The sequence below is a fragment of the Danio aesculapii genome, chromosome 11 (assembly GCF_903798145.1).
Source record: "Danio aesculapii chromosome 11, fDanAes4.1, whole genome shotgun sequence".
Classification (NCBI taxonomy): Eukaryota; Metazoa; Chordata; class Actinopteri; order Cypriniformes; family Danionidae; genus Danio; species Danio aesculapii.
The window spans coordinates 17840672-17961012 of NC_079445.1; the positions used below are offsets into that span (position 1 = coordinate 17840672).

At 36.8% G+C, this 120341-nt stretch overlaps 2 protein-coding genes across 2 annotated transcripts; one reads left to right on the forward strand and one right to left on the reverse strand.

Moving 5' to 3' along the window:
• The first annotated feature begins 21440 nt into the window (after positions 1 to 21440).
• On the forward strand, positions 21441 to 22554 carry id1 (inhibitor of DNA binding 1, HLH protein). The gene is made up of 2 exons (XM_056468064.1): positions 21441 to 21912; positions 22020 to 22554. The coding sequence occupies exons 1-2, from the start codon at positions 21562 to 21564 to the stop codon at positions 22053 to 22055; spliced, it is 387 nt and encodes a 128-aa protein (XP_056324039.1). The 5' UTR covers positions 21441 to 21561; the 3' UTR covers positions 22056 to 22554.
• Positions 22555 to 26921: 4367 nt separating this feature from the next.
• ncoa3 (nuclear receptor coactivator 3) lies at positions 26922 to 117387 on the reverse strand. Its single transcript, XM_056467700.1, has 23 exons — positions 117291 to 117387; positions 53954 to 54058; positions 53705 to 53865; positions 51089 to 51189; positions 49135 to 49309; positions 45515 to 45700; positions 45327 to 45413; positions 44159 to 44302; positions 41930 to 42077; positions 41342 to 41844; positions 38867 to 39879; positions 38232 to 38358; positions 37929 to 38087; positions 37625 to 37849; positions 37413 to 37527; positions 36340 to 36511; positions 34857 to 35225; positions 33021 to 33122; positions 32855 to 32920; positions 32546 to 32726; positions 31717 to 31897; positions 29702 to 29885; positions 26922 to 28819 (listed from the first exon to the last, which is right to left on the reverse strand). The coding sequence occupies exons 2-23, from the start codon at positions 54037 to 54039 to the stop codon at positions 28808 to 28810; spliced, it is 4497 nt and encodes a 1498-aa protein (XP_056323675.1). The 5' UTR covers positions 54040 to 54058; positions 117291 to 117387; the 3' UTR covers positions 26922 to 28807.
• Positions 117388 to 120341: the final 2954 nt, after the last annotated feature.

Consider the following 120341-nt stretch of genomic DNA (forward strand, 5'->3'; position numbering starts at 1 on the left):
ATAGGCCGAGGGCTGCATTTTTAACCACACCGGTTTGTGATACTATTCCTAATGTTCACTGGAATAAAAGATTTGAGAAACACCAAATCATTGAACTATGTTGGTAGCAACAGAATTTGCGACCATAGTTGGCTAACAATGTTTTTAAAAATGCAACCTACAACTGCTTGCAGAGGCTGTGGATTAAAGCAAATAATTTCTGGCCAATAATTTTGCTTTATAAGACCTCAATGTATTATCAGGAGCAACATATATTAATTTGTTTTTACTTGTATAGGGTTTTGACCATTGATCGTAACAATTGACTTGCATTTTCAGAATCACCAAAGACCACAGTTTCAAGAGTTCACACTTAGTTGATGATTAATTATAAAGCTTGTTTGGCATGCTGTCCCGGGAGAGAGCCCTGAGCTCATAAGATCCTTGAGCCCGGGGATCCATCCCGTTTGCAAGGCGAGAGGGGAGTTCGAGCTCAGGTAGATTTCGAGAACTCCCCTGCTGTAGTAGCTAATAAACAGATAGTGATTGCTCTTAAGAGATAACTACTTATGGCTCTGTACCGTACTGTACCACTTAGTGGAAACAGGCCATTACTAGGAGCATGTCTATGGTGCCGATTTGGATTAGTCAATTAACTTAAGTTGCGCGTTTTTGGATGGTGGGAGGAAACTGGGGAACCCGAGGGGAAACTTACGTGAACACAGGGAGGAAGTGTAAACTCCACACACAAACGTTGGCTGGCTTGGTAAGGGCTAGAACCAGTGATGTTCTTGCTGTGAGGCAACAGTGCTAACCACTGGGCCACCGTGCCACCTATCTAGGAAAGGAGGAGGAGTAGGGGTGGAAGGGGGGATTCTTCAAAATGAAGATGGCTGTTATTTGGAACTTAAGGTATTTATAGTGGCTTAGGAGTCATCTGATTTGGTGATCATAAATTGAATAATGCGGGACCGGCTGCAAGCAATCATAAGCACGTGATCCTCTCTAATTAGTTTATGAATAAACTTCACTTCAGCAAAAAAGTTCCTTTAAAGGGCACCTATGATGCAAAATCAACTTTTGGAAGCTGTTTGAACATAACTGTGTGTAGGGATAGTGTGTCCACAGTCATATTGGAGTGACAGAAACACAAGCCTCTTTTTTTATAATAGGATCCAAATCCCACTGATTTTGAGGCCCACCTCAAAGTGACATAGGAGTGCGGTTTTCTCCACCGCAGAACTGATTGACAAAAGCAAATTAACATAGTAATGCGTATAAACATGTCCACAGAACAGGATTTGCAAAGAAACTGGGATTAAAAGTTCTGTTCCAACTCTCTGTGATCAGCTGCGTTGAAAACGTTTTTAAGACAGAGCATGCTGTAATAAAGTCAGTAAAATCGCTATGTAATTCATAACCATTGAAATCAGCTATATAGTGTCATTACAAATATATAGGATGATGCTTCAATCATACAACAGCAGTCCCATGTGTGGACAATAATTGAGGTTTATTTTGTACTGTAGCATAACAGATATCCATACAGCAGTGTATATTAACTTGCATTCTGCCAAGTTTGTCGTGAGTAGACGTGCAAAACAGTGCAAAGTTAACCGTGTGTGTACGTGTGTACTGCGTTTGAACCTTATAGCGATATTTGTGTGTGACTCATCATTGCAAAAAAAGCTTGAATAAACTCCACAAAAATATGTCAAATAACCTTACTTGGTGAATCTCGGCTTCATTCGTGTGAGAAACAGACAAGCATGTGGGAACAGTGGGTGGGGAGAACCAGCTTATTTGCATTTAAAGGCACAGGGAACAAAAATAGCTACTGTTTCCTCAGACCCCAAAATTCACATATTCGACAGGGTATAATAAATGATCTGTTGAGTATTTTGAGATGAAACTTTACAGACACAATTCGGAGACACCAAAGACTTATCTCCCATCTTGCAAAAGGGGTAAAATAGTAGCCCTTTAATATTGTACTGTAGAAAATAGTCTACGGGGGGAGTTAATTACCATTAAATTTTAATTCTAGGGTAAGCTATCTCTTTAATAAGGAGTTGAGTCACTCACAGATACTGAAGTATGGGCAGGGCAGAGAGGATGACTAAGTTGCGCACCTGCTGGGCTGTCAGGGCATTTCACTAAAGACAGGCAGAGAAAGGGAACGAGGGAGGAAGGGAGGGCGAGTAAAAGAGGATATTTCCAGTGAAGGCAGAAGGAGGATGTTGTGAAATCATGTTGCGTATGTGACTGCACAGCTGCAGCTTGGTAGAGAACTGAGCATGTGCGAAAAGCCACATACTGACGTTTGGTGATTGGGGACGTTGAGGCAGATGGGGCTGATAATGTGTGAACATGATATGACCTGCCATCGTGGGAGGACACAGAGAGAGAGAGAGGCACACACATAAACACATGCACCTTTCGTTTCCTGTAACTATTAGGCTCTGATCCAGCACATTCCTCTGTATGGGAAGGAAATGCCTCACAGCTTCGGTCTCTCTGATGGTTCGAACCAGAGAAACACCCTGCACATTGACTTCTTTTGTTCTTGCTGACATATTTATGAAGAGGTCATGCAGGTGGTGAGGTCAACTGAGCGTGAATACAAATAATAAACCAAATTGAATAAAAATCAATGAACGAAGCGGTACAAAAATACAAAGTAGCTGTTTGTTTTGCCTCTATACAAAACACTTTCTGTTATATTTATTTTTTCATATTGTACTATACATTTGGATCTTTTTTCTTTGTTTTTTTTTTTTTTTTAAATCTTTCAAACGTAATATTCAATCTTATTTTTAATAATAATACGTTTTAATAAAAGTTTTGTAATTACTTATTTAATAAAAAAAATTGTTTTGTAATTACTTAATTACTTAACTTAAAAAAGTGACAAAATGTTTGTAAATGTATATACATTTAAGTTGTGTAATTGTAATAAATTTTGAAAATTATTTTACATATATATATATATATATATATATATATATATATATATATATATATTAAGAATTATTAGCCTTTGAATTTTTTTTTCTTTTTTAAATATTTCTTAAATGATGTTTAATAAAGTAATTTTCACAGTATGTCTGATAATATTTTTTTCTTCTGGAGAAAGTCTTATTTGTTTTATTTTGGCTAAAATAAACGCAGTTTTTACATTTAAAAAAAACATTTTAAGGTCAAAATTATTAACCCCTTTAAGCTACATTTTTTTTCGATTGTCTATAGAATAAACCATCTTTATACAATAACTAACCTGCCTAGTTAACCTAATTAACCTAGATAAATTAACCATGGCAAATTATAGGAAAAACAATGACGTTCAAATTTATTACCGCATAGAACACGCAACAAACTATTTTGTTTAAGTTTGTTTTTGTATCTATGTAAAATTGATTTTGATAATGCTTACACAGCACTAACAATGTGAGAGCAAGTTTTTGGCCAAGGACAGAAAGTAAGTAAAGACAACTAACCTACATTTAAGCTAGGGCTGCACAATATATAATTTCAGCATCGATATCGCAATGTGTGCATCCGCAATAGTCACATTACTGTTTAATATAGAGTTTAACCATAAATAGTTTTCATTTTTTTAAATGAACACAAAAAGAACATAATTTAATAAATCCTATAGTATTGAAACAAGTGAAGTGTGAGTAAATAGTTAATTCACTTTAATCTCTGAGTAAACTCTCCTTTTAAGGTCTGTGACTGTGTGAACATTTCAATATTTTCAAATTTTAAAACATCCGGCCACAAAACATTAACAAAGATTAAATAATATACAATGAAGACTATGCAGTGTTGATTATTCAATATCTGTACCTGAATAGTGAATACCTGAAATGTATTTGTTATATATTATTCGAGATTCACTCCTCTACAAAATCTCCTCAATCAATCCAAAAAACCTGTTATCATCTGGTGAAATTGTATTTACACCGCAATATATATCACAGAAATCCAAAATATCGTAATGTCAGATTTTCCCAACAACGCGCAGCTATAATTCAGTTATACAGATATTTGTTAAACCAATTTCCATGACTTTTCCAAAACTTTGTGTTTTTTTTCTGTTTTTCCAAAACTTTTAAGGCCTAGAAAATGCCATGTCAAAATTCCATGACGTTTCCAGGCTTTATTAGCCCTACTAAATTAGTCCCTGTTTAGTTTTCAACCCCATTTTCTGTTTAACAGAGAAAAAACTTTTTCAACACATTTCTAAATATAATAGTTTTAATAACTCATCTCTAATAACTGATTTATTTTATCTTTGCCATGATGACAGTAAATAATATTTGACTAGATATTTTTCAAGACACTTCTTAAAGTGACATTTATAGGCTTAACTAGGTTAATTAGGTTAACTAGGCACGTTAGGGTAATTAGGCAAGTTATTGTATAATAATGGTTTGTTCTGTAGACTATCAAAAAAATATATAGCTTAAAGGGGCTAATTAATGTTGACCTTCAAATTTTGCTTGAATTTAATTGTATTCTCTTTCAATTTCTAAAGATTCTCGTTGGCTAAAATATTATTTTAATAAATATATCTGTTTAATAAATCTGTTTTGTTAAAATGGACCAAAATACATTGCATATATTCACTGAGAAATGGATCATATATATATATATATATATATATATATATATATATATATATATATATATATATATATATATATATATATATATATATATATATATATATATATATATATACATACATACATACATACATACATACATACATACATACATACATACATACATACATACATACATACATACATACATACATACAGTTGAAGTCTTTTATCTTTGCCATGATGACAGTACGTAATATTTTACTAGATATGTTTCAAAATAGGAATATTCAGCTTAAAGTGCAATTTAAAGGCTTTCAACTAGGTTCATTGGGTTAACAAATTAGGGTAAGGCAAGTTAGGGTAATTAGGCAGGTCATTGAATAACAATGGTTTGTTCTGTAGGTAATTGAAAAACAATATGGCTTACGGAGGCTAATAATATTGTATTTGAAATGTTTTTTTTATTATTTCAAATAGCTTTTATTCTAGCTGAAATAAAACAAATAACACTTTCTCCTGAAGAAAAAATATTATCAGAAATACTGTGAAAAATTCCTTGCTGTGTTAAAGATCATTTGGGAAATATTTAAAAGAGAAAAAATACAGAAGGGCTAATAAATCTGTAAAGAAAAAGTAATGTTACATATAATCGTATATATATAATCGTATATATATATATATATATATATATATATATATATATATATATATATATATATATATTAGGTCAATATTATTCTCATGTTTAAAACATTATTTAGTAAACATAATTTATATTTTTACATACTAAATTGCATAAAATAACAAAATATATATTGCTGTTATGTATATTTAAATTTGACAGCTTTAAATTGATCAAATTAATGTATTTTCTTCATCTTTTCCTAAATTTGAACCTCTCCTTGTCACAAACCGCTAATGCAAACCAAGCAGTGTGCATGTTAATTTTGACCTGTGGGGTCTGTAACCACTGAAGCCATTTATGGTAAAACGGCCTCCAAAAGCACAGTATATGGTGCACAGAGCCAAGCGTCCTTCCATACAGGCGCTGTGTGGTCCCACACCCCCAGGAACCCCAGGCCTTTCTTTAACTGTCTGCTTCCCTTTGATGCCCAATCTAAAGCCTACAGTCCAACAGGTGGTATAGCTACGTGCATTAAGATAAGAATGCTATTTTTATATCTTCACACACACACACACACACACTGTCCATGCTAAGTGTGTTTATATATAGGTGAGACATGTCATTTAGGTCTTCTTTTATGTATGTGTGTGTGAGAGAATGTGTTTAAGAGAGGGGGGGGGTACGGCGGTTCCCTCCTGCCCGGTTGCCAAGCGAGCACCATATGGGCTGCCTGTTAGGGTGCAGCTGAGGTCTCTAGCCCGTTCCCAGAATTGAGATGGTAATGAGAGTGGCTCTCTTTAACTGGACACTGGACTCAAGCTGGAGCTGAGAGGAGACGCTGCCTTTCAGTGCCTCCAACAGGCTGCGGGACGGCCCACCTCGACAAGACGCGCCCCTCCAACAGGGCCAAACCACCTGTTTGATTTTCTCATGAAGGGCTTGGGATGGGGTAGAGGGTGGAGGGGGGAACGTCAAGAATGAATAAAGAGAGGGAAAGCATAAGAAAGCAGAGGAATGTGCTTCATGAGTGTCTCCTTCTCTTCATTCAGCCTCCTCCACATACATACACACACACACGCACAGGATACAGGTCCACACTAGGCATGGGATGATAACCGTTTTAAAGGTATACCGCCATTTGGAAAACCGCCATTTAAAACCGATTTTTAAAAAAATTTTATTATTTTTTTTAAACTGTATTTCCATCAGAAGAGATATCTAAAATTTTTGTTTTAAATTGTAATGAAATCTGTGTTTTTGAAACAAATAAAGACAGCAGAGGTCAATGATTCATTTGAATTATTTAGCCAGACATGTTTACTGCTCCAAAATATTTTAAGTTTCTCAAAATAAAATATATTGTGTTCAAAAGGGAAAAGATTTAGTTTTTTACACAGACATTTAAAAAGAACTAATTTTAGAGCAGTAATCAATTTACGGTAAAAAAAAACAGCAGCTGTGTTTGCCAGTATTTCACCGTTAAACATATGGTACAAACCATAAAAGTACTTCTCACTTTTACAGTGTACCAAAATACATTGCCTATATACCGTATTTCATTAACTTATAGAGGTAATATGTCTGTATTTTGAATTACCAACATCTACACAGCTTTTGTTACACAGATAGACACGTTAACACAGTCATATGCAGGTGGTGATGAGAAAGTTACATAATGAACCAATGCTCATCACAAACTACTTTTCCTTCAAACAGAAAAGTGTAACAATGTATAGAAGGTGCTCAGTGTCATTCACACAGCTACTAAACACCGGTATTGTAACACACATAAAATTAAAGTCATGAAATAAACATTGTTTATCATCATTAGATGTAACATAAATCTCTAATGTACATAACTGATGGGGAAACAGCTAAAAAGACCCATAGTAATGTCGAGAAAAAGCATAAAATTGATGTGCCATACGGGGAATTCTGGGAAAGTCAATTTACGGTTATTCACTGTATATATTAAAGAAAACATACTGTTACCCAGGCTATGGATTTTTACTGTAGCATTTTTACAGTTTTTTACTGTTGAAATCATGGCCATTTTTTACAGTGTAGACATTTTTACTGCATGATTCTTACCAAACCCTCAGACTTCACAAATTTTGGAACCCATACGCACACACACACACCGACACGAGACTAATTTAGAGTGTGAACGGACACTACAGAATGATGGTGTGAACGTCCCACAGACACAATGTTCGGCCGTTCTTCTTTTGTTACTGTAACCCCCCTGGAACAATGCGAAGAAAGCGGAAGAATGTAAGAGAACTGGGCCACCTTCTGCTGCCTGCTGCACACAATTGGATTCCTGCAAGTCAGTCGTGGTGGATGCATGTGTTTGTGTGTATGTGTGTGTCTATGTCTGTGTATGGCGTGGCTCAGGCCAGGCTGTGGGAAAAGAGATAGCGTCACTGTATGTGTGTGTGTGTGTTTGTGCAGGGGACACATTCTTGTAGCGTGAGAATGCCCAGGGGAGATGAGATGCATCCTTTGCATCCAGATTGTAGCCTCATTCATTCCCCTGGTCATTCCTATAGACTCTCACTCAGACACTTTCTACTGTTTCAGTCGTCAGTTTGTGTTGGATTTCTATCATTTTTGTTTCTTTTTAATAGTTTGGTTTTTATGTATCTAAATGTTTTTGATTTATTATTTTTGTGTGTACATTTTTATCTGAATCACATTTGTCAATTTGTGCTAAGTTTTACTTGTTTTTAAAAAGTTAAATTTAAAAAAATATACATCTAAATACATTTGTAATCATTTTAATCGTCTTGTAGTGTTTTTTGTGATTGTGTTTATTCATCTTCCTTATTTTATTATTAAATATTACTTTGTAGAACAACAGAAAATTATTCTATATTAAATACATCAAATTTTACTGTGCTTTAATTTACAATATTATTACATCAAATAAATATTAATAATAATTAATAAATTGTTAATGAATAGAATTATTAATAATAATTCATTAATAGAAAATAAATATGCTGTTAAATAGTGATCAATAGTACTGTTAATAATTACCTTTCTTATTTAATCATATTTTTAATTAGTAAACTATAAATTTGACTTAAAACGCTAAAAAAACAATAAAAATTCATTAAAATACAAAAATAATAAATTGAAATGATAAAGATATATATATATAGAAATATAATAAAATATTAAAAAATTCTAAACATTCATTCATTCATTTTCCTTCAGCTTAGTCCCTTTATTTATCAGGGGACGCCACAGCAGAATGAACCGCCAACTTATCCAGCAGTGGATGCCCTTCCAGGTGCAACCCAGTACTGGGAAACATCCACACACACTCATTCTCAGACACACACTACGGCCAATTTAGTTTATTCAATTCACCTATTCTCCGCGTACGAGTGGGCGCAACCATTTAAATCATTTTGGCTCAAAACTTCAGGTCTCATACACTTCCATTCATTTTTAAACATTAAAAACAGCTTGTTTTGCTGCTTGGTGTTGCAAACTGATATTTTCTTATTATAATATTCTACTTTGTCTGTATTGTAATGCAAACACTTGTTTGTAGAGTAAGTAGTTTGACCGTTTTTTGCCGTTTATTATTCCTAGTCATTTCTTCCATAGGCAACTGAATCGGAAGTTCTAAAACAATCGTAAAAACGCGCACAATTCCACATTGAAGAATAAGGTCAATAGCACATATCTTTGCACTGTGGGGGAAACTGGTGCGCCGGGAGAAAACCCCTGGCAACATGGGGAGAACATGCAAACTTCACACAGAAATGCCAGCTGACCTAGCCGGGACTCAAACCAGCGACCTTCTAGCTGTGAGGTGACAGTGCTATTCACTGAGCCACCGTGTCACCTTCGTGTTTATTCATCTTCCTTATTTTATCATTAAATATTACTTTTGAGAACTCAGAACATAATTCAATATTAAATCCATCATATTTTAATGTGCTTTAATTTTCAATAATATTACATCAAATAAATTTATTCAATCATTTTCCTTCGGCTAACACTGTAAAAATAATTTGTTTAATTAAAAAAATGAGTAAACACTGTTTTAAAATGATGACGTAAATGAACTATGTGCATAGTTATAAAAAAAAAGTTAAGTAAACTTAATAGTTCTAAGTTGGACCAGAAGTATTTTACGTTTACATTTTTAAGTAAAATCAACTCGTGACTTTTAGGTGATAAGTTTACTCACTTTTTTAGGTTATTACTTTTTACAGTATAGTCCCTTTATTCATGAGGGGTTGCCACAGTGGAATGAGCCGCCAACTTATCCAGTTTTTTACACAGCGGATGCCCTCAGCACTAGAAAACACCTGTACACTCTCACATTCACACACACTCATACACTACGGCCAATTTAGTTTATTCAATTCACCTTTAGCACATGTCTTTGGACAGTGGGGGAAACCGGAGCACCGGGAGGAAACCCACGCCAACACGGGGAGAACATGTCAACTCCACACATAAATACCAACTGACCCAGCTGGCGTTCGAACCAGCAACCTTCTTGCTGTAGGGCGACAGTCCAAACCACTGAGCCACGGAATAAATATTATGTTAAATAGTAATCAACAGTACTGTTAATAATTTCATTTCTGATTATTTAATCATATTTTCAATTAATTAAATACAATTTTGACCTAAAATGTTAAAAAAAGTAAAAATTATTAAAATACAAAAATAATGAATTCAAATGATAAAGATATATTCATATATATAATAAGATATAAATAAACTCAATCAATATATATTTATATACTGTAATATAAATATATATACTTTTAAAAAGGCTTGGAGCATTTCCTATTTTCACACCACCTTTTACCACGCAGAACCTTGATTTTCACATGAAACTGCCTGACCGATTTTTCCACTCTTATGAGGGAGTTGGCTGAATTTACATATAGTACCTGCACAAAACAGGTGAGTGGTTGACATTTAGCTCCATTATATTTAACAGCCCAGCCCTGCCATATGGCAGATGGGCAGCTGAAGAGATCTAGGCAGCTTTAGGCAGTGAGTGTACACTTTTAAACACATAGGCAAAATGGCTGATGAGCTTCACTTGTAGTAGAGCTGCAGGCTAAACACCTGTGCAGAGAGTGTATGTGTGTGTGTGAGAAACACAGGGGTGAGTTTGTGTGTGTGTGTGTGTTTGGGTGTGGCAAACTGCCTGCGCTCTGTGGACAAACAGCCTCACAGCAGCACCTGATACATCGGAGTTTCTGGTTACCTCTTTCTGATGTGATTTCCAACCTATTTACACTCCAATAAAGGAATGAAACCAATGAGTCAAAACCAAACAATTCTGGCCTGCAGACTCGATTGCCTCACTGCCTTCTGCCGTTTCTCGCACCTGTTGATCCCGAGGCTTGCAGAGCGGTCACAAACATTTCTCAAAGCATGACGTCATCACCACAGTCGGCTTTTATATGCAAGAACAAAACATTATGATTACTGTAATAAATCTAAATTATAACATAGTTCGGGTTCAGGTTGAGCATAATCAACTAGGTATAACCGCAAAATAATTTCTCCTCATCTTTGTTTTCTTTAAAGTGGCTATAAGTACGAATTTTCAAGTTTTGTTTATTATTTTTATTGCCATTGTGACTTTCTAGGTTGCGTGTAGACTAATTTTATCAAATATCTGTGAATGACTCCCTAAGGTTTGGCCACATGAGCAAAATTTAGCAGGCAAGAAAAGCCTTCAGTCTTTGGTCAATAGTGTAGCAATGCATGATGCACAGCTCACACATAATCCACTTGGAACTAATCAGCTTTTTGTTGGCCTGTGTTGTGGCAAATCTTCAACAACCTGCCAAAATCTTCAGTTCTCATACAAAAATCCCAATTTTTGAAAATAAACAGCAGCAAAGGTGATTCCACCATCAACAGCATGTTTTATGGTGTGTTTTCTGTCAATCCAGCAGCAAGTATATGTCAAATGTATAAAAAGGGTCTTGTCCAGTTTTAAACATTTCCAAAAGCATTTTGACAGCACCGCATTCGTAGTGTAAATGCTCACATGATCAGAAAAAATGCATTTAGACAGCCATGAAAGACCATTTACTCTTCACCTACTGACCTAACTCCTGATCATTATATGATGAGCTGTGAGAAAGTGTCTAGTCTAATTTTATTGTGAAAGACCAAAAAAGAACAATCAAAATGACATGATGCTTGTACAGCCAGGTCGATAGGGTATCAAATACTTTATAATCAAAACTATTATTAAAATGTAATGTAATTACTTTATCTGTCATCATCATTATCATGCTGGCCTTTGGCAACCAGTGTTGCTAATAACAACTGTTTATAAATTATTCATAAAGCTTCTTTAAACAAAGCTAAACTTAAAGCTATGATGAGACATTTACAATATAAGTGAACGAAGCCAAATATTAAAAGCAATAATGTTTTATAAAAATGTTTATTTAACTTTTAAACTTGTTTAAACTCTCTCACATGTTTTATGGTCATTGTAAAGTTTTGCCTTTATGTCGACCTGGTAACAGAAATGTAAAATTAGCTATTAATACTTAAAAGTGTGTCCCAAAAGTTACATTATACAGTGTGATACAAAGTATTAAAGTTATTTTATTAATTTTATAAGGTTATTTTGATCTGAAAGACCTGCCTCATCCATGTTATAACTATTTAAACAATTAAATAAGTATACCATCCAGATATTTACATTGCACTTTTTCTTTTTGTATTTTTTAGCGTAAACACATCACTTGTACTTTTTACATTTAAAAATATAGAGCTCATAGTATACTGCATAAATACACAAATTAGCATTAGATGTTTCAGTCTTTTAACATCTTCCCACTGGCCCTAATTGGCCACTTTTTTTAATAAGTGCAGATTGAAAATCACTTGTGGTAATCAACATTATGCCACAAGTGCCTGCGATATTCTTTTAATAGCCATACAAGTCGAATCAAAGTATCTTGAGAGTGGCGTACCACCCAGAGGGGGACGATCTTACAATTCGAAATAATCCAGATTACATAGATGCGATGCGGAAAACAAAAGAGCTGGAAAGGTCTGTTCAGTGTCAACGCCGGCGGCCATTTATCAGAACCATCGACGGGTTTCATTCTCAGGCGACCGGCACAATACGCTCTGACAAACAGGAGGGCTTCCCATTCTTTGAGACTGCCACTGGGAAAACGGATTTGAGGAATTAATCTTAGCGTGGAACTGAAGAGGAGAGAGTAACCAGGCCCTGGTATTGTCCTCTTTTCTCTCAATAGGGCTTTGTGCGCGAAGCACAGCTGCCACCAGCATCACACCCATTTTTAGGCTGTATTGCTATGCAGTATCCAGATGGGTTTGGTGGTATTTTCACACGTATCGGTATGTGAAGGAAGTCAGGTGACTTGAGCACACGGAGATCCATTAGATGCAACTCAACCATACCATAAGCAACATGTTAAAACAAGCTGCGAGAGCAAGAATAGTTGCTGACGGCACCTTTTCTGACAGCTCCAAACCGTATCGGAAATAGCACGGCACCTGACACACAGGGAGCTCGGGGTTTAGAATAGAGCGAGCAGAAGCTCTCCAGAGGGTCTCTGGCTAAATGGCCTCTGTCCTTCTCCCCTGCTGGTGGTGACAGCTGCCCGGTAGTAAGGGTCTTCCCTCCAAAACTTGGCCATTATACCCCAGCTGTGAGCAGCTGGTCTCCTATAAACACACACACACACATCCTCTGGATCCATCCATTCAATGGCAATGTGATGTAAATGAGGCAAGGCGAGAACATCATTCAGCTTTTCTTGTTTAGAGGTGGGACAAGACTTTTTAACGATCGGCTTCTATCCACCTGGAGCCATTTTCAGACCTTTGAATGACCATTAAATTATCATGTAATGTCATTAACAAAAGAGGACAATGACTTTTTGCAACTAAAAACATGAGATGCAGATAAGTGGAAAAATGCAAGGTCTAGAAATGTATTTCTTAAACTTCAGGCTTTGGTCAATAGTGTAGCAATGCATGATGCACAGCTCACACATAATTCACTTGGAACTAATCAGCTTTTTGTTGGCCTGTGTTGTGGCAAATCTTCAACAAACTGCCAAAATCTTCAGTTCTCGTACAAAAATCCCAATTTTTGAAAATAAACAGCAGCAAAGGTGATTCCACCATCAACAGCTTGTTTTATGGTGTGTTTTCTGTCTATCCAGCAGCAAGTATATTTCAAATGTGTAAAAAGGGTCTTGTCCAGTTTCAAACATTTCCAAAAGCATTTTGACAGCACCGCATTCGTAGTGTAAATGCTCACATGATCAGAAAAAAATGCATTTAGACAGCCATGAAAGTCCATTTACTCTTCACCTACTGACCTAACTCCTGATCATTATATGATGAGCTGTGAGAAAGCAGACCAAAACTAGGTATTCACTTCCAAATGCTATGCATAACTATTGAAATCATAACTGTCATCCACATCTGTTTAATCTGCCTGCTTGTAAGCTATTAAAATGCTTTTGTTCATTCAATGGGCTGCATGGTGGCGCAGTGGGTAGCACAATCGCCTCACAGCAAGAAGATCGCTGGTTCGAGCCTCGGCTGGGTCAGTTGGCACTTCTGTGTGGAGTTTGCATGTTCTCCCCGTGTTTGCGTGGGTTTCCTCCGGGTGCTCTGGTTTCCCCCACAAGTCTAAAAACATGCGCTATAGGTGAACTGGGTAGGCTAAATTGTCAATAGTGTATGTGTGAATAAGTGTGTATGGGTGTTTCCCAGTGATGGGTTGCAGCTGGAAGGCCATTCACTGCGTAAAACATATGCTGTATAAGTTGGCAGTTCATTCCGCTGTGGCGACCCCAGATTAATAAGGGAGTAAGCCGAAAAGAAAATAAAGGAATGTTCATTCAACCCCAATTGTTGATTGCACTAAGTGCTCTCAAGAAGCATCACAAATTATGAGGGAAGAGTTTTGATGAAAGTGGTCACAAGAGACACATTTGAAAGCATGTTAACCTCTTAAGGCCCAAGGTGTTTTTTACATGCATTTTTTATTTCTCTTTGCTATTTGGGCTTATTGGAACCTAATTAGAATAAAACCTAAGTATCATCTTTTGATATGATGTACTTTTAGATAAAAATGATGTCCATATATGTGGACTCATGGTCCGAATTTACATAAAACACTTGTATAACATTTTTTTAAGCTTGTATGACTTTTTTTTAACTTGCGTTGACTATAAGAGAGTAAAAAACAATTTTTTCCCCCATTTTGGACAGTTAAAAATAGGATTTGGGACATTTCATATGCTACAAAACAGTTGCAGGATGACACTGTATGTCTGTAACAAAATATAAAACATTCAAAGTATTTTAAATAGTCACTTAAGAACTCAAATGTGCTGTCAACGTACTGTATGTGGACACTCAAGCCCTAGAAGGTTAATACCAGGTGTAAAAAGTAATGCATCAGATCACCAAACAAATACATGTTAATACTAAAAAAAGTGCCCACTTTGTTTACGTCATGCAGACCGGACGTTACCACTACTCAGTTTCTTTGAAAAGCTCTGCCTTCTGTCACTTTTGGAGGATGTTAATATGGTGCTTTCTGGTTGCATTTATTACCCCACTAACAGCACAAAACAAACGTCTGTTCCCAGAAGATGACAGAGTCACAGATTAACTCGAAGAAGGAGAGCTGTCGCCAATGAGCCTGAGAAAAAAAGAAAAAAAGGAGGAGGAAAACAAAATGTGTTTGTGTGCGCGGGGGGTGGCGAGGGGCATCCAGGGGACAGAAAGAGCGCCGACGTTATTAGATTTGCAACAAGCCGCAACACTGTCGTCTATTGTGTACTGACCTCCTCCCCCGTCCCATCCCGTGCACCTCCCGGAGTCCAGAGCTTGTCTCCTCCCTCTCCGTAACCCTGGCTCTCCGGTCCCATCCCTTCCCAGAGGTCCAAGTCCTCTCCAGGCAATCTCCAATGGAGTGGAAACGATCCCAGGACACAATGCCCACTTTCTGAATGGGGCTTCAGCATGCCACCGGTGCTCTGTCACCAGCAGATGGGGAGCTAATTAGGAGCCATTAAGGCACTTTGATAGTGTGTGTGGGAGCCAGGCGGAGAGTGTGGAGTGTGAAAGTGTGTGGCCAGCGGTCAGATCGAGAGACCAGCGTTTACAAGCTGCCACAGCCGGACCACTGTGTAGAAAGGAGTGGCATATGACAGAACTGTTAATGTATCGTTATAAGCTCAATAGTATATGTGATAACATCTACTAAGTGCTGTTTGAAAATGTTTTGAAAGGTGAAAATAATAATAATAATAATCACATTGTGGGCGACATGGTGGCTCAGTGGTTAGCCCTGTCACCTAACAGCAAGAAGGTCACTGGTTCGAGTCCCGCCTGAACCAGTTGGCGTTTCTGTGTGTAGTTTGCATGTTCTCCCCGTGTTTGCGTAGGTTTCCTCCGGGTTTCCCCCACAGTCCAAAGACGTAGTACAGATGAATTGAATAAACTAAATTGGCTGTAGCGTATGTGTGTGAATGCAAGAGTGTATGGGTGTTTCCCAGTACAGGGTTGCAGCTGGAAGGGCATCCGCTGTGTAAAACATATGCGGGATAAGTTATCGGTTCATTCCGCTGTGGTGACCCCTGATGAATAAAGAGACTAAGCCGAAAAGAAAATGAATGAATGCAATGTGCAATGTACATCTAAATGTAATAGATAAGCAAAAACGGATAAAATATAGGGGCCATGGACTTGGTAAAATCCACTTGTTGTTGATTGTACGATAAATAGTACATTTTAGTACGATTGATAGTGTAGTCATTTGTTACAATTAGCCACTTTTCACACATTGTGTAAAATAGGCTCAATAATCAGCATCAGTCTGATGATAATATTGCATTATTGCTTATAATAAGTTATACTGACTTCCATTGGTAGGCTTTAGGTAGGCCCACACAGTCTGCATGGGCAGAAATCTACAGATTTCGGCAGATTTTAAACCCATCATTGAGTCTATTTAATTACTTGTGTAAATGTGTGTAAATTTATTCAGTTTTTATAATCATGTCACTAATATTATTGAGTAATATGAAAATGTTTATTTGATTTTCTTACAATACAGTCTGTAAAGTAATATTTTCTGCCTTTTAGTAGATATATCATATGAGAGACTTGCTTTGTTTGCCAAATAAATGGCTCTAGATGGATTTGCATTGTAAACATTAACTAAAAGTTAAAACTGTATATTTTTTATTTCATATATTAAGCTTTTAGTTACGATACTCATCACACATAAATCTGTATTTTTACAGAAATCTCTGCAGAAGTCTAGCCTTAGTTATAAGTTCATTTCCCAGGAAATGCTTTAACTGCAGGGTTCCCACTCTTTTATAGACATGAAATTCAAGGATTTTCAAGGATTTTTAAAATTACTAACATTTTTTAATCGAGCACCTTTGCAATTCACACCCCAGCACACATAGTGTCATGAAGGTCCTTCCTGTACTTAACATTTCACTTATACTTAATATTTACATTAAAATGTCATGATTTTCAAAAAATGTTGATCATTTAAAACAACCTTTATATTATGCGTTCTTTGTCATAGTTCATGTATAATGCTTAAAATTATGATTTTTAAATCTAGAATTTTTTCATTTTTTTTATTCAGTTTTTGAAAGCAGCACAGTGCAATTGTTAAAATAATACCTAAAACTTTAAATTCACGAACTTTCAAGGGCCTATGTTTGTTTTTAAGCACTTTTGAGGCCATGACTTTATAAGTCTGAAATTGAAGTACACTGTAAAAAAAAATATTGCTGCTTAAATATTTTAGTTGAATCAAATTAACTTTTCGGCATCACGGTGGCGCAGTGTGTAGCACGATCGCCTTACAGCAAAAAGGTCGCTGGTTCGAGCCCCATCTGGCTCAGTTGCCATTTCTGTGTGGAGTTTGCATGTTCTCCCCATGTTCGTGTGGGTTGCCTACGGGTGCTCCGGTTTCCCCCACAGTCCAAAGAAATGCGGTACAGGTGAATTGATTAAGCTAAATTGGTCGTAGTGTACATGAGTGTGTATGTTTCCTAGTGTTAGGTTGCAGCTGGAAGGGCATCCGCTGCATAAAACATATGCTGGATAAGTTGGCAGTTCATTCCGCTGTGGTGACCCCTGATTATTAAAGGGACTAAGCCAAAAAGAAAATGAATGAATGAATGAATGATATTAACTTTTCTAGTCATCTCAACTTACATCAATCAAACTGACTAAAAAAATTAAGGTAAACTTTGTACAACTTTAAAAATTGAGTTGAAGCCTGATTAACTTATTAAAATAAGATAAAGCAACATAAAAATATTTGTTGTCTTGATTTTTTTGTCATTTCATTTTCTACAGTGTACTGTCAAGAAGCGTGGGAACCCTGTAACTGGTCAAATGTAATGCCTTAAAATAATACCTACAAATGTAACAACTTCGCATTTCAATTGGCATCAGGCCTTGCTGATTCTCAAAACAACATCCATAAGCAAACTTGCATTTATTTATAGCCTCATTCTAATATTTTATGGCCAGCATCCAATCAAATCCCACTGGATGCATTCAATTCCCACACTACATTTTTCCTCATTACTCAGTTTCAGAAATATGTCATGTTACGGAAGTCAAACGTGTCGTGAAAAGCTATTCAGGTTGACTTTATGTCATAGTATGACTCACAGAAGCTAATTAGGTCTGTTCCTAGTGAACTGCATTGTCTTATTGCACTTTGCATAGAACACTTCCCTTCTGTGTCTGCAGCTTTGTGTCGCTGTGATGTTGTGAATTAAAGACTTCATAGCCAGCTGATGACACAGCACAGAACACTGCAGCCTTGTCAGACAGCGATCACATGACTTCTGACAGGATGTGATTCCCTCGAGGACAATTATCTGAGGCCACTCTTCCCATGAGAGGGAAAAGTCAAAGATGCATGCAGATGCTACAAGAAAAAGACGAGTATTCACACCAGCCGCACCAGCTTTTTCCTGCTCTCTGACATATTGTGAGAAACAGCTATTCAGGTCAGAGTGTAATCAGGACAAGAACTATAGAAATGGTTTTTGTGTTTTGGTTCATCAGCTGAGCTGCATTTATAAAAATAAAAAAACAAACAAATAATTTAAAGATTAAATGAATGATTTCAGTCTTTTAGTTGAGTATAATGAATATAATTATGTTCTACTACATCCAAGTTCACTTTATTTCAATATATTATTTGTATACTGCAATGATAAATAATATAATATAATAAAAATTAAAAAGTTCCCTTGTTATACGGGCATCTATAAGTTTAAATATGTGAATAAATATTTTTGTCTACTGCATCAAATTGTCTATAGGCACAAATTATGAATGAATGGTTTAATTAATTATTATGTCCTATATTTAGTCTTACAGTATGCAAAATAAATAAATGAATGGTCCTGTACTACAACTATAGGCTCACTTGATGCAGATCACATATGTTTTACTGAACAAATAAGAAAGGAGTGGTTGTTGTCCAGTGGCCAGCACATGAGGTAATTGAGCAATAAAGCATATATAATTTGTTACTTTTTCCTTTGAACTTCCTTTCTCCGCTTCTAGGAATATGTTTTATATTTTACCAAGAGTTCATAAGGGTGTGTGAGTGTGTGTAAGGGGGATGTTACACTCTTTGCCTCTCTTTGCCTTGATGTGCAGTAAACAGGCTTTGGAGAGCCCAGCTGTGAGGGCTTATTGTTGGAGTCGGTAGGAAGTGCTGATAGCTTGCGCAGCTGAACAAAAGCGGGATGAGCGAGTGGAGGGGCGCTCCAGACTCGTCGGCTCCAGCCGAGATTCTCTCTCACAGTCCCGATACTGCACTCCCATTGTTCAGCTCCTCCTCCGCCTCCCCTCAACCCCGCTCAGCTGTGACCGAGCCAGAAACGCTCCAGTCCCTCGCGCTCCTGCCTGCAGGATGCACAGCTATGCGCTCGCTCAAAACAACGTGCAAACATTCATGCACGCGCATTTAGATTTCATTCTAAGTGTAAAAAATAATTATCCTTGCACATAGCGAGTTATCACCGTTTATCATTTGTTTTGTCACAAAATCGCTTCTTGTGCATTTGACTTTTTAATTATGCATATTACAATGCTTAATTTTATTTAAAACATTAAATATGCAACGGTTTTGTATTAAAAATCAAGTTAATTTACCAGTTATTAAATTTGATGAATACTTTTTTCAAATAAACTTTAGTATTTTAAAAAATAATCAAAATTCGCTTTATTTTTAGTACAATAAAATAAAAGCATTGCTGGAATCTAAAAAAAAAGTCCCTCCGGCTCAATAGCCCTTTTTCACTTTGTCTCTCACTTTTTGTGTCTTTACAAGAGTCTTTCGGGACGACAATGGCAGTTTGCAGGTGCGCGGAGCGGTAATCGCATCAGAGGTTTTAAGTGATAAATGAGCGCTGACCAGTTTGTTCTCAGGATTCCGCAGCGCGCAGGTGAATGGGGGAGAGTGGAGGGATGCCAGCCTGTTGTTTGTTGTTGCTATAGGGACCGCCCGCTCGGCGCCAGGCTGACAGGCGTCAAGGCTCGAATGAATGGGTGACGTCACGGCGCTGGCGCCCGGCAGTCTGCTTCGGTTTGTTTGGACAATCTGGGGGAAGAATCAGAGCACAGCAATGCAAAGTTATGCGAGTGCGCGCTCAAGGCGACGCGCACATATGAAGGAATTTGGAAGTTTGCGCGAGGAAACGCATTCAAAGAAAGACAAAGAGACCATCACTGGTGGAAAATAAACAGATTTGAATAAAAATGAGCTTCTCAGCACAATAGAATAAAGCTCCAGTCTACAAGCAATGCACTTACTGTAGGATAATAGACTATGAATACTTTATGTGCATGCAAAACAGTTTAAAGGGATCTAAAATGTATTGTATTGTGTACTAAAACAGATCACTCTTTTGCAGTGATGTCAGAGGAGCGTTTTTGTAAGGAACTTTATAACATAAATATCTATTTTCCTCTAAAAATCTTATGAGCAATGGTAAGATTTTCTGGATGTTGAAGATTAAAGATTTAAAATGAAAGTTTGACTAAAGCTCCTATTTAACAATCTGTAGTTTATTAAACTTTCTTTGCACAAATACTTTGACATATCTTTATAAATATTTATCACTCTAGTGAAACATTTTATGTTTAATATATCGTTTTGAAAGCTTGTCAGGCAAATCAAAATCTGCATGACATAGCCAACATGCATGAAGCCATTTTGTTTTTATGTGACAAGATAATAATAATCACAGGACTCCTTTAGACACTTTAAACTTTAGTTTAGGTTTATGAGAAACCAGATGAAGTTGTTATATTCAACATTTATTACAGTATAAATAATATGTGTATATAATATATTTTTCTCTTTTTTTGTTTGAAAACTCTTGCATTATGGACACAATAAAATAATACAGAGGGTGGCTTTATTTAGACAGTCATGAGTCCAGATCTCTAAGAAACTCTTTATGATGTTGTGTTCTGGTTTGTTAAATAAGAAATTAAGTATTCTTTTTTGATTATTTATGTTTGAAATCTATATTTGAATTAAGTACTCTCACATGTGATGAAAATACTAGACATTCAGAATTCCTTTAGATTCAGTGTTTAAAGGGGGTTGTTTTGTTCAGTCTTGTTTGAAATGGAGTGACCCCCCATCCACCCCATCATACCATTTCTATAAATGTTAGGTCATGTTGCCATCATGTCCACTCACATGTGTTCAGGGTGCACAATTAGCTTAGCAATGGCAGCAAATATTACGACAAGCTGAATGGATGGAAAACAAAGATGCTGATGAAACATTTTACAGTGTGCTTTGTTCCTCGCAGCAGCCCACATACGAAGAAAAGCTTGTTTCATTTGAAAGTAATAACTGTTGCCTGTTGATCGTCGAGCACCCCCACCCTCCTCTTGATCCGTCTGCTTCACCTGTGGAGTAAACGGACAGCTGGATCTCCACACATCATCCGCAGAAGACACACATTTGTTTCCATTTGTAACACCATCCCCCCGAGCATATTGAAACTGCGATAACAGAGCTGCGCCCTCATTGGCTGAGCGAGGGAGTCCGCTGAAATCCTATTGGCCCGTTCCCGCAAACACGAGTGTTTGATGACGCCCCCAAGCCCGGAGACTCTTTAAATAGCGAACAGCTCGGCTCTGCGAGCATGTGGTGAACTGTCATCGCACTCTCGACCACTCAACAAGACTTTTAAAGGAGTACGAGCACATTGCTTCAGCTATTCCTCTCTGACTTAATCGCAAATAGCCAAAATGAAAGTTGTGGGACCTACCTGCGCGCTGAAGAGCAGCAAAGTTGGAGGAGAAGATGTTGTCCGCTGCCTCTCCGACCAGAGCCTGGCCATCTCCAAATGCAAGATCCCGCTGCTGGACGAGCAGATGACCATGTTTCTCCAGGACATGAACAGCTGCTACAGCAAACTGAAGGAGCTGGTGCCCACGCTACCGACCAACAAGAAAGCCAGCAAGATGGAGATTCTCCAGCATGTCATCGATTACATCTGGGACTTGCAGGTCGAGCTGGAGAGCAAGAAGAACCAGAGCTCCGCTCCCCGCACTCCGCTTACAACACTCAACGCGGAGCTGGCCAGCATCTCTGTGGAGGTAAATATCGCATATGCATAAAATATAATACCATGTTTGCATCAATATGTATATCAGTAATGTCAATCTGAATGACTCAACTCATGATGTTTACTCTTGTCTTGCAGAATGGCTGTTCAGATGACCGGATCATGTGCCGTTAAAGCAGATGCTCCCGGTGGTTTCACGTCAACCGATCATCGAAGCATCGCGACCACGGTGCGCTGAGGTGAAAAACAACAAACAAACCCCGATGGACCAGTGAACTGTGTCGGGAGAGTCTCATTCTCCTGTTATAGAGGAAACTTTCAGTAGAGAGTCACAAAAATCTGTGGACATGACAAGTGTGACGTGCTCTCTCTTTCTCTGAGATCTCTCCCTGAACACACACCGATACGCGCGCGTGTGTGTGTGTCTGTGTGTTTAGCTGTGGAATCCATGGCGATTATTCACTTATTGTTCATGCATTTCCCTCTCGGTCAAAGTTTCTCCAATGTTTTTGTAACTTTTTAGAAAAAAAAATACTATTTTTGTTGTCAGATTTCTCAGATTACTGAGCGAAAGAATGTATTGTATATTACAATGACATATGATGTGAACGCTTTATTGTGTTTTTTACAATGTATATTGTGTTTTTTTATTAAAACATGAAAATCAGACTTATCTTGAACTTGTTGGTCAATTCTGTGTGTGATTGAGAGAATCAGACATGGGGTCGATTGAGAATTCTGTTAATGAGTTATTTGTTATGCTTCATTGTCTGGTAGTTCTAGGCTTATTAAACGTTTAACTGTAACATGTTGTAATCATGTTACTACATAATTGTTTCTATAGGGTAGCCTAGCCTATATTTAGCCTAAAACGTCTGTTGTTACCAATCCGTTTTATGAGTTCACACTTTACACTTCTCTCATTGGTAATTACACTGAAACTAAACTTGGCTTATCAATACAGCTTTTAACTGCAGAAAAAAAATAAATCAAATGAGCAGTTTTAAGTCAACTAAACTTTATACAATTGTGTTCTTCATGATATATTCGAACAAATCTGATCTAACAGGAAACGTTTTAAGTTTAAACTGTAAAGATATTACATTAGAAAAAAGGTAACAGTGTTAATTAACTTTCCAAGCCCCAAAAATTAGTTACCAAGATCAGTCGAAACACAGTTATTTAAACCAACACAACTCAATATTATGGGTAAAATAAAATCCAATAGGTTATTTGAAACAATTGCAATTAATCACATTTCACAGGGAGTCTTAATTCAGTTTTAGGGATTTTATTAAACTCCAAAATATTATTTAATCTTGCTAAAATAGATTTTTAAAAAACTATTTAAATAAACAATACAAATTCATAACATTAGTACTAATTAAAACATTATTAAAAATAGATTAGTTAATCTACAACTGTATACTCTTAATATATTATTAAAACGAGTCTGACATTAACATAATTTAAAAGAAAATTCAAATGGATAAGTCTGAAGCTATATGGCAGATATGTATGCCTAACTAATCACCCTCATAAAAGGGGGGAAACTAATGAAATAATTAGGTTTTAATTTGTTAAAGACTGGTCATAAGTTATTTTTAACAACAGTGACACTCGTAAACTGAATAAAAAGTCTTATTCTAGGCTTATTTTTGTGCATCTCTGTATTTCAATGGCGGGTAGCGGAAGGGTTAAGTGTTTTCCGAGAAAAAGGCAGTTCGTTATAAGATTTATTCCGTCTCCCTGGTGCAATGTTTTTCTCATTTCCCTGCGGTGTGATGCGCGCAGCTGCAGGCCTCGCGATGTGCGGCTCGGCCAGTGTGTGTGATTGTGTTTGTGTGATCGCTTTGTGCCAAGGGCAGGGGAGGGCGCAGACTGAACGGCGCCGCCGCACACCTGGGGAAGTTCAGGTTAAATCGCTCCACATTCCTCGGCACACAGCTGATTGAAACATTAACAAACAGTAATCCGCAAGCCCGGGCTGCAGATGGGCCGGGAACACGGCCAAGGAACTCTCACTCCCTCTGTATAGTTTCCCACATACTACAACGAGAGCTTCTTTTAATAAGAACTTAGCGCATTTAAACATAGCGCCATACACTGCAGCCAACTTTCCCACTAACATCAACTCAAACTCAACGGCAAAACAAAAGACAATGGGAACATGCTGTTTCCAGGCCATTGCGAGATACTTGAAATGAATTGTGGTTATAAAGAGCTTTCCCACCCTAAATTAAAGCAATTTCATGTTAATTAAGTGGCGTTTAGCCTAGCTTGTGTACTTATGTGTATTAGCCTACAGCAACTACGAGACTGTTTTGACAGAATGGATGGATATTCTGTAAGAAAACCTCATTTTTAGAAAATTCCTATGCTGGTTGTTTTTAACTGGATGATACTTACGATTTAATGATGAGGTTGATGAGTAGAGTCACTTTTTGTCTAAGATCAAACTCATTTTGTAGTTGTGGACGGACAGTTTAGCTTCTAGCGCCCTTCTGTGGTCACACGGTGAAGTTTGTTTCGTTTCAGGCTAACACGTTGGTGACAAGACCTTCCGTTGACATATTTCTTAAATAAACGTTTTTTTTTGTATCATAAACTTCATAAAACAACACTTGAGTTGTTTATATTTTATACAGAATTTGAATTTTTCGGTCATTAACGTTATTTGAAGTCATATCGCGAGGACACAGTAACTAGGCCTATTTTTGCTTGTTTTTAAATGAATCGTGGTTTTACTTCAAATACAACCAAATGCTAACCACAAATTCACTATTATTGATAGTTTATCAGCAGTATATTTATATTATTTTATTCGTTTAGTTAACAGGGACATCGTTCATAAAACATTTCTGTAAACGTTCCAGAATTAGCCAAATGCTATTTTCCATATGTAGTCCCTGGACAATATGTTAAAAGTCATCCTAAAGAGAATGTAATTTAAATACATGTTTAAAAAAAACTTTACAATTACATAATCCATTAAAAATAAACAAAATACAAAGTGCCCAAGATACTGGAGATCAATTATAGGGTTAATGTTCACAACAAAGTACTAATTAACCATAATTACTTCATTAATACTTTATTTCTATATCTCTTACAGTTGTTGGTAAAATATCTCATTCTCGTGTAGCTTTCATGGAAAATGAGAACTGACTAAGCTTAATCTAACACTGACTGATAAACAGTTCATAATAGTTTTATTACTTGCAGTAAACATATAATTATAGTCGTCAATCTTCAAAAAAAAAATCTCCTCATAATAAAACATATCCACCTCCAACACTAGCCTATATCTCAGACAAAGCATATTAATTTCTCTAGCCTGAATATTATTTTAAATAAAGCCTAACAAACTTCAAGTGTTAGCATGTTTAATACATTTCTGAAGATATCAATCTGGCCCTCACAAACTCTAAACACATAATGAGATTTAATAGAATTCATTTGTTTTTATCCTTCTTTTTTGTTATTTTCTATGCTATTATCTCTATAAACCAGGTCAAGGATATCCTCAAAGGAGGTTTTGGGACATTTTGTCAGACTTTGCTCATATCTGGGGAAAGATATGGTTTAGCACATACACACACATAAGGAAATTTCATTGACCCAAACTTAAGATTATTTAAAAAGGAGGTTTTGTGACTTAAGTACCCACACAAACCACTGATATACTATAAATTTTATACAGAGCAGTGACGCAGACACACGAGGATAATATATGGGGACAATCAACACCGTTTAAAGCTTTCTTTTATTCATCAAACAAACTTGAAAATACTGAAAATATCCTGCATGTTTACATTTTCAATATAATTTCGTATGATAAGCCAGGCATCTTTCTCATTGTGAGAAAAAAAGGCCACCCATAGTTTTGTGCCTGGGTTAAAGTAACTAAATGAGTCTGAAAAATGAACTAAATTATTGTCTTGTCACATTTCATATGATTTAGACTTGCTGTACTGCTGTCTTTGCTAATTCGTAGTACACACTCACCGGCCACTTTAATAGGTTCACCTGTCCAACAGCTCGTTAACGCAAACTTCTAATCAGCCAATCACATGGCAGCAACTCAATGCACTTAGACATGGTCAAGACGATCTGCTGCAGTTCAAACCGAGCATCAGAATGGGGAAGAAAGGTGATTTAAGTGACTTTGAACATGGAGTGGTTGTTGGTGCCAGACGGGCTCGTCTGAGTATTTTAGAAACTGCTGATCTACTGCAATTTTCACGCACAGCCATCTCTAGGATTTACAGAGAATGGTCTGAAAAAAAGAAAATATCCAGTGAGCGGCAGTTATGTGGGCGCAAATGCCTTGAAGCCAGAGGTCAGAGGAGAATGGCCAGGCTGGTTCAAGCTGATAGAAAGACAACAGTAACTCAAATAACCACTCATTACAACCGAGGTATGCAGAAGAGCATCTCTGAACGCCCAACACGTCCAACCTTGAGGCGGATGGGCTACAGCAGCAAAAGACCACACCAGGTGCCATTCCTCTCAGCTAAGAAAAGGAAACTGAAGCTACATTCGCACAGGCTCACCAAAATTGGACAACAGAAAATTGGAAAAACGTTGTCTGGTCTGATGAGTCTCGATTTCTGCCGCAACATTCAGATGGTAGGGTCAGAATTTGGCGTCAACAACATGAAAGCATGGATCCATCCTGCCTTGTATTAACGGTTCAGGCTGGTAGTGGTGGTGTAATGGTGTGGGGGATATTTTCTTGGCACACTTTGTGATACCATCATGTCAATATAGACCAAAATCTCAGAGGAATATTTTCTAGTACCTTGTTGAATCTATGCCACAAAGGATTAAGGCAGAGGGGCAAAAGGGGGTCCAACCCAGAACTACTAAGGTGTACCTAATAAAGTGGCCAGTGAGTTTAATTCACCTTAGTCAGAGTTCATTAAAATTGCGGTCTGACCCATGAAATATAAACACCCGGCCATTAATAATATCCAAGTTAATACAATGTAGTAAATTCCTGAACCACACACACAGAAACAAACTGCAAAACACACGTCACGTTTAAATAGAACTTTTATTTACAACGATATCAACATCAAGCAAAATAATTAAGTGTATTGTAATTTACATCCTGCAAAATGTGAGCTTATCTTTCAAATTCACACCCCTCGGTCAACCGATCAGCTCTGAAATCACACCAGAATAACCTCAATTTTCCCGGAATTATCATTTTTCAAAATATACTTTGTCACAATCGACGGTAATCTAGCGAAATGAACATAAACGATAGCATAGCTTTCCTGAAAAGACCGAAGAGACTGACTTATTATTAGATTACCCACCACATTTCGTTCCTGCATCTGGGAATCCACATTATTTGAAGTCACTGATGGTAAAAGACTGGACTAATGAAGCGGCCGAGGACACTGCACTACATAGATGAGCGTTTCTGTCTGAATGGACTCTTTATTACTTGTACTTTTTAAAAGCACTTCTGAACGGCTTTTAAAAGTAGTTTAAGAAACGTTTTAAAACCAGTTGGATAGTTACAATTAATCTTGGCAGTTCTGTAGAGAATTCATAATCATCAAAATCTTACAAAACGTCAACTGAAGAGTGAATAAACCGCATGATAAAGAGAAACCCTCCAAAAAGCACAGACAATACTGCTAAAATATTAACTGGCCTCAAAAATAAACAGGTATACTTGGTTTTGTATGTACACAGTATATAGTACAAAATCATAATATGTAGTAATATGTTCATATGATATGTACCTTTTACTCTGCGCATTTGCGCAAAAACATATATAATAAATGGATACATTTCTGTAGTCAAACTTGAGAAAACAGAAAAAAAAAGACTGAAAAAATATCTTTGGATTGTGCATGTTCCTTAAAGGTAGATTTCTGAAGAACCAACAGTGAGAAAGTGAGTTATTGTCCATGATAAGAGCTAGCTTAAAGAGCAACATCAAACATAATCTTTGCTTACCATCTGAAAACTTGCACCATATTTATATATATATTCATCTATATAATTTCGGACTGAAGCACGTCTGGAAACGAAGTTAAATCATGAAACCGTCACTGCATAACATTTCTGCGATGTCAAAACCTTTTAGAAAAAGTGCCATCCAAACAGACTGGCGGTCATCGTTGGGAAAACGAAACAGAAAAAAAAGATAAAAAATAAAAGATTTTCTCCCTTTAAAATAGATGTAAAACCCAGAAGTATTGACCTAAAATATAGATAAGAAGGACCTAAGTGGGTCCAAAAAACTCTGTGCAAAAAAAGTATGTAGTAAAAGCATGTATGATACATATGTAGCATACAGTATTTACAATTCCAATCTTATTATTCACACACAAAAAAAAAGCAGAAAAGAAAAAAAAAATCCTGTCTTAATACTGCAGTACCATTTGCTTTTTATGTGGACGCACCATTTCGGTGGGATTGAGAGGAGGATTATTGCTTTGATATGCATTAAGTGATGAAGGTCTGGTGCTTACAATTCCCTCGGTTTTCATTCTTGTCCGAAAAAAAAAAACGAATTCAAAATAGACAATATGCACAGAATCATTCTATAAGGCTAGAGAAGCAAGAAACATATTGCAACTATCCTTTTCCATACTAGCCTTAAAATAAAGTGCTCCCCCACACTGTCAAGTTGTACCACAAGCGTTCCTACTCTGTTCCCCCTGGTGGTGATGTTGTGTACTGCAGTACAGCCACGTGGGACAGGAGAGAGCCTGCTGCACTCGCTACTGGGCAAATTCAGAAAAACCCCACAGGGAAGGCTCGAGTCTCTCTCTCTTTCCCTTTCTATGTCTCTTTCCTCTCTCAGTCAACTGTTCTCTTCTGCGAGGCTGAATTTATAGCTTCTTGTTGGACTGATGTGAGTCCGGCCTTTTTTTTTTTGTCGGAGATGGCTCATCGCCTCAGCAGTACTTCTGTAAAACACAATAGAAACGGAGAGTTAAGATCTGTTCATATTTGGCAGTTACTCAGTGTGGTTTATTTAAATAAGTCTGAACACAAACATTGTTGTTGTTTCTTTAGATTAGGCATGAATCGGATTCTAACGGTATGATAACCTTGGATAAAAATATCACTGTATTGGTGTATTGTAATTACTGCTCTAAAATATATTCTTTTTTAATTTCTGGATACAACCCCCCCCCCCCCCCTTTTTTTTACGAACGATTTAGTTTATTCAGTTCACTTACAACACATGAAACTGGAGCACCCGGAGGAAACCAACACTAACACGGGGAGAGCATGCAAACTCAACACACAAATGCCTACTGGCCCAGCCGAGACTCAAACCAGCGACCTTCTTGCTGTGAGGCGACAGTTTTAACCACTAAGCCACCAGGCCACCATAATTTAATATATGATATGATATATATAATATAATATATATTAAAAAGAAAAACAAAGATTCAATACCCAACCTAAATCCAAATATATCATTTTTCATAACACTCAAGTTAAGGATTTTTAAAAAATTATATATTATGTTATATTATGTTATATTATATTATGTTATATTAAATTATGTTATAATATATTATGTTAAGATATATTATACTATATTAAATTATGTTAGTTATATTATATTATATTATATTATATTATATTATATTATATTATATTATATTATATTATATTATATTATATTATATTGATTTTCTCAGACCACAATGAGTTTATCTTTCATGTTGCCACTGACTATTAAAATAATAATCCTGTGTGACTGCCACTAGGTGGCGAAATGCTGTCTGAAATGTCATGTTTTAATGCAAATATAACTGCATCAGAATGGTTTGTACCTGATCAGGTCCCATTGGCATGCGTCCCATGCCCATGGCGTTCATGCCCATCTGGCCCTGCATTGGGGGCATCTGTCCTGCACCGTTGCCATTTACACCACCCTGCATGGAGCCGTTCATCATCATTCCACCATACTGTCCTGGCGCTCCCTGTTGGGGATATTGCTGCTGCTGGGGGTATGAACTAGAAAAGAGGAATTAAAAGTATGAAAAAATAAAATAGTAAAAAAAAAACATACCAATAAAATTGACGATTTTTAAAAACGAATGATTTTTGGAATTTCTTTTCAATTGGCATTTATACCTTTTGTAAGTTTTTACATTTATTTTTAGCTATTCCCACTTTAGATTTGGTTATTATGAAGAATTTCCATTTCTTGATGGTTGAATTTTATTTTACAAATCTTATACAGGGTTTCTGCAGATTTCACCAAGATAAATTTAAGACTTTCTAAGACAATAAGACCATTATGAAAGAAATTTTAGACTCACAAAGGGCTAAAGGCTAAGGAATTTTTCTAATGATTTTTATTTGCCCTATAAAAATTACTATAATTTAAAACATTTAATAATACAATAATAAATTAATAATAATGAAAATATTTTAGATGCTTCTTAGCAAAATATTTTAAATATTGTGTAAAAACAAGCAAGCTCTACTTGTATCCATACGGCATTTAAACTTATACTTTCTTTAAAATAAAAAATGAACATATGTAAAAGTTTTCAAAACTATAATAAACTAAATCTATGCACAACAATCTGTCCAGGTCGGTATGTTCAGCAGGAAATACATGGAACACTTTTAAACAAATATTATTGTATGGAAAATAATTCAACCATTATGGTAAATAGAGTTAAAGCTGACCTTTTAAAATAAACGTTTAAAGTGTTATTGAGATGGATTGTTGGTGTTTGTATGGGTTTTAATCAGATTGGATAGCAAATCATAAACAAAGGAAAATTAAGACTTGTTTAGAAAAAAAGATTTAACACAATATTTCAGTAAAATTAAGAATTTAAGGCCTAAAATTTAGATTTTTTTTTTTTGACATTTTAGACCGTGCGAAAACCCTGTTACATAAAATAATATATTTTTAAAAATACAACATAAAACAATGACAAAATCTCCTCAAATATAATAAAAAATATATACAAACAAATAGATTTACAAATGTGGTTTTATAAACAGATAAAGCATAAAATAAATGCAATGCAATGAGTTGACGTCAAATAAAGTGTGTGAAATAATGTTCCACTGTCACTCAGAGTAACAGATATATTTAAGCAAAAATGAAGTAGCCAACGTAATCTTTTATTTATATTAACAAGTATAGGTCAGAATACTAACTTTTCTTATATTTGTCAAACTGACAAATGAGTAAAACAATGGTCTGAAGGATAGTGTCATAAAAAAGTATTTTATTATTACTAGTCCTTAAATTACTTCGGTTCTGGATATGACCGACAGGTTTTTTCTTTGCATATAAAGTATTGTTATACTGAATGCCATTTTAGCAAGTCTGCTGTATATCATGGTTAAAATGTCCAGAAACATTTTGTTTTGTTCAGAAAAATATTTAACAGAAAAAAATAACTAATAATTCCTTTTTTCATTTTCATGACCTTAAGAAATATAAACCATATAAAGAGTTCAGTTGCAAAAACCTCTATGTGCTGTCAGAAATTTCCATTGAAAATTAAACATTTTCTCAGCCGCCTTTGTTTATGTCGGGTTATTTCCATATAAAGATTATGAAAAGAACTTATTCTTTGTATTAAAAGTGATATTATTGAACCTACACACAGGAGCCTGATAAAAATGCTCATGTTGGAAGAAAATTTCAGATGATATTTAGAGGTTTTTGCATATATTTAAATAATATTTATGAAATAATATTTAATATATTTAAATAATATTCTTTTAAATGTTTTATGCTATTTTTTTTATTATTTTCAAGGCCTAAAATGGAGAAATCTATCACTTCCATGCAACATAAGACGGAACAACTCACTTATTCATAGGCATGGGCCCCTGTCCCCAGCCCTTCATTTCTGCTGATTGGTACATGGGGTTGCTCTGAGGGTGCTGTTGCATCATGGGATTCTGAGGGCCACCCATTCGACCAGACATCATATTGTTAGGGGGGCTGCTACCTGTTCCCACAAATGAAGGGTCCCCCTGCTGGCCAATACCTAAAATCACAAGAGTGATTTTACAACCATGCAACAAGAAAGTGCAGAATGTGTCATTATATACTACATACTACACTACACAAACTAACTATATTCAACATAAACTGCTCCCGATTAGAATCAACACATAAATCAGCCAGGAATAATATCAGTCACATACTTTTATTTTTTGGAAATTGCATGGCTTACATACCTGTTAAGTTTCATGCCAGTGGTTTGCTCTTTATAATACAGTGATGTATTGGGTGTGTTGTATGTGTGTGTGCACAGCTCTGAATAACACCTGACAGGTCGGGAACACTAACACTATATTTCAGCATCTGATCTGATGGAAGTTACTGAATTGTTCACTCCCGCTTCAACTGCATCTGACAGAAATATAACGGCTTCAACACACATCTTTCAAAATCAAAGTTGTGCATCACTAAAAAAACTCCCTAAGCCCCTCAAAAAGATACTGACACCCATTTTGAGATCGAGATTTATCAGTTGTAAACGCTGTAAACGGAAGTTCTAAGCATCATAAAGTGGTATGCTGCCCTCTATGGAGCAATGAAGAAAAAGGTCTATATCGGGGCCTTTAGATAAGAAATAGGTCAATAATGATCTTAGTTTTGACTTGCAGAATTAACACTAGACTGATCATACCATAGTTGCCTCCATAGTTGAAGGCTTGCTGTCCGGGCTGGCTCATCGGTGGTCCTGCCATGGGGTTGTCCATTCCTGTGGGCGCTGTGACATTAGGAGGGGGACTGAAGCCTCCCGCTGCCACCTGCTGCTGTTGCTGCTGTTGCTGCTGCATCATCATCATCATCCTCTGTCTTCTCATCTGCAGAAATGGACAACACTTCAGTTATCCTACATAAATTCTCACTGTGGCTTAAGTGTGATATATGCAACTCCACACAACACCACTGACAATCTCAAACGCATATGTGGAAATTCATGAGTTGGTACCTCTGTTTGAAGATTCAGCATTTCTCTGCTGCGCTGTGCCATCATCTGAGCATTCAGGAAACCAGGCTGAAAGAGAGAGGAAAAGGTGACATTAGAGAGAGAGGAAGAAAAAAAAAAATAAATCAACACACATGGGGCATCGGATTTAATCAAAAGATGAAAGTACCTGTCCGCCCATGCCTGGCTGCATGCTGGGTCTCATGCCAGGGTTTCCTGCAGGGCTGGCATCAGGCCTCATGCCCATGGCCTGTCGGCTCTGGTTCAAAAACTGCAGCAAAGGAACATTCATGTTACAAGATTTGAAGTCACTGCATAGCAAAACAGCAGCAAACTGCAACCCTTTTTCTAAAAACATTAAGTAAAAATCCTCATTAAATGTGTGGCATTTTACAATTTACAACCTAAAATTTATGTTTAACAAGACTTTATTCAGATTTATTTTTAATGTCCTGACCTGGAAGTATATTAACGGCAAATGACCTTGATACAAAAAAAAAACAGTTCCCACATGCTTAAAATATATTTACATTATAAACAGTAGAGAAATATTTAAATTTCAATATAAAATGTTTTCTACCATACTACAGTTTTCAAACTTTACATTTATTTCTGTGATATTAAAGCAGAATATTTGATTCTACTTTTCCAAAGAACTTTGGGAGAAAAAAAAAAAAGCAACCTTTCTGATCCACTTCAAATGTTGACTACTATACTACATGGTGGGCCATTTATATGGATACACCTTAATAAAATGGGAATTGTTGGTGATATTAACGTCCGTCCTGTTTGTGGCACATTAGTATATGTGAGGGGGCTTGTAAAAAACTCATGAAAGAATAAAGTTACATTTAAAACCAAGCACACTATTGTTTTTCTTGCGAAATTCCCAATAAGTTTATTAAGGTGTATCCATATAAATGTCCCACCCTGTATACTATACTTTTCTCTTCTATTCTATACTATACTATACTATACTATACTATACATAGCAGCAAAACGCAAGGCAAGTTTATTTATATAGCACATTTCATACGCAATTTCAACACTAATTGACAGTGCTTTACATAAACAGGAATAAACGAAATAAAAACCTGTCTTTTCTTTTGACATTTATTAACCAGTATTATATGACCACCTATAATGGTTTCTGGATGATGTCACACTAAATTCTGGAACAAATATCAGCTTTCCCATTACAACACTAAATTACGTTTTAAAATATATTTAAAAAAAGAGTTTTCATTATTGCTTAAAGGTGCAGTATGTAATTTTCACTTTAAAATATATTTACATATTTGCATATTCACAATAAACAAAGGCGTATTTCGATGATGTTGTGACTAAATGTGGAATCATGTAAGGTGTCATCTTCACTACATCCTAAGGGACTGTAAGCCCTGTTTTATCATACTAAACCACTTTATGGTTCTGCTATAATGCTGCTTAGTGCAGTCTAATATAAAACACAACATATTAAAGTGTCTTTGGTGTTTCACTTATTTATATAAAGCCAATCTGGAAATCGAGGGTGTTTGACGTCATTAGTATGGTGATACAGGACACAGTCTGTCACTAGTTAAAATTACTTATTACTCGTTTCCTTTGACACATTCAGCATAATATAAGTACACAAGTCAGAAAAATAACACAGTTCTAGTGTTATTTTGCTGACTTGTGTACATATATATAGGGCAGCACGGTAGCGCAGCGGGTAGCACAATCACTTTACAGCAAAAAGTTTGCTGGTTCACGTGGGTTTCCTCCGGGTGCTCCGGTTTCCCCCACAAGTCCAAAGACATGCGCTATAGGTGAATTGGGTAGGCTAAATTGTCCGTAGTGTATGTGTGCGAATGAGTGTGTATGGATGTTTCCCAGTGATGGATTGCAGCTGGAAGGGCATCCGCTGCGTAAAACATGTGCTGGATATATATATATATATATCATTCATTCACTGTCTTTTCGGCTTAATCCCTTTATTAATCTGGGGTCTGCATCTGCTCACCTGCTGTCCCTGCAGTCTCTGCTGCAGCTGCAATCGGAGGGGTTTGGCCTGAGGCACCCGGTTCCTCATCATGTTTGCACGAGGATGCATTGGGCCCATACCACCCATCCCAGGGAAGCCACCCTGCTGGTTCATCTGGCTCATCATGGGATTGAACCCTGGTCCTGATTGCCCTTGCATGGGACCGGGTCCAGGACCAGCACCAGGGTTGGGACCAGGACCATATCCGCCCTGCATTCCCATGGAAGGGGGCCCTGGGTAGCCCTGTCCATACATCGCCTTGGGAGGTTCCATACCCATAGAGGAGTCTGGACCCAAACAAGGACCAGAGAAATGGTCCGACGGAGGAGGCTGGTCTGAACTATGACCCTAAATTGAGAAAAAGATGGTTGCTGTAACATACATTCACCTACTAGTTTATCTGGGACCCCTGTTCGACTCAGTTATCTAATCTGCAACTCAATTATCTAATCAGCCAATCACACGGGGGCTTTAAATGCAACACATTGACTTTACTTTAAAAATGGATAAGTTGGCTTAACAATTTTTATAATCATGTACATAATTTACTTAAAAGTTGTAAGGCAATCTTCATTAATTGTTTTAAATAATTAGGTTTACTCAATTTTTCTAAGTTAAGCAAACTATTAGCTTTTTATAGTGTAAGGCATGTGGACGTGGTCAAGAAAGACTGCTGAAATGTAAACAGAACATCAGAATGAGGAAGAAAGGTGATTTAAGTGACTTTTAATGTGAAATATTTGCTAGTCCAAGATCCGCTGATCTGAGTATTTCAGAGATCTTTTGGAATTTTCAGAAACAACCATCTCAAGGATTTACAGAGAACGGTCTGATTAGGAGACCATATGCAATGACTGGCAGTTCTGTGGATGAAAACGCCTTGTTTATGCCAGAGGCCAAAGAAGAATGACCAGAATGACAACAGTAACTCAAAAAACCACTCATTAGAGCTGAGGACATTCAGATATTAAGGTCAGAATCTGACATGAATGCATGCATCCATCCTGCCTTATAGAAAAGTACTGTTGGTATTCTTACTGACCATGTCCATTCCTTTCTGACCATCCTGGGAAGGCTCCAAAAGGGATAAAGCACTTCATCATAAAGCTGAAATCAGTTTCTCACATCATAATGGGTTCACTCTATACTCAAATGTCCTCTTCATTCACCAAATATTAGTTCAATGAAACCCCATTAGGGTGTGCTGGAATGGTGATTCACATTATGGATAAATCTGCAGCAATTGTATGATACGATCAGGCCAATATAGGCTAAAATATCAGAGAAATGTTTCTAGCATTTTGTTAAATAAATGCCATGAAACATTAATTCAGTTCTAATGGCAAAACTAGTCCACTATAATAGATCTTCCCAATAAAGCGGCCAGTGAGGGAATGTGGCCACACCATTGGTTATTCATAAACTCAACGCATCTGTTCCGTGAATTGGACTGGCTGTGTACCTGGTTGATGAGATCTGGTATGCCAAGGGCACGGTCGATCTCCTCCAGAGCGATGACGTCAGTGTTGTTGAGTAGAGAGTCCAGCTGGTCCAGCAGAGCTCGCTCATCACTCTGACCCTCAGAGGTGGATGGAGGAGCCAGAAGTTCATCCAGAGGGCTATTTATCGGCAACCTGATGCAAAAAAAAAGACATTATTAAATGAACATCCACTTACTTGAGTAGCAAACTGTATAACAGGCATACCTTTAATTTCTGTCCGCAATTTAAAAAGAAATGTAAAATTCTTATATATATATATATATATATATATATATATATATATATATATATATATATATATATATATATATATATATATATATATATATATAACTTCAATCATATATTACTTAATGTATATATGATTTTAATGTAACATCAGATTTACATTAAAACGTTAAATGTGTAGATTTGGTGCTCACCTATCAGTTACTACTGATGCATGGTTTTTAAAAACTAAACAGATTAGTTGCTCAATATTTTTGCAAAAATCATGAAACATTGTTTTTTCCAAGGTTCTTTGAGGAAAAACAGTTCAAAACAACGGCATATTCCTGAAACATAAATTGTCTGTAACAATAAAAATTATTTATTGTCACTTATGGTCAATTCAATGCATTTATGATGAATTCAACAACGATAACACAACAATATCAACAAATATATGTATACAAAAAAAATGTATACTAAAAAAACAAGTCAGCATATAAGAATGATTTCTGAATGATTTCCTTCTGTCTGGGGATTCTGAAAAATCAGCTTTGAAATCAATTGAATAAATACAATTTTAAAACACATTCAACATAAAAAGTGCTAAAGTTAAACATTTGCTTTATTGCCTTCTCATTTAACATGATTATGTTTCCTGTCATGCCAGAAGTGCTACTTGTAGGCTTTAGAGAAAAGAAGTAAAAAATTTGATTAAATATCTTTAAGTTGTCATGATATCTAACATTGTTTGCAGTGTTTTTAAACATTCCACATTAATGAGAGGTGAAAAATGATCCAAATCTGTTAATCCCATGTAGTTTACCTGTTTGCACTCGGTGCTCCCTCCATTCCCATCCCACTGTCTGGCCACGAAGGGGACTGTGGTGGAGGAGCCTGCCCTCTGAACGAATTCATACTCATTCCTACATCATACGGGCCTGTGAAAAACAACACCATAAAGTTCATTTAATGTGTCACCAGCTGTAATTAACTTACACTGCTAGTTTTGAGTCATTCTGAATTGTCAGAACTTACCCATTTCCATCAACTGCTGTTGCAACATGGATCTGGTTGCAGGAACGCTGTTAGATCGGCTAACCATGGGACCTCCCATCATGCTTTTGGGATTGTGGTCCATGCCTGGGCGACCCATGCCAGGGTGTCCAACAGAACCAGCAGGACTGCCAGAACTGGACATCCAATCTCCCGCACCTGCCATTGGAGGTCGATTGGGCATTCCCATGAGCCGGTTTGGACCTCCTGCAAACATCATGTTGGGAATGTTCATTTCCAGGTTTAGAATGAATGATTACACATTAAATGTTGAAAAATGACTCACCCATGCCAATCTGGCTATCAGTGTGCTCCTGTTTGACAAGAGAGGATGGTGCACTTTTTCTACCAGTCATCCCTGGCCCACTCATAGGTTTTCCATCAACAGACACTGCCCTCTGGAAGGGCACACGTTGACCAGAACCCATACCAACACCCTCCCGGTCTGGAACACACAATAATATATACAGTAAACATTCATATTAAACACAATAGATAGCAGTATTTCTCTTTTTGAATTTGAATGTGATCATCTAGTCGCATTAAGTGTTTTGCATGAATTTAAAGGCCTCAAGGTGTTGTGACTTACCATGGGCGGTGCTGTTAGGTCCATTGCCCTGCTTATTGCCCCCATCCGACCCTCCAGATCCAGAATCAACAAACATTCCAGGACCAGGATTCCTCAGCCCACCGAGGATACTCTCCAAACTTTCCAGCTGGAAAAACAAAACAAAGCATTGATTTAGAATGGCAAATAAATATGTGTTTGCATTCAAGTTTTAAATATCAACAAAACTAATATATACAAATTAATATATACACATATATATAATTATTAGTCAAATTGTTTAGAGAAACATTGTTGTTCAGATTTTTAAGCGAGGACTACTTTAAAAAAAGGCAGGCTCATTTATATCAATCCACCCATGATAAATCAATCATATGACGATATGGTGCTTAAGAAACATTTATAAAAAGGTTGTGCTACTTTATCAATTTTGTAGAAAACCCTATTTTTTTTGATGAAGAGAAAATTTTACAAGAACAAACCTTTTAAATATGTTTTGTAACATTACAAATGCATCATACGAGACTTGAATCTACTTAATGAACACAAAAAACATTGAATATGAGGTCTATTTAAATATCTATTTACTAATTGAAATATATTCTAAAATATAGAACCAATGTAATACTGACATGTATCAACAAACAACCATATACCTCATCAGGTTGTTCGAGCTTGACCTTGCTCTCCTGGTTGCCAGAACTGGAGGTCGTGACCCCTGACCCCTGCCCTCCAGATGCCCCTCTCGCTTCCAGCTCCTCCAGCTTTGGCTTGACCTCTGTAGCACCGGGCTCTTTGGAGTCATCCTTATTGAGGAGGTAGTGAAGGAGGGCTTGTGGCTTTTTTCCTTCTTTCGGACTGAGCTGCTCCTGTTTGAGCTCCAGATTCCTCCCCTCAGCACCTGGGTGCTCCGAACTAATCGAGGACTTGCCAGTGGCTTCAGCTGTGATGCGAGCCACGTCATCGGGTGTGTTTCCGTTCTGAAGAAGCTTGTGGAGTATCTTGTGTTTTTCCTGTAAGGTGTGAGTGCTGTGATGTCCACTAGGACAAGCAGTGGATGACACTCCACCTGAGCTTTGCTGATTGACGTTATTCCCGGATGATGAAACGGATGAAGAGGACACCCCTGTGGATGAAGGACTCATCATGCCACTTCCAGTCTCCTTCGGGTCAGATCCCATCGGAGTGGACGCACGACCTGGAACAGGTCCACTAGTCGCAGTCCCGATGCCAATCTCTTCAGTTGGAGATGTGAGCAACTGAAGTAGCTTCTTGTGGCCTTTTCCGTCAGGGACTCTCCGGTTGACTTCTGCCCCAGCGGATCCATCCTTGTTGGACTGGCTGTCTGGTTTGTCCGTGTTCTCCGTAGAAGAGGCCTGTTGTTGGTCTAACCCTGTGCTGTGAGCACTTGAAGGACTCTTGGAGTCACTGGTAATGGGTTTGTTGTTGCCGATCTGGCCTTGCTGACTGGATTGAGTGGAGTTGATATTGGGAGAACTGTCGGATTTGTGGGCAGGTGAGTTGAGAGCTGAAGGTAGAGAAGATCCCACACCTTCACTGATGGCCTGGAGGGCATTCAATGAGCTGCTGGAGAAGGTATTTCCAACCGATGGACCTGAAGATCCACTACTGCCACCCATGCCTACAGGACCCATGGGAGAGTGCATCCCTGTGACGTCACAAAGGTGAAGAAATTATTGATAAATCACAACACATAAATCACAAATGCGATTAAGCAAAAGCTGTGATTGCCATGAATAACTTGTTAGTAAAGCATAGTTCTGAGATCACTAGTAAATTTGCTCTGAGGGCAAGAGGGCTGCCTTACATGGAAACGCCAACTAACCACAAAGAAGAAACACAGGAAAATCCCATTGCAATAGTGAATTAAAAGAAGATTTAACCAGGGATAGGTAGTATTTATAATACATGTATTTCAAATACATATTTTAAATGCAAAATAGTATTTCGTAATTTGTATTTGATAGGGTTGATGGAAATGGCTTATTGGAACCTAATTAGAATAAAAACCTAAGTATCATCTTTTGATATGATATACTTTTAGAGAAAAATTATGTTTATATATGTGAACTCATGGTCCAAATTTACATAAAACACCTTTTCCTGAATTTATTTTAATGCATATTTGACATAGAATTTGACATAGAACTTGCTTTGACTATCAGAGAGTAAAAACTAAATTTTCCCTATTTTGGACAGCTAAAAATAGTGTTTGGGACATTTTATGTGCTGCAAAACAGTTGCAGGATGACACTGTATGTCTGTAACAAAATATAAAACATTCAAAGTATTTTAAATAGCCACTTAAGAGCTAAAATGTGCTGTCCATGTATGTGGACACTCAAGCCCTAGAAGGTTATAAGACATTTCAATGTATTTTTGCCCAACCCTGCATTTAACTGCTTTCATTGACTTAATGTCACTAATAAAAAATCTATTCTATAATCACCTTTTATAGTTACATTTTTAAAAATTTGTACCAGTGTCTAAATAGTTCATGTATTCCTAGTTAAAATGCCACAAAATCATAGTGGATCACAAAATCCACATGAACCGGAAGTGCTGAGACTTTTATTTTAACATGCGGATGTACTTAAAATCTAACGAGTATTGAGTATTGGGGGCAGGGCTTTCTCTCAGCGCATCATTCCCCAAGTCATCAAACTGACATCAACAACACCGCCACTCCAAACGCAGAAGCAAATGGTCACACTTTGATTGAAGATTTCCAAAAGAAACATTTTTAGTATATTAACATAAATGAATTAACTTTTTACCTCAAGAATAATGTGAGCTACAAAATTCATTATAGGAAACTGACTTTACACGGATTTTAAACAATAATTTTTTGTTGAAAATTTGATTTTAATGTTTCAGGTACGCATAAATCGAAAAACGTAAGTCATTACAAACCACATCAAATTCATAAAATCATAATAAAACCTAAGTCATCATACCCAACTACAAAAATGTAACTGCTACAGTATTTCAAAGTGGTCAGTATTTTTGTCCTTCAAATTCTTTTGTAGAAATTTGACAATATTTGCCTATTTACTGCATGTCACAAGATTGCATCCATCTAATCTAAACTCCAAAAACAGTAAACATACCTCCAGGTGAGAATGGACTTGCTCCCATTTTAGGACTCCCTCGTATTCGCGGAGACCCCATGAGATTCTGCTGACCAGGATTCATTCCCGGACTTCCTTGAGAGGGACTTGTCATTCCCATTCCATAGCTGCCGCCACCACCGTGAAACTGGCCCTGCTGGTGCTGATTCATACCTGGATGGCCCATCTGATTCATAGAGTTCATCTGATTCATTTGATTCATCTGATTCATGGAGCTCATTTGATTCATGCAATTCATCTGATTCATATTCATTTGATTCATCGAATTCATCTGGTTCATTTGATTCATCTGGTGCATCGGGTTCATCTGATTCATCCTGTTTCCAGGGCCATACATTGCTCCTCCTCTGGGTCCCATGTGGCCTTGTTCATTCATGCTGTAGCCCCTAGTGTTGCCCATGCCCATCTGAGCATTTGGATTGGCATTGCCCATAACCGATCGCATTACACCACCCTGGTTGGGTCTGTATCCGTTTTGCTCCCTGTGAGACAGTAAATCAAAACAAAAGTAAGAATGAGGAAAGCACAGAAAGAAGATATCAGTGACGTATTATTGTGGACACAAACCTCTGCAGAAGATGAGTAGAGAGGAAGGTGTGCTGGTCACTGGTGACTGGATTTCGACAGAGCTCACTGCGCGTTTGAGCAGTCACTGGAGTGCCATCCGATAAGGAGAAGCGATAGGGTGGAGTTTCTGCTCTACCATGAACATATGCTGTAACGAACAATTCAAGTATCATTAATAAAACAAATGTATTCGGTCTGTCAAATCCATTTCACACCGCATGCAAAAACAGCATCAATTTATTCCAGCGCCCATATAAATAAGTTACAGAATTCACACTTCCACACGTTGTCTTTTCATATCTTTTCTGAAAGCACATCAAGCTATTTTACCATTTTCACACCTAGCGGAATTTAAGATCAAACTGATCAATGTACTTTTTGCACAGATGTGTCATCATTGATACTTTTGTAATTCTTTATTAAGCGTCTACTACATACTTTTGTCCAAAAAAATGGAAATGTTAGGTTCAACGCAATTAGTTTGATCATGTTATTTTGCAAAATTGTACTTTCTGCAGATAGATTTAAGACTTTAAAGGTCCCATGAAATTAAAAGAATTTTTTTTAGATGTTATTATCAGTATTGTTAGTTTTTAGGATATCTATAAGCTAGTGTGCTCCAAAATAGTGACAAAATTCACATTTAGAAGATATAAAATTGATATAAACATGCAACGCTTGTAGTTTGTCACTTCCGCCCAAATGGACCAACGGTTTTATTCTTGTCACCTCACACTACAGTTTCACATCATAACCAATCAAATGCTCTGTAGTGGTAGTGTCTGACATGCTCCGCCCCCTTCAAGACGCTTCTCATTTGCTTTTCATTTGCTTTGCAAATGCTTTGCACTTGAACTCAACCTCTCTTACTGGCAGAGCTGTGATAAAACAAAACACTTTTGGCTGTTTCCTAAAAACGGGAGGATCTACTCTATGTCCCACCCTCTCATCTTGTTTCGGTTGAGATTACGTCCAACATTTTCTTACAATCAAAAATCCTCGAGGGACAGTAAATAATAATAATGATAATTCCTTAAATTTATTTAGCACATTTCTGGACAACCAGAGCACTTTACACATTTTTGGGTGGGGATTACCTCATCCACCACCAGGAGACAGAGGGATGAAGCCAATTATGATATGGGCAAATATGGTAAGGATGCCGGGGTTAAACACCTAGCCTTTTTCAGAGGACATCCTGGTATTTTTAACACCCACAGACAGTCAGGTTTAACGTCTCATCCAAAACACGGCGCTCACAGATTAGTATAGAATCCCCTTCACTATACTGGGGCATTAGGACCCACACAGACCACAGAATAAGCACCCCATGCTGGTCTCACTAACACTACAAGCAGCAGCAACCTAGCTGTCCCATGTGGTCTCCCATCCAGGAATTGACCAAGTGCAGCCCTGTTTAGTTTCAGTGGGCGACCATGTGAGTTGCAGAAAGCTAGCTTCAAGCTGATGATTATGGTGAACTAGCTAAATGATGATTATGGTGAACTATCCCTTTAAGACCTTTTGTAAGACAAAGTAATGGAAATTGAATTAATAATTTAAAGGGCAAATATGGAAATATGTTCCCTAAAAGTAAATTTCAAGTTCCAGTTTCAAGTTTATATGTCATACGCACATCAACACACGGCCAACAATCAATGAAATGTTTAGGACAAGAAGAGCCAGGCAACTTGTATATGTGTGTATGTGGGTGAGTGTGCGAGTTGTGTGTTTGTATGTGTATGTTTGCATGTATGTGGATAATGGGTGTGTGAGTGTATTATTGCACACATATGCACATAATATTTTGTATTTGGTCACATACAGATACATTAAAATACACATAATTAAGACTATATTGCACAATGTCAATAAATAATTTAATGTCCTAGTGTCCCAAGTCCTAGTTTATAGGAAACATAATTTTTAGTTAGTTAGTTTGTTTTATGAACATCTTTAAAAAAATGTATTGCTATACTTGGCGCTGCATTTCAGAAAACTAAAACAAAAGAGGAGACGTTGAATGCAAACTTAGCTTTTTTTTATCTCATCTGACCACCATAATCAATCTCTAGATACATTTTCTTCTTTGAGTCACAAACATTGATTGTTGCTTTGATACTGGAGGAAACAGTAATGCAAAAACTAGATCTCACCACATTAGAGGTTCCACATCTGAAAACCCTGGAAATGAGACAAGAAAATGCCTGCAGGTGTCTGTCCACATACCTTCATGATAGTGTCTCTTGTATGACCAGGGCTGACCTTCACTGCGATGCAGGAACATCTGCATACAGCGGCGCACTAAATCCTCCCAGCCAGGACGCATTGTGGTGTGCAGAAGACTCTGCTGCTCGATCTCAATCAGTTTACCTGTAGACAAACACACACACTCAGATATACTACTAGACTAGTTTTACAGTTCTGTTGAAAGTCTTCTTTAACTGGTTAATTTTTACTATGATATATTGGCTATTCACATTTTTATCTCACAAGTAATATTCTATAATAATATTTTGTTTAATAAAATGTGTTGAATTATCATAAAAAATTTACTAAATATGATTTATTTGATGAGGGTATTGATGTTTAGCAGTGTATTATTCATATATTCATAATTATTCATAAATTACAACATTTCTAACTATTTTCTAAACATTTATTTTACATATTTATATCAAAATATATCAACTACTAAATAAATATATCAGTACTATATGACAATGCAGTTATTGAAATGATAACAATATAGATAACTGAACAATTCAAAATAAAAACTAAAAGTTTTTTAGCAAACTACAAAATCAGGTTTATTTTTTCTCAAATTCTTTTTTATTGTTTGTATTTTTTATGCATTTCATTTTAATGATTTAGCCAGGTTTTAAATAAACTAAAAGCATGTCAAATAAATAATTAAATAAATAAATATATGGAATGAATGAACGAATTAATGAAACTAAAAATGAATTAATGATACTTAAATATAAATCAATTTTTCTGGATTTCAAAATTAGTGGTAATCAAAGTAAGAATTTATTTAAAAAATATCCACAATACACACATTCACACGCAATAGATATTTAGGCCTTCTGTACAAATTAAAAATCAATACAAATCATGGAAGAAAAAATGGTGGGATAATCCCATCTAAAATCATTGTATTATTAAGAATATTACTATTGTGATTATTATTTTAAAACGTTCATTCTGCAGTAAACTAATAATATAATTTCTGTCACAATTTCAAATTAAATCAAACTCTTTATTTGACCTTTGACCTTGATGTTATGACCTTTAAGTGTGGCCTTGTGTTCAAAAGACAATAATAACCATCTGGCTAGGAGTTAGTAACCATGTTAATACGATTAATATCGAGTTGAATGGCAATCTATTTTACCTGATAGTTCATGTCTAGTGCTGAATCGTTCTGTCCTTTCCACTGCGGTCACTCTTCGTGCTACACAAATCATACACGACTGCAGATCTGAAAGAGAGAACAATACTACTGTTGAACAAAACTAAACTCTCTCAAAATACACCACTACCTCTCTCATTAATGGAAAAAAACTGAAAACTATAACTGACCTTCTCCTTCCTCCATCATTGCTTTAGGCTGTGTGAGAGCGAAACACTGCATGGTCTCATAGCGTGGCCCACCGGCCCCTTCTTCACCTCCAGGACCACCATATCCAAACTTCACCAGCATACGGCAGTTAAATGTGTGGCTCTTCTGACGAGATGTATCACCTCCCCATGACACACTGTTGGGGCCTGAACATACCGAATATTTTAGGCTCAAACATTTTGAATTTATGGGCATAATCTGAGAATGGTTATATTGTTTGAACAATGTTGTTTTTGATATGCAATTGTTAAGTTGTGACGCGTGTTTCTGGGTCCAAGCCTAGATTTACTTTACGGAGACAACCTAAATTTTGCATCCAAATGCATTGAAATCTAAAGAGATGGCTCACTCAAAACATTTCTTTATGATTTTCTCATACTCAAATGGTTTAAAGTTGCCTGAATTTCTTTTTAATGTTGAACACAGGACAAGATATTCAGAGGAATGTTGGAAAAATCTATAGTAGGAACAAAAAATACTATAGAAGTCAATGGCTACATTTTTCCAACATTCTTCAGTTTATCTTCCATTGTATTCAACAAAAGAGGGTTTGGAACAAGTGGGGGATTAGTAAAGGATAACAAAATGTTTCATTTTTGGGCGATATGGATAGGATGCTTTTTTTTCTTTCTTTTTTTTGCAGTGCATGCAAAATGTTAAGCCATAACTTTACTTTGATTTAAGACCTTTGTAGGGCCTAAAATAATGGACGATCAACCTAAGATTTTTTGAAGACCCATGGGAACGGTTTAAATACAATATTACATATAATATTTACAATTGATGGCAAAATTATAAGCCTTTTAAAGAAAATATATGAAATGTGTAATAATAATTTTCTAATATTATTTAATAGAGCAAGAAGATTTTCCACAGTATTTTATTTTTATCTTCTGGAGAAAGTCTTATTCTTAGTGGCTGGAATAACTTTTATTCACTTTTTATTATTATTGTTATTATTATTATTATTATTACACTTTTATTATTTCAAAAATAAAATTAAGGTCAATATTATTAGCCCCCTTTGGATTTTTTTCTTGATTGACTACAAAACAAACAAATGTTGTCCAATGATTAGGCCTGTCATAATATCTACTGTATATATTTGTTGTACAACATATTGCACCAAAATATATTGCGATAGGGTATATGCAGAAGTATGCTAAAGGGCTTTTAATTTGACAGTAACCTGGGTAAAACGTTTCCGATGAACTGTATACCATTGCAAAATCGGCGCGTTTAAGGTCTGTTTTCTTTAAAAATCAGCGATCTCCACTGGCTGTGTGATTTTCGATATAAAGTGGGTCTCAGATTGCACAGGATGCACTGCATTAAATTACATTTTCCCCGCCATGTCTTTAAAATACGAACATTTATTTTACCCCAGTATATTCAATGGAGCTTCTGCACTAGCCTGCTGATTCTGACAGGCGCGTGCGAGTAAACGGCTTTTCGCCTCGTTTTACGCTTAAGCATCTAAATGAATGCCAAAGTCTGTTTAACTGATTGTATTTTAATTACATTACAACATCCATGCTGTAAAAGAAACCGTATAAAATGGAAAAAATTGACATTACCCGTTCACCGGAAGTAAATCAGTATGGGAAAAAACACTAGCTCGGCATATACCCAATAAACAATATTATTGTCATTTTAAGACTATTTTATTTTACTCATTATGCAATGGCAGAACAACAATATAATATCATCATAAAGCATGTACACTCTTCCAAAGAACACATAATATTTTATTCTTAAGAATATCTCATTTTTAGCCATTTTAATGTTAACAAAAAAAGCTCAAGACAAAAAAGTAACAGAGGCTGCGATATCTGCTACCAGATCTATTTTCAGTTGTCGGACACTTACATGAAAACATACTAAAGCAATTTATAGTAAATACTATAGTCTTTTTAACCATACTGACACTGACACCTCCAATGGAGATAGAGAGGTTGTGCAATGACCTAAAATGGGATTAGCATTGGTTTTTATGTATGGGAGATGTATACTGCATCATCAAAAACGATTGAGGTCATGTTTATGTGTTGTGCTAGATGTCGATATATTGATTATTGTGACAGGCCTACAATTGATTTGCCTAACCAAGCTAACTTCCCCAGTTAAGCTAATTAATTTAATTAAGCCATTAAATTGCACCATCTGCTGAATACTAGTATGTTGCAAAAAAGCTAGTAAAATATTATGCAATGCCATCATTATGGCAAAGGCCAAAGAAACTAGTTATTAGAAATTAGGTAAAACTATGCTAATAATAATCGTCCCTCTGCAACAATTTTTTTTAAAGAATTAAATTCGCAGGAGGGCTAATAATATTGCCTTCAACTATATTTATAGTTTAACACCATATCAGCATCCATGTCATTCATGGCAAACATAAAGCTAATTATAAGTATACTGTAAAACACGAACACTCTGTGCACTATAAATGTGTAATAATTTATATGCATAATTCATGTACATCTACAATATTTTGTTGTATCACCTTGTCATTACATTTCAGAAAACTAACACAAAGTCTGAGAGAGTAAATACAATTTCGAGATCTCTCTCTTGGACTGTCAATATATTTGAATGGTTCTTTTAATACTTGAGTAAATGGGAACACAAACTTTTTTCCTCAAAATAAAAGGCTCTCAGATTCACCACAATACACGTTCTGCTCCTGAGAACAATTTGGACTCATTTGAATTGGGAAACCTCCTATGTAAAACTCTTCTAATCGCATCTTTTATCTCAATAGCTGTTCATGACCACTGCTTGGTCATGTGACACATTTAGCAAATGTTTTACAAAATGATGGTGTCTCTGAACTTGCTGCATCCAGTTACCAATATTTTAATGATTTATAACAGACGAACCATTGGATCATGGATATAAACATCATAATAATTTAATTATAATAACTCCTTATATTTATATAGCGCTTTTCTAGACACTCAAAGTGCTTTACAAATTGGAGAAATCTCCTCATCCCCCACCAATGTGCAGCATTCACCTGGACGACGCGACAGCAGCCATATTGCGCCAGACCACACATCAGCTGATTGGTGGAGAGGAGACAGAGTGATTAAACCAATTATGATATGGGGATGATTAAGAGGCCATGATGGACAGAGGCCAGTGGCAAATTTGGCCAGGATGTCGGGGTTAAAGCCCTACTCCTTTTCCTGGGATTTTTCACGACCACAGAGAGTAAAGTCTCATCTGAAAGACAACGCTCACTGAGCAGTATAAAGTCCCCATCAATATACTAGGGTGTTAAGACCCACACAGAGCGCAGGTTAAGCGCCCCCCCTGCTGGTCTCACTAACACCACTTCAATCAGCAACTTAGCATTCCCTTGTAGTCTCCCATCCAGGTACCGACCGGGCGCATCCCTGCTTAGCTTTAGCGGGCAACGACGTGAGAGTGGCAGAGAGCTAGCTGATTTTCAACTCTTTTAATGCACACTCGGAGTGTAAATTATTACCATTTATTGTTCACTTTTGGAATCTCTGAGCATTTGGACCCAACTGTGACATCAGACAAAAAAAAGTGAATACAGCAGCTTTCGTACCATTGCTTTTGGGCAGGTTTTTATGCAGTTCTTCCCGGTCTTCTTCATGCAGGATGTTGTAGATGCTGGTGTTGATCAGCTCCTCCTGTTTATACTGCAGGTACTGAGTCACATTATCCGACACAAACACAATGCTGCCTTCACGGCTCACCACAAACAAAAACCCATCCAACGCCTGAAAAACAGACAGGGAGAAGGAGACTAACTTTAAAAACCCTTTCATAAACATTAAAACCTCAGAAAGCCAAGTACAAAATATTACAAGACAGTATCCGATCACTAATTAAATAATGCCATCTCCACTTCACATAGCACACACAAGGCTTCATTCAAGCACCTTTTAAAGTATACATTCAAGTTAATTCCTTGCGAGTTCATTTAATGTATATTCCATTTTTTTTTATCTAAATTTGTATTGTCTACTGTGTAGTGTTTATACAGTCATGGCCATAAGTTTTGAGAATGACACAAATATTAGTTTTCACAAAGTTTGCTGCTAAACTGCTTTTAGATCTTTGTTTCAGTTGTTTCTGTTATGTACTGAAATATAATCACAAGCACTTCATACGTTTCAAAGGTTTTTATCGACAATTACATGACATTTATGCAAAGCGTCAGTATTTGCAGTGTTGGCCCTTCTTTTTCAGGACCTCAGCAATTCAACTGGGCATGCTCTCAATCAACTTCTGGGCCAAATCCTGACTGATAGCAACCCATTCTTTCATAATCACTTCTTGGAGTTTGTTAGAATTAGTGGGTTTTTGTTTGTCCACCCGCCTCTTGAGGATTGACCACAAGTTCTTAATGGGATTAGGATCTGGGGAGTTTCCAGGCCATGGACCCAAAATTTCAACGTTTTGGTCTCCGAGCCACTTAGATGTCACTTTTGCCTTATAGCACGGTGCTCCATCGTGCTGGAAAAGGCATTGTTCTTCACCAAACTGTTGTTGGAAGAAGTTGCTGTTGGAGGGTGTTTTGGTACCATTCTTTATTCATGGCTGTGTTTTTGGGCAAAATTGTGAGTGAGCCCACTCCCTTGTATGAGAAGCAACCCCACACATGAATGGTCTCAGGATGCTTTACTGTTGGCATGACACAGGACTGATGGTAGCGCTCACCTTTTTCTTCTCCGGACAAGCCTTTTTCCATATGCCCCAAACAATTGGAAAGGGTTTTTTTTTCTTTGGAGAATGTGACTTTGCCCCAGTCCTCAGCAGTACATTCGCCATACTTTTTGCAGAAGATCAATCTGTCCCCGATGTTTTTTTGGAGAGAAGTGGCTTCTTTGCTGCCCTTCTTGAGACCAGGCCATCTTCCAAAAGTCTAGGTGATTGTCGATTTAGGTGTAATCTTAGTAGGCACAATATCCTTGCCTGTGAAGCCATTTTTATGCAATGTAATAATGGCTGCACGTGTTTCTTTGCAGGTCACCATGGTTAACAATGGAAGAACAATGATTTCAAGGATCACCCTCCTTTTAACATGTCAAGTCAGCCATTCTAACCCAAACAGCCTGACATAATGATCTCCAGCCTTGTGCTCGACAACATTCTCACCTGAGTTAACAAGACGATTACTGAAATGATCTCAGCAGGTCCTTTAACGACAGCAATGAAATGCAGTGGAAATTTTTTTTCAGAAATAAGTAAATTTTTTGGGGCAAAGAAGGACTATGCAATTTATCTGATCACTCTTTATAACATTCTGGAGTACATGCAAATTGCTATTATAAAAACTTAAGCAGCAACTTTTCCAATTTCTAATATTTAAGTAATTCTCAAAACTTTTGGCCACGACTATATATATATAGAGAGAGGAAAAAAATAATTAATATTAATAATGCATAATTTATTTATATATATGCTTTACAAAACACATTAATCATATTGCTAGAGATGCTAGTATGAGAAATGAGCAAATGTTCTTCTGGTGACCTTTAGGTCTCTAATCTAACCTGCAGCAACAGAGGGCCCAGATGGTCCTTGTCGATGACCCCTTGACCAGTGGAGGACACATCCGCCTTCTGGACATCATCATCACCACATGAGCTTTTACCTGTGTCACGTGGAAATGTGAAGCATGTATTAGAAGCGGTTTAGAAAAATAGCAGAAACTGCACAACTGTTTAGCACTGATGGTAATAATAGAAATAATATAATATTAACAACAAAGTCATGAAACAATTGGCATATTGGAATGAATAATGAAAAATCAAATAAAGGGCCTGAAATTGGTCAAGTTTTAATGCAAGTAAAAATACAATGGGGAAAATCACAACTACATGACTATATAATCATATGTGCAGCACTGTGATCTTTTCACACAGGCAGCAGCTCATGATAACAGTGTTTTTATAGTCTCCGTTTACAATAAATGCTGCTCAACACAAACTCCATTTCTTTAAACGAGAGGCTGATCCATTTATAATGTGCATCTGAGAATGCAATATGGGCCAGCTTTGGAAAGCTGTTTTCCTATCTGTTGTCAACAAAAAAAAATATCTAAATATTACTAAATTGTGTAAATATCTAAGAAGAAAATGGTTATTTCACTTGGACAACAATAATGAAATTTCATTACAATTGAGACAATACTCTAAGAATCTACAGCGATTTTTTTTATTAATTTAATCCGATTAAGGTCAACGGATGAACAGAAATCGGATTAAGACATGTGGAGTATGCCAATTTTAGTTACAAGTGAAAGTGAAACTGCCGAACTGCAGTTAAAGCAGAAAAATTAAAAATCAAACACCCCAAATTACATAAAACTGCAGAGGAAATGTGGATAGCGTGGTGACGCAACGACGTTAGTTGATCTATGTGCTATAACATGTAAAACAGGATCATGAAAGGAACATTCAAAAAGCGGCTCATGTAAGCACCTTAATCATATTATTGTCTTAATCAGATTAGGGCAAGTAACTCAATTACTGATGTCCATGTAAATGTAGTCAATGATGAATATTCTCTGCAGTGATTATAAACCAGTATAGTAGGGGAACAGCTTAAAAGAAGAGTTTGATTATTTTACATAGATTTGAAGGAAAAAAAATTTGATGGAATTTCAAATGAGGAGGAATGAACAAGGCCTATTCATCGTTTTGCTGAGTGAACTCTGGGTTATAAAGTCCAAATCAAAAAAAGGCATGTACAGGCCTGTCTCACAAAACAAACTTGTGCAGACTACAGCTCTGAATGTAATATATAATTATGAGAGGGATGAAAACAGGTCTGTCATTCTACAAATTCTCACAACAAACATTCCTACAAATATAAACTAATAACATTTCCATTTATAGGAAATGATTTAATGTTTACTGCTATATAATCCAGAATCACATTAGTACAGTAATTAAAAGATAAACCTTTTAAACAAGAAACTTTATTAATAAAACACAGCATCATTCTCCCGTTTTGCCAGATATATCATCTTCAGAATATATTACTTTTGACCATTTTGATGGGGGTGTCCACATATTCTTATTTTACAGATTATCTTCCACAAATTGCAAAGAAAGTGCAGAAAATAAGCGTGTGGCATGGTGTCAAGAAATGAGAGAGAGTATCACAGAAGCTGAAAGGCAGAGTATCTGTCTGAAGGCACAAACCCAAACAATTAATACATGATTCAAACTTCTGCAATATAAACGGAATATGAGACTGTACATAACTCTAAAATCACTTCACAAATTTAATCCAAACATTCCTGATCAATGCGCAAAATGCAATAAAGAGATAGGAACTCTATATCACTGTTTATGTAAGTGTCCTTTGGTTGAACACTTTTGGGAGAAAATCCTGAACTTTTTATCCATAGTACTGAAACACGATGTACCCAATTGTCCAAAACAGTGCATTCTAAATATTCTTCCTGTTACAAGCATTTTTATTAGTTCAGATAAGAAACTGTTAACTTGTTTGTTTATTTATTACATGCAAAACTTATAATAGCTCATTTTTGGAAAAACACAGAAAGCCCGCATTTTGGACAATAGTTGCGGAAATTGTCTTATTGTTTGGCTTTAGAAACATTATGTTATATACTCAAGAGAAAAACATTTTTTTTAATATAATTTGGGATCCCTTTGTAGGTTTCCTGAAGGAAGCAAATACAAATCTTTTCTCTGTATAATTTGTATTACCTGCTAGAGATATACCGTCGTTGTTATACAATGTACCTTTATGTTGTATGTGTAAGTACATGCATTTACTTATATGTTTGTATATTTTTTATTATTTTTTTTTCTATTTTTATTGTTTTAATTTTCATTTATTATTATTATTATGTATGTTTGGTTTTGATTTCTGCTGTACATGTTAAAAGCTACTAAAATCAATAAAGACAGTGTTAAAAATAAAGTCACCTGAAAATGTAGTAAATGTGTTTAAAAAATGACTAAGAATCACTCAATTGAAAAGGCAAAAACTGCATCGACACAACATTCCACCAGCCACCAGGTGGCAGCATTTTAAAGAACCAAGGAAATTCATCAGTTTCCACACACTGTGGGCTTAGTAAATATTTTCACAGACTGATATGTAAAAGGGCAGCTCGAGCAGATGTGTACCTTGCTCTTTGATCTGGCGGATCTGGCGCACTGTCTCTTTAAGGATGGCACATTTGTCTGGTTTGACATTGAAGCTGTCGATGTCACTAAGGTTGGCTGAAATCAGCTCAGCCAGTTCCTCGATATACTTGCTCTCCTGTTCCCTCCTGCGCTTATCACATCTGGAGACAAACAAAAACACAATTTTAGAAGATAAAACCCACCTAAACACCTACAATAATGCATTCATCAACCAAAAAAAAGTCTTACCCTTGTCCTGGTGTGTCACATGTGGAGAGTTTGCGCTTCCTGTCCGAGCACAACGGCTCAAGTGAGTTCTCACCCACTCCACTCATGCTTAAAACATATCAGCACCTACCAAAACAAAAACACAAAAAAAACACACAAAGTTTAGACTGAGTGCACATCCAAGGGCTTAAAAGGAAAGGACAACAAAACAAGCACTTCCTTTCCATTACAAACAAATCATTTGCAATTCTACACAATGCACTTGAAGGCATCATCTCTTTCCGAATGGTTTTGGTCAAAAACTGCATGTGTGTGTGCACGTGTCTATGGCTTATTTTGAAGTGTTCCCACATACAGCTGAATGCGCGGAATGTTCCATGCCTCAGCAGCGGTGCTCTGTGTGTGTGTGTGTGTGTGTGTGTGTGTGTGTGTGTGTGTGTGACAGTGTGTCTGAGAAGAGACACTGATTATGATGGAGTGAAACGGGGCCCCAGGGGAAATGGATCAACCCTCGGTGTGTGTGCGCGCGCGTGTGGGTCTGGGTCAATTATCTCAATCCATGAAGCCGTGCGCTGCACAACATATAAATGAAATGTATAAATGATCTAATTAAAAAGCAGACTAATGAATCTGAATTGCTCTAATACTGAATTAAAGAGAATGTGGTGAAGAAGCACTCTCCTAAAACGCATGTCAGAAATGTTGTGATACAATATCCTTCCTCCACACAGCTCGTTATGACACCATTTCTTCCTACTTTTACCGTCATTGCTCCGCCCACTTCACCAACAAAAACATTTCCTCCTATTGAGTGACACTTGTCTGCCTATTCTTATATATCTGTGCTTTTTTGGTCCCTAAGTTAGTGACAAAATGTATTAATGTCATTGCATCAGGTACAAAATATCAAAGCAAGTGGCATTTCTTTGAAAGGTGAAGCGTATGATTTTTGTGCCACTGGTAGGGTAGGGAAAAATATTGATTGCGATCTTCAACAACAGACTCGATATTGATTTTATGATCGCACAGGCCGTTTCCCGAAACTACTGAGTACTGCGAGTAGTGACATGTGAAAAAACAACTGCTTAACCAGCATGATGCAGTTTTCAGACTGAAAGACTCCTGTGAGTTGATTTGGTATTTTGTGGTGAAATATAAAATAAAATAAAAAAGATATTTAAATGAGAAAATTAAATAAGATAGTTTTCACTCATTCATTCATTTTCTTTTTGGCTTAATTCCATTATTGATCCGGGTTCGCCACAGTGGAATGAACAGCCAAGCGCGTTTTTACGCAGTGGATGCCCTTCCAGCCGCAACCCATCTCTGGGAAACATCCACACACACTCATTCACACTCATACACTACATACAATTTAGCCTACCAAATTCACCTGTACCGCATGTCTTTGGACTGTGGGGGAAACAGAAGCACCCGGAAGAAAACCCACGCGAATGCAGGGAGAACATGCAAACTCCACACAAGAACGCCAACTGACCCAGCCGAGGCTCGAACCAGCGACCTTCTTGCAGTGAGGCGACAGCACTACCTACTGCGCAACAGCGTCGCCACAAGATAGTTTTGCAAAGTGTTTTTTTTTTGCTGCTAGCAATGTTGGTTTAGGCTGGTTAAACTCATTGACACCATTCTCAGCAATGTGGATGGCAATTTGGATGATCACTAATAGCACATTGCTACTCGGGTACTTTGTTAACCTCTATTTAAAGGGTAAACAAAAACAAGTTCTTTTAAATAACCATTTGAAGAAGGGCTGCACGATCAAGTCGAAATGAAATTGTGATTAATCAAAACCTGAAATTGCTATCCACATCCTGTCAAGTAAAAACAAGTGATCAATAGTAAATGTCCTCCAAAAGCTAGAGGGCGCTCTCGTATGCAGAAATTCCAAACACCCTTCCTTTAGTGTTTGTTGAACAACCAGAAAATTTAACTGCTTTCATTGCTTAATGTGATTAATGAACACACAACTGTGGAATCAAACAAGGACTTACTTCAAACTAATGTTGTCACAATACTTAATTTCGGTACCAATCAGCACTGAAACTTTAAAAACATCAATTTCCCGCTAACAATTAAGCGATGTAAAGCGTGTTCTTAAACAAAGCTGAATTGCCATTGTGTTCACATGCTCAACAGAAATAATCGCGATTGGCCATCAAGCTCATAAATTCACTGCTGTCACACAGATACAAGTACATTAGAGTGGTTTAAAGCTGTGAAGATCAGTCGATTTATCAGTGGATCGTTCATATGTCAGCTCATAAACAGACCCAGCTGATCTTTGCGGCTTTAAACAGCTCCAGTGTTTGTATCCGTGTATGTACTCGGTGAACAGTGGTGAACTGATGACCTTCACGACCAATCACAGTCATTTCTGTTGATCACATAAACACAATGTCAAATCAGCGATGTTTAAGAATGTGCTCAACATCGCTTAAATGTTTGAGAGAAATGAACGTTTTAAAATCTCAGTACCGATTGGTAGTGAAATTTATTATCGTGATAACACTACTTCAAACTGAAATTCTGAAGTGACTGTGGTGTGGACTAATAACTTCATTAAATGTGGTATAATCACAAAGCTTTCAGATGTAGCAGCAACACTAAGACATAAGTAGGCCCATGCGTAATCTATGTGAACAGAAATCCACAGATTTTGCCAATCATTGAGTCTATGTATTTACTTGTGTGAATGTGTGTAAATTAATTATTTATTTAAATTTTAAAATTTATTTCAGTAATATTATTGACTAATTTGAAAGTGTTCATTTGATTTATTTACAATACAGATTGTGTAAATAATATTTTCTGTCTTTTAGTAGATTTATTATGAGGGACTTGCTTTGTATATCAAATAAGAGGATCTAATTGGATTTACATTGTAAACATTAAATATAAGTTAAAACTGTATTATTTTTTATTTTATGATTTAAGTTTTTAGTTACGATACTCCCAAAATAATTTACAAAATTCTGTGCAGAAACAGCTAAAAATGTTCGCAGATTCTGTATGGCCCTAAGCATAATACACAGAGAAACTATGCAAAAACAGCTGTCATTATCACAGAATGACTATCTCTGTTTTCATAATCGCCCAGTTGAATCATCTGGGATTTTGAATGTGATTTTTCATAGCTTGTTTGTAAACTACAACTCAGTGTAGTAAATGTTGCTGGAGGCAAAATTGACCCAAAGGACAACTGTTGTACCCAAAATGTGGACAGCCTTCATAAAAATTTGATAAAAAAAAAATAATAATAAATAAATAAATAAAAAAGATTTTTCTAATTTTAGAAAAAAAAAAAAAAAAAAAAAAAAACACACAAATCACCAAAATTCCAGATTAAAAAGGCAATTTTTTCGGGGGTTCATTTGGTTAATTTTTGACCCTTAAGTCACCAGGAGGGTTAATCTGATCCTACTGACTACCTGCTATTGATCACTTAAATAAAAAGTCCCACCCATAACACAAAACACTGGTCAAGCCAAATTTATGTCAACTCACAAACAGAGTTTAGTCATTTAGATGCGTTTTAGTTGTGATGCACAATTATTAAAAAAGCATAACGAGTGTAAAAGCACTACCATATGCGGTCAATAGAAATTCTTATAGAATACTCGAAGCAAGAGTGTAAACCGCAAACTTCAGCTATTCTGCTAGGACATATGTGTGAACTTCAAGTGAAATGTCTTCATATATTCACTAGAATTCACCTTGGAGTCAGTTAAAAGTAAACCACACGCACACAAACACAAAGAAAAGCTGTTCAGAATAGTCGCTCTGTTTGCATTGTGTCCAGAAGCCTTCATATATAAACGCGCACATGGCCGTCTACAGTTTTTATTTCATTCCCTCTGGTTTCTGCTGCTGTTATCAGTCTCTGTCACTCTGGTCGTAGACCCTCCGCTGTATGCATGCATGTGTGCGAGTGTGTTTGTTTAAAGCCCTGACCTTGCCCTGCGCCTGACCCCTCCCAGAGTTCAGCGGAAATCTCAGAGCACAGACCATCGGCTTGCAGTCTTTTCCCCTTCCCTCACAGAATACACACATGCAAACAACCTTTTCCCCTCCGTCAATAATAAAAAAAAAAGTTCAGAGAGTTTGCATTAAAAAAAATGACATTTTTGCTCATTTGCATCCTCTCATGCCATGTCAAACACATACAATTTGACATTTTCACAGTCAGATAATTGACATTTTCAAGTTTTTTTTTTTTTTTAATGAATAAAGACATCGTAAAAGTAATCCAAATCAGCTTACTACAAGTCATCTTAAATAGATACGAGCTTTCTTAAATGATGAACAGAATTAAATACATTTTTTTAACATAAAACCACTGATCAACATTGACAAGAGAGACTTAAGAATATATTCCAAATAAGAGCAAAAGTCATACAGGGTTGGAATGACATGAGTACGTAAATGACGACAATTTTGACTTCTGGGTAAACTATCTCCAAGTAAAACACACACAGTTTGCCCTCTGTCACCTTAAAACTATCAATATGAGCTCATCATTCCTGAGTCTGACTGAGAGACATTACACAACAGTACTCACACTGCACTGCCTGTGCTGACACGTACAGCTGTCTGTCACAAACCTACCGGGAGAAAAAACAGTGAGCAGAAGCGTATGCATCGTCCAAACTTTTCCTTACTTCACTTTTAGCCCTTTTCACCCTTTCTATTTGTGCAGTGGAGAAAAAGAATCACTGTTGAGGTCTAGGCAACATTTAGATGTAAAGTTAAACCAGTAAAGGAACGTTTCAGCCAAAAGTCTTGATATAATCACCTTCACACCATTCCAAATATTGCTTTTGCTCTGTGGAACATAAATGAGGATATTTTTCAAAAGTTTAAGTTGTCAGACTATATAAAAATGACAGAAAAACATGCTAAATCCACCACAAAAGCGGCCAATAGTCTACATCTTGTAGAGAAAATCTTAAACTTCTAATGCCGTTAGACTGCTTTATGTGGGGGGGGAAAATCCTTAACTTACCCAATATCCAGTGTAATTGACTGAATCAAAATAAGCAATGGTATACAGTCACTCTCACAATGACTATAGTCGCAATATACACTGAACAATCAATGTGACAAAAATATGTGTGGTTCCAGGCAAGCAATAACAAATGGGCAGACTGTAAATAATCCAAAATTTTGTTGTTTCTCAAATAAAAAATATCATGGACAAATCCTAAGTGAATAAGTGGCATTTAGATGTTTGGCCCTTTTTTAAACTCAACAGGGCCAGAACCTAGAGGTCATTTACAGGTCACAGGAGTGTGGAATGACATTCCTAACAATCCTAAGCTAGTTTTCTGGTGCAAATTGGTCTGTTGGTTGGTATGAGATGGGTTTTGGGAGATTTTAAAGGGATGCTTTATTATTTCAATCCATAGCCTTTGTCAAGAAGAGAACTGCAATTGCTCTTTCGCAAGTTCTTAGGGACAGTTCATTTCTTGTTTGAATAACTAATACTGTAATCCAATTATATTAATATTAAACTACCAAATATTGACTCGAAGCAATGATAATTAGCATCTAAAGCATAAAAGGTGAATAACTGATCTTCAATTCGCCCTTTTACATAATCCATGAGAAACTAAAGTATAAAAACCTAGTTTAGTCACTTCTGGGACAAACTGAAACATGAATGAGGTCATCTACACTAGTGTGTTTTCATTTTAACATGTTTAAGTTTTGTTATGGTTCTGTCTGGTGTCAACTATTTTGACATCGAAAATGAAAATGGCGCATTTTGAAAAGACCCCTTTTTAGATTGGAAAGTGAATGTCAATTTTCAGTATTCACCTTATTCTCTGTGCACGAGTGAGCGCTGCCATTTGAATCATTTTGGCTTGAGGGTTCCGCTCTCATTGACTTCCATTCATTTTTAGACGTTAAAAACAGCTAATTTTGTTGCTGGATGTTACAAACTGATTTTTTCTTATTTTATGATTTTGCTTTGTCTATATACTCATGCAAACACTTATTTGTAGATCTAGTCGTTTGACCGTTTTTTGCCGCTTATTATCTCTAGTCATTTCTCTCATAGGCAACTGAATCGGAAGTTCTAAAACACATCGCAAAAACGAGCGTACTTCAGCATTGCAGAATAAGGTCAATAAATGCCCACTAATATTGATTGACAGGTGCGCATCATCATATCTTCAGTTTGTTGTTTCACATCAGCCATTTTCAGCGCGAGTCAAAGCTGTCACTAAAGGAACACCCTTGCTCTATTTTTAGATGCAAGGCTCAGTGGGCTCAACACAAGATCAACATTCACCACATGATCGCTCTAATCGGAATTATTGTTTGTAACTTATTTTGTTTGTAGGTAGGATTGCAAACATGTGTACTTTTCATTGCGTCTATCTTAAACTTCAGCCGTTTGCATTTCTCGCGGTCACAGAAGCTCCTTGTGATCTTTACTAGGTGCAGCTGGAAAGTGCGACCGCGTTGCCTCACGTGTGCGTCCCTTCATTGGAAAGAAAATAACAAACTTGCCTGCAGGTCGCACACCAGAAACTCCGCTCGGCAACGCTCAGCATCGCGCCATGCATTTTAGAATTTTAAACACAGATTTCTATCAGCGTACACACAACAGCGCTTCAAGTCGGCGGCTGTCCGCGGCGCCCAGCCACGATTCGGGACACTTCATATTTCTACCGTACCACAGAGCGCCCTCTGAATAGTTTCATTTTTAATAACATCCGAACATGCATGTCTGAGTGTGCCGTTTCGCGGCTCTGGTGCCTCAGTCAAAGTTAATTCAGTGTGCGTGGTTATTAGTCTCGGTGTACAAGCTCGGAACTTTAAACTAGCACACAGTTGGCTGTAAAACTATACAAAGACACAAATGATTTTGTACTTTCTGCTTGGTTTTTGTCCGACTCGTACATGTAAGGCTGAACACTGGTACTTTCACTCATGTTGCATCTCTGTCTGCCTGTCTGTTGCTAAACACAGAGCGGGGGAGCTCTTGGCTCCGCCCCCTTGTTACGTTGGGCGGGAAGTCGAAACTAATTTTTATGTGAAGCAACACACCCCTAAAACGGCTGCCTGTGTACACGCCCCCAACATGACACTTTTTAACACATTATAATAAAACAATCTGAATTGTGTTTTGAACTGAACCTAAACTGGCACACTCAGAAGAACCATGATATTAATATTAAATCTTAAAAAAGGGGTAAACTATGTGCCCTTTAAAAAAAAAAAAAAAGCGGGAATATCATGCTAACTATAACAACTTCAGATTATTTCAGACAAGTAGACACATATTGGATAAGTGGAGCAAAGCCATACCACACAGAACAACTTAATCTTCCATTGTTAAATGAATTTAATAAAACGTGTGCAACATTTTTACGCTAAAAAGCATGTTTTTATGCAGGACTGTAAGTGATTTGCTGCAATGGCCCCTTTAAAGCGAGATAAATGTAGTGAATTTTTACGCTTTAGCCGTGAAGGCAGACAGGGTTGTCGCCAGGGCGTCCAGAGTGAAATTTGCCGCTCTCACCACCTTCGGAGTGAGCGCACAGTAAGGGTGATCAAATTAGCAGCAAATCTTTGGTTTTGAGTTGATTATCCCTCTAGTTTAGTCCAAAACCAGTAAAATGCCAATTATCCACAAGTAAACCAATTAACAATGATTAAGAAAGTTTGTTCAAAAAAGAGTAAACAACAGAATGTAATACTCCATTCACAGTGTACAGTTCCCTCCTCATCGATACTTTCAGAGCACCTGCAACAAAGCCAGACACTACATCAACATTCTGCTCAGAAGAGCATGAGAGAGCGAGGGTGTGTATGAATGCGAATGTGAAAAGATGAACTCGACGAGCTAAAGCAAAACACAGAGAGAGGAAAATAAAATGAAAAAAAAAGAGCAAGAGTCAGAAAACTTCAGCAAAAGGACGAGCACTTCACATACGCCTTTAATTAAACAGTAGATGCGGAATGTAGAAGCGCACAGCAGAATAAAAGGAAAAAAAGAAAGAGTGCAACTTTTGCCTGCACGCAGATCCAATGTTTTCAACCTAACTGCAGAGATGGCGAGTAGATTTTTTTTAAAGACATTACGGGCTCCATTCTACATCTCTCAGAAGTTCAAAAGGTGAAGTGAGCATCTGATAAAAACATTCAAGAGCACCGCTCATTATCTCTGAGCTTCTGCAATGGCTTCTTCCAGAATGCACTAAATGAGCATCTCTTAGCGAAGACCCACTTCCAGCATTTCTCAGAATAATGGCCACTTTAATAGGAAAGTTATCAAGAATATCCGAATCAGGAAGCAGCAAAAGCAGGCATCCTGTTTGCGCCTTCCCACACATACAGAGCTCTGCGTCACCACTTCCTCTTCCTGGAAAATGCCTGCTGGCTCTTTGCAATCATATTTACATATTCAACCTCAAGGGCTGAACTGGTTCTTCTGTACGGTCTCTCAAAGTTAATCTGTCTGTGTGTCTTCCCATGGCTACCTTATCTTCACCACCACCCATCATCTTGATCACTCTATAAGAGCTTGATATCTGAAACTGTTTTGTATGACTATAGTTAAACAGGATATGCTCTAAACCTCTGCAGAAGTGTTATTACACTTAATAATAATTTGATTATTCAGAACATTTAGCATTTTGTTTTTGCATGTCACCTGAAGCTTATATTTTTCAAATAGGCCTAAAAAGTTGTAAGTATTAAAATGCGAGTATGTTATATTTTATTTTTAGTACAAAAACAATGTATAGACATATATTTATTTGTGTAGACAAAAATGTACAAGCAAATATATTACAATGTATAATAAAAATTCTAAATCAATCAAAAAGTGCTAAGAGGTAGCTTAATTAATGTGTCCGTGCTCTTTGGGAAAGGGATTCATCAGAATAAAAAGCCAAAGTAAGATCAAGGCACTCGGAAAATACAAAAAAAAAATATTAAAAAGCCTTTATTGACATTAATAAAGACGTCAATAAAGGCTTTTTAACATTTTTTCCTTATTTCCGAGTGCCTTGGCTGTTTATTACAATGTATATTACAATGTGCAGTCTTTATATTTATGTATGAAAATGTTTAATGTAAACAGATATTTTTTTCCCAACACACAAAACCTTTTTAAAAAAAAGCCACTTAATAAAATGCAGACATACAAATCAAAAGCATAACATTAAATTGAATAATAAAAGCACATTAAATGCAAATATTTATTTGTATGAATATATTTGTGGTAAATGAATATGAATATATTCAAATAGACATGATTTTTATATCATAGAAATTACTTAAAATTAAAGGCATATTTTTGACATACACAATTAACGATTGATCCTCCCTTAAAGGTCCCATAAAGTGCATTTTTATTTGATGTTTGACAATCTCAACATGAAGAGAGGGTGGGTTAGTGAAGCTCCTCCCCCTTTCAAAAAAAAAACAACAGCATTTTTTTTTTTTTGTCATCACTCTGCCAGTGAGAGTGGTTGAGCTCAAGTTCATCAAATGAAAAGCAAATGAGAAGCGTCTTGAAGGGGGTTGGGCATGTCAGATACTAGAGAGCATTTGATTGGTTATGAGAAACTGAAGTATGAGGTGACGTGAATAAAACCGTTAATCCATTTAGGCCGAAGTGACAAACATCTTCTACAAACAAAGTGACGCATATCTTCTAAACGCAAATTGTCGTCACTGTTTTGGAGCACACTAGCTTATCGATATCTTAAAAACGAACAATTCTGATAGTAACATCTAAAACACTTATTGATTTCATGTTTTTGATAAGAGGAAAATGGTTTGCACTGTATCTTCACTCATTATATTCCTAATAAAATTAAGAGATAATAGAAATACTAGGATGTAATGGAAGTATTGGAATGATAAATTGACATAAAACCGCATTTGCAATTGACGAAGTAAGGAAACTACAGTGATGTGATCAGTAGTAAATCTCCTCCAAAGAGCAGTAGTTGCAGAGAAAACAAATATTGCCTCAAACTCAAGAAATACCAGTGCATGGCAAATACTTATCGCACAGGATAAACAGAAGCTTGAACTGCTTTTATTTGACTCAACCTGATCAATAAACATATGACCACGACAACATATGCTTTATCCAAGTTCTTCTTCTTATAATGCTATTATACATATGTTAAAAAGACAAAATTAGCAATAAATATGACAAATATAGACAAAATATAACAATAAATGATAATATCCATTTATTTTATTTAAGCTTAGTCCCTTATTTATCAGGAGTCGCCACAGCGTAATAAACCATCAACTATTCCAGCATATGTTTTATACAGTTGATGCCGTTCCAGCCGCAACCTAGTACTGGGGAACACCCATACACATTCATTCACACATATACACTACGGCCAATTTAGTTTATCCAATTCACTTAGACTGAACGTCTTTGGACAGTGGGGGAAACCGGAGCACCTGGAAGAAACCCACACAAACATGGGGAGAAAATGCAAACTCTGGACAGAAATGCCAACTGGCCCAGCTGAGACTTGAACCAGCGACCTTCTGCCACCTAAATAATAATATCTAAAGAAAAATATTTAAACCAAGCAAAAATGAAAAATGAAAATAAACCAAGTCTATCAGTTTTGCACAGGCTATTAACCATATTTCAAAGAAAATAAATACATTAAAACTCTCCAATATTCATGTTTTTTGTGAACTAAAAGTGAATTAAATCATCAAGAATTCATTGTGAACATTCAATGCATTGTCCATCTGTGACCATTGCATAAATGTCTATAAACACAATCTTTCCTTGCTATACGCCATTGTGAGATTCCCCCTTTAAAATGCAGCGCCACTGAAAGCAACGACTATTTGTTTAACACAAATATATCAGTCACATTTTATGGAAACCAATATACTGGCTGGAGGGGGAAGAATAATTTATTAATGATGATTAAAGTATGGAAAAACTGGAGATTTACTGTCGGTCTACCAGATATAGGCTACACAACCACAAGCAGCCTCCCCAATTTCAGCCGTCTCCTCTGCCTGTTTCCCTGACGACCAGTAGGGTAACGTCTTAATATCCCATCATGCCTTGACCCCATACAGAGCGAACCTGCATTATTGATGGCTCTGCCTCCTGTCGCCACATACACACACACAACACACACACACAGTCCAGCTCAGCCCTTCTCTATACATATCAGCAGGCCAATTCAATGGGCCGTTCAAAACCATCACACCGAGTTAAAGGGACAAATGCATTATTGAAAAGAAACACACTTATAATTGTGTCTGCGGCACCTGTGACTGTCTGTTCTCCATGTGTGATAAAAGGGCTATCAAGCCATTTAACAAATCATTCTTCCGTTTCATTGTGCATTTGTTCATTTTGATATTCGAGGCATTTTGGTATTAAGTGGGTTTTTTCTCAGCCTAAAGTAAATACCAAATTAAACCTTTACATTTCTTAGCTCATTATGCTTGTAAATTTTAATTCTAATACAAATTTTAAAGGCTGTTTTTTAAAGATGTTTATTCTCCTGCTTTGAGCCAAACATCATAGACCAATAGAGGTGTGAACCTACACTGGTCTCACGGTTCGGTTACGATCATCATCCCATCGATTCGGTTCAATTCGATATCTCGGTGCATTGACGATGCTTTCCATACACAGTTTTATATTTTCTTCGCAGCGCAGCAATTCTTGTATTAAAATGTATAAGTATATTTATATACTATTTGTAATACAATTTTGTCCTTTAATACAAACAGTCAGATATATAAACTGTACCTTTAAAAACTCAAGCACATGCACAGAACACCATGAGCATTTATAGCAAATAAACAAATATAAATATCTCGCTCGCTTTCTGAGTCCTGTCTAGCGAGATCTTTCTTACTCCCCTTTGATCGGTCTTGCGCTCAGCAGAATGGGGCTGCGATTGGCTCTAACACTCTGGCGCTGTTCACCAATGAGTGACACAGATAAACGGCAGCTGTGATCACAGCTGATCCATGATAGACGCGGTGGAGAAAACTCACTCTGCAGATACGCGCTCATGTCTGGATCCACAAGTATCACTATAATAGTTGAGAGGAAAAGTCATGCCAGCAGGTCAAACAGGCCACAGTGAGAGAGAGAAATTGAGTTTACTTTCATTTTCTCAATCACAGTGAAATAGGCAGTTCTTCTGTAAGTGTCAGTGAAAGACTGTCCAGCAAACAGTGCGCTGTAAATACTCACGCTCGCCGCCCTGGTGAAAAACTGTGGTTTTATTCATGAATACACTGTAAAAATTGCTGGGTTTTGATTTGTGTTGGGAAAACATGAATTATTATTGTGTAGGTCTACTGTTGGTTAAAATGCTAAACGTGTATAGACTTTAAATGGTGGACTTGAACAGATTTAAACATGTCCTGGTTGTTAATTCAAAGTAAAGTGATATCAAAATACAACTATTCATAATTCTGAAGTTGAATTACATATGCTTGTCATTTCTATTCGACAACATCATTAGATAGACATTAGATCAACCATTTTTTCACTTTCATTTTTGGTAAAATGAGGCATTTGTCATTATCAGATTCCCTCTTGCATTAAATTCAACATTATATGGGCTACAGTAGTTATACTGACACTGTTAAACATTTATTTTCATGCACAACACTTTGTGTTCAATATGAAAGAAAAACATACCTTGTCGTAATCATAACTCTAAAATGCGATATGATCATTTAATTGATGTGCTTTCGGTTTCACTTTCAATGCTGAGTGCGGTTCATGTCATGGCTGGTGTCACTGAGAAAAACAAAACATGCATGCAAATCACACTTCCCGCACAGCTCTCAAACGATCACTCTGTGCAACCCACAGCCTATGCAGGTTCTATTCACTAAAGTAGACATTAATTGCGAGCACACGCACGTCCTCTCGGTAGTAAACAAACAGTGCGTCAGCTCATTTTGCGGCCATGAATGCGTCATTACATTAAGACAGAAATGACATCTTTGGGTGAAGTATACCTTATAAATACAGTGTGACGCTTTTAACACCATTTGGAGGTGTCCACGTTGCTGAGCAACATATACCACACAATGTGAAGACTTGTGCGTCTGCCTTTATCCTTCTCTCCTGACTTTGAAAACATACTTGGCTGAATCGTAAAAAGCTGAATTAAGATTGTGTGTAGGGTCGAATAGATAGCAATCTTTTTTCGATTAATCCTGGAGCAAATGTGATTTTTTTGTAGCTTGTCGATAAATTAAGACTCAATGTAGTAAATGCTGCTCCATCTGAAAGAATGTGTGGTAGATGTTAGGGGTGGGCGATATGACCTAAAATTAATATCACGGTATTTTTCATCTTTTGAACGGTGACGGTATAATATCATGGTATTACTTTCAATAGCAAAATAATATACATCTCAAGGAAGAACGGACAAAAGAAAGTCTCACTTCTATCACTCTTTAAAAGTTTTGGTTTGGGTCATTGTAAATGCTCAGTCTCGTTATGAGCTGATCTTCATTTCTCTGTGTTTCTGGAATAAAGCAGGCGAGCCAGCCGCACCAATTTATGAGCAGACAGAGCAGGATTCTCGCGATGACCACCAGCGCAATTCCGCTCTTTGTTATGAGCCGTAGTTTCAGTGTAAACTTAGTAAAGGTGAGTTTCTTTGGCGATGACGTGTACAGTGTTAGATTTTATATTTAGCGGACATTTGCGCTGAACACGCGGTGAAAGCAACGCATCGAGATTCGGGCACCTTCTCCGAAAACACTCGATTGATCTCAGCTGGCGGATCAACATTTACCTCATGTTATGATCGCTGTCATCTGCGCCATTATTATTATTATTATTATAACTTTAGGTGAGGTTTGCAAACCTGTGCACTTTTCACTCATCAGCCGTTTGCATTTCCTGCAGTAACAAAAGCTCCCTGTTATCTGACAGCGGGAAGCGTTGAGTGACTGACAGCTAATATGAACCAATATAGCAGCAGGGTAGAGCAATTCAGCAAGTTTTTAGAGAAAATCAAATCAGATTGCACTACAACCATTATATTCAGACACACAAATGCTCCCAAATATATTATGAGGGCGCATAGATTAAATTTCGGGTGCTCATGCGACCAAAATGGTTGCAATTTTGAGCTCTGTAGTATAAGGACATGTATTCAGACCACAACTGAACGTTTGAAGAAAATTGAATGCCTTATTATTTAGAATTGGCTATTATTGATGTAAATGCAGCCGTTCAAGGCGCATAATTGATTTATTACGGTATTAGAAAATCCATGTCGTGGTGCAATGTCACACCGGTGATGACTATGACACCGGTGTACCGCCCACCCCTGGTAGATGTAATACTGATTTCAGAATGGGCTTTACTGACAATGAGCAAAAAAAAATTATTAATCCTGAAGCAAACTTCTAATCCAAAATTGTTCGCATTTTTTAATGGGATCGATTAACTGGAGAAGTATGGTAATAAATATCAGCTCATTTGTTTTCCTCTGTTCACATGGAGTGTCTTGCCTTAAACTGAAGAATGTTACTACACCTCATAAAAGCTCCATTTGGCTTTTTCTATAAAACTGAAGATGTTTTAAAACAAACTATCACTTACAGTGCAGGAAACGAGAGACTGACGCCATGCGCCGACTGTCAGGGACACCAGACAGCAGATTGCACATTACACATTTTGTCTCACTGAATACACGGTTAGCACTGGGAAAATTGTCACATTCAGGAAGTAAAATAGGTTAGTGAATGCTCTTTCATGTTCACTCACTGTAAATGCTTTTATGTTTAAACATGTTAAAAAGAACTAAATGTCAGCGCTAATTTATAATGAATTAATACTGTTTCTTTTGACCCAGATCGCTTACATTATTGTATTATGCTTAAATAACTACAACAACAATAATAATAATAATAATAATAATCAATTAAATAATAATAATAATAATAACAACAAAAAGTTTTGTTGTTTTCATTATTATTATTATTATTATTATTATTATTATTATCAAATTATTATTATTATTATTATTATTATTATTATTATTATCATTATTAGCAGATATTCAAATATTATTGAATAACAGTACTACTAATATATAACACTACTAATAACAATAATTTTAACAATAAAAACAACAACCATATAAGATAATAAAAAAATAATAATAATTATTATTATTATTAATAATATTATTATTTAAATTACAATATTATTACAGTGATTAAAATGCTAATTTCAAATATAATAACAATAGTAAGAATGAAGTAGACAAATGTTTTCAGCAGACAATATTATTACAATTATTACAGTGAAAGTTAAAAATTATTACATTTAACATTATACAATGGTTAAAAATTTTAATAATATCATTAAACACTACATCAAACTATAAATCGATTTCTTTGATATAATATTTTTTCTGCTATTATTATTTTGTATTGTTTTTTTTATTTTAGCTTCAAAGACAGGAGTCCTAAAATATTGTACTGTTATATTTTATTAATATTAATAAAATAATGAAAATAATAATCATTATTATTAGCAGATTTTCAAATACTATTTAATAAAAAATATATATTATACTACTACTACAAATAATAATAATAATAATAATAATAATAATAATAACAATAACAATAATAATAACAATAATAATAACAATAATAATAATAATAACAATACTAATAATAAAAACAACAACAACCCTATAACAACAACAACACTGTTTAAAATACAAGTATTACTGTAATTTCAATTCTAGTTTCAAATATAATAAAAATAGTAAGAAAAATGTAGACAATATTTTTACAATACAGCGCGAGTTTAACAAAAGTTTTAAAAATGACCATTATTAATACCTCTGCTGCCACATTAATATATGTTATTATATATTATATTGATAACAAATATTACATTCAAAATTATACAATAGTTAATATTTTTTAAATAACATTAAGAACTACAACAAAGAATAAATGCAATTCTTTAATATAATTATTATTCTGCTATTATTATTTTAACTTCAGCTTCAAAGACAGAAGAAAGTCCTAGAATATTGCATATTTTATTGATATTACATATTTGGGCTTTTAATAATAATAGTAAAATAATAATAATAATAATAATAATTATTATTATTATTATTATTATTAAGTCTCAACTTCAATTTACTTTGACGACAAACGTGTGCTATAATATTATACAAACACTGAAAAGACCAAATATTGTAAAATACTGATCCAACAGTTAAAGTCTCTATCCTTTAATCTTAAAGGGAAATTTACTTGAATGCTATTAAACGAAGCCTATTCATGTGCATCAGGCTATACATGTCTGCACTTTTATCTGCCATGTCATGTTTGACTCCAGACATGCAGTCACACATCATAAACTGATGATATGCATATTAAACACATGAATAGAGTGCATTTTTAAAAAACAATGAATGAAGCATGTAAAGGAAGAGAAGAGATGAAGGATTAGACATGAAGCAGAAACCATTCAGACTCAGAATAGCTGGCACATTCTGGCAGAGCCTGAAATAAAGCATGAAATCTGAGCTTAGCCAAACACTCGCTAAATAACAAACACACACAACGAAACCCCCGCATACAATACACCATACACACACACACACACGATTAGCCTGTTCAAGACAAGGAGGTAAACACTGGAAATTAACTGTGGCAAAGTCTATTCAGACACGGTGCATGAAGAGGATGAAGTGACAAAGTTAAAGTTATTCACAAGAGCTGCACGATTAATCACTAAAAGATTATAATATACATTTATACGCCAACGTGACATTAATGATCATGATTTGTATACGTTAATTATACAAAAACACAGCTGTACATTTAAATCTGTGTTTAGACCTAGAGACAGCAGTCATCATGGATTGTTATGAAAACAGCTTTGAATTTTAGTCTCTTCAATCAGCATGATTAGGCGATTTATTATTAAAGCAGTGGTTAAAAATCATTCGAGAAACATCGTTATTATCTCTTGAATCGTTTCAGAACTTTTTACCAAGAGATGGTGCTGTATGCTATACAAACAGCCGTACTCTGCTTGCCTTCAATTCCTTACAAATACAACGCAAACCTAAAACAATCATTAATAGTGTTAGGAAATGTTTATGCGTATTCATAGTGAGCTGTGTTTACATTAATCTTGTGATATAAAAGACAATTTACACGGCTCAGCTGAATGTACAAGTGTTAGTATTTGAGAATGTGTTTAAAACTAGCCTACCACAATCTGTTGGTAAAAACTAGTTTCAGAATTGTTTCAAGAGAACAATGTATTTTGAAAAGAAATCGATGAAAATTTGATATCTCTATTGATTTTTCACCACAACTCTATTTATTATTAGGCTATTTTAAATCATTAGGCTTGTTACAAATCTTCAAAAACAATATATACACTGAAAATGATGGATGCAGCAGTTACAACGTTATGCATATAGGTAGCGAAAATCAGTCATTAGAAAAAGGTCATTATTATTATTATTACTACTAAAATATATTATTATAATATAAATAAAATGTATAAACAATATAATATTACTTTAATAAATATTTTTAAAATAACATGCATTATGTTGGCGCCCCACAGTCCAAAGACATGCGGTACAGGGGAATTGGGTAGGCTAAATTGTCCGTAGTGTATGAGTGCGGATGGATGTTTCCCAGAGATGGGTTGCAGCTGGAAGGGCATCTGCTGCATAAAACATGTGCTGCATAAGTTGGCGGTTCATTCCGCTGTGGCGACCCTGGATTAATAAATGGACTAAACCGAAAATAAAATGAATGAATGAATGAATATGTTGGCGCCAATAGCTTCGTGAGCAGTGCTTCGACATTAAGCTGCAAGCATCCTGAGTTCAAATCCCAGCTCGCGGAACTTTCCTGATCGCCCCTCCTCTCTTTCTTTATCTTCACTACTGTGTCTACATATTGTTCTATCACAACAAAAAGCAAAAACGGTATCAATCCATTCATCTTTACACACACACACGCACGCACGCACGCACGCACGCACGCACGCACGCACACACACACACATACACACATACACACACACACACACACACAATGGACTGGCCGTTTATCAAATGTACATAACATTTGCATTAACATGCAAGTCTCCCAGTCACTGACTTTCACTAACATTTTGTTTGTCGTTTAAAACGGTTTAGATAAAACCAAATAAAAAAACTGACCACTTATGACTTTAAGTTTCAGAAATTCAATTTACCCATATAATGGCTTTAGTGCTGCAGCACTTCTTTTTTAACATTCAAGAAAACATGCAAGGCAATGTCTTTCACAAACCGAGTCTAAGCAGTAATCAGTTTTAGTCACAATTGCTAAAAAAGCTGATTTATGGATACTATTAGAGGAAGTAAATTCCATGAGTGATGGAGAGTCTGATGGAGGGTTGATATCAGGTGAGTGGTGAGTCCTGATTCGGCGCATCATCATAGCTGATGACTAAAAATGATAACTGAATGACTGAAAAATAATACAGAATCATGTGGAATAATACATTTTTAGTAGGGTTGCAGGATTAATCGAAAGCAAGCGTTGTGTGCATTTGTCAATAAAGCCGGTTCTGGAATCAGTAGTAAATCTCCAGAACACGCTTTCAGATGAAGCCGCATTTACTACACAGAGTCATATTTCACTGACAAGCTACGCAAGAAAAGAAAAATTAGCATTTATAAATCACAGACTTTTTAATCATGCAACAATGAAATCTAGATAATCATTTTGTGATAATGACAGCTGTTTGTGTATCTTCTCAGTGAACTAAAGCTCTTTGTTGCTGCTACATCTGAAATCATGTGAAAATATCACATTCAATATCATGTTTTTACTTTTTTAATGAGTTCAGTCGGGCGGCACCGTGGCACAGTGGGTAGCGCTGTTGCCTCACAGCAATGAGGTCACTGATTCAAGCCTCAGCTGGGTCAGTTGGCATTTCAGTGTGGAGTTTGCATGTTCTCCCTGTGTTCGCGTGGGTTTCCTCCGGGGGCTCCGGTTTCCCCCACAAGTCCAAAAGACATGCGCTATAGGTGAATTGGATAAGCTAAATTTGATTAGCTTACAAAACTTCTTGCACACCTATAAGCTGCTCAAGTGCAGATTTTCTCATGCGCTCTCAAATAAACGCTGCTGAAGTGTGATTTAGTGCATTTATGTAACGAGTATGTCTCCAACATTTATTAGATTTGCTAGGAATATTTATGAATGTCTCTAATAGACCTACAGAGTGGCATTAAAACATTCTGAAGTAAAACGGCTACAAACTCCAGCAAGATAAAGTCATTGTATGCAGAATATTAGACCTTTATCTATAAATATAGTATAAATATGGAAACCGTGTTCATCTTAGCTGAAAGCTACATCGTATTTGCTAGCCTCATGCATTCCGCACCTGTCAGTCAGTCAGCATGTCACCTTAAAGGGTTACACAAATAACGCACAGCACTACTTTGATTACAGAAACGTTCTCGCTGTTATAATTCACTTAAATTTTAATACGTTTTGGTACAATTATAACCCACTTTTAAAAAAAGGAATGAATGTTTTGAATGAGAAGCTGTTATGTAGCCGTGGCGGGATGAATTTTGGTGTGGTCCCCTGCCATGGAAGAATGAATGTAGCGGAAACCATGGCGTCAGTAAAGGTTGATGAATACTGCTATATCAAACGTATGTGTATGCTGCGGTGCAGCCTTCGCAAGGTCGCATAGCCCTCACTTTGGCTGACACAGACACTGACACACACCTTTAAAAAAAATTTAACTACACGTCGCAACGACACAAACTCTGTGATTGGTCGTCTTGGTAGCTGTGCTGAGTGTGGGCGAGGTCAAGAGCCACACAAACTCGTTGTAGCGAGTGTTTACAAGTGTCGAGTCTCGTGAAATAGCTCTAGATGGAAAGTGTTGTTTTGAGTTCTCCTCATGATTAATGTTGTTGCAGGTCCACCGGTTCTTGCCTTTGAATGAGCGAGTTTTAGCTACTTGTACACTAAGGTAACGTTTAGAAAAACAAAACACCCCCGATACTGAGGAACATAACATAACCTACTGCCAGCTAGCGTTTTGGAAGTATTATTGCAGAGCAAAACAAATAGAGCGCAGAAGTATAAATGCAAGACTATGCACAAGGCGGGTGCCGTGGGTCATATCGATCACTCGATGCAGAAGTATAAATCAGCCTTGAAGTTACCATATACGCAGATCTTCACCCGATAAAGGGTTAAAGAAAAAAATAGGTGATTCTCAGTTTCTCCAGAATGGTGCAGCTCTACTGTCCGCTACACTTTCTCTGCGATAGGCACCACATGACCACTCAGGACATCTCCATTCTGCAGCAGAGAGCAGCAAGACGGCAAGTGCAGGAGATGAGCAGAGGTAGAACAAAAAAAAATAGATGGAGGGTGAGAGAAAGAGATGGAAAACAGAAGAAGAGACAGTGAGTGGTTGTGATTGGAGGAGGAGGAGGAGGAGGGTGAGAAAAGCAAGAGAGAGAACAATAGCAGACAGCCCAGACATGCAGACATGTGCCAAGCATGTGTGTACATGTGCAGACATCCAAATGCTCTTCACAGCTAAACTCACTGTGCTAACTGAGCTCAAGCAGATGCACACTAGCACTGTGCAATGTGACCAAAAAAAACCCCCAGCAAAATCTTGGTTTTCAGACGGGGGTAGCAGAGAGATAATGAGAAGTAAACAAGTCTTTTGGGTGCTGGTGGGTTAGTTGGTTTTGGATTGTCATACCATGGATAAATACATATGATGCAAAGACCAGCAGTGGGTGACTGTAAAGGCCGGGACACACAAAGCTGACAGGAAAGAAATAGCGCAGATGAAAACAAACTGTGTTGTTGCTTCATGTCAGCTCACGTCTGAACCAAAATGATGCCCATTAACACACCAAACAGATGAAAGTCGACTGAAATGAGAAAACACGTTCTGCGCCTCCATTGGAAAATGTGTGTTTCTACACCCACAGAGGGCAGTATCTGTTTTCTCATTCACAAAGGGAAACCGGAACTTTCAACATGCACAAGCAAAACGTAAACCAGGCAGCGTTAAGTACCTTTATCACAATAATTGTAATCACTACGGAGGGATAATCTAATAATCCATTTTGTTTGCAAATATTTGAGAAATGTAGTGAAATTACAGCCAGCCTTTTTGTGTTCCTTCTTGACATGAATTGTTCACTTGCTACGTCATTTCACTAAGTCATGTCACACTCACGCACTTATTTTTGCTGAGTAACCAGTCAGACCGCTCTCTTCTGACGTACTGACAAAGCCCAACCATCGGCTTGGTGTGTCCTGGCATATTGATAGACCTTGTCTTTCAATGAAAATCAATCAATCCTCCAAATGATTCTTTCCAAAAGGCTGCAAGTGACTGTCTTAATAAATAAATTACTGAATACATGAATACTCCAATTTTAATACGATTAATACAATAATCTGATTAAGAGTCTACAACGTAACTAGATTTTGATGACCTTAATCAGACTAAAGTCATAATCGAATTAAATAGAAATGGAATTAAGACATGTGGAGTATGCCTATTTTAGTCGCATTATTGCAGTGCAGTACAGACATGTAAACACCTTAATCAAACTATTACATTTTGACAGGACGCAAACACAGCAGTTGTAGCAACTTGACGTAAAGTTAAAAATGAAATGCCAAAATCACATATAGTGTCATGAACCCGAACTGTTGTTTCGTGAAACACTAGAGGAAACTAGTGTCAAATGGTGACGTAATGGCGCTAATCAAACTATGTACTATAACATGTAAAACAGAAACATGATAGGAACATCCAAAAAGCAACTCATGTAAACACTCTAATCGTATTACTGCTGTAACCTACCAGTCCTACTACACCCATCACATTTTTGGATTGAACCTGCGATTCTTGTATGAGAGTCATTTGCTCTAACAAAAAAGCTAAAGACCATGGCCTCTTGTGTCTGTCGCTAGAGCACCTTCTGAAGTCAGAAGAGTGAGGTTTACCTGCAAAGCACTTTGCTAGATGGCCTCTGTTACACTGACCCCTCTAAACCTCACTCCCATCCTGGACGAGCCCCCACATGTAGCCCACCGGTCCTCCTGCACTCATCTCCTTCTGAGCTGGGATCGAAGCAATGATTCTTTGTATGGGAATCAGTTGCTCTAACAAGGAGGCTAAAGACCATGGCCTCTAGCGTCTGTTGCTAGAGCACCTTTTGAGGTCAGAGGAGTGAGGTTTACCTGCATAGCACTTCGCTAACTGGACTCTGTTACTTTGTCTTATTCAGATTAAGGCAAATAATTAAATTACTGACATCCATGTAAACACAGTCATTAAACCATTGACTAAAAACAGATTCATTCACAAACCAAGTGAAGCTTGGGAGGCACACATTTGTTCTGATCAGTTTGATTAGAACTATTTTAACTGACGAAATAAAACAAAAACTCAAAATGTACTCAATAATAACTTCTTGTTAATTGAACTGTTGTATAAAAATCAACATTTACGATCTCATATGCGCATTAATGCTTGTGAAAGCTGCACTCTTCCTTCTTTAACATTGTAAACCCAATCAAATATTATTAATAAAATGCAAAACAAATAGACAAACCCATAGAGGCAAATTTTGCGATTTCATAACTTGAATTTCTTAGCAAAATAGATGAGTGTAGTGAGATGTATACAATATAGATTAGCCTATAGTAAATAGATTACCGCATAAAGTAGAGAGAGCTAAGAATAACTGTGTAATCATTCATTTTCTTTCGGCTTAGTCACTTTATTAATCTGGGGTCACCACAGCGGAATGAACTGCCAACTTATCCAGCATATGTTTTATGCAGCGGATGCCCTTCCAGCTGCAACCCATCTCTGGGAAACATCCATACACACTTATTCACACTCATACACTACGGACAATTTAGTCTACCCAATTTACCTGTACCGCATGGGATGTCTTTGGACTGTGGGGGAAACCGGAGCACCCGGAAGAAAGCCACACGAACGCGGGGAGAACATACAAACTCCACAAAGAAACGCCAACTGACCCAGCGGAGGCTAAAACCAGCGACCTTCTTGCTGTGAGGCGACAGCACTAATTATTGCACTACCGCGTAATAACGGTGTATTAAGGTGCACAATTTTATTCCATAATGGTAAAAACTGTGATTTCCACTGCTATAATATTATATAAATAATTATCATGTTATAAAAACAAACTTCCACTTACATCCACTAAAAACACTTATCACTTAACACTCATTCTTGTACAGAGCTTCCATGTTCAAGGTCCCCAAGGTCATAACAAATATTTTTGCTGGTGGTATTTTTATTGCACTTGTTGTTGTTGTTGTTGTAACTGTTATTATAAATCCTATTTTTCATCATAAAAAAAAATAAATAAATAAATCTAATACACTACAATTCAAATAGACAACGCTTTATTTAAGAAAGTAATACTTCAATTCAATATAGACCCATTAAACTAAAAGTTTTATTTTTAAAATAGCCTAAATGTGTTTCTTCTGACAGACAGACGAAGAGTCTTATCCATTATCATTTTCACAAATTACAACATTAAATATATTTCAAATATAATCATGACAATAATAGCAGCAAACAATATCAATTATAGCAATATAATAGTGATTTATACAATTATATAGTAAAAATAAATACAACTATTATTACTGTTAGTATTATTACTACTGCTACTACTATTATCTTCATCATTATCATCAATATTATCCTTTGAAACCAATGAAGTGAATCAAGATAAAACGTTGTATTAGAAGCTGAGTGTGCTTGAAAAATGAGCAGTAGATTAAATGCAGATCAAAAGTGCTCCTCTTCGCTGTGAAGCACACTGTGCGTTTATATTTATTAAATTAAATCACAGCCTTTTGAGGTTTAATAATACCATATCACACCAGGCCATATCGCGATTTCGATTTTAATCCGATTAATTGTGCAGCCCCAGTGTGTACACGGTGCTGCTTATATGGGTGCGCCACAGGCCTACTTTGTGATTCATAACAATAAATCTGTTAATCCAACTGTGTTACTGTAACAGACCACCAGATAATAAGTCAATCCTGCTGTGCAATACCAACACATAGACACACCAGCATTTTGAGTCCTAGATCAGGAGAAATCATTTAGAAATCGCTTTCCCTCTCGCTCAAGAAACTGGCACACGCGCCCCATACCAACAATGCAGAGCAAAAACTGCAGAGTTCAGGAAAAACGCTGGCAGAATCACCTCCGCATGAAAAAAAAAGAGGGAGAGAGGGACTGAACAACCAAGCATGAGAGCAAACAAAAATGTATTAGAACACAAAGTCCATACTATGCAAATTCATTCATTAATCTATGACAGAAAGGGCTTTCAACAGCCTGACAAGAGAAAGAAAACGACTACAAAAGTGAGGGAGAAATGCAGAGAAGAAAGGAACATGGGGTGGAAGGGTAGCATGCGCCTGGTCATCTGGACTATTGGGTCAAATATGGACAAACTAATTCGTCGAAAGAGTTTCAATGAACATAAATTGAGTTGAAACCACCTTGTATTTCTTTTTCAGAGCGTAGCCTCAGTTTTAACCCAGTGAGCTAATATAGCATCGACTCTTTGAAACACATAAAAACCCAGCACTCTGAGGGCAAATGGAAAAAGCAGAGGGTGGGCCTCATTTTCCTCATAAAAAAGCCCATTTAAAGAGCACAGCTCCACTCTGAAAAACATCCACGGATTTTTGAACCCAGAAAGAGAGAGAGAAACTTGTGCAGCCACTGCATTTTTTTTTCCATCCGTGTTTTTTTTATTTTTTCTTGAACTCATGTTGACTGCTCTGCGCCGTTGAACAACTTATTCATTCCAGACTGTGACTGTGTCGATTCCTTTTCCAGCCTCCGCTCTTTCTTTCTCCCTCCCTCTCCTTCTCTCTCCCTCTCTCCGAGTAAACAGAGGAAGAGCGTAGGCTCCATTCCAAACTGGTTCTGGGCGTTCCTGCGCAGCTCCGGCAGGGTCAAAAGTTTACAGTGGTTTTAATTTCACCTTTCCTCAGCCAATCGCAGCGCAGCAGCTGAACTCTGACCTCTACAAAAGGATTCTACTGGCAGGAGGATCGCTGCGCTCTTTGGCTCTGCCGTCTTTCACTGCACGCTTTCTTTTACTACTGCGTTTTCTTGCTCTCCGCTTGGGTTTTTGTTTTGAAATCTGTAAAACGTGGGATTTCAAACCATGTTTAAAGTGGGACGACTCCGTTTCACCACTGATGGTAAAGTTGTGTTCGTATTGACTGGTATTATTCTTATATTGACAACACATTACAAATATTACATGTAAATGATGACAAAATAACACAGTTTATATTTGTAATATTATTTCTACCTACAGAGGCTTGGTAAAACTAGTCTTTTCTAGAGCAGACATTTTCAAATTGGATTATTTCGTATTAACAGCGAGCAAAAAGCTAATAACAATAAAAAAAACACATTAAAAAGGTCTGAAACAAACCATAGTGCCTTTCTTTCTTCTAAAACAGCTGGTTCTCGTGCAAAACAAACTGAACGCTTTTCTCTCCTCCATCATCCTCATTCACAAATCAAATTATGCAGTTTTCATAGTAAAGTGAGCTAAGTGCCCCATGCTGACCCCATGCCTGTGACCCCTTCTGTTCTCCAGGTTCTCTTTCCTCTCCCTCACCACATGCTGCCCCAACACGGGCTAAACGCCAGCTCGACGTAGGCTAACACTATTAAAAGCATGTTTAAATGACTTATGAGCGCTGAGACAACAGAAAGGTCGAACGGGCCGAGCACCCAGGGAGCACGAGAGAAAGGCTGAAGACTGAGGAACGCTCCGATATTGAAGATAAAAATCAACTAATCGAGTTTGAACTGCCAATACGTTCGATGAAGCTCTGTTGGGTTCAAAAGGTTTCTCTGAATATTTCGACGTTACACTCTCAGTCACCTTGGCTGCCAGGCAAGTCTTCAAGTTATTTCAAGGAAAGGAATCAAGCTTCAAACAATGGAAGGTCTGAGACTAGTTAAACTGAAACAGCCACACTAAACGTTTGATTTAAGACATTATTTCTTTCGTTTACAATGTCAAAAGAGATGAAAACGTGTGCGGAGGGAACAAAGAGTCATGCAAAAATAGTAAACTAGCTCAAATTTTCCCAACACACCTCAAAAACCACAGATATCCTTTGACCTTCCTCACCTCAATTACACCAAAACAAAACTAAAGCCTATAAATAAACCTGGAAACTTCCTGTAACGGTGGTTTCTACATCTAGATCTGCTAAAGCAAAGCACCATTGGCACTATGAAGAGCAGAATGAGAGGGGTTAAAGGCCAGTTGCTTTTGTTAGCGTGTTCTTTTCTTAAAGATAACCCTTGACCTGTTCTGGGGTCAGCAGTGCTCTCTTGCCACTGCTGACGGTGTCTGACTGGGTGCTGAGTGAGAGATCGGTCACTACGCACTGATCCTGAACACTGTTTGGTCAGATGCTGATTGGAGACAAGCACAGGTGATGAGTCAAACTGTCAGGCTGCATTGTGACACTTTCCTTTGCTTAAAAAAAGGCACAACCATCTTTTAACGTGTTCTGATTTCTAAGCATCTGACAGAGCGAATCAATCATTGTGGAACAATTCCCTCTGTGCAAATATTATAACACTTGAACAGGATCTTCTGCATCAAAAGTTACCTAAAATCAATATTTGCTAATTTATTTACCTTCATACTATTGCAATCCTATTTGACTTTCTTTTTTGAAACTTAAGTTGCTTTAGTAAATGTGTAACAAACAAACGCAAACAATGTTTTTCTTTTTTCAAAGTTCAGAAATAAATACTTCTGCCAGACGATTCCATACTCATGTGAATATTAGTCTTTCTGGATCAATGAAATCAGTTGAATCTTCTGTTCGTAATGCAACACTAGGAGGATTTCTACTTTATAAGTGTTTTAACATAAGAGCGCCCTCTGGCTTTTGGAGGATTTAATGCTGATCCTACAACCTTGCTTTGCTGACAAGATGTCCATGACAATTCCAACTTGCTCAATCACGTTTGGGATTTCATTCGACTAATGGGGTATATGCACATGGACTTTAATTTTTAGACAGCCAGGCCGACATCTCCAGTGGTCTTCTCATAACAAAATCGCCACGTTTAAGATCTGTTTTCTTTAAAAAGAAGTGATCTTCACTGTCTAATAGATATCTGATATAAAGTGATTCTCAGATAGGACAAGTAGCACAGCGCTAAGTTTAATGTTTCCCTACTACCTCTTTAAAATATGAACATTTATTTTAGCCCAGTATTTTCCATGGAGTTTTTGTGCTAGCCTGTTGACACTAACCGTGCTAGAGTTTACACAGTCTATCATCTCATTTTATGCTTGAACAACTAAAGGAATGCTTAAGTTTATTTAACTGGATGTATTTTAATACATTAATGTCGATGCTGTAAAAGGAACGTTATTAAATTTAAAATAGTCACAGAATCCAATTCAGAAACCTTTTTACCAGAAGTTTACCGTAGGCAAAAAAAAAGCTTAAACGGCATCAGTAAATCTTGAAAAGTACACAAACTATGTTAACTATAGTAACAATATGCTACTTTTTTGCTATTGATTTTTGTTTTGCTTCAAATAAAATGCAATGTTGTGGTAAGTCTCAGAACAGTGTCATTTAAATATTATTTAACATTAGTACGGTATCTAGAAACATTTTCTACAGCTGTTAAGTAGCTTTTTTTAATAGCTTTTAATCACTTTTTTATAGCTTTCAATTTCAATTTTCTAAAAAATCTGTATAAGTTTCATTTTAATGTAGGTTAACAGAGCTGTGTACATGCATAGCTCTACTATTTTCTTTTTTTTTTGCGGTTTGTAGTCCAAACCACGTAATGATATCAAACCATGAAAACTATGGAGTGCAGTCATTCAATCACATAAGCATTACAATATCACTCAGTCGCACTGATGGTCGTGCCGAATTAAGCCCAATTTATACGTTGCTTTAAATGATCACCATACCCCACAAGCATGCACCTGTGACTTCTCCTCTACGTCGTTCGTTAGAATACTTTTGAAATGCTAGTAGGCAATAGGGTTTCCATGTTCGACTGTATCAAGTTTCTTTGTCCGTGTTTTGAGTTTTCGCCAGAAATGTGTGCGATGCTACAATAACAGTTAGTTTTAAACTCCTACTCATTCAAGATACAATAAGGAACTAATTTTGTATGTTCAAAACTTTAATCATGTCGGCGCCAATAGCATATTGGTTAAGTGGTGTTCACGGTGACACCCCTAAAAAATAATTATAAAAAAAAAATAAAAAATTTAAATCGTGAAAATAAACGCATAACAAAAGTATCTATTTTGATCTACTCTGCGAGACTCGAGACTTGTTCAACACTCGTTCTGCTCCCATGGCCCATGACTATAGTCCCTGCTTTTCCAAGCCAGCCAATCACAGAGCTGGTGCACTGCATCATCACAACGTGGTTGCATTTTTTGGGAGGTGTACATCAGAGTCCACATTAGGGTTTGGCGAAGGTTATGCAACTGTTTTAAGGCTATGCCAACCCTACTGGACCAACTTGGCAAAGAAATTGGACTTTAATTCTTGCATCTCCCACATGCCTGTAGAATAAATTCATAATATACATGCTTGAAGTTGATAATGGACAAACGTGAATAATGAAACTACTGAGTTTGTTTTAAAGCCTCACTCAGTTAATAACAAAAACTAGGGCTGTGTGATGCTGGAAAAAAAAAATGGCACTGCAAAATTTAGTTTTTTTGCGAAATACAGTGGTCCGTCACTATAACGTAATTCATTTTTCGCAGCCTCACAGTTTTGCCAATTTTTTTTTTCGTAATTTGAAATGCTTTTTTCTACAGCGCATGCGTGTTCTGCGTCCTGATTAGCACATTGTGTTCTGCAATGCATACTGATTGGCTGTAGACCACTGTCAATCAATCTCCATGGCGTGTCTCCTAAATGCATTCAGCTTGCCAAACTTAAATAATTTAAGGTTTTTATGCATTATAAAGCTTAAAGCATCCAAATACATACTGTGTATCGGCCAATCAGCATGACAAGGAATCTTGGTCAGAGCATCCCTACTTCTGGACATGCTAAAGTAAGGTAGAAGTTACGCAGCTGTAGGGTGCCATTACAGAATAAATAAATGAAGATCAAATAGTTTTGATCCTTGATTTCATTCTATAATACTGAACTTATTTTTCTACAAAGATTCAAACTTTGAGAGTGTGTTTAAACAAGAGAAAAAGTGTATAAAGTGTGTAGTGAGAGGTTTTACGGCTTTAAAACTTCTATAATAATTGTAAAAAAGCTGACTACTTTGCCGATTTTGCCTATTGCAGGCTATTTTTAGAATGCAACTCCTGTGAATAACGAGGGACCACTCTATATTGCAATATGAATAGAATTATCATAAGATAACTTAACTCTATTTGGAAAGAATTGATAATTTTACATTGACTTTGATGGTTTTGTAGGGAGTGCATATGCATAATATATAATAAACTAATTACAAGCATAATTAAACAAATGTATAAAATAATAATACAATAGAACACATATACAAACACAAAAATGGAGAGTCTAATATTACTGAGGTACAGAAATTAAATCAGATGTAAAATAACACTTTATACAGTAGTCAGCATTAGAATTGGAACAAAAACTTAAAGTTGTCCTAAAACTATTCAACAACACCCATTTATGTCTTAAGATAATCTTGATGAAACAATGAATGAATTAAAATACAATTAAATGTGGTTAAAGTAACAAATTTGATCATTTTTGTGCTTCTTGGTTTAAATTTGCTTGAAATCTTGCATAGTAAAAGGCCTTAAAAACCACTTAACTCTATTAAGGTTGAACTTTGGATGTATCCTGTACTGTTTTCTGGTTAATTATAATTCCAACTCCACATTGTAGATTCTCCAATGTGACTATTGCAGTTTCGCATATTAATATATTAATGCCGAAATGATATACTGTGCAGCCCTAACAAAAACATTGTCTCAAAAACAATTAGGTTGATTGATAAAAATTTAACAAAACAGTTTTAACACCATTTGTAACCCCACTGTGGCTGAATGCATCATAACATGACAACTGCTAGGCTAAAAAAGGTCACCGTAGTAGTCTACAGTGGAACTTTATATCAAATATGCTACAGGAGTTACAACAAGCTCCTTTGGGATGCTTCCTATAAAATGTTTACCATGCACTACTCCTATGCTAAATACAAAAGATTGGATTAATGCACCCACTGAAATGCCTCAGAAGAAAACGACAAACATCTAGACAGGAAATGAATGCAATAGATCACCCAAACACTGTCAGCCTGCGTTCTTGGCATCAAGGGTTGTGTGTCATCGCTTGCAAACCACAAAGAGTCAAAGGTAAAGCAGCTCACGCCAAAATGATGCGATATATATAGCGATAGGAACCTTGGCCATCTGTGTATACATAATTCAAGTTTAATTAAAATTTAGTAATGACAAAAGGCCAATGCGATCGCAAGCTGCTCTATTAATAGTGCATTGGATAGATGGACCTCCTGGAGGGAAGAGGACGCCCATCATCTTTTCCACAGCGAGGAGAGCAGTCCCCGCCCACGACTGGCCTCGTCACCTTGACAACAGGCCACAAACATGAGTGAAGAGGCAGACAGACAGCAGAGAGACCAGGATGTAATCTGTTTTACCACACGCTCTTGGATTCTAACCAGTAGGGTGAAATGCATTTCCAACCCAAAGCCATAAGACCCTCCTACATCCTGTGGCATGAAACATCTAAATCCAGACTCCTAATACGGATTGACGTTGACACTCAGGTCTTTCATATATCTGATGCAAATATGCATTTTAGCCGTACTGGTCAAGCGTAGATTGCGGTGTCCGTTTGGTCTGTCACGCTCTTTTGATGAGTGGCACATGTGTCTCAGGTGTGTGACCGGTCCCGACAGCACACAACGGCTGCGACAGTGGCTAATTAAAACATAAATGATGTGATTAAAGGGACAGACCATTGCTTTCCCCACCTGGTGCAATCTTTTTTTATGTCGGGGGGCTGATGCATGAGGGTGCATCTGCTCTGCTGCAAAGCCGTTTTTTCTCGCCGAGCTTTATTCTACCTTTGATTAAATCACCGCAATGCTAAAATCCTATTCGGCGTTGTCCCTTCAACATCATCAGATTATCAGCCTGAGACAGAGAGATTATGGACTGTGTGACCCTCCTCAGGAACAAAAGAAAGCTGATGCCCTATGGAAATGCACGGAAGAAAAGAGGGGTGCATCAACCTTGGATGCAAATAAGCTTTGTGGTTGAAGGTAGACACTGAAAAAAAACAGACAGCAGGCAGAAACCACTGTCTACTTCCCAAACAGTGATGCAGAAAAGCGCATTTGTTTTATATTTATTGAGTGCATAATGTAATTTATATTGGTTTGATTTTTTTAACTAACTATTAAAGGGTCTTCTTTTATTTAATTGTATTTTGTACATGATTATATAACATATAAAACATTTTGGATTGAATTTCCAAGCAGAAATATAAACATTTAATTCCATCCAACACTCAGCAAACTGTCCCTTGCTCTTTAGGTTTTCTCAGCATTTAGTTATGTTTACATTGTAAAGGTATTTTAGAATTATTTTTTGCGTTTTTTATACCAATTTATTATGGATCTTGCATGTGTTTCTACAAAATTTTCTAACAAATATTATATAAAATGTAAAAAAACGTTGGTGTTGTATTTCTAACAGTAGTGTGCAAAAGTTCTGTAATGTTTTAGAAGTCCATTCTCTTATGCTTAACAAATTTACATTTATTTGGTCGAAAGTAGAGTAAAAACTAAAAATCATTTCCCATTTAAAAATTACTGTCTCCATACTTTAGTTTACTCCACTTTTCAATGGCTATGTTTCCAAGCACCTATTTTTTTATGCACATTTTGAATATGCGCATTAAAAAAAATGGTTTGATGAAAATGCCCAAGATGGGCATAAGTTTTGAAAATACACATAAAAACGCATGCGCATAGCTGAGTAGGATAAACTTTTTATTTGATAAGAAAGATGTGCCATATGCGGCGCCAATGGTGTAGTGTTTTGGTGCGTTGACACATGCACTCCGGTGCTCACGGCAACCAGAGTTCGATTCCCACCTTGTGGTCCTATGCCATCCTTCCCCTCTCTCTGCTCCCATGCTTTCCTGTCAATACTCTACACTTTCCTATCCATTAAAGGTGAAAACCCAGAAAAAAAAAAATAATAATAATTAAAGATGTGCATACACTATGATGAAAAGACTTTTACTGAAACAAAATCCAGTATGCACATTAAAGAAAAAAGTTTATGTGATGTTGTTATAAGAGATCATGTAATGATCTAAAAATATTTGTGACATAGACAAACCAGCAGGCTGAGAACATTGTAAAACAGTAGAAATGTTGTTTTGGTCAATTTAAAACACCTTAATCATTTCAGTATTAGTGTTATTATATTATTAATTATCTCCAGAATAGTCAAGAGCATCTGTGGTCCACATATAACAAATTCAAATGCCACCACACGTTCATTGCATGTCGACATTTGTCTTCTGAGGCGCAAGTCATTTATTAAATAAGAAAAAGATTCACGCAGCTTTTCCTACAGCAGTAAATTCCATTTTACTGTTGATATTTTGGCGCCAGTTAATTAGTAAGAGACGATTTTGTTTCTTTGACTTGTTGGATGGAAACGTTGATTTTTCGCACGTCTTTTATGAAATAATAATTATGCAGGTTTGCACAAAAATTTTATTTGCATCTTGGATGGAAACATAACATCAAACATTCAGAAATCCTTCTGAATTCTGCCATTGTTTGGAGCCTATTGGAAACTGGGAAAAAACATGGAAATTCAAATGGTATTCTGAAATAGAAATACTCAGAATTGTGAATTTTGATAAACACAATGCATCATTGCTGGCCTTAAAACGATTGTTCACACAAAAAAAGTTCTGTAATTATTTATTTTTCCTTCACCTGTTTCATAGCTCCTAGTGTCGTTCTTCTTTTAAACACAAAAGAGGATATTTTGAAGAAAGCTGTCAACCAAAAACCATTGACTAGCATAGTGTTTGCTTGTTTCTACTGTGGAAGTCAGTGGTTACAAGTTTCTTCAAAATATATTTTTTGTGCGAGTTCAACAGAAGAAAGAAACTAATAAAGGTTTAGAACCTCTTGAGGCGAGTAAATGTTCATTTTTGGATAGACTACCTTTAAACTTTTGACTTACTGCAGCCCATCTGTAGGTGCAAAAAGAGGGGTGCTCAACCCTGGGTGCAAGAGGTGAGAATGGGTTACTACACAGAGGAAAGCTAAGCGCAGAGTCGTAAAGGGAGAAGAAGAGAAAAAAGGCACAGTTCAGGTTTAAGAATTCCTTTCATATGTCAATAGTGATATTCAAAGACTGAACACTTTAATTGCATGTGTGTGAGACTAAATTTGTCCACATGACCCACAGCTGCACTAAAACAAAACTCTCACCTGGCACAAATGAAAGTTACTCTGTTCTTTCATGGAGAGACATTCTTATTAGTGCCAGAGCAATAAATCAGCTTTTAAAAACACATTTAACCATGAAAAGAATATTTTCAATAATACGCTCACTCAGTATGTGGAAAACACATTAATGAGAGATGCACAGATATTGAAAATTTGTCCGATACAGATAATTGGTAACTGTTTTATCTGGAAGCAAATAGGATTCCACCATTACCCTTTTTCTGGAACCAATCCAAAAATTTGACGATAATCCGATACTGTGCCATATTTTTTTACATAACACAATTTCTATTGAATTTATATGAACTTAAGCACTTGAATATATATCTGTACTTCACATTAAACTATCAAATAGCTTCAGAACATTTGGGATATAGTAGGCATACATGACAACTTTCTAGTGCCTTATAATAGTCTACCTTCAAGGCTTTTGTTGGCTTTTAAATCCCACAGAATATAGCGAACGTGCAAGATCGGATTTGGATCGGTCCCAGCTGGTACTCAATACCTGATCCAGCAAAAACATGCGTTATCGAAGCCGATATCAATCCAAGTATCAGATCCTTGCATCACAAGAAGCAAATAACCAATAAATTAATAAATACAAATTCTTGATATGACTTTTTCTGAGTTTTATTACAAAACAAATTGTAACCAAATATAGTAGAGTAGTCAACTGATTTTGTTTAAAAACCCTAACAACAGAAAACACTTATCAGATCAAATGTGTTCTAATCGCGTTTCCACTGAGAGGTACAGCACGGGTACAGGCTTCAAAATGTACCCCTCAGAACTGAGACAGCACTACAGCACCTGCACACGTCATCATATGTCATCACGATCTCTTGCTTCATATGAGATCAGACGATCGTGACTGCTGTAGTTATTCCAGTTGCTTTCATTTTTAGTATTTATCTTCAAGAAATCACTGAAGGCATAGATCATGTTATCACAACCATCTAATGTGGCAATAAGATCGTAGCTATACTGTGCATTTACACCGTGGCCATATTCATCTATGTTAAAACACAAAAACAACATTATAGCAGACACTATAAAAAGCTCATTCCCAGCCACTAGACTTTTCTGACAGGGTATTCAAGTGTCATCGAGTGACAGAATGTTGTGGGACTGCTATACAGGAGTTATTGTTATGGATTATAGATTGCAAAATTTTTCGGTTTTTATTTTTGCGTTTTTTTTTTTTTTTAAGCATGACGGTAAAACATGAATGCGGTTATGAATCTATTAAAACATATGTTTGTTTGCTGTAAAAATTCATAATAATGACAGATAAATATATACTAATTTGTGGATCTCCTTACTTACGGGTTCAGCAATACTGACGTTGCGGCTGGTGTATTCTGGGAAATTTTCTTACCCCTAGATTTCAAGTGTGGTCCTGAAAAATCTTTGTTCGAAGGGCTAATCACCCCTTTCCCTTAGCCCTACACCTTCAGGCTAAAGAGAATTGGGACACCCCTACCCCTTCACGTGAACTCGCAAAATGAGGGGGAAGGGCTAAGGAGTAGAATTGGGATTAGGCCTTAGTCCTTGTTTGGGTTCAAAAACAACACAAAATATAGCCCAGAGTCAGTGCAAACCTCTCATATGTGTCTTTAATAGCATGTAACCTCTTGTTAGAAAGTAATTCCGTCATTCCAAGTTCATAACAGTCCATAAGGTGATGATAATAATTAAAACATGAACAAACTGCCATGTTTATGTTGCAGAAAGCATCATTTGCTGCTGTTTTTTCTGGCTTCTCCTTTGTTTTTTTGCTCTTCACTCTCGTGTTTGTCCGTTTCTGAAAGGATCGATATCAGAGCGCTTCAATGATCACAAGCACGTTATTAATTTGAGCTCAACAAGTTCATTATTTCAAATATAGACGCACGGCGAGCTCTCTGGAGAAAGTGAAACCGCTCGCACTTTTAGACGGGCTCGTGAAACAACAACAGGACACAGCAGATTTTGTTCTTCTTGGCTTTGTGGCTGCTCATTAACACGGCAATGACAAGGTTTGTTTTGAGCTAGGCTCGACCATGGTTTTTTATTATTATTATAGTATATTATTACGGTGTAATGTCTTGGCTGTGTTTTTAAAAATGCCGCTTTCTTTGTTTTCATTCTCCTGCTTCTGCGAACCTATATCTCTGTAAACCTATAGCCTTTAGCTGCACATCTAGCTCCAACTCTTGGTACCCTTTTTCGAGCTAGGTACCCTTTGCATAGAGTTCCCAAAAAGTGGTACAGTACAGTTCGCTTTTAGGTGCACTTTGACAGTGGAAACGGCCATAAAAGCGTACCGAACCATACCACTCAGTGGAAAAAGTTCATTAAATACCTCTGGAAATAACCCAAAGTGCATAAGCATAAAACATCAAGGATCCCATTTACACCTGTATTTAGCAAAACACACCTATAACCGAACAAAAAATTATAATAATAATTAAATTTTTAAAAATATAAATATACACGCATACCGCAAGCTTTGTGATTGGTCAGCTTAGGTAGCCGTGATGTTGCTGAGAGCTGCAACCCGATGGAGCGAGTGTTTACAAGTGTCGAGTTCCATAAAGAAGCTGCAGATGGAAACTATTGTTTCATGTTTACCTTATAATTAAAGTTGGTGCAAGTCCGCCAGTTCCCACCTCTGAATGAGCAAGATTTAGCTACTTGTAGCGTTCAGAAAAAAAAACATCTGAGAAGAAACAACACAGAGGAACATTTAAACCTACTGCCAGCTAGGGTTGCGGAAGTGTTACTGCAGAGCAACACAAACAGCATGCAAAAGAATAAATGCACGGCTACGTGCAAGGCAGTCGCCGTGGGTCATGCCGATCACTTGACACAGAAGTATGAACCAGCCTTTACTACCAAGTGTTGCCACATTATGAGAACAAAATCTTAATTAGTGTCACAAGCATCATGCCTGAAATCTAAGGAAAGAGCAACTTAGACATTGTTCGAAATATCTCCTTTTGTGCACTCACATTAATCATACTGGTTTTGGAATGCATAAAAAGATGACAACCTATTCATTTTGCGTTGATCTAATCCTTTAATTGTGGAGTAAATACTGAACAGTAATTCAGCTCAGCTGTAATTCACAGTACAGTGAGGTTTTGTAAGTGTGGAATTCTGAGTAACTCTCCACAAACCAATATATACACTGAAAATGATGGATGCAGCAGTTACAACGTTATGCATATAGGTAGCGAAAATCAGTCATTAGAAAAAGGTCATTATTATTATTATTACTACTAAAATATATTATTATAATATAAATAAAATGTATAAACAATATAATATTACTTTAATAAATATTTTTAAAATAACATGCATTATGTTGGCGCCCCACAGTCCAAAGACATGCGGTACAGGGGAATTGGGTAGGCTAAATTGTCCGTAGTGTATGAGTGCGGATGGATGTTTCCCAGAGATGGGTTGCAGCTGGAAGGGCATCTGCTGCATAAAACATGTGCTGCATAAGTTGGCGGTTCATTCCGCTGTGGCGACCCTGGATTAATAAATGGACTAAACCGAAAATAAAATGAATGAATGAATGAATATGTTGGCGCCAATAGCTTCGTGAGCAGTGCTTCGACATTAAGCTGCAAGCATCCTGAGTTCAAATCCCAGCTCGCGGAACTTTCCTGATCGCCCCTCCTCTCTTTCTTTATCTTCACTACTGTGTCTACATATTGTTCTATCACAACAAAAAGCAAAAACGGTATCAATCCATTCATCTTTACACACACACACACGCACGCACGCACGCACGCACGCACGCACGCACGCACACACACACATACACACATACACACACACACACACACACAATGGACTGGCCGTTTATCAAATGTACATAACATTTGCATTAACATGCAAGTCTCCCAGTCACTGACTTTCACTAACATTTTGTTTGTCGTTTAAAACGGTTTAGATAAAACCAAATAAAAAAACTGACCACTTATGACTTTAAGTTTCAGAAATTCAATTTACCCATATAATGGCTTTAGTGCTGCAGCACTTCTTTTTTAACATTCAAGAAAACATGCAAGGCAATGTCTTTCACAAACCGAGTCTAAGCAGTAATCAGTTTTAGTCACAATTGCTAAAAAGCTGATTTATGGATACTATTAGAGGAAGTAAATTCCATGAGTGATGGAGAGTCTGATGGAGGGTTGATATCAGGTGAGTGGTGAGTCCTGATTCGGCGCATCATCATAGCTGATGACTAAAAATGATAACTGAATGACTGAAAAATAATACAGAATCATGTGGAATAATACATTTTTAGTAGGGTTGCAGGATTAATCGAAAGCAAGCGTTGTGTGCATTTGTCAATAAAGCCGGTTCTGGAATCAGTAGTAAATCTCCAGAACACGCTTTCAGATGAAGCCGCATTTACTACACAGAGTCATATTTCACTGACAAGCTACGCAAGAAAAGAAAAATTAGCATTTATAAATCACAGACTTTTTAATCATGCAACAATGAAATCTAGATAATCATTTTGTGATAATGACAGCTGTTTGTGTATCTTCTCAGTGAACTAAAGCTCTTTGTTGCTGCTACATCTGAAATCATGTGAAAATACACATTCAATATCATGTTTTTACTTTTTTAATGAGTTCAGTCGGGCGGCACCGTGGCACAGTGGGTAGCGCTGTTGCCTCACAGCAATGAGGTCACTGATTCAAGCCTCAGCTGGGTCAGTTGGCATTTCAGTGTGGAGTTTGCATGTTCTCCCTGTGTTCGCGTGGGTTTCCTCCGGGGGCTCCGGTTTCCCCCACAAGTCCAAAAGACATGCGCTATAGGTGAATTGGATAAGCTAAATTTGATTAGCTTACAAAACTTCTTGCACACCTATAAGCTGCTCAAGTGCAGATTTTCTCATGCGCTCTCAAATAAACGCTGCTGAAGTGTGATTTAGTGCATTTATGTAACGAGTATGTCTCCAACATTTATTAGATTTGCTAGGAATATTTATGAATGTCTCTAATAGACCTACAGAGTGGCATTAAAACATTCTGAAGTAAAACGGCTACAAACTCCAGCAAGATAAAGTCATTGTATGCAGAATATTAGACCTTTATCTATAAATATAGTATAAATATGGAAACCGTGTTCATCTTAGCTGAAAGCTACATCGTATTTGCTAGCCTCATGCATTCCGCACCTGTCAGTCAGTCAGCATGTCACCTTAAAGGGTTACACAAATAACGCACAGCACTACTTTGATTACAGAAACGTTCTCGCTGTTATAATTCACTTAAATTTTAATACGTTTTGGTACAATTATAACCCACTTTTAAAAAAAGGAATGAATGTTTTGAATGAGAAGCTGTTATGTAGCCGTGGCGGGATGAATTTTGGTGTGGTCCCCTGCCATGGAAGAATGAATGTAGCGGAAACCATGGCGTCAGTAAAGGTTGATGAATACTGCTATATCAAACGTATGTGTATGCTGCGGTGCAGCCTTCGCAAGGTCGCATAGCCCTCACTTTGGCTGACACAGACACTGACACACACCTTTAAAAAAAATTTAACTACACGTCGCAACGACACAAACTCTGTGATTGGTCGTCTTGGTAGCTGTGCTGAGTGTGGGCGAGGTCAAGAGCCACACAAACTCGTTGTAGCGAGTGTTTACAAGTGTCGAGTCTCGTGAAATAGCTCTAGATGGAAAGTGTTGTTTTGAGTTCTCCTCATGATTAATGTTGTTGCAGGTCCACCGGTTCTTGCCTTTGAATGAGCGAGTTTTAGCTACTTGTACACTAAGGTAACGTTTAGAAAAACAAAACACCCCCGATACTGAGGAACATAACATAACCTACTGCCAGCTAGCGTTTTGGAAGTATTATTGCAGAGCAAAACAAATAGAGCGCAGAAGTATAAATGCAAGACTATGCACAAGGCGGGTGCCGTGGGTCATATCGATCACTCGATGCAGAAGTATAAATCAGCCTTGAAGTTACCATATACGCAGATCTTCACCCGATAAAGGGTTAAAGAAAAAAATAGGTGATTCTCAGTTTCTCCAGAATGGTGCAGCTCTACTGTCCGCTACACTTTCTCTGCGATAGGCACCACATGACCACTCAGGACATCTCCATTCTGCAGCAGAGAGCAGCAAGACGGCAAGTGCAGGAGATGAGCAGAGGTAGAACAAAAAAAAATAGATGGAGGGTGAGAGAAAGAGATGGAAAACAGAAGAAGAGACAGTGAGTGGTTGTGATTGGAGGAGGAGGAGGAGGAGGGTGAGAAAAGCAAGAGAGAGAACAATAGCAGACAGCCCAGACATGCAGACATGTGCCAAGCATGTGTGTACATGTGCAGACATCCAAATGCTCTTCACAGCTAAACTCACTGTGCTAACTGAGCTCAAGCAGATGCACACTAGCACTGTGCAATGTGACCAAAAAAAACCCCCAGCAAAATCTTGGTTTTCAGACGGGGTAGCAGAGAGATAATGAGAAGTAAACAAGTCTTTTGGGTGCTGGTGGGTTAGTTGGTTTTGGATTGTCATACCATGGATAAACATATGATGCAAAGACCAGCAGTGGGTGACTGTAAAGGCCGGGACACACAAAGCTGACAGGAAAGAAATAGCGCAGATGAAAACAAACTGTGTTGTTGCTTCATGTCAGCTCACGTCTGAACCAAAATGATGCCCATTAACACACCAAACAGATGAAAGTCGACTGAAATGAGAAAACACGTTCTGCGCCTCCATTGGAAAATGTGTGTTTCTACACCCCAGAGGGCAGTATCTGTTTTCTCATTCACAAGGGAAACCGGAACTTTCAACATGCACAAGCAAAACGTAAACCAGGCAGCGTTAAGTACCTTTATCACAATAATTGTAATCACTACGGAGGGATAATCTAATAATCCATTTTGTTTGCAAATATTTGAGAAATGTAGTGAAATTACAGCCAGCCTTTTTGTGTTCCTTCTTGACATGAATTGTTCACTTGCTACGTCATTTCACTAAGTCATGTCACACTCACGCACTTATTTTTGCTGAGTAACCAGTCAGACCGCTCTCTTCTGACGTACTGACAAAGCCTAACCATCGGCTTGGTGTGTCCTGGCATATTGATAGACCTTGTCTTTCAATGAAAATCAATCAATCCTCCAAATGATTCTTTCCAAAAGGCTGCAAGTGACTGTCTTAATAAATAAATTACTGAATACATGAATACTCCAATTTTAATACGATTAATACAATAATCTGATTAAGAGTCTACAACGTAACTAGATTTTGATGACCTTAATCAGACTAAAGTCATAATCGAATTAAATAGAAATGGAATTAAGACATGTGGAGTATGCCTATTTTAGTCGCATTATTGCAGTGCAGTACAGACATGTAAACACCTTAATCAAACTATTACATTTTGACAGGACGCAAACACAGCAGTTGTAGCAACTTGACGTAAAGTTAAAAATGAAATGCCAAAATCACATATAGTGTCATGAACCCGAACTGTTGTTTCGTGAAACACTAGAGGAAACTAGTGTCAAATGGTGACGTAATGGCGCTAATCAAACTATGTACTATAACATGTAAAACAGAAACATGATAGGAACATCCAAAAAGCAACTCATGTAAACACTCTAATCGTATTACTGCTGTAACCTACCAGTCCTACTACACCCATCACATTTTTGGATTGAACCTGCGATTCTTGTATGAGAGTCATTTGCTCTAACAAAAAAGCTAAAGACCATGGCCTCTTGTGTCTGTCGCTAGAGCACCTTCTGAAGTCAGAAGAGTGAGGTTTACCTGCAAAGCACTTTGCTAGATGGCCTCTGTTACACTGACCCCTCTAAACCTCACTCCCATCCTGGACGAGCCCCCACATGTAGCCCACCGGTCCTCCTGCACTCATCTCCTTCTGAGCTGGGATCGAAGCAATGATTCTTTGTATGGGAATCAGTTGCTCTAACAAGGAGGCTAAAGACCATGGCCTCTAGCGTCTGCTAGAGCACCTTTTGAGGTCAGAGGAGTGAGGTTTACCTGCATAGCACTTCGCTAACTGGACTCTGTTACTTTGTCTTATTCAGATTAAGGCAAATAATTAAATTACTGACATCCATGTAAACACAGTCATTAAACCATTGACTAAAAACAGATTCATTCACAAACCAAGTGAAGCTTGGGAGGCACACATTTGTTCTGATCAGTTTGATTAGAACTATTTAACTGACGAAATAAAACAAAAACTCAAAATGTACTCAATAATAACTTCTTGTTAATTGAACTGTTGTATAAAAATCAACATTTACGATCTCATATGCGCATTAATGCTTGTGAAAGCTGCACTCTTCCTTCTTTAACATTGTAAACCCAATCAAATATTATTAATAAAATGCAAAACAAATAGACAAACCCATAGAGGCAAATTTTGCGATTTCATAACTTGAATTTCTTAGCAAAATAGATGAGTGTAGTGAGATGTATACAATATAGATTAGCCTATAGTAAATAGATTACCGCATAAAGTAGAGAGAGCTAAGAATAACTGTGTAATCATTCATTTTCTTTCGGCTTAGTCACTTTATTAATCTGGGGTCACCACAGCGGAATGAACTGCCAACTTATCCAGCATATGTTTTATGCAGCGGATGCCCTTCCAGCTGCAACCCATCTCTGGGAAACATCCATACACACTTATTCACACTCATACACTACGGACAATTTAGTCTACCCAATTTACCTGTACCGCATGGGATGTCTTTGGACTGTGGGGGAAACCGGAGCACCCGGAAGAAAGCCACACGAACGCGGGGAGAACATACAAACTCCACAAAGAAACGCCAACTGACCCAGCGGAGGCTAAAACCAGCGACCTTCTTGCTGTGAGGCGACAGCACTAATTATTGCACTACCGCGTAATAACGGTGTATTAAGGTGCACAATTTTATTCCATAATGGTAAAAACTGTGATTTCCACTGCTATAATATTATATAAATAATTATCATGTTATAAAAACAAACTTCCACTTACATCCACTAAAAACACTTATCACTTAACACTCATTCTTGTACAGAGCTTCCATGTTCAAGGTCCCCAAGGTCATAACAAATATTTTTGCTGGTGGTATTTTTATTGCACTTGTTGTTGTTGTTGTTGTAACTGTTATTATAAATCCTATTTTTCATCATAAAAAAAAATAAATAAATAAATCTAATACACTACAATTCAAATAGACAACGCTTTATTTAAGAAAGTAATACTTCAATTCAATATAGACCCATTAAACTAAAAGTTTTATTTTTAAAATAGCCTAAATGTGTTTCTTCTGACAGACAGACGAAGAGTCTTATCCATTATCATTTTCACAAATTACAACATTAAATATATTTCAAATATAATCATGACAATAATAGCAGCAAACAATATCAATTATAGCAATATAATAGTGATTTATACAATTATATAGTAAAAATAAATACAACTATTATTACTGTTAGTATTATTAACTGCTACTACTATTATCTTCATCATTATCATCAATATTATCCTTTGAAACCAATGAAGTGAATCAAGATAAAACGTTGTATTAGAAGCTGAGTGTGCTTGAAAAATGAGCAGTAGATTAAATGCAGATCAAAAGTGCTCCTCTTCGCTGTGAAGCACACTGTGCGTTTATATTTATTAAATTAAATCACAGCCTTTTGAGGTTTAATAATACCATATCACACCAGGCCATATCGCGATTTCGATTTTAATCCGATTAATTGTGCAGCCCCAGTGTGTACACGGTGCTGCTTATATGGGTGCGCCACAGGCCTACTTTGTGATTCATAACATAAATCTGTTAATCCAACTGTGTTACTGTAACAGACCACCAGATAATAAGTCAATCCTGCTGTGCAATACCAACACATAGACACACCAGCATTTTGAGTCCTAGATCAGGAGAAATCATTTAGAAATCGCTTTCCCTCTCGCTCAAGAAACTGGCACACGCGCCCCATACCAACAATGCAGAGCAAAAACTGCAGAGTTCAGGAAAAACGCTGGCAGAATCACCTCCGCATGAAAAAAAAAGAGGGAGAGAGGGACTGAACAACCAAGCATGAGAGCAAACAAAAATGTATTAGAACACAAAGTCCATACTATGCAAATTCATTCATTAATCTATGACAGAAAGGGCTTTCAACAGCCTGACAAGAGAAAGAAAACGACTACAAAAGTGAGGGAGAAATGCAGAGAAGAAAGGAACATGGGGTGGAAGGGTAGCATGCGCCTGGTCATCTGGACTATTGGGTCAAATATGGACAAACTAATTCGTCGAAAGAGTTTCAATGAACATAAATTGAGTTGAAACCACCTTGTATTTCTTTTTCAGAGCGTAGCCTCAGTTTTAACCCAGTGAGCTAATATAGCATCGACTCTTTGAAACACATAAAAACCCAGCACTCTGAGGGCAAATGGAAAAAGCAGAGGGTGGGCCTCATTTTCCTCATAAAAAAGCCCATTTAAAGAGCACAGCTCCACTCTGAAAAACATCCACGGATTTTTGAACCCAGAAAGAGAGAGAGAAACTTGTGCAGCCACTGCATTTTTTTTTCCATCCGTGTTTTTTTATTTTTTCTTGAACTCATGTTGACTGCTCTGCGCCGTTGAACAACTTATTCATTCCAGACTGTGACTGTGTCGATTCCTTTTTCCAGCCTCCGCTCTTTTTTCTCCCTCCCTCTCCTTCTCTCTCCCTCTCTCCGAGTAAACAGAGGAAGAGCGTAGGCTCCATTCCAAACTGGTTCTGGGCGTTCCTGCGCAGCTCCGGCAGGGTCAAAAGTTTACAGTGGTTTTAATTTCACCTTTCCTCAGCCAATCGCAGCGCAGCAGCTGAACTCTGACCTCTACAAAAGGATTCTACTGGCAGGAGGATCGCTGCGCTCTTTGGCTCTGCCGTCTTTCACTGCACGCTTTCTTTTACTACTGCGTTTTCTTGCTCTCCGCTTGGGGTTTTTGTTTTGAAATCTGTAAAACGTGGGATTTCAAACCATGTTTAAAGTGGGACGACTCCGTTTCACCACTGATGGTAAAGTTGTGTTCGTATTGACTGGTATTATTCTTATATTGACAACACATTACAAATATTACATGTAAATGATGACAAAATAACACAGTTTATTTGTAATATTATTTCTACCTACAGAGGCTTGGTAAAACTAGTCTTTTCTAGAGCAGACATTTTCAAATTGGATTATTTCGTATTAACAGCGAGCAAAAAGCTAATAACAATAAAAAAAACACATTAAAAAAGGTCTGAAACAAACCATAGTGCCTTTCTTTCTTCTAAAACAGCTGGTTCTCGTGCAAAACAAACTGAACGCTTTTCTCTCCTCCATCATCCTCATTCACAAATCAAATTATGCAGTTTTCATAGTAAAGTGAGCTAAGTGCCCCATGCTGACCCCATGCCTGTGACCCCTTCTGTTCTCCAGGTTCTCTTTCCTCTCCCTCACCACATGCTGCCCCAACACGGGCTAAACGCCAGCTCGACGTAGGCTAACACTATTAAAAGCATGTTTAAATGACTTATGAGCGCTGAGACAACAGAAAGGTCGAACGGGCCGAGCACCCAGGGAGCACGAGAGAAAGGCTGAAGACTGAGGAACGCTCCGATATTGAAGATAAAAATCAACTAATCGAGTTTGAACTGCCAATACGTTCGATGAAGCTCTGTTGGGTTCAAAAGGTTTCTCTGAATATTTCGACGTTACACTCTCAGTCACCTTGGCTGCCAGGCAAGTCTTCAAGTTATTTCAAGGAAAGGAATCAAGCTTCAAACAATGGAAGGTCTGAGACTAGTTAAACTGAAACAGCCACACTAAACGTTTGATTTAAGACATTATTTCTTTCGTTTACAATGTCAAAAGAGATGAAAACGTGTGCGGAGGGAACAAAGAGTCATGCAAAAATAGTAAACTAGCTCAAATTTTCCCAACACACCTCAAAAACCACAGATATCCTTTGACCTTCCTCACCTCAATTACACCAAAACAAAACTAAAGCCTATAAATAAACCTGGAAACTTCCTGTAACGGTGGTTTCTACATCTAGATCTGCTAAAGCAAAGCACCATTGGCACTATGAAGAGCAGAATGAGAGGGGTTAAAGGCCAGTTGCTTTTGTTAGCGTGTTCTTTTCTTAAAGATAACCCTTGACCTGTTCTGGGGTCAGCAGTGCTCTCTTGCCACTGCTGACGGTGTCTGACTGGGTGCTGAGTGAGAGATCGGTCACTACGCACTGATCCTGAACACTGTTTGGTCAGATGCTGATTGGAGACAAGCACAGGTGATGAGTCAAACTGTCAGGCTGCATTGTGACACTTTCCTTTGCTTAAAAAAGGCACAACCATCTTTTAACGTGTTCTGATTTCCTAAGCATCTGACAGAGCGAATCAATCATTGTGGAACAATTCCCTCTGTCAAATATTATAACAACACTTGAACAGGATCTTCTGCATCAAAAGTTACCTAAAATCATATTTGCTAATTTTTTACCTTCATACTATTGCAATCCTATTTGACTTTCTTTTTTGAAACTTAAGTTGCTTTAGTAAATGTGTAACAAACAAACGCAAACATGTTTTTTCTTTTTTCAAAGTTCAGAAATAAATACTTCTGCCAGACGATTCCATACTCAGTGATATTAGTCTTTCTGGATCAATGAAATCAGTTGAATCTTCTGTTCGTAATGCAACACTAGGAGGATTTCTACTTTATAAGTGTTTTAACATAAGAGCGCCCTCTGGCTTTTGGAGGATTTAATGCTGATCCTACAACCTTGCTTTGCTGACAAGATGTCCATGACAATTCCAACTTTGCTCAATCACGTTTGGGATTTCATTTCGACTAATGGGGTATATGCACATGGACTTTTAATTTTTAGACAGCCAGGCCGACATCTTCCAGTGGTCTTCTCATAACAAAATCGCCACGTTTAAGATCTGTTTTCTTTAAAAAGAAGTGATCTTCACTGTCTAATAGATATCTGATATAAAGTGATTCTCAGATAGGACAAGTAGCACAGCGCTAAGTTTAATGTTTCCCTACTACCTCTTTAAAATGAACATTTATTTTAGCCCAGTATTTTCCATGGAGTTTTGTGCTAGCCTGTTGACACTAACCGTGCTAGAGTTTACACAGTCTATCATCTCATTTTATGCTTGAACAACTAAAGGAATGCTTAAGTTTATTTAACTGGATGTATTTTAATACATTAATGTCGATGCTGTAAAAGGAACGTTATTAAATTTAAAATAGTCACAGAATCCAATTCAGAAACCTTTTTACCAGAAGTTTACCGTAGGCAAAAAAAAAGCTTAAACGGCATCAGTAAATCTTGAAAGTACACAACTATGTTAACTATAGTAACAATATGCTACTTTTTTGCTATTGATTTTTGTTTTGCTTCAAATAAAATGCAATGTTGTGGTAAGTCTCAGAACAGTGTCATTTAAATATTATTTAACATTATTACGGTATCTAGAACATTTCTACAGCTGTTAAGTAGCTTTTTTTAATAGCTTTTATCACTTTTTTATAGCTTTCAATTTCAATTTTCTAAAAAATCTGTTAGTTCATTTTAATGTAGGTTAACAGAGCTGTGTACATGCATAGCTCTACTATTTTCTTTTTTTTTTGCGGTTTGTAGTCCAAAACCACGTAATGATATCAAACCATGAAAACTATGGAGTGCAGTCATTCAATCACATAAGCATTACAATATCACTCAGTCGCACTGAGGGTCGTGCCGAATTAAGCCCAATTTATACTTTTGCTTTAAATGATCACCATACCCCACAGCATCACCTGTGACATTCTCTCTACGTCGTCGTAATAATACTTTTGAAATGCTAGTAGGCAATAGGGTTTCCATGTTCGACTGTATCAAGTTTCTTTGTCCGTGTTTTGAGTTTTCGCCAGAAATGTGTGCGATGCTACAATAACAGTTAGTTTAAACTCCTACTCATTCAAGATACAATAAGGAACTAATTTTGTATGTTCAAAAACTTTAATCATGTCGGCGCCAATAGCATAGTGGTTAAGTGGTGTTCACGGTGACACCCCTAAAAAATAATTATAAAAAAAAAATAAAAAATTTAAATCGTGAAAATAAACGCATAACAAAAGTATCTATTTTGATCTACTCTGCGAGACTCGAGACTTGTTCAACACTCGTTCTGCTCCCATGGCCCATGACTATAGTCCCTGCTTTTCCAAGCCAGCCAATCACAGAGCTGGTGCACTGCATCATCACAACGTGGTTGCATTTTTTGGGAGGTGTACATCAGAGTCCACATTAGGGTTTGGCGAAGGTTATGCAACTGTTTTAAGGCTATGCCAACCCTACTGGACCAACTTGGCAAAGAAATTGGACTTTAATTCTTGCATCTCCCACATGCCTGTAGAATAAATTCATAATATACATGCTTGAAGTTGATAATGGACAAACGTGAATAATGAAACTACTGAGTTTGTTTTAAAGCCTCACTCAGTTAATAACAAAAACTAGGGCTGTGTGATGCTGGAAAAAAAAAAATGGCACTGCAAAATTTAGTTTTTTTTGCGAAATACAGTGGTCCGTCACTATAACGTAATTCATTTTTCGCAGCCTCACAGTTTTGCCAATTTTTTTTTTCGTAATTTTGAAATGCTTTTTTTCTACAAGCGCATGCGTGTTCTGCGTCCTGATTAGCACATTGTGTTCTGCAATGCATACTGATTGGCTGTAGACCACTGTCAATCAATCTCCATGGCGTGTCTCCTAAATGCATTCAGCTTGCCAAACTTAAATAATTTAAGGTTTTTATGCATTATAAAGCTTAAGCATCAAATACATACTGTGTATCGGCCAATCAGCATGACAAGGAATCTTGGTCAGAGCATCCCTACTTCTGGACATGCTAAAGTAAGGTAGAAGTTACGCAGCTGTAGGGTGCCCTTACAGAATAAATAAATGAAGATCAAATAGTTTTGATCCTTGATTTCATTCTATAATACTGAACTTATTTTTCTACAAAGATTCAAACTTTGAGAGTGTGTTTATTAAACAGAGAAAAAGTTGTATAAAGTGTGTAGTGAGAGGTTTTACGGCTTTTAAAACTTCTATAATAATTGTAAAAAAGCTGACTACTTTGCCGATTTTGCCTATTGCAGGCTATTTTTAGAATGCAACTCCTGTGAATAACGAGGGACCACTCTATATTGCAATATGAATAGAATTATCATAAGATAACTTAACTCTATTTGGAAAGAATTTGATAATTTTTACATTGACTTTGATGGTTTTGTAGGGAGTGCATATGCATAATATATAATAAACTAATTACAAGCATAATTAAACAAATGTATAAAATAATAATACAATAGAACACATATACAAACACAAAAATGGAGAGTCTAATATTACTGAGGTACAGAAATTAAATCAGATGTAAAATAACACTTTATACAGTAGTCAGCATTAGAATTGGAACAAAAACTTAAAGTTGTCCTAAAACTATTCAACAACACCCATTTATGTCTTAAGATAATCTTGAAACAATGAATGAATTAAAAATACAATTAAATGTGGTTTAAAGTAACAAATTTGATCATTTTTGTGCTTCTTGGTTTAAATTTGCTTGAAAATCTTGCATAGTAAAAGGCCTTAAAAACCACTTAACTCTATTAAGGTTGAACTTTGGATGTATCCTGTACTGTTTTCTGGTTAATTATAATTCCAACTCCACATTGTAGATTCTCCAATGTGACTATTGCAGTTTCGCATATTAATATATTAATGCCGAAATGATATACTGTGCAGCCCTAACAAAAACATTGTCTCAAAACAATTAGGTTGATTGATAAAAATTTAACAAAACAGTTTTAACACACCATTTGTAACCCCACTGTGGCTGAATGCATCATAACATGACAACTGCTAGGCTAAAAAGGTCACCGTAGTAGTCTACAGTGGAACTTTATATCAAATATGCTACAGGAGTTACAACAAGCTCCTTTGGGATGCTTCCTATAAAATGTTTACCATGCACTACTCCTATGCTAAATACAAAAGATTGGATTAATGCACCCACTGAAATGCCTCAGAAGAAAACGACAAACATCTAGACAGGAAATGAATGCAATAGATCACCCAAAACACTGTCAGCCTGCGTTCTTGGCATCAAGGGTTGTGTGTCATCGCTTGCAAACCACAAAGAGTCAAAGGTTAAAGCAGCTCACGCCAAAATGATGCGATATATATAGCGATAGGAACCTTGGCCATCTGTGTATACATAATTCAAGTTTAATTAAAATTTAGTAATGACAAAAGGCCAATGCGATCGCAAGCTGCTCTATTAATAGTGCATTGGATAGATGGACCTCCTGGAGGGAAGAGGACGCCCATCATCTTTTCCACAGCGAGGAGAGCAGTCCCCGCCCACGACTGGCCTCGTCACCTTGACAACAGGCCACAAACATGAGTGAAGAGGCAGACAGACAGCAGAGAGACCAGGATGTAATCTGTTTTACCACACGCTCTTGGATTCTAACCAGTAGGGTGAAATGCATTTCCAACCCAAAGCCATAAGACCCTCCTACATCCTGTGGCATGAACATCTAAATCCAGACTCCTAATACGGATTGACGTTGACACTCAGGTCTTTCATATATCTGATGCAAATATGCATTTTAGCCGTACTGGTCAAGCGTAGATTGCGGTGTCCGTTTGGTCTGTCACGCTCTTTTTGATGAGTGGCACATGTGTCTCAGGTGTGTGACCGGTCCCGACAGCACACAACGGCTGCGACAGTGGCTAATTAAAACATAAATGATGTGATTAAAGGGACAGACCATTGCTTTCCCCACCTGGTGCAATCTTTTTTTATGTCGGGGGGCTGATGCATGAGGTGCATCTGCTCTGCTGCAAAGCCGTTTTTTCTCGCCGAGCTTGTATTCTACCTTTGATTAAATCACCGCAATGCTAAAATCCTATTCGGCGTTGTCCCTTCAACATCATCAGATTATCAGCCTGAGACAGAGAGATTATGGACTGTGTGACGCTCCTCAGGAACAAAGAAAGCTGATGCCTATGGAAATGCACGGAAGAAAAGAGGGGTGCATCAACCTTGGATGCAAATAAGCTTTGTGGTTTGAAGGTAGACACTGAAAAAAAACAGACAGCAGGCAGAAACCACTGTCTACTTCCCAAACAGTGATGCAGAAAAGCGCATTTGTTTATATTTATGATGTGCATAATGTAATTTATATTGGTTTGATTTTTTTAACTAACATATTAAAGGGTCTTCTTTTATTTAATTGTATTTTGTACATGATTATATAACATATAAAACATTTTGGATTGAATTTCCAGCAGAAATATAAACATTTAATTTCCATCCAACACTCAGCAAACTGTCCCTTGCTCTTTAGGTTTTCTCAGCATTTAGTTATGTTTACATTGTAAAGGTATTTTAGAATTATTTTTGCGTTTTTATACCAATTTATTATGGATCTTGCATGTTTTTCTACAAAATTTTCTAACAAAATTATATAAAATGTAAAAACGTTGGTGTTGTATTTCTAACAGTAGTGTGCAAAAGTTCTGTAATGTTTTAGAAGTCATTCTCTTATGCTTAACAAATTTACATTTATTTGGTCGAAAGTAGAGTAAAAACTAAAAATCATTTCCCATTTAAAAATTACTGTCTCCTACTTTAGTTTACTCCACTTTTCAATGGCTATGTTTCCAAGCACCTATTTTTTTATGCACATTTGAATATGCGCATTAAAAAAATGGTTGATGAAAATGCCAAGATGGGCATAAGTTTTGAAAATACACATAAAAACGCATGCGCATAGCTGAGTAGGATAAACTTTTTATTTGATAAGAAAGATGTGCATATGCGGCGCCAATGGTGTAGTGTTTGGTGCGTTGACACATGCACTCCGGTGCTCACGGCAACCAGAGTTCGATTCCCACCTTGTGGTCCTATGCCAATCCTTCCCCTCTCTCTGCTCCCCATGCTTTCCTGTCAATACTCTACACTTTCCTATCCATTAAAGGTGAAAACCCAGAAAAAAAAAATAATAATAATTAAAGATGTGCATACACTATGATGAAAAGACTTTTACTGAACAAAATCCAGTATGCACATTAAAGAAAAAAGTTATGTGATGTTGTTATAAGAGATCATGTAATGATCTAAAAATATTTGTGACAATAGACAAACCAGCAGGCTGAGAACATTGTAAAACATTAGAAATGTTGTTTTGGTCAATTTAAAACACCTTAATCATTTCAGTATTAGTGTTATTATATTATTAATTATCTCCAGAATAGTCAAGAGCATCTGTGGTCCACATATAACAAATTCAAATGCCACCACACGTTCATTGCATGTCGACATTTGTCTTCTGAGGCGCAAGTCATTTATTAAATAAGAAAAAGATTCACGCAGCTTTTCCTACCGCAGTAAATTCCATTTTTACTGTTGATATTTGGCGCCAGTTAATTAGTAAGAGACGATTTTGTTTCTTTGACTTGTTGGATGGAAACGTTGATTTTTTCGCACGTCTTTTATGAAATAATAATTATGCAGGTTTGCACAAAAATTTTATTTGCATCTTTGGATGGAAACATAACATCAAACATTCAGAAATCCTTCTGAAATTCTGCCATTGTTTGGAGCCTATTTGGAAACTGGAAAAAACATGGAAATTCAAATGGTATTCTGAAATAGAAATACTCAGAATTGTGAATTTTGATAAACACAATGCATCATTGCTGGCCTTAAAACGATTGTTCACACAAAAAAAGTTCTGTAATTATTTATTTTTCCTTCACCTGTTTCATAGCTCCTAGTGTCGTTCTTCTTTTAAACACAAAAGAGGATATTTTGAAGAAAGCTGTCAACCAAAAACCATTGACTAGCATAGTGTTTGCTTGTTTCTACTGTGGAAGTCAGTGGTTACAAGTTTCTTCAAAATATATTTTTTGTGCGAGTTCAACAGAAGAAAGAAACTAATAAAGGTTTAGAACCTCTTGAGGCGAGTAAATGTTCATTTTTGGATAGATTACCTTTAAACTTTTGACTTACTGCAGCCCATCTGTAGGTGCAAAAAGAGGGGTGCTCAACCCTGGGTGCAAGAGGTGAGAATGGGTTACTACACAGAGGAAAGCTAAGCGCAGAGTCGTAAAGGGAGAAGAAGAGAAAAAAGGCACAGTTCAGGTTTAAGAATTCCTTTCATATGTCAATAGTGATATTCAAAGACTGAACACTTTAATTGCATGTGTGTGAGACTAAATTTGTCCACATGACCCACAGCTGCACTAAAACAAAACTCTCACCTGGCACAAATGAAAGTTACTCTGTTCTTTCATGGAGAGAAAGACATTCTGATTAGTGCCAGAGCAATAAATCAGCTTTTAAAAACACATTTAACCATGAAATATAATATTTTCAATAATACGCTCACTCAGTATGTGGAAAACACATTAATGAGAGATGCACAGATATTGAAAATTTGTACGATACAGATAATTGGTAACTGTTTTATCTGGAAGCAAATAGGATTCCACCATTACCCTTTTTCTGGAACCGATCCAAAAATTTGACGATAATCCGATACTGTGCCATATTTTTTTACATAACACAGTTTCTATTGAATTTAATTTGAACTTAAGCACTTGAATATATATCTGTACTTCACATTAAACTATCAAATAGCTTCAGAACATTTGGGATATAGTAGGCATACATGACAACTTTCTAGCGCCTTATAATAGTCTACCTTCAAGGCTTTTGTTGGCTTTTAAATCCCACAGAATATAGCGAACGTGCAAGATCAGACTTGGATCGGTCCCAGCTGGTACTCAATACCTGATCCAGCAAAAACATGCGTTATCGAAGCCGATATCAATCCAAGTATCAGATCCTTGCATCACAAGAAGCAAATAACCAATAAATTAATAAATACAAATTCTTGATATGACTTTTTCTGAGTTTTATTACAAAACAAATTGTAACCAAATATAGTAGAGTAGTCAACTGATTTTGTTTAAAAACCCTAACAACAGAAAACACTTATCAGATCAAATGTGTTCTAATCGCGTTTCCACTGAGAGGTACAGCACGGGTACAGGCTTCAAAATGTACCCCTCAGAACTGAGACAGCACTACAGCACCTGCACACGTCATCATATGTCATCACGATCTCTTGCTTCATATGAGATCAGACGATCGTGACTGCTGTAGTTATTCCAGTTGCTTTCATTTTTAGTATTTATCTTCAAGAAATCACTGAAGGCATAGATCATGTTATCACAACCATCTAATGTGGCAATAAGATCGTAGCTATACTGTGCATTTACACCGTGGCCATATTCATCTATGTTAAAACACAAAAACAACATTATAGCAGACACTATAAAAAGCTCATTCCCAGCCACAAGACTTTTCTGACAGGGTATTCGAGTGTCATCGAGTGACAGAATGTTGTGGGACTGCTATACAGGAGTTATTGTTATGGATTATAGATTGCAAAATTTTTCGGTTTTTATTTTTGCGTTTTTTTTTTTTTTAAGCATGACGGTAAAACATGAATGCGGTTATGAATCTATTAAAACATATGTTTGTTTGCTGTAAAAATTCATAATAATGACAGATAAATATATACTAATTTGTGGATCTCCTTACTTACGGGTTCAGCAATACTGACGTTGCGGCTGGTGTATTCTGGGAAATTTTCTTACCCCTAGATTTCAAGTGTGGTCCTGAAAAATCTTTGTTCGAAGGGCTAATCACCCCTTCCCCTTAGCCCTACACCTTCAGGCTAAAGAGAATTGGGACACCCCTACCCCTTCACGTGAACTCGCAAAATGAGGGGGAAGGGCTAAGGAGTAGAATTGGGATTAGGCCTTAGTCCTTGTTTGGGTTCAAAAACAACACAAAATATAGCCCAGAGTCAGTGCAAACCTCTCATATGTGTCTTTAATAGCAAATGTAACCTCTTGTTAGAAAGTAATTCCGTCATTCCAAGTTCATAACAGTCCATAAGGTGATGATAATAATTAAAACATGAACAAACTGCCATGTTTATGTTGCAGAAAGCATCATTTGCTGCTGTTTTTTCTGGCTTCTCCTTTGTTTTTTTGCTCTTCACTCTCGTGTTTGTCCGTTTCTGAAAGGATCGATATCAGAGCGCTTCAATGATCACAAGCACGTTATTAATTTGAGCTTAACAAGTTCATTATTTCAAATATAGACGCACGGCGAGCTCTCTGGAGAAAGTGAAACCGCTCGCACTTTTAGACGGGCTCGTGAAACAACAACAGGACACAGCAGATTTTGTTCTTCTTGGCTTTGTGGCTGCTCATTAACACGGCAATGACAAGGTTTGTTTTGAGCTAGGCTCGACCATGGTTTTTTATTATTATTATATGTATATATTATTACGGTGTAATGTCTTGGCTGTGTTTTTAAAAATGCCGCTTTCTTTGTTTTCATTCTCCTGCTTCTGCGAACCTATATCTCTGTAAACCTATAGCCTTTAGCTGCACATCTAGCTCCAACTCTTGGTACCCTTTTTCGAGCTAGGTACCCTTTGCATAGAGTTCCCAAAAAGTGGTACAGTACAGTTCGCTTTTAGGTGCACTTTGACAGTGGAAACGGCCATAAAAGCGTACCGAACCATACCACTCAGTGGAAAAAGTTCATTAAATACCTCTGGAAATAACCCAAAGTGCATAAGCATAAAACATCAAGGATCCCATTTACACCTGTATTTAGCAAAACACACCTATAACCGAACAAAAAATTATAATAATAATTAAATTTTTAAAAATATAAATATACACGCATACCGCAAGCTTTGTGATTGGTCAGCTTAGGTAGCCGTGATGTTGCTGAGAGCTGCAACCCGATGGAGCGAGTGTTTACAAGTGTCGAGTTCCATAAAGAAGCTGCAGATGGAAACTATTGTTTCATGTTTACCTTATAATTAAAGTTGGTGCAAGTCCGCCAGTTCCCACCTCTGAATGAGCAAGATTTAGCTACTTGTAGCGTTCAGAAAAACAAAACATCTGAGAAGAAACAACACAGAGGAACATTTAAACCTACTGCCAGCTAGGGTTGCGGAAGTGTTACTGCAGAGCAACACAAACAGCATGCAAAATAATAAATGCACGGCTACGTGCAAGGCAGTCGCCGTGGGTCATGCCGATCACTTGACACAGAAGTATGAACCAGCTTTTACTACCAAGTGTTGCCACATTATGAGAACAAAATCTTAATTAGTGTCACAAGCATCATGCCTGAAATCTAAGGAAAGAGCAACTTAGACATTGTTCGAAATATCTCCTTTTGTGCACTCACATTAATCATACTGGTTTTGGAATGCATAAAAAGATGACAACCTATTCATTTTGCGTTGATCTAATCCTTTAATTGTGGAGTAAATACTGAACAGTAATTCAGCTCAGCTGTAATTCACAGTACAGTGAGGTTTTGTAAGTGTGGAATTCTGAGTAACTCTCCACAAACCTTTCGTCAAATTGGGGGGTGGGGATGCTGGCAAAATGAAAACAAGGTGGCCGCTAAGCAGTTGAGAAGTTCATCCAGAGTTGACTTTCTCTCTTTCCATCTACTTCTCTCTCTCCCTCCCTCTTCTTCCTCTAGGCTTGACTGCCGGAGAACGCATCTGGTAACGTTTACCTCGTGACTTCAAACTTTTCTCTACTATTATACAACAGGGCCCTAAACACAACACAAACACACACCAAGTCTTGCTAACTTTTTACAATGGTAACAAGACCAGACCAGGGCCTTACCCTCCTGTGGGCTTATTCAGGTGAACCCGTTTTACGAGCATTCTTCAGCGGAGGGTGAGAAAGCCAAAAAAAGAGAGGGAAAAAACAGGAGTGTGCACTTTTCACTCTTCAAACCTTGTTAGTCATTTTCCCCCTCCACCTCTAACAAAAAACCAACAACGGAATCTGATGGGCGCTGGAAAATGCAACAACTCGCAATGAGTAAATGACAAACAGAGTGCCGCTGCAGTTTCCTTTCACCATCTCAGGAGAGTGTCTGTATGCACATAAAGTGTTTGCATACATTTCCAAGTTTCACTTTCAGACACCCACAGCACTGCAGAGCTTCCTTCCGCGTATGTGTGCATATCGTGCACATGCCGACGCCAGACACATCCAGCTCGTCGTCACCGCCCGAACGACCTTGAGCCAGTCGTGCAGGAGTGTCGTCATGGCAACACAGCTTTACACAAGCAGCCACAGCTGGATGCAACTTACACATTCCTCTTAAATTCGACTTGTGCTATAGGACTCTGAAGGGAGCTGTAAAATGCAGCCGACGTGCACGACGACACTCGCACGCAGATGCCATGCAGAGGCTCTTAATTATGACTCATAAGTTTCCAAATGATTCGAGCTGAATTTTTGACTTATGGAAGACAAACCTTCACAGTTCAGCTCTCTATCGGGTGTTGCTTGTGAGTGGTGTTGCTTATTAGCCAAATGAGCATGAAGACATTTTTTAATTTATTCCACGAGGTGGAATAAACAATCTAGCATCCATTCATGGATTTACAGGAATGAAGTGAAATAAAATGATTACTCTCTATGGAGAGTTCACTTTACTTTTCTGCTTGCTTCTCTAGTTAGCAGACTGGAAAGTTTCAGCAGCCTACAAATTACGATGATCCCCAAATCGGGAGTATTTATGTCTGAAATGTTTTTGTTGAGGATTTGAGCAGGTGCAATAAATCATTAATATGCAGAACGGTTTAGTTCAGCCAGAATTGTAAGTTATGGCGTTCTTTCATAGAGAGTAAGACATTCTGGTTAGCTACAGGTTAGTAAATCAACAGTTAGAAAAGGCAGCTTACCCAAAAAAAGAAACTTTTGCCATAACTTACACACTTTGTGGAAAACAGCCAAAGAGCTAGGCATGCATCGATATGGAAATTCTAGCTGATACCAAAAACCGATAAGTCTTGATGTTTGGGAACCTATAAATGATATTTCAGTTGATTAATACAAATATAGATCAGAATTTTTCTGAGCCAGATTATAGTAACTAAATGCAAACACGTACAATACACAACTTTACATCGGAAAAACAAAGAAAACTGCTAGGAAACACCAAAATATTTATTTCTCAAAATCACTTACAAATTGAAGTGATATCCAACAGTCCAAATGATTTTCACACATGCAGCATATATCTGATATATCTGGATCTACCGGTGAATATTACCAATTCTTTTTATCGCTCAATATTTGTATTTTCTGGCTGATAATGGTAGCTTTAAAAATTTTTACTTTGTTTGATAGAACAATATTTGTCAGATAAAACTATTGAAAATCTGAGAGTTCAAAAATTGCTAATGTAATGTAATGTATTTTTTATTTATTGCCATGTCAGCAACCAAGGCTATTTTCATGGCAAGAACATTTCAATATTAAATAAACAATTAAGAACAACAAACAAATGAATACACAAGTTAAATAAGATGTTTAGTGTTAATATATGATAAGAATTCTAAAATCTTTTCTGGTGTCACTTTGTTAAAAATGTCCTTAAGAGAGTTCTTTTCATTAAAAAAAAGTCTTCTAGAATCATTAAAAGCAGGACAGTCCAGTAAAATGTGTTTTACAGTAAGGTGAGTTTTGCAGCACAGACATTGAGTGGGGTCTTCACCTTTGAGCAAAAAAACATGGGTTAATCTTGTATGCCCAATACGACATCTGGTAAAAATTCAAAAATTGCTAAAAAAAACATTTTTTAAATTTAATTTTCATACATTTACGGTAGGGAACTATTGAACTATATGAATACACCTTAATAAACTTATTGGGCTTTTCACAAGAAAAACAATGGTGTGCTTGGTTTTAAACGTAAGTTTATTCTTTCATGAGTTATTTACAAGCCCCCTCACAAATACTAATGTATTCACCAACAATTCCCATTTTATTAAGGTGTATCCATATAAATGGCCCACCATGTACATTTCTATACAAATTGTTAATGCTTTGAGATTTAAAAGAGTACCCCTACAATGACTAAAGCCAAAAAAATTAGAGGATCCATTAAATGGGACAACATTTTCGTCTGATAAATTTTCAGTGGACGAAAATTCGGTACATCTCTAATTTCAACACAATTTTAGATTCCTATTGTTGCACATTTCTGCTGTGTGATTGGCTTTTAGATCAATATAAAGTAAAAGTCCAGAGCTTTTTATTTGTTATTGACATAAATTTTATCGAGATTCAATGTAATATTGTTTATCAGCCCAGCCCTAATGGAACGTGATCTTTTTTTAATATTCGAATGATTTTTGGAATAAAAGAAGAAATCTATCATCTTGACTGATACAATGAATTGTTGATTATTGGCAAAAATACATCCCTGCAGCACAGAACCATCTTTGTGGTCCAGAGTAGGCATGGGACGGTATAGGATTCTGACGCCATGGTAACACTGGATAGAAAATCACGGTATTATGGTATTGTGATAACTGCTCTAAAATATGTTTGTTACTCGTTCTTAAATGTCTGGGTAAACAACACCCCCCCAACCCCCCCCCCCCCCCCCCCCCCCCCCCCCCCGCCCCGTCCCATGCATAGTCCAGAGTCATAAATATGAATTTATCAGCCAACCCCAAAATGACCCACTATCTTTCACTGTACCTGATATTGACAATCATTTTCAATTACCTGATCACACACAGTCAGTCAAGGTGCATTACTGATTCATGGGTTGAAATGAATCTCTTGAAAACTTTTGTTTAGATTTTCTTAAAACCCTTCCCCCTTATTTTGTCACTTTCGCTGGTGTGTTCAGCGCAACACACGACTACTACTCAATGAACAAAGCCACATCACATGACTTACGAGCGAACAGGAAAACAAGTGAATGAAAAGGATGTGGTTGGCAACTACGATTCTGATTGTAATTCATGTTTTTTGGGCGAAGTATGAATAGCTTGTTTTACTTTTTCTACTCACTTTTACTATTTAGCAGAATGGAAAGTTACAGCAGCCTGCTAACTCCAAATCTGCAGAATCTACGTCTGAAAATGTTTTCGTTGAGGATCTGAACGGCTGCAATAAATCATTAATAACCTGTAAGTTCCAAGCGGTTCGTTTTTCGATTCATTTTGCACACATGAGTCACTGAGATGTGAGTCAACCTCACCACGCGTATTAAAAGTTTACAGGGCTAAAATAACCCGCCTGCACCGACACCTTTAACTACTCTGAGCAAAAAGCCACTGAAAGTAGCAGGTATCACATTTCAATTAGTGCAACAATCAAGCTTTTGTTTCAACCCACCGCCACCAACACAAGCGCCTTAGAGCAACACTATACACCCCCCACCATTAATCTTACATTTGAAACAAACACACAGATACATGATATAACTGGACCATTTTCCCTGCTCTGAAAATAACCGTCACCCACAACCACACTGTTTTCCTTCTTTCACTCTCATGCAGCACTCAGAGAATGGCAGCATTTTAACTTCATGAAGAATTTGCGAACTGACAAATGCAAAATGAGCCAGGACGATCAGATAAGTGTCAGAAAGGTGACGAGAAGCACATTAGTCATTCTGTTACTTCAGCAGTCACAGTCTTACAGGGGTAAACCACAAAATATCTACGCCAAAAAGAAGTTTAAGAAAGTTTATGGCTCAACCAAAATTGTAAACAATTTAATTCAATGTCAATCTTCCATCCAACACAACAGATGAATTTTGGATAAAGACTTAAGTTGGTTTCTCAAGACTCAAAGCTGTCAAGCTCTAGGTTACAACTTTATTAAGGTATAATAAATGTGGGTTATATTACAAGACATTTCCGCAAGTCTTCTCAGGTCACATGATAGTTTGCTTAATAAAATAAAACTTAGCAACTGTTCATCTAAACACGTGAATTAGGTAACCCAGTTTAGAAAACTGGCCTAACTGAATTCAAATAACTGACCAATGTTGTTAACGATTACAAAAGCTAAAATTACAAGCTTAAATTTAAAGCTTAATATGAACAAACTAAATAAATAAATTAATTTTAAAAAATAACTGAATAAAAAAAATAAAAAAAATCAACTTACTTGAATATATAATGAAAACAAATAAATATGTACCTCAGTAAATCACCAAAAATTACCAGTAAAGTTAAAAAAAGAAGACAAAAACACAATGAACTTACCAAAATCAATAATAAGTTCATTTAAAAATCCAAATAATTACTATAATGTCACATAAATAATAATAACTTTGATTTGCGCACCAAAGTTAAGACAAAAGTTAGCCATTGGATGGCAAGATGATCAAGGAATAATGAATAAATTTTAAGTCTGTCATCATACAACGCAAGAAAAATGTACAACTGGGCAACTGGTCAACTTTTATGATACTTGAACAACATTTTTTCTTCCAGCTGTCCTGATTCATGCTTAATATATTAAAAAGACAATGCAAAGTTTAGTTTTTGAGGATTACTTAATTATACACCACACACAACAATAAAAAAAAAGTGTTCAAATCGAAACTCTGACAGTCCTTCAATCAAATCATGGGAAATCTTTTGCGCAAGCATTTTTTTCTTCCCCTGAGAGTGTCCGAGTTAATGAGTTATAGAGCCAGAGCTAACAAATGGACGAGGACAGAGAATCTATGCATCCTTTAATTCTTAACCCCATCTGCAGTCAAAGCGTTCAACACAAGATTGATTCATAGTTAATGCAGCCTGACGCTCGGCGTGTGAGAGAGAGGGAGCAGGGGAGAAAGGAACAGATAAAGGGGGAAGGGGGGGCTCAGCCTGCGACCAGTGTGAGGAAGAGTTCAGAGGGTCTTTTCCCACACGCAGTCAGGGCATCCATGGGTCCCGTAGCGTGTGAGCACCAACATACAGCACTATATGCAGCGGAACGCATGTTCTGTTCTAGTGCATTCAACTATTGAAATAATACATTACATTTGATATGCTGAATACAAAGCTGCAGACTCAACTAGAAATGTAATAACATAATTATTAGAAATTATTAGAATTATATATTACAATTCTAATATTATAACATAATTATAACATAATTATTAGAAAGTATACTGTGGAGGCAATAAAAGCAAATCAGTCACGGTTTCAGCAATATAATATTAAACAGGTAGAGTACAAGCATGTTATCTACCAGTAAGCAAATATGAACCAAATATATATAAAATGGATTTCAGGGAAAAGTTGGTCCAATAAATGTGGTTCTGTGATGTTTCTATAAATGGGCAGTGAATATTTTCAAAACGGTGGGATGTGGTCAAACTCTCCTAGCTCACAAAACTGCTGCAAATGGATCACTACATAATGTGAGTTGCTGTAAATTTAGAGGAACTTCCTCAAAGTTTTCCAGCAGTGCTGCAGTGCACTGAATACCTCAGGCTAAATCATTGCAATTAACATTGCAGGAGCGAAGAATGGGAGTGCTAAAATAGCGCGTGATGACTCTGATAAGATTCGTTCACGTTTCTGTGTCCACAATGTACACGTTCCAAACGTGCCTCTGTCATGGTGTCTGGATAGGGAGACACATCCATAATTACAGAAACTATTATAGCCAGTGTGATCTCCATCACACTTGATTATGACAGAAATAATAACCATTGAAAAATATAAGATTGATAGTACTCATCTTGCTGACTTGTGTATTTGCAAAATGGTAAATGCTGATTTTAAAGTGCATTATGGCTTTAATTGCTTTGATGCACTCTAGTTTGGTAGGCAGAAGCGTTAAAAACAATGTAATCATGCTCAGCATTGATTTGTTCATTTCTAACCCATGAAAATTTAATCTCCACCCTCTGTGTCACAAACCAGGAAACCATCTTGTTGTTTGGGTATTTTGAACTTCATATTAATGAAGTGAGAGCTGAAGCTACAAAATATCCTCATACAATTACATAACACACCTAAAAAATTATATGCTGTTGCAGTTTTACAATCAAGGTCAGAATGGAAAAAGTTGAAAGAATATATAAAAACTTTAAATATTTATGTTAGAAGAAAACTTTATGCTAAAACAAAGTAACTTCAGCTCGTGTAAACGATCAGCTGATCCAACAACTGGTCAACAAACTTGCTTCTGATTAAACATTATAAAAAAAGAAAAAACTTAATTTGTTGTTGTATTAACCTCGATATTATATAAAACAACAATGGAAATCACACAATAAACAACGTTACCTAAATAACTTATTTATTTGAGGTCGTAGTTCAACTCAAAGGACACAAACTGCATTCAAACATCCTCAAAACGATTATTAACTTGGTAAAACTGCGTTAAACTGTGTCTATGTAATGCCAAAATGTCCGTAAATATATTTAAAAATCCATAAACGGATCTTGTTGTGAAAAGTAAACAAACATGCTGGAGAATGTTGTCTCTGGCAACACTGTGTTACTACGATTATTGTCTCAAAGGCAGAATAACTAGGTGGCAAGATCCCCACCATGGACAAGAATCTGCTTCTCAATAACCGGCATCGCGTAACAATGTTTCACGAACACAACATTGTTCAAATGTCTTTGTTTACGATCGCGAGAAAGTGATTCGTTTCACTTACCGGTGTAAATGTATCCAGTGAAACACTCCAGTTTCTTTAAGCCACTTCTACGCATCCGCCATCTTCAGCATTAGCTATGTTTGTTTAAATGGGAAACACTCCCAAAGCTTAAAGAAGCCTGGCTGAACCGTGCGCGCGAGGGCTTGTGGGTAATGAAGTTCTGCCATCCGGGCGATCGACGCATTCTTCTCAGAGCTACAGAGGATAAAAAACTACAATTACATGAACCCCCGCAGATCGAAAAATAGACATCCAGTAGGAGATGGGCAGTAGTAGCAATATCGTAGAAAAAAATATAGTGCATTTATTTTTATCTCATCCGAGGACCACATAGAGATAACAGTCACGTATCCCTAATGAGTACGGTGACGTACGCTTTTATTTACATAAGTTGTGAGTGATAAATTCGCTGTGTTCGTGCGAGATCGAATTATCTCTTTCGTAGCACACCTTTTTATTCATAGTATGCCAAATCAAATCACTTTATTGTCACTATAATATGTACTAATGTCTCTTGTGGTTCAACAATGCAGTGAAAGTAAAATAATGTAGCCTACAAAATATTATACATTACAATGTCCGTTTAATATATACACAAAAATTATACTTTAAACAGTATATGCGCCATTTGACTAGTTATTTGAAGTTGTACATAAGTTGCAGAATAGTACTTTACAAACTAAACCGAACAAAAATACACTGGATATCTAAATATGGAAGCAAAATTATAATTTAAACCACATATCCATATTTTAATATCATAGGTTTATGTCACTTTTGAGCAGGGTACCCAAACTTTTTCTTATGAAGGGCCAAAATCTAAGCTTGATTGAGGGCTGTGGACTGAAAGTAAATATAGCAAACTGTATTACATTAAAGTTGCCATGGGTAAATTCCTAATTTATTTCATAATATCTATAAATAAATAGTAAAAAATAACTTCAATCGTATTTACCAATGCATTTAAATTATTTTAACAAACCTATTACAATAAAACCATAAAAAAAAACATTTAAAAAAATCTAAACAATGGAGTTCAATGCCGAATACACTAGTCATCCTGCCTTTGCATTGATTTGCATGTTGTTGTCTTCTCCTTTGTCCCCTATTCGTTAAGTGACAGTATGTATATTTAAAAAAAAATCTGATTTATGTACAACATTTATGTGAAACATTTAATTTCAGTTTGCTTTTTTTTATAGCTCAACAATAAAACAAACAAACAAACAAAAGGTTACATTAAAATATAAATGAGAATCTCTGTTAAAGGCTTTCCCAAAGCTTCCCAATAATTTTCCTTCTGGTGGGCAAATCAAAGGATACAACGGGCCAACTTTGCTTTTGAGGGTAAAGTTATATACAGTTTATTAATGATAGATTTATAATAGATTGATTTTGCTTTAGGCTACTAACATTTTACAGACATGATATTGTGTATTTTTGCAGTTAATTTCCCTTACAGCTGCATGTGTGTTTTATATAGTTAACAAGTTGTTCTTATGTGAGTAAGATGCCCTCAAAATCTATTTAAATTATGCAAAAGTAACAAATAATAAAAAGGAGAGTTCTTTCATAGTACTGTGTGCAGGAAGAGATTCTTCAAAACATATTGTTTTATACATTATAAATGACACAGTAAACTAAGCAGCATTTCTGTAAATTATTAAATGCACATGGATCTGATATTCATAATAAACTCACATTCTGTGGTGCATTTTTCATTTCGTGTTGAAGTATGCCATCCATCGCTCACATTTTGACAGTGATGATATTTTTTGTAAAAATGGATGCCATACAATATCTTTTGATATATATAGTTTGAAAGAAATATGTCTTCCACAGGTAAAAATGCCCTCGAAAATCAATTTTAATTGAGCAGAACTACAAAAATAACAAAATAAACACATCCTTACAAAAATGATGTTTGCTGTTTTTTCAAACTGCTTATTTAAAATAAGCTAAAGCAACACAATTCTTGAGGTTTTTTGGGGGGCAACTTAAATTTTTAAAGTTCAATCCACTTAAATTTGTGAAAACTAATAAGTTAACTTAATTCCTTCATGCTGTCCCAACTCAAAATTCATTCATGTTGTCCTAATGCAAATCAATTAGATCAGTGTAACAAATTTAAGTGAATTGAACATAAAAAAAAGTTAAGTTGTCCCAAAAAAAATCTCAAGAATTGTGTTGTTTCAGCTCATTTTAAATAAGTATTCTGAACAAGCAGCAAAAATCTTTTTTTTTTTTGAGTGTACTGCTGCATGTGCAAGAGAAGATTCTACAAAACATATTGCTTTATACATAATAAATGACACAGCAAACAGGTCATTATTAAAGGCACACAGATCCATGATATTCCTATAATTATTGTACATTTTTGATCATCATGCAGAGCCAAATGATCAAAACAAGACATTTTTGGACACACTCATGCTCTCGTGGTCTGCAGAGGCTGAAAGTGCTCTGCCCTCTGAAGACCAGACATGGAAGATAGCAATGAACTAGTCTCCATGGTGATCTCTGAGGCATACCAGTGTTGAATTTCAACTGTTGGAGAAGGAGACAGCGCTAAAGAGGGAGGGAGTCAAGGAAAAACAGAGGGGAGGGAGGAACGGTGGGAGGGAGGGGGAGGGGAGAGAGAGACAGACAGACTGAGAAAGAGAGAGAGAGTAGTAATTAGCTCATTGCTTGCTGTTTCCTGTCATGACAGTTCCCTGCAATACAACCTCAAGTCTCATCTAGCCAAAAAAAAAAAGGTAGACGTGAAGCATCAAGATATTTCGCCTCAAGAATTGATGTGGAAAAACTCAACAGTTTTTAGGTTGCGATCATCAACCTGCACGCCACAAAATTTGCACCACTTTGAAGCAAAGTGGCACTTTAACCATCTCAATATTCATCACTGAAGACTAATAGCGACTAATATGCGAATAAAACAAAAAACCATTTGCATTTGTCCACAGAACTGAGAGTCCCTTCAAAAACCCAAAAGAGGCCCATAGACCTGTTGTTGTTCCCTCCCCCAATTCACAGCACAATCTGACTTCCCCC

Excerpts from the sequence above, each read along its gene's own strand:
- id1 (XM_056468064.1), top strand. The coding sequence starts at position 21,562 with ATGAAAGTTGTGGGACCTACCTGCGCGCTGAAGAGCAGCAAAGTTGGA. Across the intron at positions 21,913-22,019 it reads TGGCCAGCATCTCTGTGGAG|AATGGCTGTTCAGATGACCG; the intron begins GTAAATATCGCA and ends CTTGTCTTGCAG.
- ncoa3 (XM_056467700.1), bottom strand. The coding sequence starts at position 54,039 with ATGAGTGGAGTGGGTGAGAACTCACTTGAGCCGTTGTGCTCGGACAGG. Across the intron at positions 51,190-53,704 it reads CCGCCAGATCAAAGAGCAAG|GTAAAAGCTCATGTGGTGAT; the intron begins GTACACATCTGC and ends CACGTGACACAG. Across the intron at positions 31,898-32,545 it reads CAACTATGGAGGCAACTATG|GTATTGGCCAGCAGGGGGAC; the intron begins GTATGATCAGTC and ends TTGTGATTTTAG.